Genomic DNA, 144,179 nt, shown 5'->3' with positions numbered 1-144,179 from the left:
TCGTGCAGGACTCAGGGTGAGCCACACTTCCGAGCAGAGTCTTCTCGCACAGATAGTCATAGGGGCCGGGAGTCTCCGAGGGCTCTTCTCCAGACTCGGTCTCTTCAGATGGCGGGTTCGATGGCTCTGGTTCCGGTTCGGGAGTGGCGGCCTCAGTAGTTGGCTGCTCTTCCGGAGCATCGGCACAGCCTCCATTCTTCTGCTTGACACACAGATGCAGCTTAGACGAGTAGGCGTATCCCTGCTTGCAAGACTCCTCCTTGCCCTTGTACTTGTAGCACGAGATGTACTTCGTGCAGGACTCAGGGTGAGCCACACTTCCGAGCAGAGTCTTCTCGCACAGATAGTCATAGGGGCCGGGAGTCTCCGAGGGCTCTTCTCCAGACTCGGTCTCTTCAGATGGCGGGTTCGATGGCTCAGGTTCCGGTTCGGGAGTGGCGGCCTCAGTAGTTGGCTGCTCTTCCGGAGCATCGGCACAGCCTCCATTCTTCTGCTTGACACACAGATGCAGCTTAGACGAGTAGGCGTATCCCTGCTTGCAAGACTCCTCCTTGCCCTTGTACTTGTAGCACGAGATGTACTTCGTGCAGGACTCGGGGTGAGCCACACTTCCGAGCAGAGTCTTCGCACAGAGATAGTCGTAGGGGCCGGGAGTCTCCGAGGGCTCTTCACCAGATTCGGTTACATCAGCTGGTGGGTTCGATGGTTCCGGTTCGGTAGTAGCGCCCTCATCAGAGTCTTCGTCAGAACCAGATTCTTCACCTTCTTCCGACTCATCGGAACCACTTGGTAGACTCTCAGTGGTTGACGGCTCATCAGGCTGAACCGTACACGTCTCCTTATTTCCAGGCACACAGCTGATAAAATCATCCACGAAAATGAATCCTTCTGCGCACAGTTCTATAGCTGCCTTTTCTTTAGAACAAACAAGGAATTTGTCACATGCATTAGGATGCACTCGTACACCGTACAACACCTTCTGGCAAAGATAGTCGTACTGCTCCGGGCTCTCTTCCGGCTCGGGCTCAGGCACTGGTTCGGGTTGTGGTTCCGGTTCGGGGTTTGCTTCAACAGCACAGGTAGCAGATCCAGTCGGCACACACTTGCCGCTTACCGTATCATACTCGGAGCTACTTTTGCATTCCTTGATCTCCAACGCACCTTTCCTGCACAGCAAATACTTTGCACAATCACCTGCAATGCCGTAGGTCGCTCCTTCCTCCAGCTTAGTGCAGCTTCCTGCTGACGATGGTTTTGCAGTTGCTGATCCAATGATGGCTAGCAAGGCCACACCTATTGCCACTGTTAGTCTCATCTTCGCTGTACGTATGTCTTGTACTGTGTCGTTCGTTTGCAAAGCCAAACGCTTTTATAGCAAGCCGCAACCCTGTATCCTTATCATGCGGTATATAGTTTATGAGTCCAGCCGACTTGCACAGGAACGGAACGGCTATGCAGCTGACCACGACCACGGTCAAACACGTTATCGTGCAGGCGGTCTTACGGTTGTCTTTTTTTCAGTCGCCACTAATGGGTGGGCCACATAAACATTTAGCGCTGTGCACGGTGGCGACATATCGCATGCGGTCATTTGATGTCTATTGCTGCTCGGATGATTCGAGCCCACGGGTCCATAAATGAAGACGGGTAGCAAAATGGTGGTCGTATGTGGGTTACGGCATACGTTGATCCGGGATATCGTAAATTGGTCCAATCGAGCCGTGTTGGAAAGTCATTTCAGGTAAGCACTTTCTTGCAGAGGAGTACAGTACGGCATGCGTTGAGTTGATTTAAGTAGCTGCACACGGGAAATTACACTTTCGTTCGAGTGTCCCAGTAGCTGGCTGGCGTAGATAAGCGTAGATTGAGGAAATGAGTGTTCAATATCGGTTGCGATTCCTAGAATGGCCATGGTGGTTGACAAACTGTTTTTCGCAGTTCGAACTTGAACATAACAATGAGTTGGCAGCCTATTCGATCAAGGTGGTAAGTTATGAATGAGGCTATCATGACTGCAAACCGTAAGTTTTATGATCGTTTATTAATAGACATTTTCTCCTGTTTATCTCCACCGTGATCGTATTCGGATGTCATTGATTGCGAATCGAATGATGTTCAAAAATAAATACTTGAGCAGGTTATGGAGGAGTGCGTTTATGGTTCGAACGGTGACTTTGCTCCTTGCATAAGGTACCTCAGGTGCTGATACGCATAGGATCTTTATCTCGCTGAATTTCAAATCATACTTGCCGAATGTATATCGGAAGCCATTTTCATTTAATCCCCGACCAGTGTGTCAGAATTTCAAAAATTGGTCAAAAAATTTGGCATTGATCTGTTTTTGAGTTTAGAGTTTTACAATGAATGTTGAATGAAATGAATGAAAAAGCTCAATAAATTGAAACTCTCTTATCTCTTAATTTTGGCAAAACTGTCTCCAACTGACAAAACTGGACTGACAACTGCTATAAAACAATTCTGCAGCTGAATTGCTCTAACAATTTTATTGCTGATCGATCGATAAAAGCGCTCAAGAGGTATGTTGTCTTTAAGAATCGCTTCAGTAAAACGTTCCCCATTCCAATTCCTTCGAACTGGGCCCGCTTCCATCTTCTCGGCCTATAATCACCCATAAAACTCTCGTTCCCCGTTTTATAGTTCAAACTAATTAGTTTCACCTGAGCCACCATCACGTGCCCTAGGTGCATGTGCCAAGTGCGCCTAATCCTTTGCCCGGGCACGAAACTTTGCAGACGTTTACCACCACCTTGGTGGTCCGTGGAGGACGACTAGGAGTCGTTTTGTGCAAACGTAAAAACCGAGGCTAATGCCAAAGAATGCCATCCGTACCGGCTTAAAAAAGTTTTTGCAAACCTAACCCGCTCGGTCCTTCGGAAGGCGACAACTGCATCGTGGAAAATAATGTGTACTTTAGTAATTAAAAGTTGTGTTACCGTGCTTGTGGTGGGTGAATCTGGTCGGGCTTGTGCAACCTGGTGGACCCAGCATGGGCCAGGGATTAGTTTTGCTTGGAACCATTTTACAACACTATCGTTAACCGATAACCGGGATGGACAGGTTTGTTTGTAATGGGGGCGTGACACAGGGCAGCTGCAGCAGCAACAGCAGCAGGAAGAAGTAAACTTTTGCAAGTTGAACTTCCGTAACGGAATCAAACACAGCACGCACGCAAAGTGTTCGGAAAGCATTGCCCCGCTGCCCAGTGGCCCGAAAACGCTCACGCTCCCACCCCCAAAACCGAATCATCTTTTATTTACGTAAATTTGCAAATGATCATAAATGAAAAATCCTCAACCCCCGGGGCAAGATAGGGCGCGAACGTGTGCGATTTTAATGGATCCGAATCGGAACCGGCGTACGCGCAAATGGCACCCTGTTGCATATTTTAAATCATTATTTTTATACGAAATTAATGTTTTAACTGGCCCCGGTTAGTAGGGAACACCGGTTGCTAGTGGTGCCTGGGCCCCTAGTGGAAAAGGCTCTTAAAATTCTGTTTACATTCACGCAAAACAGTTTTATTTGTTGCAGCACTTGGTCAGTGTGTGTGTGTGTGTGAGTGTAAGTGCGCGCGCGAGTGTCACTGAGAGGATTATAATTTTTAATTTGTTTCCCTCCAATGGTGGTTACCGTGACCGAGCGGTTGCACGCTGTGAAGTACGCGTGTGTGTGTGTGTGTGTGTGAGGTTTGGTGGGAAATTTATGTTGTTCAAAGGGTTTAATGTCGTGTGTTGAGTTTGAAGCGATGAGTACGTGTTTCATTATGCTTTCCCTCGGTTGCCGTTGCAAATCGAACAGTGGAAGGGTTGCCATAGGATCATATGTGTTGTTGAGGTGATCGAACATGAGAAGAGGATTCGGTTTGTGGTGAGTGAGATGGGTGCGGAATTGAATCGTTTCTAGTAATATATTGTTTTCCTTTTTCAATGCAAATAGCGGATTCATACAAAATCGTTTGGAATAGGCGATGAACAACTTAACCTGTTGTAGTTTAGGGTAGTTGAAGATCTAAAACTATGCCTTTTTGTTAATGTTTTGCAAAGGTCAGGTCCCTGATGGTTAGTTGACCCTTGGTATTGGCTACGGTATTATTGGAGCAAATTCTTCGTTAGACCTCTTAGGTTATGACTACCATTTCTGGCTTACTAGACTTATCGTGGGATAGACAGTCCTAATTATGGAGGAACAGCGCAGATGGGATTTGAGCCACGATCCTGACGTGTGAAGACATGAGGCGTGTAATGCACCGCTATCGCATCAACTACCAGGCCGATCCATCCCGATGTTCTCATCCCTATTTATTTCCTTTCTAGAAGTAATGATACAGGTGATTAGTTCCAGTTAAGACTCTTCTTATGTGCTCTTTTAATCGGCAACTTCGAGTGGTCTAAGCCTTCCTGTTTTGGTAGTACCTTAGAAGATTATACCCGTAGCTGATTTTTGATACCCGTTCCTGGCTTGCGAAGACCCGTGCAGCTATCGCCTCGGCCACCGAACTTTCGAGCCTTCTACCGCTATATCCTGTGTACAATAGAACCCTGAAGAACTAATATCATCAATTCGGTATGAAGAAAGTATGGTTAACAACACTTGCCTCCTAAGAGCCTTTAATAATTTCTAAAGGTTGAACTACACGTAACTGGACTAAATCTGTTATCCTAACTGATCAACATCCTCAGCTCAGCCTTCACTCGTATACTTCGCTTGTAAGTTTGATGTAAAGAAGTCTTCAGGGCCAAGAACACTATAACGTAACGATTCAAAAATCTATTGGCGTGGGGCTCCTTAACATGATTGGACGGTACGAATAGTTCGGCTGCATGTCTGAAACGGAAATCTCAGTGATCGGGAATCGGAATCGGCTACCTTTTGGAGATAGGGAAACAAGGAGAATTTATCGATCAAAGATTGTGCTTTAATGGCGCGACAGAACAGTTGTAAAAAAATCTGACCCTCAAGCTTCCATAATTTTTATTGAATTTGCATCCATTTGCGTTTGAATAAATGTTAGTAAAACTGTTCAGTGTCCAACAGTCAAGACCCAACAAAGACAAGAGAGTGATCTGTCATACGGGTTCCCATCTAGCTCTATTCATTTATCAAGCCTTATCAAATTCTGGTATCAATTCCAGCGCCTGTCTTCACACTACAGGACCGGGTTCAAACTCCATTTCGGTACGTACGAAAATCAAGTCACAGAAATACCAAAAATGACATTTCTTGCTCTCAGTTCTTAAAGAAAACTACAGTGCGACAGAATCCTGATATCCTTTTGAAGCTTATGCCGTTTTCAAAAAAAAAAAAAAAACCAAGTAAAGCTACAGAACGTCCAAATCCTTTGCTCAGTATTGGAGAACGTGCTCAACACTGATGCTGTACTGTTTTGGCCAAATCTAATTCAAATGATTTTATAATAGACAATACGGCATCGGACCGTCATATTCAATGAATAAATAAATAAAATAAAATAATGATTTTATAGTTGATTTTGTTCGACCGAAAAGTTGATAACATACTTGATACCAAAAGTAGCTACGTGCTAGAGCCAGTGGAATGAAGGCCTGCACACTTTTTATTTAAAATAAAACAGATACTAAGAGTTGGAGAGCACTGCACAAACTGTACAACAGATGCTTAATCTACAAAAAGTTGCCTGAAGTTATACTATCCGCATCACAATTTAGAATGTGAAACATGGTCTTTAGCGAGGAAAACCTTTTCTACTGCCAAGTTATACTTTAATAACAAAATAAATAAATTAAATGAAATTTAATGCTTGTAGCAAAGTGAGCTATTTATTAAGTTTATTTACATCAAAATAATTTTATTTATTTTTATTAAGCTTTCTATCAAATCAGCTAACATATTCGTTAATCCTAGTCTGTTGGACCATTCGTTTACTTTCAAACCTTTCCCACCCTGATGGTACTTCCTTCCTGCAAAACAATAAGCAATTGTTCGTTTCGTGCGAATAGATTGATGGCACTTGTTAAGTGTGAAGGTTTTGCACCGTACTCCGGTACAAAGCTACGGCAACAACCATCAGGCCAACAAGAAAAATCACTTTCCCTCCACGTACCACCGTACTCCAGTGTACCGGAGAACCCACAGTTACCGCCTTTCCCCCCGAAACGAAACGTTCGTATTTATTTCCGAGAGTCGATCGGGATGATGATGAGCCGCCAGGCTGCCTGTTTTCGGCTGTTGATTTTGGGTGAATTTTGGTGCAATTCTCGGGCACTCACGAATGCAGGAAGTGCTCCGATTGGGAAGACGGGAAGCTATACATTTTTTTCTCCCCTTTCTTTCGTGGAACGGGAACGAGCTTAACAGGATTGCTTCACTACACGCACTCGCGGTCGTTGATTGGTGCGTTTCCGGAGGGGGTTTTCTTTCCCGTTTTTCTCTCCGCAGAACTCAAACGCTGTGAGAAGGTGTCGATGTGGTATGGGTTCTAGGTTTTATTTTTGCGACCCCTTCAGGGCACTTCAGCCCGCTTGCGGTGATCGCTGCACAGTAACGAGCGACGGGAAATTGAAAAATCTAATAAAAGATTGATGAACACGGCTGTGCCTGAATTTATGCACCCTAGTGGGTTTTTTTTCCTCCGTGTTAGATTTCTTGTTCTCGAACTCGAATGCTTCATGTAAGAATACTGCTTTTCTTCTACTTTCTTTAAAACCCCCCCACAAATGCCGAACAATGGTTGAAGGAAATGAGGAAATCTTCTGGCCGCAAGCAACAAGGGGACGAGTTTTCCGTGCACCATTGAATGTTGGCACTTACAGATCAAAACCTTGAAGCAAACGGCTTGACTTGGCCACCAACATATCCCAGGAAAAGAAAAAATCTCCTGCAAGGCGTTCGTTCTCGATCCGCTTCGAAACGGATTATTGCGTGCGTGAGCCTCTCCCCCTAATACTCTTATGGGGCGAAATAACCAAAACTACATTGAAGAATGTTTCAATCCCGATCAATTGCCCGGCCATATCAACACGTTTAGCCATGCACCGTTTAGCCATCTGGGAATGGGCCCCCCCTTTAGTTTTGCTAAAAGCCCCCTAGCTAGATATCAATAAGCGCTTTAGGTCTTCCGGGTAGCATTCCTGAAGGTTATACATGGGCCACATATATGGGCCGAATATAAATTGCACTCAATTTCACTCAAACATGCACGCATTCCAGTTACGGCAAAAAAAAGCGCAAAACAAAACGTATTCACAATCGGCTACGTGATTGGAAATCTGATGACGAAGCTATTTGTGACTCAATAAACCGCCCGAATGTAGGCAATGCGTAGCATTGCCACAGCACTACTGTTTGGGAATAGTGGCCGGTTTTCGTGTTTCTTTGCATTGCTTTTCTTGCTCTCGCTTGCCCAAGATTGATGCGTTCCAGGGTGAGTGTATTCCTTCTTCGGGAGCTATGAATATTAGATGCAGTTTCACGGGAAGAGGTTGAGTAGTTGACGAATCGGTTCCGGAACACCGGATTGACACCGAACACCCATTCGGTGGTGGCTTGACGGGAAACGTTTCTATTACTCCTTCCCAAAACAACGGTTCGTTCTGACCGGCCATCCTTCAGGGTGCGGCATCGGATGAAAGTGAAATCATCATCAAATTTACAGCTGTTAGACACGAACCGTTTTTCTCGACCAGGATGGAAAAATTCGATTCCACTTTCGGGGTTCCACTTTGGCGAGGGTTTGTGACTTGACCGGTCGTTTCATCATCGGTCGCCCGCTTGATGGCCGGGTAAGGGTTTCCACCAGGTTGATAGTTGGTGTGCCGTTGCAGTGAGCGAGCGAATGAAATTTATCTTTCCCTTGTTGCTTGCTGGATCCGCTTTTCCTGGCGTGGCAGTCCTTCGCACGCTACGGAACCGGTGTCTCGCCGGGGCATGCAACTTGACATTATTAATGACTATTTCTAATGAATTTTATTTCCCCTTCATGTTCTGCTTTGCAAAAGCGCCTTAATGGAAGAACGGGTTATTTCAGGTTCCCCTTTTCCCATTCGTTTTCTCGCGTTTTCCTGTGTTTGACTTTGTGTTATGATACGCTACCGATGGCAGGACGGTTGCTGCTAGTTACTTAAAATCCTTAACTCGAGTTGGGTACGGAAATGACCTCCAGGATGGTTATTCTTATCTAGATGATTCAGGCACTTACTCCCCACCGTTACTTCGTTGCGAACCCGGCAGTCCCTGTCGGGACGCAATTCTCAGGTGACCAATCCCCCGTTTTGGGGCTGGTGCTGGTCACAGGAGGACAATTCCGAGTACTAATGAGTTTTGTGTTTGACTGAGCATTCGATTTCAGGCGCTAACCTTTGCATCCGGGGAAAGGTCGGTTGTTTTGTTTGAGTGTGTGTGTGTGTGTGTGTGTGTGTGTGTGTATGTGCAGCTCCTCATTTCACGTGTAACTAGTTTTGCTCATTACCCGAAATGAGTCCCACGTTTTTGGTCGGCACGTTCCGGTGCAAAATTGTGAAAAGTCATTCTCGTTTCATTAGGTACATAAACAAAAAGGATGGATGGCAACGCATTATTTGAAATTTTACCATTACCCAGTGGTGATTGGAAAAACCGAGGGAACCGAAATGATCTGTCAAACTGTGACGGTGTGGCTGTGTGTGTGTGTTTTGCCGTGAACTGCTACTAAGAAGGCCTTTTTAAACTGAATTCTGGTACAGATTAGGCACGTAATGTTTTCTCGAACGATCATTAGTCAAACGTTTGTTAGCGTTTCGTACCGCTAATGAAATGTGTTGCTGTTAGAGAGATTTGAGACACATTCAAGCATTCATTACTTAGTTTAGATAGTGCAATATTTGATTTTACTTTTTGTTTGCGTTTCTTTATTTATTTTATCAGTTTTTTGCTTTGGATGGGTGGCCTCGGTGTTAAATGTGACAGCAGCGCCGGTTTTCATAAGGCAGGACCGGGGTTCAAATCTCATCAGGGCCATTCCTCCTTAGTGAGGACTGACGGACAATAGCCACCGCACACAGTGACGGACAATAGAATAACTGTCTGTTAAATCCCAAAAAAATGTCGGATTGGGGAATTTTCGGTGAAACAGCGTTTTGGTGATGCTGAATATTTGCCGATCGGTTGCAGAACCCAGGAACAAGAGATTTTATTCCAAGTGTTGGACTAGCATTTAAAAACTTTTCAAGGAACCAAAAGCTTCGTACTTAACGAATGGCTCTTCGGCTTTCGTCCAGACCGATCAAGCTTTGGACCGTGCTTGAACACTGCCTTATTATTAAAAATCGTAAATTTAAGGTTGAGATCCCATTTCCAATAATTCAACCTAGTTTTTTTTTAAATTAAATTTTGTTTAAAATGTTAGAAAAACATTCCAATCGCTGGATCAAACGAAAAATCTTTTCTGAGCAACCGTTTGTCATTTTCATGAAAGAAATTTGCCAAAACCTATTATTCTTAAATAATAGGTAAACGATTCATTAAATTTAAAATTCGAACAAAAATATCAGCCCTTCTATTTTTCAATATTAACAGATTTCTTATTAAAAACGTTTGATATTTTTTGATCAGTCATTTCTTTGGCATAATTTAAGTTTATTTATTTTTCTTCAGTAAATCTTTGAGAAATCCCAAAATTGATGTAAATAGTCAAGATTTTGATAGATAGAAAACGTTTCTCTTGCCTTGCCACTCTATATAAAAGGTTAGTTTTAACGTACTCCCCCACAAGCGCAATCAAAAACACCGTCTTTTATTTTTCATACTTCAAAACCGTTTGCTGTTTTTCATTCTAATGCTGAACGTTATCTATCAGAAGCGTTAACGAACAAAATTTTTCATTAATAGATATTAATTTAACGACGGGCTGCTTTTACACTCCAAAAATGCAACATTATGCATAGGGTATAGAGTGAAGATGTGAAGGCTTTCATTTCTTCCGTAATGAGTCCAGAGTCCGGAGGCGAACGCAGATTCGATCGTTTTTCGTGCGCATTGTCTCCTTCCGTTCGCGTAACTGCGCCGGCAGCCTGAGTTATGATGCTCCATAAACACCTTAAATTGAACTGCATTAATGTAACGTCTCAATTTTCCATCCACCTTCCTATCCATCCATCCAACCCTCCCCCCATCACCATATGCAACGCTGCGTGACGCATACAAATTTCATAATTTTGCTAAACTGTATCGAACGAACGGTGGGTGCGTTACCAGACCTGCTGATGCTATTGCTGCTGCTGCTGTGGTGAAATATGTAACGGGAGAAGGGCAAGGCGTGCGAGAAATGTGGGAGTAATTTATCATTCTTTAGAAAACCCCACGGGAACTTGTCGGAATTTTGTACTGTCTCTCCAGTGCCACGTTGATGCACCCTGCACGGAGAGGGTTTTGGGTTGCACACCGGTGCAAGACCGATAAACCGAGCGCAAGACGATAGCGTAACCGGGCACCGGGAGTCTTTTGCGTGTACCAACCGATCCCGCTCTCCCAAGTAAGTGGTTTCTATCGATCGATTCGGGTGAATGTAAACTAACGCTCGAAACTACGCCGTAAGAGTATGTGTGGAAATAGTTTGCATCCAGCGAGCATATTGAAACAAGCGGCGATAGTAGTGGCAGCAGCAGCAGCAGCAGAAGTAGTGAGCAGTGCATACCATCGGTACCGCATAGCAAGTAGCATATTTCCCGAAAGAAAATAAAGCACAACGGGGCCAGTACAACCGGGACTGGGAAAGGCTTTACGTCGATAAATGTCGTTTTAACGATGCAAATGACGACGACGCTGGTGGCAGCAACCAACGCGAGGATAGCTGGTGGCTCATTTGCCCACTTAATCGTTCGATGTATTTTTAAATCAATCCATCAAACATGCAGTCGCCAGTCGGGTGTGGAGAGCTAATAAAAATCCGAACACAATCGCATTGTGTACCATTAGCTCGGTGTGCAGATTAGCTACGGTGCCGTGCGCCCGATGGGAGGTTTTCTATGTGCTGTTTTGCTTATTCGCCAGCGCTTTTTTCGCTCATGCTACCCGCCTTTCTTCAAGCACCATATTCATCATGCTTTATAGGTGGCTTTTAGTGCGCTGTAGTGTTGTTTGTTTGTTGCTACTTGCTCAGGGTCGTGAAGGAACTGATTTACAACTTAATTTTTTAATGGCACACTGCAGAAACGTTCCTTGGGGATGGATTTTCTTTTCTAATGTAGAAGGATAATTGTGAAGAAAAAGTATTGCAAGCTTTAAGAGAATGTTTTCCGTTCTGCAAATGGGTTTCAACTTAGTAAAGTACAATGCGCCTCCATGATGGGGTGCCAATAATATAACACCATATTGCATACCTGTTAGGCGCAAAGTTTAAAGGGAATGCAAAATTTAGGAAAATAAGCAGCAAAGGAAATCAATCTTGAAAGTTTGCTTTTGGTGATATTTTATGTTATAGTTTTGCTACGCACTGTCCATCTTCACTCAAGGATAAAAATAAAATCGTTTTCTTGCTTTAGAACCGACTCACGTTGTTCTCGGTGTCGTTACGAAGTGAGAAATGGTAATTAGTGAAAGTGATTAATGAAAAAAACACATGCACCTACATTATTCAAACGGTGCAACTTTGTTTGTTGCCGTTCTCGATTTTCTCTTTTTTTTGCGTACTTAGAAACTGCAGAAGGCCCAGTCTACTAATGCGGGGTTGCTGTTCAACTTTCGTTACCAACTGGTACCTGTACCTACCTGCACGGTTGCACGAAAACGAAAGGACTCCATGGAAAACACGACAAAGGGTACACACCGGTACACCGGCGTGTACGTGTTCCAGCGATCGGAGTTGGCCTGATTAGCGAAAGAATGTCGCGCCACATTTAATTGAAGCAGCACGGTGGGCGGGCACGCGTTTGAATCCGACGTGAAGTACGGTTCGTTTGAGCTGAGATACTCCGTGTGCTACTAATAACTGTGTGGTGCGTTTTTGGAATGTGTGTGCAAGTGAGTGTTTGTGTGAGGGAGATGAAGGCACTCCTTCCCCCCCCCCCTCCCTTTCGATCCGGGTTCGATGATGCGTGACTGCTTCGGAATGGGACTCCGGTAGCTGTGGAATGTGACGACATGTTGTTCGTTTTACGTTCCCAGCATTCCAGTAGCTGGCCCGACGCCGCGGTACGCCCGACCGGGAAAGACGTCCCAATAAACACCTTTAATTTACTGTTGACACCGGCATTACCGTTCCACATATCTCCACCCATTGCCGTGTGTGTGTAGCGAGCGTTTGATCGCGTTGTGTTTAACCTTAATTTACATTCCGCCATCGTTTTTTTCAAGGGAAATGTGCGGCGGCGGAAGCATACCTTCAAGGCGCGCCCTGAACGGTGGAGTTAAAATTACCCGCACATCGAACCGAACCGGCAGGAGCGCGACCGTACCAGCATGCGACTTTTCGAACCGTATCGGGCAGTAGGGTTCGTGAATTTTGAATCGTTTAATTAAAGTGGAAAAGTTTTATCATTAATATCAAATTTTTGTGCGTGCCGGCGTGTCTGACAATCGGCACCGAACGACGGGCACCGGTACGAAGCCTGGTTCCACTATTCCACGGTCGGCTTTTTCCACACTTGCAAGGTGGGTTTCGCGAACCGAAACCGGCAAGTGCTGAGAGTTTTGTACTGTCGATCGGATCTTGTCGGTGCCCTGATAAAATCCTGAGTCCTTTGGGAAGGGAAAGGGGGCGAAAGGGTGTTCGCGTGTACGTACGGTGGAAAATAATCGAAACGCATTTTTCGCCTTTATCTCAAGGAAAGCGAACGGGCCGGGCATTAAATGGATTGCAATTAAATTAATTCGTCCGTTGTTAATCATTGAAACGTGCTGGTGTTCTCATAAATGTATCAGCAAATTAAAACACCGGGCAATCGCAATCGATTCGGGCGATGGGCGAGCAAGAATACGCGATAAGGTAGAGCGGCAGAAGAGAAAAATGGAAAACTATTTTTTTGCTTTGTACTTATTGATTATTTTCAATGGTTTATATTGAACTCGCTCTTTCTTTCGTTTGAGGTAGTCCTTAAATAAATTTTCAAGGAATTTTGGTCTATTTTGCAGAAGACGATACTTCGGACTTATACAAAGTTTTTCCCCTCAAGGTCAGATATCAGTTTAGCGGCTGTTGATTAAGGCAGGACTTGGACTTGGACTTCTATTGAAGCACAATAATTAGTATATTTGAGATTACTTTTAATTCGTCATTGAACAGATTATGCTGACAAGAATCTATTGAAGAATCTTAGAATATATTAGCAACGCCTGTTTCTTAAATCACTAGTTCTTCTAAGATGAGAACTAGTTTGGTAGATAGAAATAGAGACCTCAGCTGCAATTTGTAGACTTTTTGCTGAAATTAGCAACACAGTAGAGAGCACTTTCATTATCCTTCTCAATAAATACCCGACTTTGGTATTAAAATTCTGACAAATGTTCTCTGATAGTCTCAGAACTCAGATGTTGATTGGCTCTTTTGCCTATCTCAAATACTAAAGGGATGTGTGCCTGTCTTAATTCGCTAGTGTGTAGCTTAACTCAGTTAATTGCATAATTATCCTGCAGATTGGAGCGGTCCGGCGGCCGAGGCGATAATGGTGACGGTTTTCACACGGCAGGACCGGGGTTCAAATCCCATCCAAATCGCTTCCCCGTACGTAAGGCTGACCACTATTTATTTATATTTATAGGATGACGGCTTGACGCCGTATTGTCAACACCGCATGTGTTGACTTTTACAAATTCACAAATTTTAACAAAAATTAACAAGGCATTTCCTCCCTGTTATTTGGCTTATCCCGGGCATGCTCGGTTGTGAGTGTGAGGTGGTTGCGGGGTGTGTTGTTGGTGTAGATGATAGGGATGTTCGTTATTCGGATCCGGTTCTATTGCTGTTTCTATGGCTGTGATGGCCGGATTTGGGGTTCAGGTGTCGGTGGATCGGAATTTGGACATCGTTCTTTCGTCCATCGCTTCTGGGCTGAAACAATAACCAAACAGTGAACTGGACACCACAAACATTTGCCTGCGAACAGTGTTCCTCAAGCACCCCAGTGCGCCCAATCAGTGATAGCCAAAGCTCGACCAGGCCAGCACCGAACTCAAAAGCTATCGGCGAGCTCTATCCCGTAACAGCAGGCTTTCTGCTAATCACGATACCGAACCCGCCGACCACCTCCGAACCCAACGCCAGCAAGTCCGAACCCCCTTCACCAAGGCTGGACTGGAATGCCTTTTTTTTATATATTTGGCTAAAGTCTGAATAGATGACCCAGCCCCCCCCCCCCCCCCCCCCCCCACTCACGGCACTCAATATTCAGACTTTGGCCGAAAATCATATGAAAGAATTAAAATTAATTAAACATATGGATGAAACGGAAGAGCAAAGTGACTTGGTAAACCCTGTAGTATGTTGCTGATACTTATTAGTAGGGGATAGTACTCAGTGATAACAGCCGAAAGAGAGAGACAACTTTAGATTGCTTTGGGCTATAAATGATACCTTCTTTCTGGATGATCTCCTGGTATCAAATCTGGGAGAGTAACCGGTTTTTGAGGACTTTTGCCTCCACGAAAAGGAATGATATGCGTGTCTCGTTCCTCCTTTTGCATCCTCTGCGCAGGCAAGCGATCTTTTGATGATCATATTAGTAGGAGATAGTGCACACTGATAACATGCGAGAGAGAGAGGCTGGCATAGGAAGTATTAGGCGATACACGCTATCTCCTTCCTGGATATGTCCTGGCATGAGAACTAGAAGAGCAACCGGTTTTTAGCGTCCTCGAAAAGGAATGATATACGTGTCTGTTTGCTCCTTTTTCGGCATTCCCATACACCCACGATCATTTGGATGTGTGTGATATTGCAGGGTTCACCTTGTCATCTTGCGATATAAACGGCATATATCGCTGGCTTTTTTTATTTATATTTCCATTTCGCTCTAGTATTTCCATTCCAATTGTCCTAAATACGAATATTTTTAGATTGCTTTCATATGTTTTCTGCCACAATTGTCAAACCGTACCCGAATAAAATGGGAATAAATCTAAGTTATGAAGTAACTGCTTTTATAAATCGGTTGGGTATTTTAAAATATTAATTGAAGTAAAACCATATTAAGAACACTTTTGTCATTTCTCCACCTCATTTTTTTAGCAATAGTAGCGAACTTTTGGGTTCTACGAGTGAAGAATGATAAAAAAAAACAGGCTAAAGTCTGTATAAATATCCTTATCTCCCCACCCCGCACTCATGGCATTCACTTTTCGCTACTGAGTGACCTTAAGTTTAGGGAAAAGTTAAAAAAAAGTGTTAAAAATTGGTTGTAATAATAATCTATAAAAATTATAAATAATAAATAAATAAGTAATTTTATTAAAAAGTCTGAAAAAGATACTTTTTTGCGTATCTCAGTTGCGAAAATGAGTGCCCGTGAGTGGGGTTGGGGCATCTATTCAAACTTTAGCCGATTTTAAAATATTTAGACATATGGATGGAAGGAAGAGCAAAGTGACTTGGTAAACCCTGTAGTATTGTCCTGATACTTATTAGTAGGAGATAGTACTCATTGATAACATGCGAGAGAGAGAGACAACTTTAGGAAGCATTGGGCGATAAATAGCACCTCCTTTCTGGATGATCTCCTGGTATCAAATCTCTTACAGCAACCGGTTTTGTGGAAGAATTTTTCTCCTACGAAAAGGAATGATATGCGTGTCTCGTTCCTGCTAATTCGGCCTACCCATGCGCCAGCGATCATTTGCATGTGTGCGATAGTAGTATGAAGCTCAATCTTATTAGTAGGAGATTAGAGGGCGTAGAGTGATCATGTGTAAGAGAGAGACAGCATCTGGAAGTACTAGGCGCTAAATGATACCTCCTCCGAGGATGATCTCTCGGTATCGAATCTGAGGAAACAGCTGGTTTTGTAGGAGATTTTGATCCGGTTCGGCATGGGGCGATTCTCGTATGTGGGTAGAGCGAATTTGGAATTAGACGATAGCTCCATCGAGCATGTTCTCCTGGTATCGAAACTGGCGGAAACCGATATTTTTGGTAGGATTTCGCCGCAATCGAAAAGGAATTTGGAACGAAACGGGAGATATGTTTCTGCTCTTCATGCCCGTTCGATCATGCTCCTGAGTGTGATCGCGACAGGAAAAGGATAGACCGCTTATCTCCTATCAGTGCGAAACAGGAACAGCTGCTAGGTGAAACAGCTGGTGATCAGGCGTTCCAGCGGGACCTCCTTGGTGGATGCTCTCCTGTTACTTCATTTTCGAAACCACATGCGAAACAAAACCGCTCCCCCGATGCGAGCAGAATCGACATTTCGAACCGCAAGAACGCGTCCATGCATTCCGACCAGCTGTTTCAGATCTTTCAACTAAGAACAACAAACCAAACTCGCACAGCTATTTGATTTCACTTTCGATATCTAAATTTATTTCACTTCATATTGCTTTATCCACGTTTGTTTTCTTATTTAACTTTACCGTTCGAGTGTTTCCGGTTTCCTTTCCGCGGTGGAGAGAAAACCCCCAGGTGATGTCTGGGGAGAGAGGCTACAGGCTGCGTACTGAGGAAAGTGTGTGTATGTTTGGAATACGCTTGGTTGGATCCGATTTCCAATTCCAACCCTTCGAAACACCTATTCGTCCTATTATGAGTTTCCGTTTTTACAATTTTCCTTCTTTTGAATTATGTTCCGGTATGTTCCTGCCATGGGGCGGTCCGGTGGCCGGGACGAGAACGGCGCCGGTCTTCACTCGGCAGGACCGGGGTTCAAATCCCATCTAGACCGCCTCCCCGTACGTAGGACTGACTACTATGCTACGGGTAAAATCAAGTCACAGAAAGCCAGAAATGGCAGGCCGAGGCACCTCTCGAGATTGTAGTGCCAAGGAAGAAGAAGATGCAGATCTAACCTTGGTTAAAAGTTGAGGTGTTACTAGAAATCCAAGGGGCGTTAGAGCCTGTAATCATCGGTTGGAGCTAACCTTAATTCTAAACCATCAGCAATTAACATTTATAAGGAGATTGATTTTCATTTTTGTATCTGTATGCTCTTTTTAAATCTTTTACTGAATAACTGCATCTTGTCCTTCATGCACGTTTCCTTAGCAGAAATTCTAAAGAAAATGTTCTTCTAACGCATAAACCTCTAAGAATTTGTTTTATGAAACAATGACTTTGTTCCTAAAAATCAGCACCAAAAACGCATTTAAACCCTGTTAGAATTTACAACCACTGCAATAAACACAATGAAAAAGTACAAACGCAAATCAGAATAGGGATTTGCAATCAACATTTTTGCATTATTCAGCATTAAAACTAAACGCTTTGAAGTATTGCCGTACGGACGATTGGGAATCAAACGATTTAACTTCAATTTCACCTCGGTATGAGTTGAATAAAAAGAAACGAAAAATAAGTCTTACCTCTGCAAAAAAATAAAACCATAATGTAAGGAACTTCTACTGAGTAAATTATCAACAATCGTTCCAGTAATGCATTCGGCTTCTCCGGCTATGGAGAAATCGATCTCACTCCCCGCTTTTCGCAATAAAGGTTCACAACAGAGGGAAACGAAACGCATCACAGCGGACGTGTCAGGCAAGATTTGATTCGGCGATTGAGCTGGCAGTTCTTTCATCTTGTTCCCCTCTTGTTCGACCACATGCCATTAATGCGCGTCTAATCCTCGGGCAGGGACCGGGACAGGAAACACATGCTCTAATGGTATTATTTGTGCAACCGGAAAATAAAAACGGGGAAGCCGAATACAACGCACACCCGGGTGTTTTGTGGTCACGGAGGTGTGAGTGTAATCCCAACCTCCATGTTTGTGGCTGGAGACACTTGGAATAATTTTATTACGCTTCGCCTTCAACCATCGGAACCGCCACAGATGGTTCCGAGTGGGAACGTGTAAAATTTTGATTCGATTTCGATTTCCACGTACAAGAAACGTCATTTTTCATCTCCAATCTCTATTGTGGAGATTCCCTGTTCTACCTTTAACGCTACTAATTACCCGGTGACCTACGATACGCCTCCATTTGCCTTTCCTTTTATTGCATTCCTGGGTTGGTTGGTGGTTTTTAATTTAGAAAATTGGCTTAGAAAATCGATCGAGCACTTTATTGCTCGGGTTTCAGCTGGGTTGATGGGACTGATGGTGGTGAATGATGGGAAGGGATGGTGTTCGTACAACAATAAACATAAGATTTTACGATGTCCCCGATGAGACGATCGCTCTAGCCCATTCATTAGAGTTTAGTGATTATTGTGCAGATTAGCTTTTCGGACTGTTTCATCGCGCGCTCGCTCGCTCCGAATCTATCCCTTTCGTGCACTAGAACTAGATGGGTAGCATTAAGGGTCACATTTCACAGCATAATATGTGATACATTAAAACTATAATACAACCACACGAATGGTGTGTTCTGTACAGGAGGTACAACAACAAAAAAACTGCCAAAGAGCAGTGATGAATGTAATTAAGCGATTAATTTCATCCCGCTATGAAAATTGCGCCTGGAGGTTATGCTTTAAAATTGCTATATTTGTGCCGCATTAGATGATTTATTCATAAAACCTCATTTGTTGGAGCGTCATCACAGCGACCCTAGCCGACAAATGTATCCAATGTTGAGAACGGAAATAGTAGCAAAAAACAAAGTGAGATACATCCCCATTGGTGGTCATTAAAATAATTTGATTGGTTGATTTCGTTCCAGTTCTCGGGTTTTTATTTCTGTTGCATACAATCTACTCTTCATCATGATGTGTTTTTTTTTTTGTTGGTTAATATTTCGTATTCATTGTGGCACACTCGGCCTTTATTCATTTATTTAAAGGGCAAAACCAGGGGGGCCAGGATTACCTCACCTCCGGTTTACAACGGGGTGCGGTACTAATTATTTGTTTTTGTTGGCAAGCGTATTGAGCGCATTTTAATTTATTGCACCATCTACAGCTCGCTCCGGATGTCCGGATGTCGTGTGGCCACCGTTTTGTTGGGACCAACCGTTCGGTTTACCGACTTGCCCACCGATCAGCTCGGGTGCCGCTTCCGAGCTTTGTGCTGAGGTTTTAGCGCCATCGCCATCCCTTGCTCGGGCCAATGGAGCGCATTGGAATTGGTAGCCTCGATTTGTAGTTAAATATTTCAATAACGGATTTGTGCTGACGATTTTAATGACATGCCGATCGGAAGTGTGTAGTTTACACGACGGGAGGAAAAAGAAAGGAAAAACAGCTCTAAGCTACCATTTTGTTTGGCAATATAACTGATTGTGGTGCTACTGCTGCGGTTCAACGCAATGTTTGATCAACAGTGGTGTGTGGGCAAATGTGCATTGAAAAACTGAGCAAAAAAAAAACACAAAACGCTACACCAACAATAGCTAATTTCATTTCACCAATAGATAGCAAAGAATCATGGAAATCACCCACATAATGTGCAATAAAAAACATATTAAAACACATTTGATTGATTTTTAATCACACACGCACACACAGACACATGGCAACTAATTTAATTGCATACCAGGTGGTGATCAGGTGGTTTTTCCGCATCGCACTACACTTCACTTCCGGTACACATTACAAGTCAACACGACTGTTACTGCACGAGAGAGAGAGAGAGAGAGAGAGAGAGAGAGAGAGAAAAAAACACACACACACAATGCGCTAAATGGCCACTAACGAAATGACCCACGGTGATGATAAAATTATGTTTATCTAATCAATTGAAAACGTTGCGCGCTGTGAGTGGGAGCTAATAGTGATAAAAATGTACTGCACTATCGTATGCAAATTTTATCATACACATGATTAATTAGCTATTATAATTACACTAACCGTGCGTGGTTAAGTAAGGTGCAAATGAGAAAAAAAAGAAAAGTTCTGGGGAAATGGTGGCGGGAAGATGGAGGGCATAGGAACAATGGCAATATGGGTGAAATTTAATTGTAATTTAATTTAAAACTTAGTAAATGTTTAGTTAAATTATTTGGTAAAGGTTTTTTTTAATATTTATTATTTGAAATCTCTATTTGCATCTAATTTTCTATTCTAGCCCAACTCATGGCCTGATTATGAAAGATATTTAAAAGGGATTTGATCAAGGGCCTGCGCCAGGGAGATGGGCTTGCCTGACTCCTTTTCCATCTGGCGTTAGAGAGAGCCATCCGCGACTCGGAGGTGGAAAATTTCGGAAACCATCTTCTATAAGTCAATCTAGATCCTGGCATACGCTGATGATATAGACATCATTTGTATGAGGCTCTCTTGTGTAGCAGAAGCTTATCAAAGGATCGAGCGAGCGGCACTAATCCTCGGGTTGTTCAGCAGACCAACCAACAATCGAGGATTGTTGCAGCAGATCAAGACCGCGAAGCGGTTGGAGCACGAGAAAAATAAGCAAGTAAGTAAGTAAGTAAGTTTATAAGGGATTCAAATCTTCGATCCTCAATCCAACTTGGGGTTTGATTACGAACAAACCCAGTCATTCTTAACCAATCTCTATCAAATCTCGATCAAACCCCAATCTAATTAGTATCGTATCCCAAACGATTCCTAATCGAATCCTACTAGATTCCTAATCGAATCGCAATCGAATCCGAATCGGATTCGAATCCTTATCAAATCCGTATCGGATTCAAATCCCTATCGAGTTACTTGGAATTCGAGTCCGTAATCTAGGATCTGATCCGAATCGAATCTTTCTGGGGATTAGATCTTCGATTCTTCCCATTGGGAACCCTCCCAACATTGGTTTGCATGATATTGTCCTACACGAATAATTTTTTTTAATGTTATCAGTTTTATTATTGTTATGGTTATTTTCAACATTTATTTATCAGCTTGTAGCTCAAAAAGTTACGTTTAATAACTAACATAAAGTAAATAAATAATCAACTTGAACGCACCACCAGCAAGCTTTTAAAAAACGTCAAAAGGTTAAGGCTCAACTAAGGATGTGTGATCGGTAGGCCTGTCTGTAGATCTGTGAATCTGAGGATTTAGAAAGTCAAAATGAAGAGGATACAGAGTTTATATTCGGAAACGGCGACACCTACATACTCAGCTAGAGATTATGACTGGAGAATAACCTAACATAACCACATTGGCGATGCTATTGGGAAGTATAATAAACTAATGCAAGCGCAACTTCAACTCGATGGTAGGTTGTGTTAAAAAAATGCCTATTTATGGAAGTACCAAGTAATTCCGGGACTGTCTCCTCTTTCAATGCATGACATTCGTGCACCTTGAACTGAGAGAGATCTCCACTTGATAGATTTACGTAGCAGTACATGATATCTTAGGTGGATAGTCAGCCTTGCGTATGCAGGAACGGTCCGTGTGAGATCGAATGTCAAAGGTTTCTATGAGAAAAACTGGTGAAATAAGCCTAAGATCTCCGGAACGCGCGCCTCAATCTTGTTACTTACATAGTAGTATCACATAGTTCAACAAGAGGGCAATATGTGGTATGAGTTGATGTACAGTTCGGTTATCTACAAAACCCTTGATCTTACCAATAAAGGAATAAAGTTGGATCACGTATTTTCTAAAACAATCCACACAAAAAGCCGTAACCAGAACAAAAAATCGGTTTGAAACCCCAGTTAAATGTGCATCAAATGCCAATTACCAAAACCAAACGCGATTGCGAGTGTTTCAAATACTATTTTATCGAGTAATTTCAACAGAAATCTAAATTGTCCCCCCACGAAATCACTGTACTCAATTGATTGATTAATGTGCTCCCAATGAAATAGAGATGCCATACGTATCATTATTATTAAGCTACATATCAATCAAAACCACATTGTTTTGTTTTCTATGCCTTTTTTCCTATTTCATCCTAAATCCCACAAAAGCGTGGGCTGTAATAATTATGATTTATTTCATACTGGCAGTAAAAATCCCTTCACGTGGTACGCACTCGCCGAGCGTAATGACCTACAGAAAGTATCTGTACCATTTTCCAGCAGCTTCAAACCACTGATGTCCCTTCATTTAGGTCAGTAATAAACCTGCCGAGCAATTGCTCGGCATGAAGATCGTTGTTCCTTGGCACACAGGCTCCAAACCTCGCCCAATCACTTCCATGATTGATTGATATCCTAACAACACACAATCACACTCGCACGCAAGCAGAGGCACCGTGCTGGTTGAGCATAACAATTCTGACAGCATCACAGCCGACTCACGCAACCAACCTCTGTCATTATGGGTGGAAGATTTTCTTTTTATTGACAGTAGAATGATTTCATTGCTGTGAAAGAAATTCCTCGGCATTCGGGATGATTTATCAATCGCACGTACTTCGGTAGCTTAGTGTGTCGTTTCCGGGAGGAACACACACACTCACACACACACACACACACACACACACACACACACACACACACACACACACACACACACACACACACACACAAACACACAGGAAGATGGTATGCAATTTTTAAAAACGACACCCATTACAAGAGGATAACTGGTGGGACCCATCTGCTGGCTGGTGGCTTTCCCGGCGATGGTTTTATTATTGGGCACTTTGTTTTTCCCGAGTTTTTTTGGTTCGGAACGTGCTGCACGGGGTATGCTGTTGCATGCCTGTTCGTTCAATAAAATGAATCATGACGACAGCAGTAAGCACGACCGTTGTTCCGTCAGCTGTAGCGCCTCCCGAAACGCCCATAAAACGATTAAGCACGACACGTGCCTCCAGTGAGTGGTGGAAGCGTGAGGACGCATATCAATCCACCGCACACACGCAACCGGCTGACAATGCTAACAAGGAGCGCCGTGCACGTGCACACGACCCCAGTACGCTTCCGGCGGTGGCAGCCGCCCGTGAACAAAAGTCAAAAATCGGCACCTTATGTCAGGATGACTTCGGGAATGGCGCGTCGCAGTAGTTCTTGCGGATGTCTTTTGTGCGACGGGATGGTGCGATGAAGTGCGATATTCAATTAGAAATTGAATGACTACAAGAAATTCACCCTACACACACAGTGAGCTACAGGAAGGAACCTGTCATGCTGGAAATGTCACGACCTTCCTATGCGGAGAACTACTCGTCGGGAGGAAGGAACTTGCTGGCTGCGAGTAGCAAAATTACCTTTTCGTGTGCACCAAATTGCACCAAATTAGGCACCAAAGTCAAAATAGAAAACTCAACATTTCAACCGGAAAGAATTTTCCAAACACCCCAATCGCGCAGGACACCGGTGTTGGCGTCACGTTGTAAGGAGCGCGCACACACGAAGGGTGCCCACATGTGGATGGATCGGTTTGCGTCCTTTAAATTGACCTTTTTCGTGTCGCGCACGGTTAAGGCACACATACGCAAACAAAGCCCACGTCGACTAAGCAATTTAGTGGTCGTCAGACGTCTAGACGTCCCGTTAGGGCTGCCAGGTATCATTAGGCCTGGTTGTACTGTCTAGCCCTGGCCAGGATTCCTCGCGTACGGGACTTTGTAGGCGAAGAGTTCCATTGTTACAGATTCGTTTGTGTGTGTGTGTGTGTGGTTCGATTTGAACGTGGTTCTATCAACCACACACATACATACACACGCGACAGTGCACGCGAGTGCATCCGGCCGAGCGTCGAGAAGAGCAAACGACTGCATCTCTTCTCCATCGACTGTAACGATGCGATCAATTAAATATATATATATACGACCGCCACCGATTCGAACCGATTCGGCAAGTTCAAGTCGTCCAGCCGGTCCATACGAAAACACGCAAGGTATGCACGCACTCGCAACCCATCGTCCTAGGGGGAAGGCAAACGGTCAAGGCACTGAATTAACTATTCTCTGATGAATTGCGTTTTTGGCTTCGATCCATCCGGCAATTCGGTGCCAGGAATCCACACACTCCGGGCAGGAACTTCTGGCCCTACTACAACTACTGCCGCTGCGTATCGTGACGAACTCATTTCGGGAAAACCCCCGGCCAGACCCCGGAAGGTGCATAATTTACGTTTCACGCTACCCAAACCAACACGCCAGCCGGGACGTGAGCGTGTGTGTTTGCATTCCCGGAGGGATTTTGTGGGTAGCCGTACCGTACGAGGTTGCCACTCGTACACCTCGTAGTGAAGATTAATTATCAGTTTGTGGCTCTGCGTTGAAGAGACCAGTGGGGGGACCTTGTGAGTGGTCCCGCGCATCAAACAACGGATTCTGATAAAGCCTCGGGCACTGTTACCTCTGTATAACCTCTGGTTACCGATGCGTTCGGGAGTTGATTCGATTCTCGCTGTACTTTCTGATGATGAAATATTTGCCACGCACCGGGTACGACGGCTTAATACTTTGCGCTGTTTTTGCACCAAGCCTCCCAGTCATCTCAGGGCCGTGTTGTGTTGTTTTTGGCGTGGTTGTGAGGATTGTGCTCACACCCGTTGTTCCTGGCCGGGCAAGATCGGGAATCCATTGCAATTATTCTCCGTTAGACGAATGGGAAGAAATCGACGATGGAACCACACCGGTGGTTGGCAACGATCGGGGATTAAAGCAGGTCTCGCAGTTCGAACGAACCCGATAGCCATTCACTAGCGTCGGATGGATCGGTGTACTGTGAACGTGAAGCGTACAGCTTATTGAAGAACGAAATTAATTTCATAACTCGATTGTGTTGCTTGCCGAAGCTGTTGGAGTTGTTAAATTAGACAAATAATGTGACGTTGTATGGTGGGTTGCATGATTTCGGGCGTTTCATTGGAATTTTTGGTTGATGAATAGATTCTCACTATTGCTATGTTTTGAGCAATAAAACCGGTATGACATTCAAATCAGAAGTGATACTATCGGATCACGTGGTATGAAACAGGGTTATAATCAACTGTGAGCCAATAAGAACGACCGACATTTTGGGGTAAATCATGCCTCAATTGTGAAATCTTAGTCGAAAGTTTGTACCTGCGATTAGTTATATTAAGACGTCTCGATTAACCAACTTAACTTCATTGATATTTTGTATCACGAAATTTGTGTAATGATGTCTCCTTTACTCGATTATTTAATTCAATGGAAACGGTATTGCTCAATTTATCAAAGAGCAAAATTTATTTTATTAATAATTAAAGTATGACGCTCGCTGAATAAATTGATGAGCATTTTTTCCTATCTAAAAAATTGATCCGGGGCGATCCGGTGGCAGGGACGACAGCGTCGCCGGTCTTCACACGGCAGGACCAGGGTTCAAATCCCATCCAAACCGCCTCCCCCGTACGTAAGGCTGACTGCTTTGCTATGGGTAAAAATCAAGTCACAGAAAGCCAGAAATGGCCGGCCGAACCCTTTCAAGATTGTGGCGCGAAGAAAGTAGTCGACATTGATAAGAATTACTTTTGAAGCAAATATTTAAAGATTTGATGATTGTATCCTATTAATGTGAACTTTGAATATATGTCAAGTTAATGCCCACCTTTGTTCTTCAGGAAGCCTTATGATCCAAATGGCCTTATCGTCCATGGGATCTTTCCCTTCTACGAGATTTCGTCATAATTAGCGTTTTTCCTTCCAGAGAACCATGTTTTTCTAACTCCGGTAAGATGCAAAATCTACCACGAGATCTCGTTACCAAAAACGGCTTCGAGGTTCCATCCCCAACTACCAAAGGAACTTCACCTAACCCGATTCAAATGGGGTCTATCTACCAAGTAAGCATGTTATAAAGGCTTACCTTCTAAGAGGTTCTTATCTAAGGATATCTAAGGACTTATCAACCAAGAGAAATCATCTCAATCAAAGAGTTCTTGTCCCCTAGAAAGTCTTATCTACCTACCAGGGCCTTATTGTCTAAGCAGTCATCATGTATCAATAAGTCTCGTCGTCTCTGTACTCTTATCCAACAAGAAACATTGCTGTCTCTCAGAAACACGTGCCTCGTCGTTCAAAGAGCCTACACGTGCATGAAGTCTTGTTGTGTATGAGGCTCAAACGATTCCAAGGGCCACTACTAAGAATTAATCTAAATAAACTTACCTATGACAACTTTTTCAATCATTCTTCAAAGCATTATTTTCTCATTCTCCATTCCAAACAAAACCAAACAAACACAGCATCTACCTGTTTGACATTTTTATTCCATAATCACTTTGGTTTGCTCACGCGCGTTCGTGTGTTTATCAGTTTTTTGGTGTGCTTTCATCGCTTGACTTACTTTTCCTGCCTTTTCTGTTTTTGGTTTGACATTATACAATTCTAGACTGCGCCCGCATTTACTCACTATGCACTGTTACAATTAGCTCTCGATTGCATTCCCCTTTGCCCCTTCGTTAAAAAGGAACTACAATTGTCGCTTTCAATGATGATGATGTTTAAGGTAATGATACGTCTTTGACACCCCTATCGGTTTGTTCGTTTTCTTTGCAATGGTTTTGGTTTGTTAGAAGTGTACAAAAGATGTGAAACAAGTTAAATAACGAAAGAAGAAGTGGAGCATTAAATAGAAACAAATCGATTCTAACACAATGACTAAACATTACTCAACGCTTATATTGCCACGGGGTTTGGTTTTTCTGCTTTGGAACCGTTCACTGTATCCTTCATCCCTTCGCGTTGTGCTATATTAGTAGGTTTTACACATTCAATGAGATTATATACATGCATCATGTGTGTTTGTGCCGTTTTAAATGTAGTTGTAGCTTCCCGTTCTTCATACCCCTATACAAATCATGCTCGACACGCCGTGCTCGCTTTCCTTCCCCGAGCTCGATGTGTGCCGGTGTGCCAATATCGTACCGTTTCATACATGACATATTTACAGATAAGCAAAATAGGGCCGAAAAAGGGAAAATACTCCATCCGCACTGTAGCCCCCGGTGCGCTCTAAAACGGGTGAGTACGATTCGGGGGGGTGTACATATTGTTTCCGTTTCGCGACCGGTTTAATGAGCTTCCGGGATGGGGGGGTTGGCAAGTGGCATGCGTGTGTCGTCGATAAGAGTGTAGTGTGTATTTATTGCTTTCCGTATGCTTGTTTTGTGCATGCTCCGCCGTACCTTTCCTCTATCTTTACTGTAAAGCGAACCCAAGAACGGCGGCCATCGTTAGGGCGAGGAACGATTCGAGCAGTGTTGAGCCGGAGCTACGGCCGACTTGCCGATGGTTGGTGGTCGCCGGTGTCTGCTGCCCGCTGCGGGACATTTTCGCCTTCAGATCGGCATCGATCATGTTGGTCGATTCGTGATCGTCCATCGCCGGCATATCGATCATGTTCGGTGCGCCCGTCTCGGTGACCAGGTTGGTGTGAATGTTTCGACACGAGTCCACCGGTTTCCAGTGGCGCGTTATGTTACTGCTGAACGATTCCGACTCGATGCCCTGTGGGGAGAGAAGTTTGAAGAAGAGAGAGAGAGAGAGAGAGAGAAAGAGAGAAAAAATAGAATGAAAAAGTTATTTACGAAGGAAAAGGGAAGGGAAAACTCCTTTAACAGAAAAAACAGGGAACACATTTTTATCGAATTGAAAATTTCATCACGTTTCTCACGTCGGTAAAACCCACTTTGCTGTTTAAATGTTTCGGTCGAGTTTCGTGTTTTCCAACCGGGACTGTATCTTCTCTCGAGTATCTATTTATTTTTTTCCACTGTGTGTGTGTGTGTGTGTGCGAGTAGGGAATCGTTCGTTCTTGTGGCGTGGTAAATGATACCACTCATATCTAGCCACAAAAATACAGCTCCCCAACCCCGGAATGTTTTCCGATCGGGAAAATCCACAACCGCAGGGCTGAGGAGACACGGGGAGAGGTGCTCATGATGAGGTACGGACAGGCGATGGGGGGTGAAATTGTACGAGATAAAACATAGAAACGTTCTGGTCATTTGTTCCAATTCGTTTCCTCGCAAGGAGTGAGCAAAGTTGCATCGTGCACTTTTCATTTGGGGCTCTGTGTGTGTGTGAGTGTGTGTTGTGGATGGTAGCCGTTTTCATGGCTTGCGGCCACATTCCGTTCCATGGTTCAGGATATATCCATCAAATAATGGACGATGGACGATGGCACATCAGCTCAGGGATCAGTGAGTGGGTATCGGTACGGTTGCTTGTAACCGCATACCAATTACTAGCGCCATTTGCACGACTGCACAAGGAAAGTAGTGCACAGGCCCGTGTGTGCAGCCCCGGCGGATGGATCAGCAGTAGCCTTAGAGCGAGCACTGAGTTAAAAAAAAAGACAAAAGTATTTCTTAACGAGAACGGACTCTCCACTCGGTGGTTGAAGTTGTGTTTTCTTGGGCTGAGTAACACAAGAAAGGAAAGAAAGTTTCATGTTTCTTTCATCTTGTTATGGTTTGTTTTCGTTTGGCCGGTTTTTTCCCCTTTTCGTATCGCTAGACTGGTAGTGCAATGGATAGTGAATTGATTAAATTCGGAAAAGAAGTAAAAATAGCACAAGAGTGCCTGAATGTAGGCTATTTGCGTCACATTAATACATTTTTCTCTACGGTACGTGTTTAGTCTTCTTGACTGAATCGAAGCATTTTATTATGTATCTTATTTTATTTCTCTAAATTTTGTACTTAGTAAATAATTGAAGATATGATGTACAAAAGGGAGAAAATAAAAAAAAAACTCCTAAAGGCAGGCAATCTGTGCTACAGCAAAAGGTTTTCAATTACACTTTTGAGTTATTTGAATCTTAATGTGCTCATAAGCAAGTTAATCGAGGTTTAGTTTCTTACGTTATCATAAGCAAGAGAATCGAGTTACAATTATGGACTGATCGTCAGGATTTTCTAATTTATGAATATTTCATGTTTTAATTATTTTATTTATTCAAAATAATGTCATAAATGTCATAATGTCATAAAAATGTAGTATCGAATGGAATTAAGAAAGTAGTTGTTCTACTAATATAATGATAAAATATATTCAAACAAAACTTGAATAAGTGCAATCCCGCTTACTTGTGCGAAGCAAGTTTGCGGGGGTAAACCTGGAAGTCAATCAATAGAAATGAAAATAAGTACAAAAAATCTCCTAAATGTAGGCAACCAGCAATACATTTTGTATTGAGCCCTCCTTATTGTTTGCCTTCAGAATTTTTAATAAATTCTTTTAAAAATTATTAAAGTATAATACTATAGTATAAAAACATTCAATTACCATAAAAATAAATGGTAATCCTTATGATCATTAAATTATAAGCCATAGTCCATCACTACATGAGACCTCGTCTCCATGTGTTGAATTCTCAAAAATGCGAAGGAACACATTTTATTGCAATCGTTCATTACGGTAGCAGATGTGCTGTCAAAGGTATGAACCTTTTAGACCACAATTTATTTAAAAATGTCTTCTTGACAAGGATACTTTTAGAAAAAATATTATTTGTGACAATTCATAATGCTTGACATTTAATCATACTTTTATTTAACCTTTTATACAATACCATTCTCGCCATACCATTCTCGCCATACCATTCTCGCCAGCAAGTCAATTAGTCAAGATTTGATGAACGCGCCTGAATGTAGGCAATCTGCATTGCATACATATTTTCTTAATTACAGCATTTTGAAGGAATAAATCTTTACCTACGGGAGTTGATTTAAATGTGGCTTGTTGTATGCGAAGAATAATTGGCATTTAAAATAAATTAACTCTAAAACGATGTTGACGATTTAAAATCACCCCGCTAAAACCTTCCCCATCATCGTCACCACCGGCAGCATTACCATCACCACCATCCATAAGAAACATCTTTCAACGCCCGGAAGGATGCACTTTCAACAACACACGGCACAGAGGGGCCGGCTCTGCACGCTTTGCCCGGGTAGAAGTTTTGCCTCTGCAAAACGGAATCATTACAATCCGTGCAGCACTTGAGTTCAGTTGTAGCGCAGAAACTTTCCTAACGAGCTCTCGGGGTATTTTCCTTGCTGCTTGCTTGCCAACCAACGTCTTTGCTGTGTGCTTTGCAAGGAAGTGGAAAGACGGCTAGAAAATATTGCAGTGCAACGTTGTAATTTTGCTTACAAGAAGATACTGCTGACCAAACCCCAAACTGGCCGATGGGCTAAATTACACGAGCGAGCGAGAGAACAAGTTGAATCGAGCTTCGCTTAAGAAGTATGGAAATGGAGCCTTCCAACCAAAAAAAGAAAACCCCTCCTACTGGTCGATGGTTGGTAAGAAAATGAGCGAAAAAAAGGGACGAGAACCGGGAGGTGCAGTAAACAAACTTTTGTGCCTCAATTATTCCGTTTGATGGTTGAGCATCGGTACATGCGAAAATGTCCCTCCATCTGCAGATGCAGTGGTGAATGGCAGTTTGAGGCTGCAAACCGTGGTGTTTTTTTTTTCGGGGTCGACGCTAGAGTGCTTGTTTGAAGATAGGCAAATGAGGTAGAAAGGAAAACAACCCCCGATGAGGCGAAAAAAAAATATTAAAAATGTAATATTTATAAACGGGACGCCGGTGTGGGGCAGGATTATTTAAAGGAATTGCGTTTTTCATGCTTAACTGGAAGCGTGAAGGCATACTTTGCTCGATTCGTTGTCGGTTGGAAACTATAAACACAAGTGCCTGTCGCTTTCGGCTGGACGAGTATGATGAAGGACCTAGATCGGGATCTAATGTTCTATTACTCACGTACATAAACACACACACAAACGCACGCTCACATTCGAGAGAGGGAGCGGGAGTCTCTATGCTTCTTCATAAAGCAATCACGCACAGTTTCTTCTAATCATTACCATCAATGGTTTTATTATGACGTTCCATCCCGTAGGCTTCTGCATTTCCCTGGGCAGGCCATTGCACCGTACCGGACGGGGATGTTGCGGACAAACCTTCAAGTACCTGGTGTTCTACTTCTTGTACTCATAGCTCCCCTCCCGACCTCACCTTTTCCCTGCGAGTGGTCGGGAGTTTATGATATAGTAGTTCCTTTTTACAAGTGTTTTTCCTACGTGCCGCCTTTCCCCATTCCATCCACCGACCCAAAAACCATTGATCCATTCATACCGAGAGCACCGAGTGAGGCCTCTGATGTCTGGACATGGAGGTGGCGACGAAGAAGAAAAAAAAACAGAATCTTCACACACACAGCCACACCGCTCAATCCACCGAGTGGAAACGGCTGGAGGTTGGGTACTTAAAAAATGTCTCGACCAACATCATCATCATCATCATCCGTCCAATCCATCCCCGTTCCCACAAAGGGGGTTTGAGTTTGAAAAGAAAACCCCCGGCGCACACACACACACACTTCTTTCCTGAAGGGCAAATAACAAAAGGAGTAGAGTAGCAGCGTGTGTGTGTGTGTCCGTGCGCGAGTGCTTTTGAAACAAACATCAAAGGGATGCCGACATTACAACATATCGAGAATAATAGCGCCGGCACAGTATGGTTTGGAGTGGCGAGTGGCGTTTTTTTCTTCTTCTCTGCTGTGCTTTGCAGCGTGGTGTGGTGCCGTGACCAGGAGTCGGAACTGATGAAGCGATGACTGTGGATGGGGTGAGAACTGGTGGGTGTGTGGTGTGTATTTCTTTTGAGCGGAATGACAAAGACTCGAGATCTTGTACTCGTTCGGGATGACAGGGAATGGTAGACATTTACATTTGCGCTTTGGTGGTGGATGCTGGATTTTGAACTACTTTTGGATGGCGAGCAAGTGAGAAATGGAGAGAGAAAGAGAAAGAGAGAAAGAGTGAAAAACGTCTTCATTTGCACTAGCCATTGCAATGGATTAGTGCTTCTTGCTATTGATGCTAGATGACGCTACTGTTGCGAAGGAGAAAAGACTCTGTAAAAGCACTAATTAGGGCTACTACGATGCTAGATGACTTTCTTTCTTGTTTCTGCATAACTATTGCAAGAGTTTCGCTTGAAGGCGAGAATTTAAAAGTCCAATAAATTCGAATGACTTAATCCTTAGCTATCATAATTGATTTTTGTTGTTAAATGGACTTATATTATAAGATTTGCTAATAAGATTTGGAACTACTAAGCTGAACGATGTTTTACGGTAGAATTCTCTCGACTAGGTGTACCATTAATTTATGCATCCTCATATTGCTCTTCTGCCTTGAAACAAAGCATCTAGGACGTGTTAAAGTACTCCCGAAGCGAGCATAATAATCCAAAAAAAACCTCACCTATTACTTCACCCCTTCTTGCTGATGTAATAACTACGATGCTAAAGAAATGCTCCAGACCGTACTTGGATCGTGTAAAAGGCAATTTTTCAATTCACTCGCTCTGCACCAAAACCGGCTGCAAATAAACCCTTTGATGTTTGAGCCGCCATGCTTGACATTGGTGAAGGATAACCCGAAAAAACAAAAAAAAAAAAACATCATATTTGTACCCGTGTTTTTTTGTTTTGTTTTTTTGGACAACACACAAGGGTAACATAATATCACCCCCCGGAGAACAATGCAAAACTCTTTGGAAAAAAGGGAAGAGTGCACGGGCTTAAGTACAAGATATTAACACACACCCATACATCCATGCATAAAGGTGCATGTTCGTTCAGGAATGTTGCATTCCTGGTGCAACCAAACTGTCTGCCACGTGGGAAGCAAAATGGTGGAGAAGAAAGGGCAGCGGCAACAGAAAAGCAAAAACAGATACACGAACCTAACCCATACCGAAGTACTGTCCTTTGATGTCACTGTGTGTGCATAAGAAGCCGTCGTTGTCGTTTGCTTGGTTTTGCTTACAACAAGCATCCCCTCAACCATGTGTGGAGGGCCTTAGTGGATGGGACAATGCGTGGCACCGAGCACGGTTTGCCTCTCATTAGCGCTTAACGCTCGGTACATCATGCTACATGCATCCAGTGGAAAGTGGTGGTGATGCACGTTCGTATGTGTTTCACATGCTGGTAAAATGTGTTTTATTGAAAGCTGCAGCTATCACCGGAGTCCTTGTAAGAGAGAGGCAGTTTGGTTTATCTTTATCTAGATCCCTTTTTCTTGCGAACCAAACTCTTTAGCGTAAAATTGCGTGTTCCCGAAGGAGGTGTATGCAAGTGTGTGTTTCGCTTTGATGTTAGTCTGAAGAATGTTTGTCTAGTGTCTAGTGTGACTTTCTTTTCGCATTCCTTTGTTGTGTGTATGTGTGTGTGTCTGCACACTAAAAAAATAATGTATGTAACAAAAAAGCCAGGGTAGTGTATACTTTTAACAAGAGTATATTGTTTCCCTGCTGCTCAACACTCATGTGAGCGTTTCAATTGCCACTAGAAAGTAGCCATGTTTTTGGAAGTTAGCACTCTCGAAAAGGGGTAGAAGAGTAGTCACCAACATCTGCTTAATTATCTCTAAAAGCATTTTATTTTTTAATCAGAGTTCTATCATACTAGGATCTCATGTTCGGTTTTATAATAGAATTTTTCATCTACTTCACCTAGCTACCAGCCTAGTCATCAGCTACCTATAATACCTATGACGCCTGCAAGAATACAATTCGACACACATCATATGAACTTTGGCGGTGATAGCTAACGTCATAAAACCCCTCTTGAATGAATTAGTTATTTCTGAAAACACATTGCATACTGTCAGGCGTTTGTGCCATTACTTGACACACCTTCAAGATATTTATAGTAAAACATCGATTTATAATTATCTTGGTTTTCATGCACACCCTCTTTTCTCTTCTTTTTTCTACTTATGGGTTTGGTTTGAAGTTTCTCAAAAATCTTAGAATTTTTTAAAAATTGATAGAAATAACAACTGTTTCGAGGAAATGTATAGCGTACCAGCTTTAAAATAGGCGCTTCGTTAACCAAATTGAGAAGCTTGCTATTTTTAACTTAAATGTTCAAATATGGCAATAAAAGGAAAGAGTTTAACCCGAAAAGTGACGAAAATAGCATCGATTTTGACATAAAACAAACCATACGGTTAATGTTTTGCTGGTAACGAAAAGAAACTAAATTCTGAAAAAACCCTCCTAATGATCATTAAATGTCTTATTTTCCTTCATTGGTACCAAAAAAAACGACTATTTGTTTTACTCGAATTCTGTCACCGTGCAGAGAAAAAGAGAGAAAAAGAAAAATTCCCCTTTGCTTCACTAAGCCTCCCTAAGTTCAGGGTTCAGCCCCCCGAGACTCGTAAGGATTTTGCTTCATTTGTAAAACGAAACTACTAATACACGTTCGTTCGTTCCAGTTTTTTTTTCGTTCTCTCCTCGTGACTTTTCCCGAGGGTTGTAAAAGGGGATTAAAGTGCAGGAAAAAAGGAACACGCACACATCTCGTGCGTGTGGGCAATGTACGCGGCTAAAGGGCAGATAAGCCGAGACATGCGAGAAATCCATCGAAATCTTCCTCCGCACACGTGTTGCTAGTTAAGCTTAAGGGGTAGCATTAAAGTATAGTGGTGTGCAGGGGGAAATTCCTCCATAGTTTTCCATCCCTCTATGAAGTTGGCACGTACTGCTTCAATACACACACACACAGACATACATACGTAGGAAAAAATAATAAAACCTAAGCAGCAGCCAAAAGCCAACTGAACTGTAAAGGACCAAACTCGACCTCCAGTAAACTGCTCCGGTGGGGAATTATATGTTATCATTACCATTTTCGGAAGGCTTATTTAAAAGTTTTATTTCATCCATTCTACGATCCCACCCATCGAGTCGCAGACAGAACGTGGGACGCCTGGGGACGCGGTGAGCTCGGAAGGAACTGTCGTAGAAAATCCCACACGTGCTTCATCGGTTACCGAGCGAACCCTGTCATAAACTGTCATGTGCAGCGATGGCAGAAAGGATTAAAGCGACAGGTATTGGAAACTCGCTTTCCCCTGCCTGCCTAGGCGTGTGTCGTAATGTGGTAGTCAATTGAAAACAGCTCACAAACAACCCGTGTCTTCCCGTATTAGACATCTCCAGCAGGACTTTAGGAGAATTCGGTTTTGTTTTTTGTTGTTGGTTGAGCCGCATCGAATGTGCCTGGTTGAAAATGTTGGTGACTTACCGGTAGCATCGTGTTGGTGGGCGTCCAGCAGAGCGGTTTGAAGGAACCTTGCCTGGTCGCGTCCTGGAAGCTCTCGAACTGATTCTCCCAGTCGTAGGATGTGAGCCGTCTCTCGAGCGTCATACCGGCCAGCTCGGCCGGGGAAGCTATCACGACCGGGTTGGTACCGCTGGGGAAGAAAACGAGGATACATGTACTCACAGCACAGCACTTTACGGTGTGGTTTTGTGTTTGGGTCGGTTTTAAAGTTAAACTCACAGTGGCAGGCCAACGCCAAATATGGTGTAACGTGCGTTAATCGATTCGTGGATCGAAGTATAGCAAAAAAAAAAACCCTAACCTATCGGTTGCTAAATTGTGCCCGAAAATTCTTCCCAAAAGTCAGGTAGAGAGAGAGGGGGGGAGAGAGAGAGGGAGAGTGGGGAAAAAATAAGTGACAGGAAACCCAAACCAACCCATTACCGGTCGACATGGGCCCGGAATATTAGTGAACCGGACAGTTTGCGGTTGGCGATGGGTTTTCCGGGGGGCCTAACACCCGTTCTGCTACTCGCACGAAAAACGGGTGGTCCCAAAAATTTCCCCTTCCAAAAACGTCCCAAAACATCCCATCGGTTTTTTCCTTTGGTACGGGATGGTAAAAGGTGTGCTAATGGATCTGCTGCACTCCCGTCGAGCGTGGTTTGAAGATAACGCTTTGCGTGAGGTGTGTATGCCATGTCGTTTTGGTCGTTTTTTGTGCTGCTAATCGGAAGGACAACTTTCGGTTTGGATGGTGGATTTTGTAACAAATTGTTGCATAGTACAACGGTTAGTTTACAGCGGTTACGGTGGCCGGTTGAATTTGGAAATGGGTTTCCACTCGACCAGCGTACGAACCCTACCAGGGTTGTGGTTTTCCGGAAATCAACTGTCCATAGATGACGTCACAATTGGATTTCAGCCAGCGGGGAGCGTAACGGTTTGGTTACCATAAAGAATCAATTGACTGTGAAGTGCTTCGTTTTCATTCTAATGGGATATTATTCGAAGCTGATGGTCGTTGGTTTAAAATGAAGGTCATGGTTTTAGAGTAAACTCCATTTATTGTTTGGGGATTATGTAAGTGTTGGATAATGCAATACAAATGTTGAAAATAAAAAAAAATAAACTGCGTAATTACGCTACTTGATGCCACTTAGAAAGCTTCAATAAAGTGTCAAAAATTGCCGGAATGAATGAGGAGATATTTTGAACTCTTTTTATAATTGATGCTTTAATATTTGCTCTAGGTTTTGAAAGTAGAATAAAATTGCGAGCTGGTAGTCTCCCTAATAGGTTAAGGTTAAAGTTGAACAATATGAAATAAATTTGATGTGATTTTTTATTTCGCTTACAGAACAACAACAACGATTAGTTGTCGAGTTCTTCTTCGTCTTCCTTGGCACTACAATCTCGAGACGTCTGGCTTTCCGTGACTAAATTTTACCCGTAGTAAAGTAGTCAGCCCTACGTACGGGGAGGCGGGTCTGCAAGAGATTTGAACCCCGGCCCTGCCGTGTGAAGGCCGGCGCAGCTGTTCCCTCGGCCAACGGACCGCCCTTGTCGGGTTGTCGGGTTGCAACGTATGAATTGCTGGCTTTAACCTGATATCGTGTTTTGTGAATAAACCACGCCTAATGTTAGGCAATCCGCCATGCAAGAATTTTAGGATAATCAGGGTTTAATCTTTCTTCAAATTGTCAAGGCAAACTAAATTAAAATTTTATAAAAATATCGAGGTCTATCATAAAGCAAAAGAAATAAAAAAGGCTGTAAATGTCGTTTTGGGTAAGACGAAACTAATCATTCATTTAAACAGACAGCTCATCCTTAAAGCACTACCAGAATTACAATAAAATCAAATTATTGGTAAATGTCAGTTGTATTCGTAAGCTTCATTAAATAACAAAATTATTGCACGGAATATTGAAAAAGACTCTTTTCAAACTTTATACAGTAGAACGTACATTGTATGCTATGTTTAAAGGATCAATGCAAAATTGCGCCTTAAAGTATGCAATTTGTTGTTCAAAGCGTTATGCTTCGTGCGATAAACACAACGCAGGTGGCTTCCAATGCATTCTAGACATTAATTTTACCCATTCCCAGCATTTGAACTAACTCCCTGTCTACCGTAAAATGTAAAGCAAAACTTTACTTTATTGCTACTATTTACCGAAGCAGTTCTAGCAGAACACACGCTCAATTAGATTCGTCAATTTTTCAAAACCCATATCAACCTCTTTCCCCACCAAATCACCAAGATTGATCGCTCTAAGCACACACATGGAACGGTTTGTGTGTGTGTGGTTTTCTTCCAGGGCTTTCCAGTTCACCTTTTGCACAACAACAACAGTGCCCTCAATTAACAGAACCGTAACTGGCTGGCTGGCTGGCTGGCTGGCTGAGTTTCCTAGAGGCTGCTGTAGAAAATCCATTTTTCTATCCACCCGAGATTAATAGCCGAGCCGTCAGTGGAACTCTCTCCCTCGTATGGAAAGGTTTTTGCGGGGGCTTGGTAAAACTCGTTCTAAACAACGTTTCAAGTCAAAGAACCACACAAGACAGCCCCAGAAACAACAATATACCCACAATTTACTTTTTCCCAAATCGGTGTTAATTTCGTTTCGGCGCATTTTTGGCAAACGGTTTTGGTGGATAAAGTGATGCTGAGTTTTTCGGAGGAATGAGAAGAGAAATTATTTTACGAATGGGTTTTTTTTTGGTGCGATTCTCTTCTTCCTCTGCTCAACGATGAAGACTGGAAGTCGTCCTAGATCGTTGATGATGGCAACGATGGCGTACCGGCGACGCGTCTGGGCATCGTTACTTAATTTATTTCCCAACCGTAATCGTTCCGAAGAATTATGTTTTTCAGCAATAAATTTAAGTGGTTAATGGTTTTGAACCGCTTTTCGTTACGGACTTTTGGGGGTTGGCGTCGAATTTTTGGTCAAATGATGGAGCCATCCAAAGTTTTCCACCGATGCAACAACGGTCCTGTGGAGAGCGAAGCGAAACTCGTTGGCATAAGAAGTGAAGCAACTGCTGCCCCGTACAAAAAGGCTTTAGAGTTTAGAGCGTGAATCTCACAGTTGGCGTTGGTGACTCCCGGTGGTTTCTCACTGCCAGCGCACGCTGCGTGCCATATTGCAATCGGAGGGCCTGTTTTTGTTAGTCAGTAGCGACTTCCGCGGCTACTAAATGCTCGCACCTTCGCTCGCACCCTCATGCTGATGGCAGAATGTATTTATATATATTATTTCGAAAGTAATTTATTACATTCGTTGTGCAAGATCAAACATATAGCACGGTGGCAAAACAACATCCACACAAAACGGAGGGGCCAAACCCGGGGGATGGACCGTTGGTGAAGGCAGGGCGTGAACAAGGAATGGCGTTTTTTCCTGCCTGTCTGCCCCGGAAAGAATGGAGGGAAAACCCATTTCTTCCAGCCTGTCCGCGACAGGCTTTGAAAGCAGTCGGCACTGTGTTTGTGTGTGCGTTTTCCTATTTGGACTGCCAAATTCCTCCATGTTGTTCCATCCATCCCTTTGCTGTGGATTAGCGTTTCTAGTGGTGGCGTGGTGATGGAGTGGGTGAGGGAAATGGAGAGATGCGCGGTAGTGAAAGTAATTCATTACCCACTTTCGCGCACTTTTCGAAATGAGATTTACGCTTAGCGCGCGGTAAATGTTTTCACCAATTCCTGTTGCCTGGGATGGGGTGGGTTATCGTTCGATACAGTCTGTTACGGCAGCGCGCGGATAAGTAATACAGAGTTTTACATTACTTTTGTTTTCCCTTTTTGAATGTTAAGGTAATCAAATAAGTTAATAAAAAGTTTTTTGTAAAAGCAGACCAATCACGGTAAGTTTGCTTTATACGCTGCGCTTTAAATTTAAACAACGACGCCTGAAAGTATGCAATAATGTGTAATAACGAGTCGTCAGTAATAATTATCACTTTGAAAGTACATTTTATACTAGTTTAGGAGTAAACGAATGAATTCTCGACATTTTTGATGCTTAGTTTATCTTGCTGAAGATGAATTTTAATTTATCGAACGTCGTCATCAAATCCAGCAATTATTACTTCGCATGCTGATGTATTATTTTTCAATCTGTTTCGCGACGTTTTGCTAAGTGCATAAGTTATTTAATAGTTTTGAATACTGACTATTTGCAACCGAAATTGAAAAAAAAAATTATCTGTTACAATTTAAAAGTCCCCACTTTTTGACTTGGGTGTTTTAGAGTCCATTGTTGACTTCGAAGGTAAATCTACACAAACATTAGGCCTATTAGAATTAGATTTTTTTTTTCTAATGGCAATATGCCGTTGAAAAATTGTTAAAATGTAAAGTACTTCGACTTTCAAGAAATCATATCTTGCTAGAAAATTAAAAAACCCTCAAAATGTTCATCACGACTTAAGAAATTAAAAATTAAAACAGATTGCATATCTTCAAGCGTATAGATCTGGTTGAGCTCTTCAAGCTTATAGAGTTGGTCAATGTGTTGTATTTTGTCTTGATCAATAGCAGGTAATAAATAAATTTGTGTGTGTTTATGTGCATTGTTTCTTCTACGCCGCACTGTGTCCCGTCACATTCCACCATCAAAAAGGAAACGTTCCGTAATGCTCTCATCAGCGCTTTGTTAGAAACGGCTTTAAAAGTTAGTTGCTGTCTGCTTGCATTTCAATCACCCTCACTTCGCTGCGATCGTAAGCTCTGTCGAACCACGGGACCTTCCCGAAACTCATCTAACGTATCCAGGTGAATCTAACGCTCATTATCGTTTATATGCGAAAGCTTTCCGCACAAACTTTTGCCCCGATGTGAATGGATCGGTGGCACAACTCGAGTCAATCCTCTTAATGCAAAAGCACCTCTGCACAAAACGGGATTAAACTTTTCAACCCTCCTTCCCCCCTGAGCAACCTTGGTAGGGTAGATGATCAAACTCTCATCGTTGCTCACCGGTACGCTAACCTTTGAGATTTCGATGTTTTAATTAAAATCACTCTACTGGGAGAGTTGGCACGTTTTGCTTTGTTAGGGCACTGCTTCTGTCACCCGCCGCCATTCGGAATGCCATTAACGCGCATCGGGGACACATTAACGAAACGGGAGCAAAAGTTAAAGCCCTTCTCGCTGTCAGCTGGTGGTTAGTCTTGTCTTATTCAATTTCGCCTACAAGAAGTAGTCGCATCTCCTTACACGAAAGATGCATTAGAAGGTAAGGCTTTCCCTAAGAAAAAGGGAACAGGATGGCTACGGATACTGATGATTATTGCCCCTTTGCAAACCAAATCCTGGTGTGGGTGACGAAACAATAAGGGGGAACATTGTCGTTATTGATGGTGAGACAAAACCAGTGCTAATCTCAAGTCGAGTAAAGGGACAAGGATACACACACACACAGAAACCCTCAACGAATCCCATCAGGAAGACGTATGTCGTCCCACTGGGGATTTCCGTAGGATTTCAAGTTGCAAATCCTTTATGTTTCCCTTTTTTTTTCTTCCGAAGCATTTTCCCGGTCTTTTGCCTGAACGGAGCATCAGGTGCAGTAGTAGGAATGATTTTCCCTGTGAAGGAAAATTGTACGATCCTTTTTGTCCCCTCGCTCTTTTTCGCATCTCGCTGTTCCCTTGTAAACGATATTGCAACACGTCCATTGCGGAAAGGGGGGGTTCTTTGCTAAGCAAAATGGTGCGAAATGATAAATAATGTGAAAACATGCAGGCGAAAGTTCTCAGGTGCAAATTATTTTGCTCCTTCCCACGCTGTACCCCAGGTCGGAGCGGCTCAGTGTTTTTCGATAGTTTTTCCTAACGAGGGTTTTTTTTGTTGTTCCCGCTTAATAACACACGCACATAAAAACCCACTGTTCTTGTGCAGATGGAGGATATGTTTAATGTTTTTATTAGTGTTGCATTGTTTGCTCAGCAAACTACAGAGGGGATGAGAGGCAAACAAAGTGTGGGAACACTGTTTGGCGCTGGTAAAAGACAAGGAAAAATGTCATTATTCAGCCAAGGGTTTGTGTGAGAATTCCTACGGTACGGATATAGCTAAAAAGTGGTTTTTGGATGAGACAAAAGATAAATGTTTTGCCTTGTATTTTGTGAGTAAAAAATAGGGAACCTGAGGGCAGCGAAACTATTTGCCATGAATTTTCTTAGAATAGTTTCTTGAACATGTTTATTGTTTTTGTTATTTTCGGAAGACTCAAGCAAGGTGGCTTTTTACCAAGCATGGAAGTTCAGGGCATATTGAATTAGATTAGATTAGATGTTTCATTGTGAATTAAAAATTGCATACATTCAGGCGTGATAAGAATCGAATTTAATACGTAAATTACAAATTTGGTTTTATTTTTAAGTGTTTGTTCTATACACGTTGGTAACACATAAGGTGCTCTTTAGTTTTTTTTTAAGAAAAGTAAAATTTTCCAATGGACAACTGCGTTATCATTATAGACATTTATAATAATCTGAAGCAGCCAAGATTTTATCGATCAGACCAACAAAAAGGCCTTCAATATCTCAGTCTATGATTAGCTGTTAAAGCTCTCCTCTGATGCGTCTTCTGCATACGGTTTTTCAACATGGTGGGATTTTCGGTTCAGTTATGCCGGTTTTTCAGTTTCATTGACATATAAATACTTAAAATTATTTATGATGGATTTTTGAGGTGTATTTTATAGGATTTTGAAGGAAATATCTTTAAACCTTAGTTAATTGTACCTTATTTTGAGATTTAGTTTTAAGTAGTATGGCCAGGCCTGTACATTATAATAAAAAAAATTAAAAAAACAGAAGTAATGCATGAATTAATGCATGAATAACATCAGAATATATTTACTCACTCAAGAGTATAGTAACACAGTACAGTAACACTCAAGAGCCCTAACCCAAAAATCGAAACCCAAAATAAATGAAATACAATATTCTTTGAAGTCGTAGGTCGAGACAATAGTGAAACCTATCTTTCGAAATGGTAAAAGCAGATATCGAATCCAACCCGGATAGTTGTGAGAACTGACTTATCTAGCTCCGGATAAACTAAGTCAAGGATATCTGTAAAGGTAGTTTGCCACCTCTTAAAGTGATAGAACTAAGTAAGGACAGAAAGAACCAGACCTCTTCGAAGTTTCTATCAAAAGATAGTTCTCTCTCGGTGGTGTGACTTAATAGCAATGAATTGTTTTAAGAGCTTTAGATCCAGCTTTGCTTAACATTTGATGTTAATTAAGATCCTCAAATACGACAAGAATCCTTGAAGCAAGTTACAAATAATGTAATTTTCGTAATATTTGAAAGTTGACTTAGCTGGAATTTGGTTATTGTGTGTATGATGTTTGCTTCTAATATAATTTTGCACAATTTTTAATTGAATTCCCGTGATTCGTGCGAATGCTCATCGTCATTTCATTTTCCATTGTGGAGCTCGTTTACCATCATAATGAAACGATGACCCGCGCATCACCCAACGCACCACCGGAGCGTGATAAAGATAACAACGAAAAATGTCCATGCCCTAGGAAAAAAAGGACAAATAAAGCTACAACATCAAGCTGATGTGATGTATCTGCCGTATTGTGGCTGTATTTTTGCATCGAAAAATTTAATGACGTCCATGGTTCATTTCGTGCACCAAAAGGAGAAAAACTCGTCCTTCATTGCATTAGCGCCCGTGTGCTTCATCACCACCAGCCAAACCCCAAGGGAGACGCCAGCGCATGGGGTTGACAGTGGCCACAAAACTATAAACAAGATAAGTTTCCTCGTCGCGTTTGTTGTTTTTCTGTTTGTTTGTGATGATCCCATGTCAATACGTCTCTGGCCACAGAAACAGCCTCCCACAATGGGCACACTGGTGTTCTTTTTCATCTGTTTTTTTTTTGTGTTGGACCCAGACCAGCCTTTGTTCCTTTTGCGGGCAGCCCAGCAATAAAAGACACAAAAAAGAGTGAGAGAGGGGGAGCACCAAACACGTTTAAATGTTTTATTTTCTCCTTCTAGGGCGTCTGGGTCCGGGCGACTCGGTTCAGTTGGCATTGGTGCGACCGTGAGCGGTCAGATGGAAAAGGTTTTCATTTGCTGCCGATCGTCGTCGGTGCGTTGCGGTGCCATTTTATCATCTGCATCACCTGCAGTTCGACGAAAAACGGCGGCCTTCGTGGCGGAGAAAAATACATCACACCAAGGATGAAAGGAAAACCAAAGTGATGTCCCACGGTGGCCACGATGTAAAATATAATATCTCATCAAGCATCTGCCGGCTGGCGGTTGCATCCGCACAAAACCTGCCACGAACGGCTGCAATGGAAGAAATCATTTTGAATATTGTGATTTTTTTGTGTTGGTTTTGGGTGCGCGCTGCTGTTTTGGTTTTGGTATTTTGTTATTGTGGAAAGACGGACGGACCGGAGAAAAATCGTCACCTTTTGGGAAGGATGCAGCAGTACGAGCATACAGAAAAAAGGGGAGCTATCATTAAAATTTAATGAGATTTTTCCATTTCCCGTTAGTTGTTTTTTTTGCTGGTGGTGTAGTGGTAGCCATTTTTTCCTGCTTCACATTCAATGAACAATCCATCACCTCTTTCGATGGTTTCCGTTCGCGCAAACAACGAAAACGGGATGTAATAAGAACCGACAGACAAAATAAGGACTGAGACAAACCGTTGGTGGTTGGACGCTTTTTTCTGGGTTTGAGTTTTTTGCCCCACCAGTCTTTTTTTCCTTAATTTTGAAAGAAATTTATATCGTTTTACGTTCATTAAGTAGGAAAAAAAAATGCGCCACCAGCCCAAGAAGCGTTGATTAACGATAACGGTGAAGGTTTTAAGAGAACATGAGGAAAAACAGTTAGAATTTTAATTCCTAAAATTAAAATTGTAATTGCACCTTTCTTAACATTGCCAAAATATCCTTACTATTTTAAATATTTTGAACAATTTTAATCCACAACGTTTAACATCAAGGCATCGAGGCATCGATATGCAATACGTGCCGGACGATTCTAATGAATAAAAGCAAATAAAGGCGGTCATGTTTTCTTTATCCGGTAAAAGACTCGAGAAGGCCCCCCCCTGACAAAATTTGTTAGGCGCTGTAGGATTTACGCCTAAAGGTATGCAATCCGCAGTACACTTTGCGAGAGCTTCACAGTGAGCTTTCAGTGTGCTTTCAGTGTGGTCAAAATTGGTTGAAGAAAGCCAAATAAAATATTGCTATTATTTGATTAAAATCCCCTCTCCGCTAACCCTACCATTCATTTTGGGTTACAGGGGCTTCGTACTAGTTTTCAGTCGCACTAGGCGTGAACAATCGGGCCTAAAACATGCACGGCGTTCTCGAACGGTAACGGAACAGTAATTCGATGAATACTTGTTACCTTGCATTGATATTCAGCAAAGGAGGAAACATAAGAATATCATAATCTCAAACCACTTGTTACAATGTATTTTATCAAGTTCTACGCGCTGTCTATTAACAGTATTAAGGAACAATGCACAATGTTTACATCAAATGGGTTTTGACCATACGGAAATCCCTTTGTACAACAAAAATGACAGGCCACAGTGCTGCACACAAAAGATTCTAGGGGGGGCCTTCTCGAGTCTTTTACCCTTTATCCTTTTGTTTTCTTTTTTCTCTATGCATATATCATTTTTTTTATTAAAAATAGGTTAAAGAAATTATTATTTGATATTTAATCTTTAACTTGTGATGGAGGCGCCTAGTACTTGAGCACGTCGGTCAAAAATGCTTAATGGAGACGCCTAGTACCTGTCGCTTACAACACAGCCATGTGCTTGAGACACCACGCGTCTCCATGGCCTTTTAACTAGTGTGCACATTATTTCATGCAATCTTTAATGAATGATCAATAGTCATAAATTAGCCTAATTTTTCACCATGAATCTTTTTTTGTATAAAAACCATAACTTGAATGGAATAGTTGTTTGAAACTGCCCACTGTACATAGAGCTATTCTGTTTGCTTCCATTTGACCAGTCTGAATGAACTTTCAAGCTGTCTCAGGTGGACCGGAAAGCTTTCCGAGAAATTGAAAGCAAGAAAACGAACGTCTAAACCCCAGGAGAAAAAACGACTTTTGCCAAGCCCGAGGGAGTAAGTAAATAAGGAAACTGCTTCAAACGGGTCTACTGTATGTACACTCAGTGTAAATGCACAATAGCCAACGCAATTCATTTATACCGCAACACCACAAATGATCCCCCCCCACCCCCCCCCTCCCACCGTTCGGTCCATTTTTACCCCGAGGAATTTTAAAAAGCGATAGAAAAGTTTTGAGCCTCGCAAAGAAACGAAGAAACGAAAAATTACTTCAAAAATTCCAACCTCCACAACAATACACGCATTCTTGGCACTTGGGATAGCTCAGACACCGGGAGGAAAAAAAAACCGGCCATCGGGTGCGATAAAGGCATTCCTTCCCTTATCGTCACACAATTTTCCTGCCTTTTCCAACACTCAACTTCCCCGGACGGTGACATAGGGACAGTTTGGGGTTTTTTTTTTTTTGCTTTCGTTTATAGCTTCAATGTGGTTGCGGTCGATTGTTTTGTGGTGTCGGAAATGTGAACCAAGAAAAAAACCAAAATTGCAGACCGGTTGGTGTCCTTTTTGTCTTTTTGTTTTGTTTCGGGTGTGCTTACTAGCAGCTGCTTTTTGACCACACCCCAGCCTGATAATACTCATTAAGCTACTTCGTTACACAGTTGAGCGGGAAACGGATTCGATAATCGATACAACGGTGTTTTCCTTTTTTTTTCCTTGTCGATCGATCGAGTTTGGGATATCTTTTCTGGGACGAATTTCTGTGAGTTCATTCTACTCACGTAACAGGAATAGGAGCCGTGCCGGAAAGAAGAATTCTTTTCACAGTTCCTAGAATTGGTTCTTCTGCAGAAAAGAAAAGGGAAGAAATTATCATTCAAAATACTTTCCCCTTCTTCAAGAAGGCTTTTGGCCCTGTAAAGAAACCTTTAAACTGGGAGCGTCTTTTGTAATTTTTCGCGCGGGACAACCACGCGCATAGAACAAAAGACAGAAAGAAGGCTTTCTTTCTTATTCATTAAAATGGGGCTGTAAGAGGTACAAATTAAACGTCACATTTTGCAACAGCACGCTCCCTTCAGTAAACCCGGTGGACAGAAAGGGTTTATTATTATTCGGAGTGCGTTTTGGTTTTGGTAGCAAAAAAAAAAGGGTAAAAGGAAGTTTTATCGAACAGGAAGTATGCCAGTGCCGGTCCCGGTTCAGAAATAAAAAGGGAAGTGATCTTCAAAATTGGATGAGTGATGGTTGATTCCTGGAAGGAATTAAACTAGATGGTAACTTCATTAAAAGGGCAATGGCAAGAAGAAAGGGTTTATTAAAGTGTTGGAGTAGATGGATCGATTGATTCGTTAGAGGTTCAGCTTTAGTCGATAGATATGTCACAAAACGATGTATCTTATTCCTCTCATTAATGTTTGTAAGTTGGAGTATGGGCGGTTTGGTGGTAAAAGCGACAACGGTGTCGGTTTTCATACGGCAGAACTGGGGTTCACATCCCAACCGGACCGTTCCTCTTTGGTTAGGTATGACTGTCCAACTACGTGGTATTTTTAAGTCTCGTAAGCCTGAAATGGTAGGCATGACTTTTGCGGTCGTTCGACCAAGAGTAGAGAGTGAGAAAGAAAAATAAAGAGATTCACAGGTAAAAGAAGAAAAACATTCAAATAAGTTAGACTTTGATGTACACTATGTGGCTAATGATTTATAAACTTCTGTGCTTAAGCCTTCGAGAAAGAACAAGATAGAGTAGATTGATGTCCCGTGAAAGTCCAACTCTAATCTCTCACACTGTTTGATTATAAAGCTTCACAGCCACCTACCAAATGTGAATTTGGGTTTGCAGGATTGTTTCTGAGTACAGCAAGGCTGTTGTAGGAGTTATTAATGTCTTACACTTGCTCGTATCAGCTAGCAGAAGCCTCACAGGAACACTAAAAGCAGGCGTTTTACTGATTGAAGGCAAAAAACTTGACACACTAAAATAAAAAAAATCTGTGTCTTGGAAGAAAGGGTCTCTGAAGGTGAAGAGACTTTCTAAGAGTTACTTTGCATCAGGCGCTTAAGAAAACTTTGCGATGATAATGTGCGGAATTTGAGCGCTGTCGGAAGCAGAATATTGGTATTGGTGTGAAATGACTGTTGGATAGATAGCTAGAATCCTCCTAATTTGATTGCTTTGACACGTCATGATAATGTAGGCAGTCGTCAGAAGGGAATAATTAAATATTGGAACGCTGTTAAAAACCTTGAGCAAACTTAGATGACTATATGCTGTGATAGTGGAGGATTTTCGATGTAGAACATTCTCTAGAAACTAGTTGTTCAAACATAGTTTCTAAGTCCAACAAATCCAATAAATCAAAAAGGCTGATATTTCTATTGACTTAAGTGAACTCATCAGAACGATAGCTAAAATTGACAATCAAGTTAATTTTAAGCTCACGATTTTTTTATATAAATTATAAGAATAAATAAATAAAGATCTTCGATGAAGCAATAGCATCACGGTAAAGTACAGTTTCTTTATTAGAAATGCAGTCTACCAGCTACATTGATCGTCAAAGTCTAGTAGAAAGAGAACAATTCAACCAAAAATCCCAGGAATTCTATCATGAACCATCACTCGCATAAACAACCTAACTTGCTCTTCATACAGTCGCAAAGAAATGAACCCAAGGATGCTTCCATGAAAATGAAAGTCCTTTCATCCGGCCCTAAAGCTCGACAACCCACACACTATCAGCTTCTCCCGGAGCTTTTGTGTCCCACACAGTAACCATGCCTTTACACAACATTGGACAATACTTACGAGGCGAGCTCCTCGATGCCGAGCGAATGTAGCACGGTCGGCAGACTTGGCAGCGAATGGCACGATGTCAGCTCACGCTGACGAGGGTAGTACAGCGTCAGGATGATACAGATTTCCTCTCGGGTCGTCATGCCACCTGTGAAATCCGAAGCAAAAGAACGCAACCGAAAAACACGTTAACTTTAAACCCCAAGACAATGTCCCCGAGACAACAGGAAAGCCTGTTGTGTCGCCAAAATGGCCGAGCCACTTTAATCGTTAGCGGTGAAGTGTGACAAACCGGTTCACTTACCGAGAGTGATGGATTTGCGGGACGAGCTGTCATAGATACATTCCGCCACGAGACTATCGCCCGGCAGTACCTTGGTCGGTACGGTCAGCCGCCGGTAGTCCTGATAGCTTGGATCGATGTTTGTGTCACGCATTATTGGCTGTAGCTCCGTGTTGCCTCGAATCTGGAATGGTTTGTCGCGCGTGGTTGGTGGATTTGGTGGACGAAAAGTAAAACGGAAGCATTTATCTTCGGCCGGTACCTACCTGTCGGAGTTTCACCTGCCGTCCGATCAGATGCGTTCGGCTCATGACGGCAAAGATGTTGATGCCGTCGCGCGGGAATGCTCGCTGCGTGCAGGCTCCAATGCAGTGGCCCTGCGAGATAACATTCTCCTGTCGGGGCGGTATAATGTGACGCCAGTTGGGGTCGAGCCCGACGGACAGCACGCCGGCATCGTGCTGCCGCAGCTTGCGCGTGTAGTACAGCTTCAGGCCCGAATTGTCCACCATCTGTTGCTCCATCGCGATACTGTCGTCTCCATCGTCGGCAAGGTCTTCATCACCGTTGGACCGGGGATCGCTGTCTTCTGGCTGTGGTTCGGCCGCTTCGTCGCGCGATTTAATGTTCATGTTGCGCTGCTGCTTGCTCAGATTCTTCCGATAGAATGGCGAGAAATCGTACGTGTAGTCGGGATAGTTGTAGTGCGTCTCGAGCATGTAGTACGTGGCTTGGTGCGATTCTAGCGGGTAGCCCGCCTCGGGTGGGAAGGTGAAGCCCTGGTTAAAAGAGGAAAGGAGGACGATAGATTAAAGTGGCGTGCAGGAGACGAGCGTAGCTACTCAAGATGGAGACCGAGCGGTACGAATTTAAAATGTCCACGTCTGTTGAATAAGGCCCGTAATGACAGTGGGATCTGCCCTTTTACAAGGAGACATAGAGCAGCAGCAGAGCCGTAAATCTTCCCATTAAGGTTGTTTGCAGCAAGACGACTTAGACACGACTTTATGGCAGAACTTTTGGAACGGGCAGCGTTTTACGATGGTGGGAATTCCGTTCCCGAAAAAGCACCCACCTCGCACTATTCCAAGTGCCAATTCCAGACTCATAAACTCGGCACGGAACAATGGTTCGGTAATAACGCTGCCGCTGTTGCAAGCCGGGTTGAGAAGCGCATGGCGTCATGGCATCGTAAAAGTCACGCCCCTTATACCCATTTGCTACTGTTTTTGTCGATATCAAACGAGGCGCACACACACACACACACACACACACGCTAGCCACCTCTTCCAGTGCGCCGAGTAGTGTACTACACATCATAAACGGACGCGACCCAAGTAACACTATTCGCTGTAGTGTGTGCACGCGAATAATGCGATAAATTACACCTCTTTTCAAATCCGTTCGCGTTCGGTGCGAGACGTGACGCAAACGATTCCTCACCTGGCGTCACCTGGCGCCAAGCGCTCCAGGTCCTTACACCAGCGTCGTAAAGGAAAATCAGTTCCCCGACCGACCGATCGACCGGCGGATGATGATGACACAGCGACCCTCACACACAGACCGTGTGCGACGCGAACGCGAAATTCATTACATTCCATCGCATTCAAATTGAATTGGCAATTGGCAAATTTATTCTATCGTGTAATTTAATTTATTCGTCTTGTTCGAACCCCACTCACTCACTACTGCCAAGCCAACGAAAAACGGTGGACGCTTTTTTTCCCCCCAATCGACGCCTTTCGGTTCGACACTGTGTTCGCTCGGGGGAAACTAGACGATTGTACCGAACGAAGAAGAAAGCGAACAAGACAAAAAAAAACACCGGAGCTGCAAAGAAAAGCTGAACCCGAAGAAAAGCTTTTCCCTCCAACACTGTTGTGCAGCGTAACCGCGCTGAAGCGACTGGGATTTTGTTCCGTTCATTCTTCTTTTGCCTGTGTTGCGGTCCTTCCCATTTTGCGTTTTCTTGTTGGCAATAAGCGGCACAAATTCAATCAGCCATTTGTCGATTTGTTTTCTCATCTTTTGTTCCTCAACGGCTTGCACGGCTGTTTGTGCCACGAACTGGGTAAGGCCACGGTTGCTGTGGCCTTCTTTTCGTGGCGCGGAGCAGTTATACTCATTTTGATTTGTTCACTCGGCGTACTGTTTGCTTACAATCAGTTTTACAGGGCGTAAGGTGGTGTTTATTAAAGCTTTTCGAGGTAGGAAAGCTGCTTGCTTTTAGGAGTCTGCAATTAATGCTTTAACGAAGGTGAGAAGGGTAATTTTATCGTTTGTTTAGGAATTATTCTATTGTCATACTGTTTCTAGACAAAGACATGGGTAAGTAAGCAAACAAAAAGTCATTCAATTGTATGATAAAAATGGTTTTATGTGACCAAGATAACATTATTTACGTAGGTATTACCATGTTCTTATAACTAAAAAAAAAAAATCAACCTTCGTCGAAGAGCTATAAAATCCAAAACTTTTAAATATAAGTGATAAGTGTAAGGTAGGAGTGGGAATGTAGGAATGCAAGACAAAAACTTTAGGATGAGGTTGATAAGAGAAGTGAACCGAAACAATTAACAGAAACATCGTGATCAAACAGATCACCTAGCGAGATTAACGCCAATAACACGTGCGTCCTTAGATCGCTCTGGGAAAACCGCGTTCGACGCATAAGGGTATGCAAAGTTGAGAAGGGACATATAAAGGAATAGCTGCACAGAACGGCAAGGGAGTCAATATGGGAAAGAAGGATGTTGGCAATAAATAACTTGCGGGCATAACGATTATCAAGTCTTATCAAATCCAGCAGCTAACACCACATAGAATAAGAAAACAAGGAAGCGCTGGAGTCGTACAATAAACGCGTGAACTTCCTCTGCAGCAGTACAGCGCTCTAAGACACGACGGGTCCCGAATCTCAGTAGCCATATGTGTGATGAGCCCCAACAGCTTACACCATTTTCCTACATCATTATATTTCAAACTTGTAGCAATACGGCCAGGCCGTTATTTATGAATAAAAAAAAAATATTGCAAACTTGTATTTTGAAATTTGATAGCTCTTGCGTTTGTCAAAGCTGTTTAAGCCATTATTATTTTCTCCCTGCATTTTCAATATTCAAATATATTCAAATCCCCTGCTTATTCAAATATAAAACATTTAAAATCCCACACATACAGGCAAATATAGTTACATAAAATATCCATCGCTTGGCATACGTATAAGGGATTGAAAGAAACATTAAGAAGTAAAAGAGCCCTGCACACAACTATATAAACATCATGTTTTTTAGAATAAAATAAACCAAAAAGCAAGCTAAAATTGATGTTGTAGCACGTAGAAGAAAATAAAAATAAAAAACACATTTCAATCAAAAAGTTAAAAAATTATAGCTTTCCAAACACCGACAGAAATTAATTTTCAGTCGGTAAAAAATTAATCAAAAGAACAACTAGCTTTAAACAGACCTTTTTGAATGTAAATTGATTTTCAGTATTATTGTAGCAGCATAAATTCATTCCAATTTTTTTCTGAATTTAGGCATTTTTGATAACCTTTCATATGAGGCACCAGTATTGAACAGGCATTGCCTCTAAAAATAATCGATGAAAAAAAAATAATTCAAAATGTATTTACATGAATAAAAATAGTTTGAAGCTTCTTGTACACTTGAAAAATCTATAACAATAGCATAGAAACATATTTTCCGTTGGTGTTTCAATAGTTATGTTACTTGTGTAAAATTATTTTTAAATTAAATTTTTTTATAAGCCAGTTTTTCGAATATAAGAATATTCTGGCATAATCAAAGCATGAGGTAATGAGGCGATAACGGCGCTGGTTTTTAACACGGCAGGACCGGGGCTCAAATCTCATTCAGACTGCTTCCTCGTACGTTGGAATGACTACTTTACTACGGGTAAATTTAGGTCAAAGAAGGCCAGCTATGGCTGGCCGATACCTTTGGAGGTTTAAGTGCAAAGGAACAATCAAAGCATGACAAACAAAAAAGCAATAAAATAGGAAAACCATTACGATATTCACGGGTTTGCCAATCATGGATATATAAGACTCTAAATATTATAAAAGCTGTACTCATGGGAGTATTTACTCTATCACCAAGAGGAAAATTCAAAAAACTAAAAGGAAAAATTTGTAGCCTACATTTGCAAGAGTAACATCCCAGAACAAGAGTCCCAAACGAGAAGCAAACTAATTTCTTACGAAAAAAAAACACAACAAAATATTCCTTTGTTACGCCTGACAGTATGCAAAGTACAGCACACCACGCTTGTACCCGACTAATTTCCCCGAAACCGGTAGCCAACAATTTTCACCAACACCAATTACAGGTGAATGAGCCTGCATGTTATGCAGGAGCACATTGTTCACGTTCAAAAACGCGCCATTCTAGGACACAAATGAATGTTGTACATAAAAGTAAATAAAAAAAACACACAACAAAATAAATAAACAAATGAAGGCGAAAATTTGTCGACACACTCCCGAAATGTAATATGTTTTCGTCGAATGGGGGACCAACGGTTTGTTTGCCTTTTTTGTTGTTGTTACTTTCGCCTAACATAAACATTCTGCAACCGATGCAGCGTGGACGAATTCTGTAAAGTTAGGTGCGTGGGTAGTTCAGTGGGAGTGAAGAAAAGGAAAGGGCGAGGAATGGAAACTATTTGTGCCTCCCACAGTGTGGTGTGGTGGGATGAATGTATTTTTGCCCTTGTTAAACCATTTTAGGGAAGTTTTTTTTTTACTGGTCCGCTTTTTGCTCAATTTTTGCACAGCAAAACTAGAACATTGCAGCATAAAGCAGCTTTTTGCGTCTAGTTTTTTTTTCTATTTGCTATTACAACAGAAGGATGGGTGATTTTTGTTGGCAGTTTCATTAACCGTCCTTGTTACTGGGTTCCATTGTTCCCGGCCATACCACATCTGTAGACATTTGTTTATTTTCTATTTTCCCTGTTTTGCTTTACAACGTACGCAAAAAACAACGCTCCCGCTCGATGTACTACGCAGCGGCGCTACACAAAAGCGCACTAGCTAGCTGCCGTCATAGTCCTGTGCTTTGGTGACCTAATTTCCATCGGGAACTCCAGAAAGAAAGCGAAAAAAACCGACGGAAAACGCAATATTAGCACCGACGGCACGTTTCAGCGTTCTAAACAGCCGTGAAAGAACGCACCCTTAACGGTTGCTCTTTAACGCACGGAATCACCTGCACGCACACACAAACACATAGAGCTTCAAAGTGAAAATCTTCGAAGCTTCGGTGCGGAACGGAAGCGAAAAATCAGTGATCCAGCAGTGCGTAAATGTTCTTTCATGTTTTGCTGCATCGGTTGGTTGTGCTGGCTTTTATTTTTGGTGTTGCTGTTGTGTCGCGTCTGTTTTACCTTTTTCTGTATAGAAAAAAAAAACGTCGATCTCCGAAACCGAGTCGCGCAAGGTGGGTCTTTGTATGTTTCATTTCCCTACCGGAAAGGTGAAAGAATATTTCTTGGCACACCATCCTTCCCCGAGCGTCTTTTTCCTTGCCAACTGTCGAACAGCTACAGCACTACACAGCACTGAACGGTGCACGTGAGGCTGTAAAGCGCGTGGAGGATGAATGAACAAAATAGCTTCGAAACCGAACTAGGTACAAATGGAAAACCCCGGGTGTGTGCGAGCTCGTACAGAAAGGTAGCCCGGTGTCGACGGAAGCAAGCCGTAACCGTTAGTTAATTAGCGGGCGGAAAATGAGAGTGACTTTTGTCACCTACATAAAACCAGTCCCCCGGCCCATCGTTGGGCGCCTCCCATTCCGGTTTCCGTTTGAACGTGGAAATCTGGTACACAGGCTTCCGTTCTGGCGCGAGCAAAAGGCAAACCAAACAAAAAACGTTGATTTTAAATGAAACTTCAGAGCAGAAGGCTACAAGAATTTTGTTGGTAAAAAAGACGAAATAACACCGAAGCCCGTTCTGTTTGTGTGCCGTTTTCTTGCAAGCCAATCTCGCACCCTGTAAGACACTGCGAACCCGGCCAAGTCCCACCTACCCCCGGCACACTACTTACGTCAGATCCGCGGGCCCAATTAGCTACGACGGTGTTGCAGTGCATCGGTTGCAGCCGGAAGCAGGGCGAACCACGCTCGCGGGACAGTTGCTCCAGCTCCTGCGACAATCCTTGACACTCGTACAGGATCAGATGGTTAAGGTAGAGGACGCTCGTGCTCGAATCGAACACTGGTTCGTACTGTAAGAGAGAGAGAGAGAGAGAGAGAGAGAGGAAGAACAGTATAAGAACGTTGATTGAGCATAAAAAACAAAGCAATAAAGCAGCGTGTTAATTGGCTTATGTAAGGTTGGTTTGATTGCGATCGGGCCGTTGCCTGATGGAAAGGGGGCCTCACTAGGGCAGAAGTAATTTTATTGCAGAACTAGAAAATTAATTGACTTTAGTCGGTGGTAGGCTATAGACGATTTGTAAAGGAATCTGGAAGTTGTAATTAGAATCAGTTGTGTTATTTACTCAATTCCACACACGTGGCTTTTATCAATTAAGTATTACAATTTGAGGAGTAATGAAATGGCAGTTTGGATAAAAATTGAAGACTTTGCAAGGCTTTTATTGATTCTCTTTTTGAACCGATGCTTGAAATCATCCCTTTTTGTCTTCACGATCCATCCGAAGACTTTATCAACTTGTACAGTATTTTTATGTCCATACAACAAGTGCCTCCATGAGTAAAACAATAGTCCCTTATTAACACAAAATTTGAGCAACTCCAGGCTTCTTGCTTTTGCACCTTAAATAGTACAATGCTTTTAACGTGGAGGAACTTATTCTATGAACTGAAAACATATAACTGATGCATAGAGAAAACATAAGAGCATTATCAGATTTGATGTACTCCAGATTTTTTCTTTACGAAACGGATCAAAATAGTGAGTCACTTCCTGATAATCGATTACAATTGCTTCAGATTTTAAAACACAACTTACTATATCGTAGAAGAAATGAAAAGTAGACGTCTTATGATGGACTGATTCCAGCCTCCCTACAATGATTAATATTTACTCTTCAGTCGATGGACAAGTAAACCCTCTAGAAACCGTACTACAAATACAAATTCGTACGTTGTACAAAACCTTTCCGTTACAGATATATTTACATTTTATTAACCTTACACAGCCTCTAGATCGAAAACTTCTTCATCTGATATCTTGGCTTAACGACATCTTAGGTCATGCCTGCAATGTCATTTCTGGCTTACTAGATTTATTGATACCGCATCGAAAACATTGCTGACGAAATTGCAGAAACATGGTCGGTACACGTGAAGAAATGTTTCAGAGGAGTCGAATGTTATACGACACTTGGTATGTTGAAATACCCTTCGAAAATAATAGAAATTCAAAAGTCATCCAAAAGTCTCATGATTTCAATGTAGTGAAATTTGGGTACAGGTGTCTGAAAATCAGTCTAAAGCGTGAAATATCTTGAAGATTATTGGACTATCGGTTGAAGACTACAAAAAATCTAGCGTCAACCAAACTTCGTCAATCTAAAGGATTTTTAAACTGACCTCGGCAGTGTCCAGCATTGTTTTTGCCAAACTTCTGTCAGAGGACCTCGCCCAATCATTTTGTAGCCAAGTAGGAGTGCAATTATTATGCTTCATTCCTAATTTACTATCATACTAGTATAATAAGAATAACCAGTCCTGCGTGCGGGATATGGTATACAGTCCTGCCGTATGCAAGATCAGCACGTCTACCTCTGTACCACAAGACTGCTCCAAGAACTAACTATTATACTACGGGTAAAAAAGAAGCAAGCTATTCAGAAATGGCTGTAGCAACCAGCGTCAAAATGTTAGTATTTTTTATGTTATAATAGATATGTTTGCATATTGGAACAGGTATTTACGGATTTTATTTACACAATTTTATCATAACAACTGTAAGCGAAAACAACCTTGAACGTTCAAAAATAAGACAAGTCCAAAAGACAAGCTAAAGTAATTCATTTACTGTATTTGAGCAAAACCCTCCTGTAACAGACTACGATAATCCTCTCGCCAAGCTCAATTGAATCCACCATGTGTGAGAAATGGAAGTAAATTTGATTAAAAGCATATCTTTGCCATCATGCCATGCCATAATATCATTTCCATTACCCCATTTCCCTCCCCCGCCCAGTTTGATCTACTCCCGAGGCCAGCTTTCCAATCCAATAGGCTACACTTTCAATCGTCGTCAACTATCATTCGAGTACGTCAATCGACGGCACCGGCAGTGATCAACTCCTGCACGGCACTTGATAAATGGAGATAAGCTGCCTGCCGCATGTACGGTGCTAGATTACGCCATCCGCCGCGTCCGACAACCACCGAGAATGAAGTTATTCGTGCGCATCCTACCACCGCACGCTAGCGAATACGAATAATGGTGTCACCTCATTTGCATAAAGTAGAGAAAGACGTTCATGCGTGTTCATCCTTGCTTTGTTGGGTGGGTAGTTGGCGGCTCAACTGACGGCAAATGGCTTAACAGATCATTCGGAAGCGAACTCGGGGAAGAGAACACAGCCCAACTTCCTCAAAAGCGAAGGAACCACCAGCCGTAACCACTGTCGAAGAAAATCTCGAACAAGCGCGATTCTCCGAGTGAATGATCTGTGAATACGACCGAAATGTGAGACATCGAACCTTGCTGCTCCAACCTGTGCCTTTTTCTCCCCCCGGGGGGGCGAAGGAATTGAGATTGATGAGTATTCCGGCCGCATATCACACACAGACACACAGAGGAGAAAACGCTCGTCAAAAGGCACACAAATGTGCCAGACGGGTTGACATTTTTGCGTAAAAGTGTGCTCCACCAGCCACCGGGTGCGCTGGCTCACTCGGGGGTTGTTGAAGAGTGATTTGATCGATCTACTATCGATTCTTTCGAGTCGTTTAGTAGGGCCAACTGAGCTGTACGTGCTGATGAGGTGGATGTTTTAAAAGAAAAGGAAGGATATAAACTCGTTTACTCTTTGAATGTGCGCTCGTTAGAATATTTGCCGTTTTCTAAAGGCGCTGCAGAGGGATGGTTGGATGGCTTGTTGGTATTCTTGCAGGATTAAGGCCCAATTTTTTTTAAATCTGTAATTTAAGTGGGACTGTTTAGCAATACGGCCAGGCCGTTCTTTATGAATAAAAAAAAAAAAAAAAAAAAAAGTGGGACTGTTTCAGTCCAAAGACGGACGAATTGAACAAAAGTGATTATTTATGAAAAGGTTACTTTAAAATCAAGCGAAATATTGAAAATAACTTTTAAAACTTGGTGAAGAATACAAATCTCAAGGAAGGACAAGTTTAGAGTTGTAGACATCTAAGCTCAATAACATTGCCGAGAATCTGGGACAGGTCTTTTCTTCAGTGTGAATTTTAGATAGTTTACACAATCTTAACTTCCTTCCAATATTTACGTTTTTTTTACAAATTGTTTTAAAAGATGCTTATAGCTATCAGCTATCAGCTATCAATGCACTACAATATGTGTCGGGAGGGACAGAGCTCCGAGATGGGACTCTGATATCATCGAGATGGTATAAAACTGATCTAACCCTCTTATCCATGCCGTAGAGGATGATGCTCAGAAGGATTTTTGGCATTGCACATAAAGAAGTATAATAAAGGACCTGCTAAATTGACGAGTTCTCTGAGACTGTTGGGTAAACCAGTGAATTAAACTCGCCAGGCTACGATCAACTGGCCATGTCATGAGAATGGCACCGAATTACGCAATTTGTAAAGTCTTTGTAGACCATTGTCATGGACTGAATAGGCTTTCTAGGCCCAAATTAAGTGATGAAGTTTTGGCGTTAGAGAGTGTGCCAACGTTTTAAAAATTTTCATGATTGATTAGAACAACCCTGGACGTTGACTTTGAGGACGATTCCGGACTGTATTGCTTGATCGTTGCATCGAAGTACTGAATTGAATCCTTTTATTAACAAAAAATGTGTGATTGGTAATGAAAATAGTCGTTTTAAGGAGACTTTTAAAATCGTCGACCCGTTCACCAAAGATGGGTTCATATGGCCGACTACGATTCCGGATGGTTCTGACGGTGCTGAGCAATTCCGATGGCTTCGATAGAGCCGATGGTTCGGATGATCCTGGACGATTCCGGACGTTTTCATACGGCTTCGGGTGGAACCGACGATTCCGTTTTCTTGGAATCGGAACCTGAGTCAAATCGACCGAATCAGGAGTGGAAACCAGGGAGTAATCGAGAGAGCCTATAGAGGATTGGGTGTCAAAAGTGCTGAAAACAGCATACACGTTTTATACACTTTTACTTATGTGTTAAAGCATTCCGCATATTCTTCATGAGTATAGTTCTGTACTCGATGAAACTCCTAATCCTACATCGTGTTCTACTGGTTGCCTAACGTTAGGCGCAAACACAATGTAATGAGATGACAAAAAAACGAGTTTACGAAGAGGAGTAAGAAAAATTACACAAGTATAAATATAATGAAGACAATACGGTGCCTTCCGTCATAATTAAAATAAAAATAAATAGAAAGATTTATACTCCAAGCATTTTCTCATCAGGAAGAAAAGGATAAGTTAAAAAAATAATCAGAAAGGATACCTGAACCACCCTATCTGCATGCTTACTTTCTCCTTACCCGGTAAGTCAACCGGCCTGCGTTGGTGTAAGGCGAATCTTTTCCAAACCGAAATTCTATTACCAGGATTAAGCAAACTTCAAGATTTTTTAATGTCCGCACGTTTTGCGCTTAATTTCTAATTAACGTGGCGTCAGTTGTGTTGTGTTGCCTCCGAATCCACAGATCAAATTACAAAACTCAACCCCTCCGCGACCGTTTGAGCATTGAGCACTTGGACCTGTCCTTATTATGTTCGGTTCCTGCTTTCTACACGAATTTCGGGACATTTGCAGCACGCGGTGTTTGAAGCCGGTCTCTCAACCCCTATTCTGTTTTTCCCCGTTTTGGAGTGGCGGTTTCAAATAATTCATTTATTCACCGCGTCTTCGTGGCATTAATTTCTCCCCTTTCTTGATGCAAAAAACCCGCGGGATGAATCGCTTCCTGCTGCGCTATCTAAGTCTACGGGAGCAAACGTTTTCGATAGGAATTCTAGGATCGTTTTTCAACGTGCGTCCTGGAACATCCCCTAAAATTTAACAATCATCAACCACTTTCCTTAGAATGGGATCTCTCGCGCTCTCTTTTAACCAACTAAGCCATCCTCGAAGACGTCATTTCTCTATCCACTATTCAGCTCTTAATTCAACGTAGATTTTTGGGAAGATTATTACAACGAAGTGTGTACGCGGGACAATCAAATATTTGCCCCGAGAAACAATAATGCCTACGTTTGTGTTCGAGCAGTTTTCTTTCGGTTTGTTTGAACTCCGATTCTACTGTGGCGGATCCCGAGGGAACGATTCCTTTCCAATAGGGTGACCTTCTTTTTTATGCAACGAATATACGCCTAACATACCCGTTCATCCCGGAACGGGATGTCCCCCCTTAGGGTGGGTTGTAAAATAATATTTACTTTCACCATGTCTTTTGTGAAGTGATTTTAGGAAATTTTTAACCCCCGCTCACGGTGTATGTAGAATTGCGTCTTGCGGTGATGCGATTAAAAATTGCTTTCTGATAAAAAAAAAAACTGTTCGTAAAGAGGTAGCAATACACAGAAGACCCATTAGGTGTGGAATGGTACCGATTGGTTATGCGCAAAACAGGATTCGCTATGCCTTCGCCTAGATCAAATAGGAGCTAGACACATTTGTTCCGGTTGGGATTTAATGAAAGTTTGCACTTTGACGCTGTATAAACAGTGTGCCAGTGGGGAAGTTTTCACATGCACACACAACAGAGCCTTTGTTGGGCGCTGTTGTAACACGTTGCACTATGGGATTGACATGATAAACCGGCGACTAAAAATATTTTGCTTCAGTTTGTTCGTTCTCAAACATTAATGGATATTGTTCCTCAGTGATAGTTTCAGGATTCTGGAAAAAAAATATTATTTTGATTATACCTCAAATAATTCGTTTTTCGAAACCTATGGTCAGTACGAATATGCTGAACAGCAATAACATGAAACTTGGGACGTTGCTACCTTAAAAATATTCAGTACAATGGTTTTCAGCCGTTTTTTCATTCATGTGGGGCTGTCTGTCTGGTTACAAAATGCATTGAAGTCATATTATTGTGCTACTTGAAAAGTTTTTTAACTCCTAGCACATTTTCTACCAGAATGTTTAAATAAGGTCATCACTTAGAGGTTTAAAAAAAATCAGTTGGAAACGGCTTGGTTTTTGTTTCGTACCTTCCTCTTTGGCCTAACGACCGGCTTGTTCATGCCTGCCATTTCTGGTTGAATAGACTTATGAATCGGTTGTTGAATAATCAATTCCACTACGGAGAAACTTGAAATGGATGGAATTCTAATCCCGGTCCTGTTGTGTGCCGCTGAACCACCACAAAAATGGCCAGCAAACACTGTTGAAAAATACTGTCTGAACGCCATCACTGTCTAAAAGGGACTTGGATCCAACCATCTTGAAATAGAAATTAAAAAAGGTCTACAATATATATTTTTTCTTGTAAATATCAGCTGCGCAAGAAGATTCTTCGATAAGATTCTAAAACTCAATCCCATGTCTGAAAACTGTCCTTTTCAGATTTTGTTTCAAAACTGTTATAATTAATAATCGAAAATTCTCTCAATTTTTCACCTGTTACCTCCTGTTTCAGAATCGATTTATGAACTATATTGAAAAACCGAAAATAATGCAAAATATATATTTAAATATCTTTGACACTCCTTGTCCCATAGTGGCGCAGTAGACAATGGACGGAATAAAGGAACAGGATATTAACAACAGCCTCGAGACAGATGCACCAGAACCATCTCCATTTTGACGATTTCCTAGTAGAAATGATTCGCTGTAAAGGCAGTTGCTCCGCAATGCTCCATCGCTAGAGTTGGTTTTTCTGCTTTTGGACCAGTAATCGATGGGCAGAAAAGCGAAGTACTCAAAATATGAAAAGACAAAATCACGACGTCACAAACGGTAACATGGACATGTGTGTCCGGGGCGAGTAAAACCCGTCCACAGTCTATCACATCGAAATCATGTTTTCTTCTCTCTCTCGTTTTTGTTAAGGGGGAAATATTTTCCAATCAATTTCCCACCGTTGTTCCAAACCGGTTTTTTTTCTTTTGTCGAATCGTCACATCCCCGTTCGTTGCTACCAACAAACCCGGATGCATATGTTCTTTGCACCTCATCACCACCTCCTTCATGTTGGGCAAAAGGAAGGATTTGTAAACGAAAACTGGGCGTACATGTCACACTTTTCTCTTTCTTTCTCTCTGGCATAACGCTTCACTCCACAAAACGGTACGTCTGGAAATGGTGTTTTTTCCCCCGCTTTTACAACTTTCTTATCGCTCAAACGCTCATTTCAACTTCAAGCCATTTTCTGCTGACGAAACCATTTTTCTTGAATCCGAAGGACCCAACAAAAAACAACGGGAATTCTGCACCAAACAAAGATACAACGGACGGATGACAAGGTTGAAGGAGACACGAAAGACTCGGAAAACATGTCCAACACTTTCGATCGTTCGGAAAAGCACCTCAACAGCCCATCCGTACCGGCTGTCTGGCTCTCCATATATCACCATAATGATAACGGAAATTGGAAGTGTACACAAGATCCATTTGCCGTATCCGCTCACACATTTCCAATTTATACACATTAGAAATAAATTTTCCATTCCCCCATTCGGAAAATGGGCCACAGAATTTTTTCGCTTCTTTCGATTCCGTTCCAGCATTCTATCGTACCGGAGAAGCAAAAGAAAAATCATGGTAAAATCGCGTGTGCTTCATGTACACGTAGAATTCAGGTGGTTGGTTTTTTTTCGGTGAAGGTACCAGGTTGAAGATAAAAAATATTACTCCACATGAAATCACTTTATAGCAGTAATCATCGTGGCTGAATTTCCACCCCCGAGGCAGAAACTGCTGCGGAAACGCTTCAAGGGCGGGGTGAAAAAGAATGCGAGCAATTCCAACCGGATATAAAGTACCTCCGGGAAGTGTACCGGCGTGCATCAACCAGGAAAATGGTGAACGTGTTATATTTATCACGCGGGCACGAGCACGTGAACGGGTGAAGAATTTCTTCCCACCAAAGAATTCCCTCTTTTATCGGTGGCTTGCGAGATCGATGAAGATGTATTAGCATCCATTCCGGCGGTGGTAAACCACGATGATCTGAAGATTACTACCAAAGGTTTAAGGTAGCTTAGCGCTCCAATGCTCCAAAATAAAAGCGAAACGAAAATCGGGAACCATTCCAAATGTGTCGATCGAACACACCAAATCATTCCTGTCCCATTGCTCGGTCAAATGGTGGTTTTCGGGGTTTAAAAATCTTCCGACATTAATATTATTTCGTACCATTTACTGCCACCCGTAACCTTCGAAAACCAAGCACCGCATTTCGTGGGGGGAGTTTTAAGCAAGAGCAGCTTATTGATGCTTCATGCCTAACCGTTGTCGGTTTGCCAAATCGGTAGTCGAAGGCAAAAAGGAAGCGAAAAACTCCCGTCAAATAAAACGTAACACTTTCCGATTTTGTTGCATTTTGTACCACCCGCAAACACCCGAATAACCTCCCGAAAGAGAGGGGTGGAAAACCTCGGTGGAAAACCCTCCGCACGCGGTTGACCGATGCGCTAAATTGAATGAAATTCGGTCCGGAAATTGAATGCCCGCTCGGTTCGCCCCGTAAAAGCGTCGCCCCCGGGAGTACGTGGCCGGAAATAGTTGACCATTTTTTGCTCCAGTTGACAAAGCGGGTTTTGTTTTGGGTGCTTTTTTTTTAGCTGCTTAACTTTGTGGGATAGTGTGTTAATGCATTTGGTGTTGTTGGTGGCAAACGTTATTGCTTTGGGGCTTTCATGCTACAGCTTTACCATTATCGCACATCGCCCAGAACGTCACTTACCCGCACGAGATGATGCTTTTGGGCGAAGTCGTCCAGCTTGAAGATTTTGCACCAGTACAAGCTTTCGTCACTGTCCGGCAGCTCGACATCTTCGTTGCGCAGCTCCAGTATGCTAACGCTCGGTGCATTCAACAGCTCGTCCTGGCTGGACCGTTGCGTTAGGAAGATCGAACGTGAACCCTTGAAGGCGACGAGCGGTTGGGGTAGGGTGGCGTTCGAACCTTTCTGTGGTTTTTCCTTCGAGTACAGGAAAAGAACACGCATGGTGTCGTTCTGGAAGAGTGGGGGGAGAAAGAAATAAGTAGAGAAAAGTTCGTTTAGTAACAGTTGAAGAAGACAACAGAATGAAAATAGAATGTATGCAATCCGCAATACACATGGGCTCGGTGTCAGTGAAACAAGAATGTATGCAATCCACAATACACGTGGGCTCGATATCGTATGTTTAGCGTTTTAACTTAGTTTCAATTTAGGTTTTCAAACTTCAAAAAGCACAATTTTATGCAAAAACTGGCTTCACTTTAAATTTAAAGATTTAAAAAAGAGGAAGAATTACACATAGTTTATCAAAATTAATAAATTTTAATTAACAATTATTTTGCCACTTTGTATTATAATTAGATCCTTGTTACTACAATCTCGAAATACTCGGCCTGCCATTTTTGACTTCTTTTAACTAAGAGGTCTGGATGGGATTTGAACCCCAGTCCTGCCTTGTAAACTGCTCTCGCCCCTATCAATAGGTCTAGTAAGCCAGAAATGGCAGACATAACCTAAAAAGGTTCGTTAGGCCAAGAAAGCAGAAGCAGATAAAATATGATAGGCAACATCCCTATTGCATAAAAAGATGACATACGTAAATATTTTCGATATTTGTAATCTTGTTATTGAAAGTAGCAGAAGGATTGGAAAAAAGAAGGATGCACCTTCCTTGTGACCAGTCAGCGAAGGAAGTGTTAATGATCAGTCGCGAGTCACAGAATAACCAATGTAAGCGTGAAACTCTTTCATGTTTACTAGATTGGATAGTAAGTTAAAATATTGCAATGAATACCGTCCGCTTATTTTTTAACACTTATTTAAAAAAAAACGCTATATTATGTAAAATATAACAAAACAAACTCCATTTAAAATCACTTTAATTTATAACCATTTAAAACAATTTCATCTCATCTTTTTACGAAAACAACTTTTCCACTCAATATACTGCAGGTTGTTCACCATAGCCTAAAAGCACTAAATCCTATCGATTGCGTTATCAATCGGCCTCATTGTTGGAAATACATTTCCCACTCAGCACCTACTGACCCCCCCTCTACCTTGTTCCCCAACCCAATCACGACCACCATTTAATTGCCATTTAACCGTGTTAGCTGAACAGCATCGGATAATCGATTTAAATTGCTCATCCTGTTCCACCCGGCAAACAGAGTGACGGAGTGGTTAACAAAACTGTCCAGAAAAATGCCCTTACCTACACACACACACACTCACGCAAACGAAAAACGCATCCAAAAATATTGGGCAAACAATTTCGGTGCAATTGAGCTAGTAATGCTGATCCTCGCACACCCGCGCTCCGTTCGCATTCCACCCCACCGCAAGCTGGATTGGCATTTTCTGGGGTGGAAAATTCATCGGAAATCGCCAAAAACCCAATTTCGTAGCGAAAATGAAACATTTTCATGTCGGTCATCATGAGCTCCGATCGGCAAAGCCCAAAAAGCGGGAAGGAAAGAAGAGCTCATCGGACGGGAATGCTCGAAACAATCCGAACAACCCGTGGTACACCAAAGCAGGACAAAGAATGAAGTGCAATATTTTCCACTCCACACGGCCACTTTCCCATCTCCACTCCTCTCGTTCCTCTCGTGGTGAGCTAGAAGGCGTTTGCGTTTGAAGGGTTGTTTTTTTGCTCACCTCACCCGCATGGCCACCGCAGACGGTTGTACACTTTCGTGCAGCTCAATGGTAGAATGTTGGTAGCATTGATTTGAAATTGGTAAGCATTCAGGCGTAATAATACTCACCCCGACCCACACACTCACACATTCTAGAGCCCCCGGTTTTACCACCGCTCCACCGTACCGAAATGGATTTGTATTGCCCTCGTACATGTGCGTTGCGCAATAATGGAATTACGAAGCATGAAATTTTATCTGTTCCATGGTTCCACGCTTTATCAATTGGCGGCCCTCGCGCTGGTGGACTCTTCCTGGTTTTCAGTGGTGTGGATTGCTATACAAGTTATACTTTTACGTGTTGAAGTGTGTGAGTTTTTTTTATCGGTTTCTCTAGTATACAAGAGAGAGTTGTTACGAATGTGGTAGACTTGTGATGTGGAAGCACTTTAAATACAAAAGCCTTTACCGTATCGTGAACCAAACGGGTACAATGTGAGAAGTTTGCAAATGAAAGAAGTCGTGCTTATCTCTGCAGCCTCATAGAGCCAGATGTGCAGTCGTGTCTAAGTAACCAATACTTGAGCTTATTAAAAGTCTTGTATCTTAAAAATTCTTATTAAAGTAATAAATGAATGAATGTGAACATTGCTAATTTTCCTGCTTCTTTGGCACTGCGACCTAGAAAAGTCTCTCTGCCTGTAAATTTTCTGGTGTTGGTGATTTATTCTATGATAGCCTCGTATAGTTCGCAGCTAAGTAAAGGAGGACGAGCGGATCATACTCGGTAAAAAGGTACGTGGCTTTTCCTAATAACCCACAGTTAATTACTTGGCTCTACAATAGAACCGTCAGTTTACAGCCTATAGTAATGATCTATGACCCGTTGCTGGAGAGTCAATCTTGCGTACGGGGAGACAGTGTGGATGGGATTTGTGCCCCAGACATTGGACTGACCCACTCAAGCGCACAATTACTAACTGAAGCTTTCTTATTTATCATCTATGAGAAGGAAAAGCCATGAAAGTTATGCAATACGCACCATTTTTGCCCACGGCGAGCCTGATTTTTAAAGGACCTCATCTCTATAAAATAAAATTTTATTTCTAGAAGTTGCGTAAGGTCTTCTCTTAAAATATTTTCATAATCGTTATAATTAAGTACAATTAATTCACGATTATTGAGCTTTGCAACTATTTTCTTGGTTGGAGGCATAATCATAATAATTAAAAAAATCATAAAAGGCTCGACATTACAATCAGACGACAGTCTCCTATACTCAAACGAATCATTTATGGATTCTACTCAAGATGAAGTAGGCAAATCACTGGTGGCATTGGACCGTTTTCTTCCTATTTCATACTTTTTAAGATGAAGTGCATAATTAATGGCTATAAATTGTTGAAACTTTAAACAATGGTGTATCATGAAAGACATCACGAAAATAAATCGGTCCAGTTCATTCTTGGAATTGTTGAACTTGAAGCCATGAAGCACCCAGAAATTGGTCAAAAATTGAATAATCAGTAACACAAGAACCGACTAAGCCCTACAAATTGGTATTACTCAATAAAGGCATAAATAAATGTTCTGATTTAGAGTATTTGATTTGGTCAAAATTGTTGTAAGAATGTACTTGGCTTGCCTTTGCTGGTTCTCCTTGACTTGGTTTTACTCGTAACTCGATAGTCAGCTCTGCATACGAGGAGCCGATCTGTATTGGATTTGAACCTCGGCCACCTGCCGTGTGAAGACCGTCGCTCGGTCACTAGCTTAACCTTGTTGCAGCAATACAAACAATTGAGTGCCTAAATGTAGGCTATAACGAGTTCCTCTCCACTCAATCTCGGTTATTCGCCATTACAAAATTCAGATCCAGACAGATACAACTAATTCAAAACAATTATAAAATATCCTCTCTCAATCATAACATTTCAAAACACACTTAAAGCTGGGGTTCGAAAACAAAACTCAATCCCTCACAAAAGCACCACTCTCCGAAAGAAAGTTTGCATTACAATTTGAATAAATTAATGTTGTGAAAAATGTAATTAAATTTCAATTTCACATGTAAATCCAGCAACTGCACGTTTTCCTCGTTCGGAGGAACGCATTTTCTAACCCTCACGCAACCTCCCCTACCCTAAAACCGGTCTCATCGAGCAGCTAAACTTCAACAAGTAGCTACCACCGCTGACGGTAAGGTGAAAGCTTTTTGGTGCCTTTTTTTCCCCAATGGCGGGTAAACTCCAAAATAGCAGTGTTTTCTATTGCGTGTGTTTCGGTGTGTTTGTGTGTGTCAGCACAGGGGTACGATTTCTCAGCAAATGAATCCTCACAAAAACGCACCCCACCGGAATGGGTGCTGAGGGCGTGAGCAAACGGGGAAGTGCATTCGGTGTTCGTGAGCCAGGAATTTATTATCATACCCGTCATCCAAAATTCCATCTCTTTTCTTGGCGAGATGGAAGTGTGGAAAGGTACGGAACGCGAGCAAGGTGGGAAGTTTAGTGGGATAGGAAATATTTTAAGTGAAGCGAGCTTTTTCTTGGATTTCAGTCAACTCTCATCCCACTGAAAACACGATGAGGCCGGCGCGAACACTGCGGGAATGCCGATGGCGATGAAGCACAATTTATGCAATAAATGCAAACATATTTGATTAAAATAAAATGCGTGCGCGTGGGAAGGGTAAGATTGGGAGTTGGTGGTGGTGGTGGGGGACGGTAGGGAGGTTGTATTCTTCTATGAATGAATTCCACCGTACAGGAGTGGAATGTCGCACTGTAGCACCTTTCTCCCTACTCATTTCGGTTGGTTGCCTATCAAGATTCTGGTTTGTTTTTTCGATCAGTTAGCTCCCGGGAAGGATTTCCTGTATTTTTGCATGTCCTCTTAAGCGCTCTAATAGACGAGGTACCGCGTACCGATTCGCCTCTCATTTATTGTTATTTTCAACCCTCGGTGCGCTTGGTGCGGTATCAGTGCACATGTTAATTTCAATTTATATTCAAATATTATTTCTTCAGCTAGGATCTCCTATTTCTAGGGGAATGAGTCCTGGTCGCGTCATCCGCTTTTCCCCGACCCTCCTGATAAGGGACTCCTGGTCCAACTCGACACAACCCAAGCAAGACAAAGCAAACACTTCCAACAGGCACAGGCATCGTATTGTGTCTCTCTGTGTGTGTGTGTGTGTTTGTGTGTATGTGGGTGTGCTTCCTTATTTTCATAATTCAATTTCCAATTAGAAAACAGGATTTTGACTATTCCGACACCTTAATCTACCCGGGTCCGGAGGCGGGCGGTTTTTATCTCAATTAAATTCGGAGAGCGAAGAAATGGTCGCCGCCGATCAGTTGGCCGAACACCCCGGTCAGGACCCCTGGTGGACTGATACCACCGCCGCAAACTTTCCACCGGAGTGTGCGAAGGACTGCAAGTTAATGGAATTTGCCACTCGAGAAAAGCGGTGCAGCTTTTTCCGAACCCGAAATTGAAACCCCAGAAAAAGCCCCGCGCCGTCCTTCACACGGTGGGTGTGAGAGTTGGAGAAATTATTGAGGTGCGTTGAGGTGGTGGGTTATTCGTGGGCTTAAGGATATACCCGACGAGGATGGGGCCGCTTCCACGGTATCGGTTCGGTCCGGCACATAATTCCAACATCCTACAGCCCTTCGTACCCGGGATTATGATTGAGTTTGGGCCGTAATTGAGTTTGAGGTTTGAGTTGGCTCTAATGGTCGATCCTAGTTGGATTGCTGTGGCAAGCGGTTCTTGCCACAAGAAGCCCCCATCCTGTTTTTTTCCGAGAGGGCTGAAGTTCCATTTTAACAAGATTTAGATTTTCGGCCAAGTATTGAGAGGTACCCTCCGGATCGGATTTCTTCATTAAAGGCTAATAGGTACAAGATGTCTTGATAGATTATCTCTTATCCGATTCCGCTGCAGGTCTTGTAATCGGTAATGACGTTTGTGTCTTTAAAGTTTGCAGAAAAAGAGATACGCAATCCCCAAAGTTCGCCAGGTTAACGAGAGACAAAAAGTATACGATGCTCAATAAAACACACCAGCTCTCCCATCTAGACACTTCACATCTGATTTATGATTCACGCTTCACGGCTGCCAAATGTCGACCGGCTTAAGCAAACCAATGCAAGCTGTCAGCAAGCTGTTCCTTCCGGCAGGATGCGGGAACGTCTCGAGTACCAAACACCGAAAAGTGGTACAAATTAATTACACAATAAATAAAGCATCATCTGAGTTTAATGCCGACATTGCATTGGTTGCCCCTTGCCCTGTTCGGCGACATTTTCGAAGACGCGTTTCGCCTGTCACCCTCTTTGCTCACCCTCATGGACTTTTCAACTGTCATCGTAATTCCAAACTAATTGGAAAAGTTCCGTTGTAATTCGCCCGGCCCCGGTGTTTATTAACGTTTTGCCGCGTATTCCTAGCGAAGAACAAATTCTTCAACCCATCTCGCTGATTGGATAATCGAAACTCTCAGACCAACACACAGACACACAAAATGGGAAGCTGAGGTTTGTTGGGTTTGGTGTGCGATTCGATAGTTGAAACTGCAAAGAAAATTGGATTCATCGCTCACTTCACCTGGGTGTGCCGGGGGTGGGCGGCATAACAATGAGCAAATACCAACTACGAGGTTTACCGGGGTTCCTTCACCAGGAACAAGGGCTAAGCGTAAACCCGTACTGATTGGAGCATGAAACAACTTCTCCCCCCCCCCCCCCCCTGGTCTTTCGAATGCAATTCTTCCAACCCAAAAAGGAAGATTACACGAGGTTGAAGCGACAGAAGGAGCAGAACCATGGTGTGGGAAAAACTTTTCTCACCCATCTGCCGGGGAATGTCCTAGGGTTTTCCGATTTTCCGAAGTTCCAAAACACCTTCGAACGTCTCGCCGCTCGTTGGCGCTTATAAATCGCTTCCGGGAAGCGTTTGTCCACCCGGCCGTGCTGGTGTGGGTTTGGTACGTCGGTTATCCACGCTTTCCTATCACATTTCCGGATTTGCCTTTTGCTAGCAAAAGTCAGTCCTGGGCTACTGCACTGTCGATGCACAGCCGCCCGGACGGTGTGAATCTATCGACCCTTCGAGGTTGCCCTGGACGATGGCAAGCGCAAGGTGATACACACCGACGATATGCAAATCGATTCGCCACCGGGAAAGGATGAGTCCCACAGGAATGGACCAGACACAATCAGCCCGGTTACGTCGGGACGATTCGCAAGCAAAGATGGCAATCGCTACGAACGAAACCTGATCGGTGAAATCGATGGCGTTCGGTGCTGGTCGATGGTCTCTGATGGAATGGCAAACCCAGCCCTGTTCTCCACCGGACATTGAGTAGCTCCAGTTGGCTCCGACACCACGAGTCTTGGGGCAGATGATGGTTGGTTGGTGAACTTCAACGGGGTTTTTATTGTTTGATCGTTATCTCGGGTTTGACTCTTTCCCTCTCCCTCCCTCTATTTTCCCTTCTCCGATCTGCAATCTGACACACAATCGCACCCAACCCAACCAACCAACCACAACCACCCAAAGGCCTGGTTGACTTTGACGGGGGAAGAAATGTGGTACCATTTGCGGGGTCGTTGTCTTAGCGCGACGGTGGGAAAACCGGGACAATCCGGGAGATCACCCCACCGGCCCCATCGGGTCCCTGATTTATGGCAACAGTTTGTAAACGATTAAATTTGAATTTCGCAATGGTTCTCGGTCGGTCAGGTTTTCGGTCGGTTGTCAGTGGTCAGAGGAGCTTGGAATCAACCGAACCGAACCACGAAGGTTTTCCCTCGCTAACCCGACACGGGGGCCAGCGGGGGTTAGGTGAAACAATCGAGTTTCGAGTATTGCGCCCGCGCTCTTGAAAGATGTCAAAGTCAAACTGTTCACCCAAATTGGCTACTTGTAACTTTGTGTCACACAGGCGCGGTACAGCCGTATTGGCGCTAAAGTGGATGTATGCTATGGTGGAGTACGTACTCGAGAGCGGGCAACTTTGCCTGTACGTGACTGGATTGCGTTTGTGACACACACAGCACACTGCACACTTACCGTTATCGGGAAGTCATCCTTCATATCACAGGTATCCAGATTGCGCTTAAATCTAATTACGGTGTGGGTTGTGTTCTCGTAGCCGAGCAGAAGCGTGTAGTCTTGCGAGGAGTCGACAATTGGTTCACCATCGCTGTCCGGTCGGATGTGTCGATCCTGGGAAAGTAGACGAAAGGGGAAAAGAAGTACATCAGTGAAAGTTGCGCGGAGGTCCAATGCAAGTATGTTGCCTTTTCTGGTAAATATGTTTCAATGAACTGTATGTAAGGTTTTTCATAGGAACGGAAATACTGGAACTAATATCTTAATATTCTTGATACAGTGCTTTCGGAGTAAATTTTCAGTTGACTTAATATTGCTTATGAAAGAAAAACACTTAAGAAATATTTTAAAAATAAATAAAGTTGTCTTCGGAATATTTTCCGATAAGATATTTTACCTTGTCAGTTTCAAGATGATAAGCAGAAAAGTATCTGCAGGATTTGTGCAAAGTCTTAAAATTATTACAAAATTATCTCAAGCAATTTCGTATAGCAGACAAGAAAAAGCTTTAACGGAATTGAATGCTGTGAATAAATCACAATCAATAATACAAGGGAAAATAAACATTGTTGCAAGTCTGAAGGACATAATCCAGCTTAATGCGCCTGCAGATATGCAACACACTCAACACATAGAAGAAATTGGGCATTAACTTTGACGTCAGATTTTATTATTGGAAGAAAATATTCCGAAGACAACTTTATTTATTTATTTATATAAATGTAGGTAAGCGTGTCACTTTAAATCTACATAAATGCTCTTAAACATATTGCTGAAAAGTGAATGTCCATTTATGAAGACCGTTTAAATAAATTAGGATTTTAGGGCATTGTTAAGAGTTAATTGCAAAAATTATATAAATTATAAAATTAACAAAAAAAACAATCAAAATGATTTCAGTTCAAACAAAATCTACTTGGTTATACAGCGAGTTGGTCATATGTGTATTTGGATCGTAATTGCAGAAGGCTGTAGATCGTAAATATGCCGTGAAAAGGTTTCGTTCTCGAGGAGTGAAATTTATCTTTGATAGAAGAGTTGGCTAATAATTTTATGAAAAATTTGAGCATTGAGCCTTCTTTTTCTTGAAAAATTATTTGAAAATTGCTCTTGAAATGAACCGCGACCGGGGTGGAGATATAGAAGAACGATCTGAAAGAAGACTGATCTTCGAAACACAGCCATGTGATGTTCAACACTGCAAAACTTGCCCAACTGAACATTTAATTAATTTTAGATAATATGCCTGAAATGTTTTTTTGGTAAAATATACTCCTTTCAAAATGCCTAAATGTAGGCAATATTCATACGAACGATTCAACATATTTTGAAATCTTTTTTTCGTCGATAGCCTCATGCAACTATTTCTTACTTTCTTATCTTGCCTCTCCTCGCTTGCAATTGAATAATTATGTCAAATCGTTAGAATCCACTCGATTGAAATAACTAACCTCCTAGCTACAAGAAAACAAACGCCAGTGCATCAATAATGATCTCAAACCCCTAAACATTCGCATCAACTCGCATGTCAAATAAACAGCAAACTCTGTGACAACATTATTGCATCAGATAACCATCACCCCATCGGTTCGGACGAAATCGTACCGATCTGACCACAAACTAAGCAATGCCTCGTCAGTCAATTATTTGGTAATTCATTTCCAACGTCCAATACAAAAACGTCCTAGTTCGCCACTCTCACCGACTTGGCCGGCGTCCAACGTTATGCCCAACAATGAGTGGAAGATGGGATCCGCAACTCATCAGCAGCACCCAAGCCTAACCCCTTGCATCATTCATTCGATAATCCGTCACATGCCGGAAATGGACGGTCCTCTGTGTTTCCACGCACGGCCATGGTCACCCACTCTCTAGCTCGCTCCTGATTATCCTTGTGTCGCGAGTATTTTCATTACGCCCCGCTTTGCGGAATCCATCACCCTACGAACCATCGGTCGCACGACAATTAGCGCAAACCTCACGGAACAATAATTTCCGTTACAGAAAGGCAGCTACGAGGAATCCGGGCCCGATTTCCTAATTACGGTGGCGCGCAGTAGGGTCGCGCAACAGCCGGTCAGCGTGCGGGCCAGGTAAGAGTGGCGCCTAAATTTCGGCCACCCGCATTTTGCTACTTGCAATTTTTGACGCTTTGTTTTGCGGATTGGGTCACCGCCGGAAATTGCTCGTCATAAACATCATGCTTCCGCTGACAGCTGACACAGTGGACGATGGGTGAGTGTGGCTGCGTGAGTTTGTACGTGTGTATGTATGTGGCCGGGCATCGGGGGTAAAGGACAGCTAGCCATCCTCATTACCCAGTGCCCGGTGGTGGGTAATTGTTCACACAAATTGTCGAAAATGCCTCGTTGACGCATGTCCGTACAAATATTGCACGGAACCACGCAGCTTTCTTTAGCGCTGCCGGTGAAGGCATTCGATTGGCAACTAATTTTCCGGCCCGCTCGACCATTGTAACATTAGTGGAAAACCCACTTCCGTTGTGCTCGATTGGCACGAAAGACCCTTTGTAAGTTTCCGGCCACAAGTAGTGTGGCCGCCTCGGTAAAACCCGTCACCATCCAAACGCTGTAAGGCACGGTGGTCTCATAAGTGCAGAATTTCCCGCAACCCCACACATACTGACAAGCGACAAGGAAAAACTGACCGTTCCATTCGCGCGTAGTTTATTCACGCATGATTTATGGTGGAAATAATTGCTACAATTTGTCATCGCCATTTTATTTTATGGGATGGCACACACACACACCATTCAGCAGCGTGGAAAACCAAATCCTACCCTTCAGGACACCAATCATCTCCGGGACCACCAGAAATGACCGAAAGCGTCGTCCACTTCTTCGCCGCTACCGGTCATTATTGGGTCGAGGTTGGTGTGGCACAACACTGCGATGGCTTCGAGGCATTGGCGAGCAGCGAAAATGATGGACAGTAATTTATGTGCAGGTCGTGTGGATGAGATTTACGGGAACATCGAAACGGTGAAGGTGCAGCCTGGTCGCTACGGAAGTCTTCTTCTCCCCGTGGGCGATTAGATGTGATGGGTGTGATAGCGTTTAAGATCCATTCGGGTTCGGATATCGTTCCTTAATCGACTGGCTTCAGTGTGCGTTTATGCGTTCCTGAGATGAGTGGTTTGGTAAAATGGAGTAGCAGGCGTGCGAGAAGGAATAGTAGAGGGGCTTGATAGGAGCCAATCTTTGGAACTGATTGGTGAGAAGAATTTCAGGATAATGCCTTCAATCAAGCTAATAAGTTTTCGTTCACTGGTACTGAACATACCTAGTTCTTTACTGCACTATACTGGTACTGTCAATATTGGAAGAGTAATAAAAATAATAGTATTTCAAGTATCAATACAAAATCAAATTCTATCTTAGTATCTGGTAAAAACTTGTCTAGCCTGAAGGTATTTGTTTCCTATATCAAATACAGTATTTTCAGGAGAATGTGGAGAAAAAGATTCTAATCAAAGGAGCTTTTTGGCTAACATTTGCATGCAAAATTTCTTGTCTATATTTTTTGTCAAAATACATTGAATACCTTTTGTTAGGAAGTTAAAAAAATCATAAACAAGTACACTGAAAATCCTATATACTTTCTGCAAATAAACGCCCTAAGGTATGCAATATTATGTTTTAATATTTCTTTCTAAGTATTTTATTTCATGTTATAAAAAATTCACCTCACCAAGTCAAATAAATCAATGATTTATGTTTTTATATTCATCAGTGACTGACCGGTCTTAATGCTACCAATTTAAAAAAATTTCTTCAGCTTTTTGGGCATTCAAATCTCGACAGGTCTCGTCCTGCCGTTTATGGTTTCCTTGATATGATTTAACCCGTAGCGGGATAGTCAAGCGCAGATCAAGTTCAAGATTCACAATTAAAAAAAACTGTTGTCAAAATTGTGTAAAAAATCTTAGTGCAAGTAGAGGTTATCAAACATATTTACTTAATTTGATTTTGAATATTTTGAATGTAAAATAAGTCATATATGTTAGACATATTGCATACTTTCAGGCTGAATTTTAAGGTATAAATTAAGGAATTTATGGAATAATTCAGTAAAATAAGTATGAAAATTTTCAGAAGAAATCTTTCTAAAGGGAATTATTTTCGAAGAATTTTATTCTGTCATATTATATAGGATCTCAAATCAGTTTCAAATCCTTACACCCATGACACGCCTAATGGACAAATCGTTTGAACACATTGTTCATCAGCTTCACGTGTGTTCGTGTGATAACACTTTCTGATATCTTTTCTCATTCTCAAGTAAATAAAGTAAACAATTCTTAATGCAATGATCCATACAGCAGCTGCAACTGATTCTCAAAATCAAACCAGTTACGGAAATCATCTTCCATCGACACTCATCTATCTCACTACAAACATCTGTACCACGATCCTTGCTTTGAAGTGATCGCACGCTACACGTTCATTGTAAACTTATTATAAGCACTTAATCGTTCTCGAGCGTGCACACACTCAAACCGGGTTTCACCAGTTTCACCACTCCAACCGTGGTTTGCACATCACAAACTTCAATTAGTAATGCAAATACAGGCAATAATTTCTCGCATTTCCCGTAGTCAACTGCAAACAATTAGCTATAATCTGCCTCAAAGACACCAGCGTACGCCTGGCAGGTTCGCGCCACATTACTCATTACGTTCCTGCTTTCCCGTAGCTTTTATGTTTGATCTGCTCCAGTTCCGCAAAGCCAGAGGCACTAAAGTAACGCTGTCGCTTGCTGTCTGGGGTTTGCGCGCGAGTTGTCGTTTACATAAATCATGACATTTATTTTCACATCAATTTGGCCGAGATCGGGTAACTTCCGTTGTCGGTAGCGGTTGGCGGAGATGTCGCACCGGGGTTTTGGATTCGGTTTGATTACACCTCTCCATCGCCCACCTTGCACGAGATCATGTCTCTTAATGGACTCACACATCCTTCTGGTGGCGTAGCAGTCGGTTGCATGTTTCTGGTCTGATAACTCAATAAAACACGCTGCCAACGCTGAACGCAAACGGTTTAGAAGAAGTTAAAATTTCATATCAAACAACATGTTTGCATTAATTTAACTTTCCATCATGGCGGGCAACAAAAATCATCATCAGTGTAAGTCAGCCAGCGTCAAAGCTCGGCTTGCGCGACACGTATGAGTGTGGAGCATTGCTGACTTTACTCGGGACCCGGGGATCAGGAAGTGCCGTCGACGTGGGCGAGAACGGTGACAAGAATGGAGTGTAGTGAGTATGTAGTAAAACTTGTTTTCGGCGAGCTTGCAGCCCCGAGTACTTGGGTTGTCTTTCTAAAGAGGATCTCGACTTTCCGACATAAAAGCTATTACGAGTGTACTTAGCAACTATATTACAACAACATCATGATTCGACCCAGTAGTGGCAGTAGGGTACGAGCAGCCCGAGAACTCTTAGCGTCGAAAAGCTTGTCTGCTTCTGGTAAATACATTTACTTAAACACACATACAGCTGCAGAAGCTCGTCCCTGCTTACTCCCCAGCGGAGAACACGAATTTGCACACAATCCGCACCGAACCGGAACGATTCGGTGATAGCCATCGCACATCCTTGCCACAGACACTTGCACACACGGTGAATGCGGATGTCCATGTTTTCCTGCAGGTTAAAAACTCCAACCACCAGTGATTGTTCATCGGGCGCTGTGTACTTCCTGGAGTTCTCGCCGCCCTGTGAGGACCGACACCGTAAACATGTGTCGTAAAATCCTTCCAATAGCTCTATTTTCTATTAAACGGTAAGCGTTTCGCGTGCTCCGTAGACTTCGTCCAGCTCGAAAAAGATGCTTCTGACGGTTGAAAATTAGCAAAGGGACTACGGATGGGTGGCCAGATTTTAGAGCGTTGGGACTTTAAGTTAAAAGCATGCGCATCGTCAACTGGAAACCGAAATGTTGTAAATACCCACCATTCTGAAGGATTCGTGAGCTTTTTCTCTCCTTCCAACAAACAAGGGAAAGCCCCATCAAACTTGCAACTCCACGCTTCGTCCGAAAAGGGAAAGTTAAGCTCTCACTGCAACTTTGTTTCCGCTTGTGCGAGCGTCCATTCCCTGCTTGAGGATTTATTCCAGTGCACCGGGGGGGGGGGGGGGGGGGACAAACAGGCCAGCGAAACATTTATCGTGCACTCACCTCGCTGTTCGCTTTTAATATTCGAACGGTGTAACAGCACCCAGCAGCGAAGCAGGAAGCACCAGTGACACATACAACATTACAGTTGCACCTCCGCCCAATATGCCATGTAGTGGCGATAATGCGATTTGGCACAACATCGTGGCGAAAATGCGCAAAAACCCGAACCCCCATGCAACCCAGAGAATGCTCAAGGTTCGCCGAGGTCTCCAACGGTAAGTTTCCCATGCAGCAGGCCTACCTTGCGGTGTGCATGTTGTTGTCTGCGGCAGGTGCGCATTCTGACACCTACCAGGAATGTTCGCAACCGAGACGTGTTGAGTTCGTGGAGCGGCAAAACAAAAACAAAAAACACGCCAGGAACCTCCAGACATCGGGCTGGGCTGGCTCAAGGCCCGTATCACTTGAATACGGTTACGGCACAAATAGCTGTTTAGTTTCATTAGGCTTCTGTTTCCTGTTCACAACTTCATTCGCTTCGTACACGAACATCGGGTTCCGGGCAGGGCTGTGGGGTGTGTTTTTCTTCAGTAGCACGAAAGCCTTATGACCTCCCGCTTCTTCCTTGGAAGAAGTACACTTGTACAAGTACGCACGCAAACCTCCCATTCGACCGACGGCGGTGGACCTCACGGTATATGTTTTACATTTTAATGCACCAGCACCACTTCTTCGCGTCCTGAAGCGGGGAAAGCGTTCTGCCGGTAGTTTTCCTCTCTAATGCTAATGCAACTTAACCCCTTTGGGTTTGGGTATGGACGTGTGCACTCTCGGGTAGGAAACCGGGTGGAGAAGCGGTGACGGGTAATTAAAGGCTTCGGAGTTTACAGTTTGCTCAGTGCGATTGGCGACGTCTTGTTGGCGTTTTAACGTCAGACTTTAATTGATATTTGCGTTTTCGCTGATGTGACAGGTACGTCAGCAGAAAAGCTTCTCCTCCAACATATCCGTATCCGGTTTTCTAGGGAACGACAGTCCGAATTGCGCTGAAATCATGTATACAATTCATTAGATGCCCATAAATGAATGAAAATTCTCCTCACCAAAAAAAAAAAAAGCAACACAACCTCACGCAATAGAAATGATGAAGTGCCCATTCATTCATCCTTATCAGGGCGTACGTTATACGGGGGAGTATTCCACCGGAGAAGGAATCTATGTCAGCAAAACCCATACCGAACGCGGTATCGGTTGGATCCATCCATACGTGGATGTGGTGGTCCTCCCATGCTCGCGTAATCGGTTTGCAGAGGGGGAAGGTTTTATAACCGGAAAGATAGACCCTCCTCAAGCAGGCAAAAAAAGGCGTCGGTTCCGGTGTGCTGCGTTTAAAATATGCCCGCAATAAAACTCGACGGGAACGGGACGTTCCCATAAACGTAATCACACGCGCACGCAAACACAGTAATACGGTAACAATTTTTCATTTATTCCAATAGATTGTTATTGCTTTCTTCGCCCTGCTCGGTGTGTGCCACAATGTGTGCGAGATTTTTGTTTTCAGGTTGGGGCCAACAAAACGAGCTCCATAACGAGATATTTTGGAGTCTGGGAAGATTCAGGCCATAAGCGATGGGAATGGCTCGCAGGGGTGATTTGATCGATGGATCGATCAATGCGGTCCCGGTATCTAGAAGATATGGAAATTGTGAGAAAATCCTCTTAGACCCGGAAGTGTACACCTTAGGACCTGAGGACCAAGGGAAGGGATCATTCCCGTTTTTGTGCGGGACACAATCTGCTTCACCGTAAAAGGATGAATTATGGATCAAGGCTTTTATTGGACGTGGATTTGATGCAATTTGGATCACCTTTCCGGTACTTGAATGTTCTCCGGCCCATTCCTGTAGGAGTTGGACGGCCAAACACAGGAAAATTATGTTTGTACAGCACTAATTGTAGCGTTCACCCTTAACTGTGTGAACGGGGAGCCCGGCTAATTAAAACCAACGACGACTGTGTAATTCAATTGTGCTTCACAATTAAAAGCTCATCTATTCTGCTAGATTAAACACGATTCCTTGTGCTACCCTCCTACCCCAAAAAAAAGCAGACGTTTTTTGCTTAAGTTGGAGGACTCTTTGCATTCAAAGATCTCCAAAAACCCTTCTGAAAAGGAGAAAGTACTACTGACGGGGGACTGAGACTTCCCGGGAGCCTTCCATTTCACCTGCAAAAGGGTGAACCTACCACGGAAAGGGGTTAAAAATTAACTAATTATCATGTTTAAAGTTATTCGCGCGAAACAACAGCACACTCACCACACACACAACCACACACACACACATACATTCAGCCCCTCAATCTGCTTTCTGTCAACACACCGGTCTGTGTTACGACGGCCTTTGCCTCCCAGAATATCTGCGGGCCCAAAATTCACTTAACGTGCCCTGCTTTTTGTGTAATAATCGTCCACCAAGGTTCGCGCCACATTGCTTCGCGGATTCGTGCAAAGGTTAGCGAATTTTTCGCGCTGATTACTACGGTAAAGAGTTTGTTTTTTGCACTCTTTTTTCTACCGTAAGAGTAAGAGCGCTCGTGTTGGTAGGGAGACCTTTTTTCCCCATAATCGGTCAGGTGAGCGGTCGTTGCTTTCGGGTTATTTTCGTTCCATCCTTGTTTCTAGTTTGCCTGGTTTATTTCTTTTTTGCCGTGCCTTTGCACCACTGACTGACGCTAGCATTTTTAATAATGTAAATTTTAAAAAGCGTCAGCTAAATTCGCCGCATTTCTGGTTCTGGGTCGCTCTTAGCCGGTTTTTTTTTTGCGTTTGTTGCCTCACGAAGAGTGCTTTTTCTGTGTGGTTGGTCTACATTCAGGGGATTTTGAGCTATCTCTGCAAACGTTGTGACCTGTTTTTCCTCAATCGTTTATACGTGTTAACAGCACATAGTATCGAAAATTGAAGATGGTTAATATGACAATTAATAATAAAGTTAAGAGTTTTAATAACTGAAGAATTTAAAGAAAGAGTATATAAAGAAATAAATAAAATGCTTTAAGTTTTTATAATAAAGTTATAAATTTTATGTTATCCTAGCTGACAAATGCATATTTTGAACAATAAAAATTGATATTAAATTGATATAAAAATTGATCGGAGCATTATCTTTTAGGAACGGAAGCTATCTCCCTTTGATAAACTAATACCTCGCTTTCTCTCTCTCTCTTTCTTTCTCTTTCTCACTCTCTTTTTTTCTTTCCTATTTCTATTTCTTCTCTCTCTGAGGTACAAGCACCAGAGAAATTAACTATCTTTTTCTTCTTTGGCCTAACGACCTCTTAAGGTCATGATGCATGCCATTTCTGGCTTACAAGACTTCATGATACCTCGTAGTTGGGAAGTCAGCCCTCACTACGGGCGAACGGTCCAGATGGGATTTGAACCTCGGTCCTGCCGTATGAAGACCAGTGCCGTTGGCGCCCCCACTACCCGGCCGCCTAACTAACTATCTGTCGTCTAACCAAGTCTAACTATCTGACGTACAAAAATTGATTTAAGAAGTAGTCTTGGCATACCTCAATTTTTTTAATAGAGGAGACTCTTTATCTGTTGATTTCTGATAGACTTAGGCGGCAGGGCGGCCTGGTGGTAGATGTGACGGCGGCAAAACCCATCTGGGACTTTCCCCCATAGTGGGGACTGCCTCTCCAACTATGCGGTATCAATAAGTCTAGTAAGCCAGAAACTCAAAAGTAGTAGATGTTGGACATTTCACAGCTTGAGAGTTTTAAGTAAGGTTCAGATTCAACTTCATAAGATATCTTTATAACTAAGCCCAAGTCTTATATGTCTCTTTTCCGGGATGTTGACATCACAATCTGAAGAGGGTCCTTTTATTAAATAAGGCCTTCAATATGACTATTTAAAAATCGCGAATCTCAGATAAAGTTCCATGGTGTTTTTCTAGAGTTTCGTTCCTCTTCCATAATTTAATGAGAAAACTCTTTGAATGAAACTAGGTAAAGTGCACTCGTCATGGTCACTCCTCAACCTTGACCAATAATGTTTTCCAAGGTTAAACATGACGCTTGCATGTTGCTAGAATGATTGATTGACTTTCTGTAAATTGATCTCTTTTCCCGTGAAATACCAAAAAGTCAGAAGTTAGCTTGCTGCTATCATTATCCGATTCTCTACCAAACTGCCTCATAATAGGCACGATATCAGGACCATCAGGACAAACTACCCGAAGCAAAGCGCCTGCAGTAAAAATCGAGAGAGAACAGCCAACAAAAAAAACACAGTCCAAAAGCCAGCGATTTTCATTTCACCCGAACTCGAAAGCTTCATTTGTGCGACCGGCTTTGCACGGCACGAAACCGTCTGTGCATGGAAAACGCGGAAAAAGGGCAAGCTTCCGTTTTCCGCAAACGTTTCAACTTTTTAATTGCGCTTCGAATAAGGCTGCGTGAGTCCTGGTAGCAGTCTTTATTTCCTCTTCTCTTCTTAGTCCTCCTCTCTAAGCGCAGCCAACCACTAGTCTCTGGGGACTTTTGAAGGGGTAAGTAAACTCCGACCCGGAAGCTCCACTTTAACTACCTTAGCATGAAAAGTGATGAAACCACAAGCAAAAAACGGGCTGCCATATTTGGAATTTCTGTTCTACTTTTTTTCCCTTTCGTTGCGACGATGAGAACGGAATCAGATTTTCTTTTTCTTCTTTCGTGAGGAAATACTCTGAAATTTCCGTGTGACGTTTAGCGCACCTTCACCAACTGACCTTCAGGCAGCGTCGGAATTGGTTCTTAAAGGCGAAACGAAATGTCATCATGGTTGTGGTGAAAAAAAAACGGATTTTCCCATCATGGATACGAAAAATGACCATGACTTCAGGTTTTACGGAAGCAAAAGGCGAGCGAAACCAGCTCATAACCTTACTAACCACAGGGATTAGCATGCCCCCCGTTTGAAGCATATTTTTATCAGCCATTTGTTTAGTGGCAAAACAAAAGCGAATTTCGAAGTCGAAAACAAAACGCAAACTTTGGCCCCATAAAGCTGAAACTCCGCCACTCCGGGAGGGTCCTTCGGCAACTTCTTCCGATTTTTACCACTCACCGAAGGCAATGAGTTTTGGAGGGGTTTTGCCACCCCGGTAAGAGCAAGTCCTCGAACGAGTCGCTACCGCCCAGCTCCCTGTTGCGTTTTCAAGTGCGAGCTTTTGCGAGGGAAAGTTTTGCCTTTTAAATGATAAGAAACTTTGTTTCTTTTCTGCTCCTATGCATCACGCAAAACCTGGAGTGCGTGCGGGGTGCGCCTGAAGGTGCCGATCGTGCTTGGTGGTGTTTTGAGGCCTGCGATAACAAATTTCACGCAATTCCACACCAAGACGGTGGGGCGGTTTTTTGTTTCCCTCCACCCAGTTGCGGTGAGATAAGTGTTGCAGAGTGAGATGCCGGCCGCGGGCGGACTTAAACCGTTTCGCCAACTCACTCACGTATCTATCGGAATGGGATAGAGGACGAAAGGGTGGGTGGAAATGGAAATGGCTATTACTTTTTCGACAAACTTTTTCCACGAATTTATCTTATCGATGCGTGAAGAATCTGCTCGCGAAACACGCACATGCCAAACCACTGTCCGGACGGTAATTGTTGCTTTTCTCCGTTTTGCCTCAGGCATTGATGGGGACTTTTTTCGGGGGTTGTAGTAATGATGGTGGTGGTGTGGGAGGGGGTGGTTGTACTCTTTACTTTTTTCCACACCTGCAGGGGTGTACTTGATGGCGTTATTTTAACTTTGCCATCGATATGGCGATAGTACTCTGTACTTTATTTACGCTTCACCAGCCATTGGTGTTAGGAATGATGATACGGCTGGAAGAAAGCTCACAAAGTCTATGAAGCTGTTAAAGATCACGTACATCTATCGATAAATGTCCTTTATTTTTTCAACTAATTCCAATGGGTTGTTAAAGGGAATGTTTGAGGCTGGTATTAGCGCCCTTGAATGATTTTGGTATTTATTTTTCATCATAGGATTGCTAAAAGCTGCTGATACTAACTGAAAAAAATAATTTTCTATGGCGATATTGCAGTTTACAGCAAGATTTATAACTAGAGTAACCGGATTAAGGAGTGTCTCGGTGGTAAATGCGACAGCGACGCCGGTCTTTACTTGGTTGGACCGGGGTTCAAGTCTCATCTGGGCCGTTCCCTTAAGCCATAAATGGCAAGCATATAGCCTTAGAGGTCTTATTAAACTGATATATATTTCTTGAAAGGCTAATGAAAAATAGTAATGCCAGATTCCCAGACATGATTCAAAATTTTCAAATGATTACTAGTGTTTCTAATCAGGACGGGTCTAGGCAGAACTGACCATCCAGTAATGGGTAAAATCAATTCACAGACAGTCAAAAAAACAGTCGGAGGATGTGGTTCCAAGGAAGATTAAGAAGATATGTTAACCTGCCCTCAGTTCTATCACTGATTTGATTATCTGTTGTTCCAGAAATTATTATGATTTACTTTCTTTGCTATAGATTTTAGGGTTCAACCAGATGTTTTTAAGAAAAAAAAAATATGAAAGGTATTTTTTACTAAGTCAAAAGTTTAAAACAGTTTTATTTAAAAACTCGAGCTTATTCAATCCCATCATTTAAACGTTAGACAAATTATTTTTTCAACAGTTGAAGATTACTTTTCATATAACAGCTCTTTTTGGACACTGTTCTAGATGCAATGAACAATAAACCAACAGAATTATATTCTCCCTAGTACCCTCGAAATTTGTTCAAGATGAAGTGAACCATTCACAGTTAGAACTGGATATGGGGCAGTCCGGTGGCGATCAAATCCCATCCGGACTGTTTTCCCGTACAAATGACTCACTATCTCACAAGCAAAGGGTAAAATCATGTAACAGGTTTAGGTGTTAGAGGCGCATCAGACATGAAAAAATGGATAAAAGGCTCTGGGTAACATCAAAGCTGAAATAAATGTTATTAACATGTTCAGTTTTTCTTAAATACAGTCAAGAAAATTATACAGAGCGCGATGGAGATCCAGATAAATCATGTCCCCTTATTGCTTCATTTATGTGGAAAACAGTATAAAATGGCTCAACCGTTACCAGTACTTCTAAAAAAATCCTTTAATGTAAATGGTACAGCAATTTAAATTTAAGACCAAGTAATACGGCCAGACCGTTTTAATCGAAAAATAGTTTGATAACACTTAAAGAGTTGTTCAAAATATAAAATAATATCTTAAGTAGCTAACGAATGATCAACTTTAAGAAGCAAGCCTGAACAAAACAAATTTTCATTAGTCGTTACCTTTCAAAAAAAGGGAATATTTATAACTAATTTTACATTTTGTTTTTCAATTATTTCTTTGCTATGTTAAATAGTCAAACATAATTAGAGTAATATTTTTATTATTGTGAAAAGTCAATTTACAGTAAGTAACGGTCCAATTTGTTTTATCTCTTCCAAATTTCCACTTATTATTTGTATGAAAACACATACTAAACTATGTTCCGTGCGCACAGCACTGTATGCCCTAAAAAAATCACGCACCCACTGCAGGAGGCTACGGAGTCTTAACATTATTAATGACCTGCCCGTTCGCTGACGTTCGCGTTCGCGTAATGGCAAACTATCGCAAAGCCTCCACCGATCGTTTATTCGACGCTTTTTCGAGCGAAAATACCTTCCTTCGCGATACCGCCCCCTACTGACCACGGTATCCGCCCGAAATAAATAAAAATACAACCAGGTGAAATCGGTGGTCATTTGTTTCTAACCTCACCCAACCCAACCGACAGCACGCGTGTGTGAGTGTGCGAATCCGATGAAGCGTTTTGTTTATTCCAACCGAAATACCATACCGCATGACGCACCCTTACATTTACGATCTTCCTTGGGGAGGTGCTTTTTCCTACCATTTTTCCCTGGCTGCAAAACTGCAGTAAACAGTTGCTGGGCTAGCTGGGTCGGTAGGAAGAAAAAGTAAACTTACCCCCCTCCCCGACAAAGTGATTTATGACCACCATCACCACCTCCAACGCTACCACAGCGCTACCCGGTTTCATTGATATGGGAAAATTTTCGTGAGCGAGCCGTAAAGAAAAATAAACCTACGGTCTTTAACGATACCGATGATCGAACGCAGCCGATGGGGCGAGTTTTCCTCCGCCCGGTGATAATGTTGTTTTGATACGCACAGCGCTTGACAAATCGCGTCAAAGCAAAATCGCACGAACTCGACTGTTCCGGACGCAGGAAATGGAAATTCGAGTGGTTGCAATTAATTCAACCCCTCCGTTTTTTTGTTGTTGTTAGGTGAGTATTTTCCTCTACCAGAAGGGAAAACTAATTAATACACTGCGATCAGGTGACTAATCCCTAACGAAGGGTGCGCGTGTGTGTGTGAGACAGACTTTGTTTACCTATTTACCACCGTTCGGAGCGCCGGTGAGTTGACCATTTGGAATTTGCTAGCAAAACTCGTTCGATAAACATTGCAAACCTTCCCCCCCATAACAGGGGATGATATAATACGCGGAATAGGAAATGATGCAAACTGGTTCGCACTAAATGGTTAAATTGTTTCACATCCTGGTTCCTAGCACCAAATCCTGGCCCCACGGTGGGAGATATCCAATTCGGGGAAATCAAAAATTCATTCATCATCCACGCCACCCGGCTGGATAGCTTGGGCAGAAAACGCTGGAAACTTTTGCCAGAAAACTTCACCCTTCAAGCACCGCTCGAACAGCTTAGGCATGCTGCACATCATCCAGCACATACCGGCTTCCGTCTGACAGTTTTCGGATCTCCAGTTTTCGGGGGGGAAAAAGTCAGTGTCAAACTTTTCACTCACTACGCAAACCCTCACCAACTCACTGCGAAGCAATGACGTTTACCTCCGGGGCAAGCTCGGTCTCGCTCGGCTGTGGCTACAGTTTGATGTAGGGGAAGAATTAATTTGTTTATTTGTGTAATATTTATGATACAATCATAACAACAATCATTTGCACGTATGTGCATACCGCTTAGCGTGTATTCCTTGGAATTTGCCAAACTACACGAACGTACGGTCCTGTGTTTTGTGTGCCGGCCCGTACCTCGCTCTAGCGAAAACTTCTCCATCCGCCTAAAAAGGGGTTTTTCGCTGGCCGGCTGACTGTCGGTGAACGGTGGTGCCAGCGATGATGAAGATACCCAGACGCTGGATTACCCAGCCAAGCGCACACGGGTTCCTCATCCCAATACCGGTCGGAGTCGGAGCCGGGGTTGGGAATTTACGGGAAGACCTCATCCACCTCCCGAACGCTCCGGAACACCGGAACTGCAGAAGAAAGGATGTACCTCAACCGATTCTGACAGAGGTTTTCTAATGGCGTGGCCGGGCACATCGTTCCCCGAAACTTTCCATGTAAGAGAGCTGGTGGCGGTAGCTCAAATCATAATCAGATTACGCGCAATACATATGCGTGTGTGTGTGCTGTGAACCGGACGGCTGCACCGTGCCAACCCTTAAATGATCCGATCAACGGATTACTCCCCCGGGTTCCGGTCTGGGCGGGCAAGTTTTCTTCCGAAAAGGGAAAAACTCCCGCTGGCCGGAAAATTTCACTTGCCAGCTCCAGAGCACCCGAAAGCGGGCCAGACAAGCCCGTTTGCCAAAAGGTTGAAATTAGGGCCCGGGGTTTTTGTTTTACCAAACTGGTATGGGAATGTGTGTGATTCCTCAACCTCTTCCGATTTTCCGCAACTGGCCGTGTGTGTGAGATGGCGGTGATTGGTAAAATATTTTGGCAGACAGGGCCAGATTGTACAGCATACGCAACAGGATGTTTTGGGTGGGGAGGCTGCCAAAATTTGAGCGCCCAGTTTCTTTAAGCATTAAGACTTGGCAAGAGATGCTGGCGTGTTGTGGGTGTGGAGGGATTTTAAATAAATATGTTGCAGTTAGCTGTTTTCATTCAAAATAATGGTGGAAAGAGATGAAACACTGACGTAAGCATGAAGATATGTGAATCGGAAAAGTTTGATAAGTAATTCAGGATGGGTTTATAGATTCCCCTTTATTTATTTATTTTTGCTTCTTTATTTATCCTCGAGTATGACGATCTTAAACCGTATTTTAAAACCCTTTTGTTCGAATTTTAACTTCCCCGAAATCAAATATCCTCCAAAACATTATCAACCGTGATAAATGCACGAACAATGGTTTTGTATTGTATTAATTTTAAATATTTTTTTAACAAGGAATAATATGTGGTAGCAATAAATATTAAACACTCACTCTCTTTCCTCTTCTTCTTTGGCCTAACGATCTCTTGCTTAGGTCATACTTGCCATTCCTGGCTTACAAGACTTTATGATCGTCAACTACGTGATATAGTCAGGCCTTGCTAAGCGGCAACAATCCTGATGGAATTTGAATCCCGGTCGGTTGTTTCCTCTACCACCAGGCCACAATACTCATTATTACTCATTAGTCGACAGAAATACAATTTAGCTCTTTAGAAACAAATTTCCTGCTTACAGTATTTTTTCACAATTTATAAGGTTCTTATTTAGTAACAGTTACTCAAACAAAAAAAGCTCCATGTGTATAATGAATTAAAACCAACGATAGGGTTCATTTTTTGTAAGACAAAACTATACTCATACTCTACCGTAGACTAGTGTTGCTTCGAGCTCACCAACACTAGCCAAACCCCCGTCATAAAGACTCAAAAACCCATCGTAACAATTGAACGAATGACGGTCGGCATTACCGAACCCCTGGTGGTGTTAAATCTGCTCTACGGTTTGCTTGTTAAACCTATCAATGAAATACTGCCTTCCACATCCAATTCATCGATTGACCGCAATGACAGGGTACGGCGATCAATTACATGGTATGCAGCCATCAAAATGTTAGGCCTCACATTCGATATCTTATCGGAGCAAGATCAAAGATGCTAGCACTTGGGACTCGATTCTGATGCAAGTGATTTTTTACCAAACAGGTTTATGTAAATCATGAAATATGAAGACTAGAAATTTTTCACCAGCAAATTAGACATGATAAGCTTACGGCGCTATGATAGCACGGTGAGATGATTCTCATTGAAGCATCAACAATACGGTAAAATACAATCAAAAAGATCATAAAACGGTTCAGGGCTGTCTATGATTGGAGTATAAACTCACTTCTCTCGATAGCAAAGATAAACGATTGTCAATGAAAGATAAGGCGTCTTATCACCAACCGAACATTGTATATTTTACGCGATGTTTACATCAGTAATCTCTCTTGTACCAGTATTGCAGATATTGAGACTCTTGCATGACTTTCACTTTTAATCTTCTAAAAGGCATTTTTAAAGCTTTCAAAAATTAAAAAAAAAATTGAACTACAATTTTTCTTTAAAAAAACAATCATTCCAGTAAATGTCTAACGAATCTCTTCCACAACAAGTTAAACCAAATAAATGTAAAAAATCATACCCATTTCATGGACAAAGCTGAACAAATGCCACATAGCTCGAATATCATCGACCTTCCCATATCATATTTATGTCCACTGACATCTCTTAAAGCGCGCTTAAACGTTCACAAAACGAAAAACAAAACAAAAAATGCTCCGGGAAATAGAAACAACAAACGTACGATGGCCAACAGCCAGCAAGGGAAAAAACTGCGCGCGTGTGTGTGTGTGCAGTAAACGAATGGAAAAATCAATCTCACTTTACTTCAGCCCAAACAAACAAGCCAAGCTGAGGAACGGTGCCTACCCGCCCGAGGCATCAGCACGCATTTATTATTCGCGTTCCCTTCCAGGGTCTTTTTTCCGGCTGTCGTTTTTTTTGGACGTCCTTGTGTCCTTCACCACTGTTCCGCTGTGCAGGCTATTGAGGCAAGCATTAATTGGAGGTCATGGTAGAAGAGGCCGGATTTGGATCCGTTCCCATTTCTAAACGGTTTCGCATCGCATTGTGCACTGCAGGAAGTCAACCAGCGCGCGAGACCGTCTGGTACTGGTGCGAGTTTGCTTTAACAGCACTGACGTAATCTTCCTACCACCGGGGGGAAGCTCTGTAATGGAGTACTCGGGGCGTTGGGCTGGGACAGGCCGGTTCGTTGTTTTTTTTTTTTTCGCCGGTTTGTTTGTTACGCTCACCACACACAGCTCATGCTCAATTTCAATTGTAAATGCAAAACTTTTCCGCTCGAGGTTATGATGTGTAAAATCTACCTTTCCGAGTGTGCGAGCGTGTTGGATGAAGTTTTGCCATCACACCCGACGGTGGTGACGATGGTGTTAGAGTGCCAGATTTGCCAGTCGACTTGAAGTTGAAGTGTGTACGGTTTATTGGTGTAGGATTTTTTTCTCTCTCGCTTTGATTTTTTTTTCAATAGGAATGGAGATCTGATTTTTTGTGTTGGGAACTCTGAGTCAAGATGTTCAAGATTTCCGGATCTCTTAATGTATCACTCACCTGTAGATAGACGTGTCCTTGATCGATCCATCCAACAGCAATATCCGCACCGACCAACGTGCCATCGCGCGAAAACCCAACCCCAACGTAGCCGAGGGTGCGGGCCTGTATCTCGAACGTCACCTCCTGACCTCCGACACTCCACAGCAGCCGATAGTTGGGATCAAAGTCCACCAGATGGTCCCACTGGGGCGCAGGCCCACCGGAACTCGCACCAAAACCGCACACTGTCACCAGCAGCAACCCTACACTGGTCGCCCACATCCTGAGGCAACTGTTTACCTTCACACGCATACTGGACACTGGTCGAAATTCCCAAATGTGGGACTTTGCACCTGGTTCACTACACACACTTCAGCACACACCTCGGGGCCACTATCACTTTCCAGCAAACTGTCACCAGCAAGTTGCACAAATTTCCTAGCTCCAGGTTGAGTTTTTGCGTACTGTCCGCGCACTGCCACGACTACCTGAAGTCAACCGCAAGACATCACCATCTGAAACGGAATGCAAGAAGAGTGATCAGTTTTTATACACAGCAAACAGAGCCGCGCGGTCGCTGCAGCTCCAGCGACACCAGGATGCTCCATGGCGACATACTGCAGTGCATCGCTCGCGGCTAGTTCCATTTTATCTACATCATTAATTATGATACAGAGTGGTTCGGGCCGGGCTGGTTCCTTCGTCTATTCGCTACTATGTTTTAGGGGGGGTTCGTTAGAAAGAGAGCGAGTGTGAGAGAGCGCCAGAGAGGGAAGTGAAACCAATGTGGAGCATCGTTGGAAAGTGTCACTTGTTATAAATTAGTCTTAATTTAATGTGGCTACATAGACAATCGCGGGCGCGTGCACACTCACAGCAAGACACAGACACAGACGATCGCCGAGTCAGTGTGCGTATGTCTGCAACTGCTGATGATGGTACGATAGTTACGGGCGCGAGTTACAACCCTCCCCGGGTAACCAGCAACGGGCCAGCAACACTTGCAATTGCACATACCACGCCGGAAAAGAAGGAAGGAATGTGAGGAATTCCAATGCACGGGAAGCTGCTTCGCGGACAAGACATCTCGGGGCGGACCGATAAGACGGACACGCTGACACATAAAATTAACTGTCGCTCCGTGATAAGAGCAGCAGCGGCAGCAATAGTGTAAAGTACCGTATCACTGCTCTTGTTCTGCACTGCGCGGTGATGAACTCGCGGGTGGTTCGGGTGGTGGTGAGAAATTAAGAAATTAATTTATTTTCCAACAATAAAACGCTACGCGTACGGTTGCCGCCTGACGAAGAACTGTGCCACGCGAAGCGATACCGCCTGCTGACAAATGAGGAATAGGTCAAGACGTTTTTCTTCGGAGGTTAAGGAACGGGTTTTTTTTTGCCATGTTTCTATCTGTGGTGTAAGTGCGAAAAGTGCTTGGTACTTCCTTTAAGAATGAGTTTTAGAAAAAAAAATCATGTAACAAATATAAAGTGTAACAAGCAGCAGAAATGGATGTCAAACATCATATGGTTTTTAAGGTGTTAAGATTGTAAGCCATAGTCATGTCTGCATTCTACAATTAACGATCATTACACTTTTAAAAATAAAAATATAAGGAACTAATGATTTATGAGAACACTCTTATGTATTTCATCTTTCTTTTTGAGCATCCTTCATGGGGAAATTACCGGCTCAAAAGCCTCGTCACTACTCCCAACATCTTATTTTGCTTAGAGCAGCGTGGCCGAAAACATTCACAAGAGTGTTCTTCTTCTGAGTGAAAGTTCTGCTGAGCCCATGGATCTTAAAACTGCTATTATTTTCTTGCAGACCCAACGTTTGTCCACTTAGGAAGCACAAACTTCTTTCAGCTGCCCTCAATTAATGTCTACGTGTCTTCTGAATGAATGTTTTTGAATGTGCAGGATTAAATATTTGAAGTGATACTAACTGTGCGATGCAGATGGAAAAAAAGAGTTGTGAAGTACATCCAGCAGAACCTTAAAGAATTCTTGAAATCTTACCCATTTGACAGAGAAAATTATATAGCGGAACCCTACTCACTCAGCTCAGTCCAATATATAACTCTGAAGACTTTAAACAGTCCTAATATTAATCCTGTTTCATTCATGAGGATGACAACAAGAAATAGGCGGTAGCCCCGTACTTGTTACAGGAGACTGAAGACTCTAGGAGCCTTCCTAACGTATTATACGGGAGAATAGTTTCAAAACTAGGCGCCGGTCTTCATACGCCAGGACCGGGGTTCAATTCCCATCCTGACCGCCTCTTCGAACGCAGGACAGACTGCCCTTCTACGGGTAAACTCAAGTCACAGAAAGCCGGAAATGGCGGGTCGAAACTTTTCGAGGTTGTTGCAAAGTTATACAGAAGGTATGACTCATCTCGATCAAAATAAAACAATTAAAACATAATATGTTTGAACTGAGATGTAATTTTAAACATTGTTTAATCAGGATTTGGGCAGCATTAAATATCCTTTACTAGAAAAATCTAGTTACAAGAGAACCTTCCGATATCTTTACAGCCCAGCATTTCACAAAACCGATATTCATTTAAAGGCTAAAGGAATGCTTTGGAAGATGATGGTTCCAAGGCATGGAGTTTTTAAACCATTACTAAGTTGCTGCTCGTCTTTTCAGAGATTCTCAGAAATTTAGGAATAGATTGAACAAAACGCAGATATCGTGAAACACTTGTAGACACAAGTTTCGTTCCTTTCGGAAAGCTTTCTCAAACTATTATGATGAATCTCTTACATAGTAAGATATCTCAATAAACAGCATAGACTTTTAACTCATCGTATGCTAATTATTGTGCTTCATTTACTCTTTCATAAACATCAGCATCGATTTCCTCTTATGTGTTGAAATGTTTTACTTCATTTTATCTCGTTTCAACATCTCTTGTGTTTTCCTCGACTGATTTTTTTTAAATACCCTGACAATAGAAACTAACCGCTATTAAGCTAAATTTGTGTTGTACCGCACAGAAGATTATTTGCATTGTTTGACTGCTTTTTAGAAAATCAGCATCGTACAAAGAAAATTTACATCCCATTCAAAGGAAAACCTCACCGCTTTTTTTCCTAACCTACACACATACATTCACATCGACCACGCTGCTTTGCAGCTTCAAATCGGTGCTGTAACAGCACAGCAGCAAAACAAAAAGCGAAAAGCGAAAAGCTTTTCTGTGAGAACAAAGCAGAAATGGTTTGTTCCCCATTTTCTAAGAAACCTTTTCATCAGTTCCGCGTCAAAAGGCCACATCCCACACACACACACACACATCTGAAGTGTGTGGATAGGTTGTGGTGTACAATTTTTCGACAATTACGAGTCAAAAAGTGTTTCCGTTTTCTTCCTTTCTCTACCTTTTTCCCTCCCGATCCGAAACTTCCCTCAGCTTTTTTTTCGCTTTCCTGATTTTTCTTCTCCTCACGCACACGAAAACAATGTCGGCTTTCAACTTCACCTCGCACGAACACAGTGCTCACTCTGGTGATAAAGAAAATCTTGCCCACATCGCGCTGCTTTACAAATTCAAATAATGTCCGCACGAGTGGTCCAAGGTTTGGGAAAACTTCCTTCCTGCACGGGGATTGTCTCGAACCGGACAGAAAAAGGTGGAACGAAGGAAAGCTGAACGCAACTTGTCAGCACACAAGTGAGTGGTGCTTGGAAGCTGTGCTACGGAATGCGGCACAGCAGCCGGTACCAATGCGGCACACTCTTCATTGAGAGTCGATGAGATGGATAACCGACCGCAAGAAGCCATCTCCCGGTACAAAAAAAAATAGGAAAGCTTCACAATCTGCATGAAAGCTGACAAAACCGTCCGTGAAGTACACAGGCTGTATGGGGCTCGGTGAAGAGTCATTCTGAAGAGGTTACCTGCTTACGCTTTTCGTCTCGTTTTGTGCCCTGGGAGAAACACTTGACGGTAGGAAAAAGCAACTTGATGTTCAACAAAAACACAAAACGAACCATTGGACTTTACCTTTCGTGTGACTTGTTAGGAAATTGTGGGAAAATGTTTGCGACGGAAGAAAAACCTTTCATTGTAACCACACAATAAAATGATAACATCCCACTCGGAAAACGAAAGAGAGAGCGCCAGTGGTTGTGGTCTCTGAATGTGATTGAGTCCTTCAGTTAGGGCACGTATCACAATGCGGCCAAAGCAAACCCATGTGTTTTCCACCATCCCCACCAAGAGTGTCAATTCTAGTCATGCGTAAACATGTGTCATCTTTTTGCCCCGAACACACCGCCCAAAAAAAAAACGAAGGGAAGGAAAACCGCCTCCGGGAAAATCGAAAGTGTGTTACTTACGGATTCAATGAGCAAACACAGGCAGCATCGCCGCGTCGTTCGCTCAAGTCCTTCCGAAAAGCAATGTCGGCAAAAGAATTGTCCTACGTCCATTGTTATTCATAATGTCGTTTGATGAAAATCGTCTGCAAAACGCATTATTTCCAAAGCGCAGCCAGCTATCGGCTGCCATCTGTCGTACGCATGAAGTCCTGCCATTAGGTATGGCCACGTTTGCAGGGGTTTGCAGTTACAAAATGAATAAGTGGCATGCATCAAGATTACATCGCAATTAAAATAACTTACTACATAAGTTTTGAGTCAAGCTTCGATAAGCATCATCTTAAAAATGTATCACTTATGTTCTTTGATAAAAATTGTCAATAAAGCCTTACGATCAGATTTGATTTGATTTGATTTGATTTGAATTGATTGATTATTTATTGCTTTGGATCATGATGTTGAGTTTTTTTTTATTTTACGGAAAATAAGATTTTTCTTTCATGACTCAAATGGTTGTAAAAGTTTTTTTTTCTATAAGAGATGCTGGAGAGAAATTCTAGCTAGAGAACACAAGATTACATACTTGTTTGTGCTGATCTCGTATGTAATCTGCTTTACATGAAGGCCTTGGTTGGAAGCATTAATAACGACAATAAGCTTTAAGTATCAATTTTTGGAATAAAGATTACCACGTTGAGAACCATCTAACGAGCAAGGAAGACCGTAAGGCGCGCGAGTAAGAGCTATCCGAACGATTAAATTTTTGAATGTTTTTTGTTTGAGCATGTTTTCTCCGAAACTTAAAGAAGAAATGCCCAATAAGAAATTAAATTAAATTATAAAGCGTTTTTGTATTTGCTGAACTTGTTGCTGTAATTGCTCGAACCAGTAAAAATCGTTTGCAAAAGAATTATGTTATAAACGTAAATGATTCTCCAATCGTATGTATGGTGACAAACCCTGCCTTCACCTCATCGAAATTGCTGACACTTGTAGACGGTACGGGACGTCCTCACTCCCGGTACTCACTCCCGGAGGGCATCTTTATAGCGACACAACGAGCACCATCATCATCATCATCATCATCATAATGCGAACCGCCACCCGTATGGGAGGCAGAAGAATCTTCATCGTCCTTGAACCACAAAGCTCCCCGAACAGCAGCAGCAGCAGCAGCCCGATTTTAACTTCAGCTGGACCAAAGCTGGTGCCCATTTATCAAACAACACAAAACACTAGCTGGTGCTTCACCATTTTGTCCGTGCGTATCGTGTCCTTTAACTCCCGCTCCTTATCGGTCAGCCTGAGCTCACACCACACTCATCAAAGGAAAATGAAAAAAAGAAGCTTCACTCGCTTTACAATGAAAAATATCCAAAATCTTGTGCCTGTCTGTATCGGTTTTGTTTGCATATTTTAAGGGATCTTCTGCCACCCGGCAATCTCATCGCGACCTTTGCTTTTTTGCGCGTGAGAGAAGTTTTTGCCCACGGATGAAGCCTCCAAAGTACACTTGATCCGTGCGAGGCAACAACCGTCCTCCCGGCAGCTCATTGTAAATCAATTTCACTCACTTTTAGACATATTTTTAGCAGCTCGTTCAAAATTCCTTCCTCAAGTTTCTTCTCCGACACCGAAGTGAAAAGATGTGCTTCTGTTGGTGTTGTGTGAGTGTGCGTCTAGTCTGTTGATTGCGTGTGCCGAGAAGATGGCGCGAGCGAAGCTTTCCTTTTCCCCAATTTAAGATTTTGCCTCTTGAAAAGATACTTAGAAACAGCTAATATGCCAACAACAAATGCTCGCAAACAGGCTTTTTGCTCGACACTGTTGCTCGTTTTCGAGAAGCAAACTCGAGTGCGTAAAGTTTATTTACACATGAGGCACATTGAGTTGAAGATTTTTTGGGGAAGGAAATGGCGCTTACCGATGGCTTTAGCTGTTGGTGGCACCATCAACATCGCACAGAGTTGCGTGGAGTGAAACCTACATCCCTACATAGTAACCGATAGAACACGACAAAGGCGGGATTATGACTTTTGGCGAATATGTTAATTAAATTGAAACATGATTGCTTACAGATTCTTTCTGCACAGGAAAACTGATTGCTTGAATGGGTTAAGGCTCGATTTGGATGTTTGACACAAGAAGGGGTGGCGGGGGGGGGGTGGGGGCAAAAGTTTGGTCGCTCGAAACCTTAAAGCTAGTCTGACGACACCAACGCTTTAAATTAGCTTCACAGTACGCAGCAAAACACGCCAACGCCCGATCGATTCCATTTGCCTGGTCGTCGTGCCTGGTGTCGAGATGGTGTCGGGAATTTTCCAACTCGATGTGAAAGTTTGGCGCGCGCGATGAAAGCTCCCTCACGAGGGGGGTTTTTGTCGTCATAGGAGTTGAGAGTTTTTAATTAAATCAACGAGAGGTTCACTTGTCCCCCGGCACGGAACTGGTTGAATGTGCATTAGAATAATTGAGACACTTTTCGGTTGGTTGGAAGGTCTGTGTGTGTGTGCGTGTTATGAAATTGATTGTGTTGACATCCCAGTGTGGATGGGAGTTAAAATTTATATTTTAAAATGTTAAAATTCTCTCGATGATGCCTTATATAGGTTAAAAAATTGACGAGTAACCTAGTTTTCGTCTTGATTATTGATAGCGTTTCGATCCTTACATGGGAGAAATATTGGTCAATTTATCCTTGAACTATTGCTTGTTTAATCAACAATTTCTAGAATGAAATGGCAAGTCAAGACTTTCGGAAGTGGTATTATTTTTATAGGAAAAAGAATTATTTTTCTGAAGAAATTAAAATAACATTCCTGTTAGTTGTACAATCAAAAACAACGTAGAAACTGATGATAAGGAAAAAAAATACGAACAAATTCAGATCCGATCACTTCTTATTTCAAGACAAAAAGGTTTCTTGAAGTCAGCAAATAGCTAGAACAATCTTTTTGTATCAATAATTTTCAATTAAAATAAATTTAAAATTGTTAAAATAAAGCGTATTGTTTGAAAAATTTCCCTTAGTCGCGGTGTCAAAAATTTCAGTCGGCTATTCTCAAATAAAACATAAAGTTTTTTTTTTCTCTAAAGATCTTTCTTTCGTCATCCCACATTCAGGAAACAAGAAAAGAAAGTTTCGTTTGTTTAATTTTACTATAAAGATGGAAATAAAGTAACAAAACAGTAGAAACTTGAACCTAATGCTGCTTATCCAAGCAAATAATAAGATTGCGTTTGGGTAAATGGGGAACGATCTTCTTTTTTGGTCTAACGACCAAACGTCTGACGTCTTTTTTGGTCATGACTGCTATTTCTGACTTACTAGATTTAATGATACCACGTAGTTGGATAGTCAGTCCTCACTACTGAGGAACGATCTGGATGGGATTTGAACTCCTGCCGTATGAAGATCGGTGCCGTTACCGCCTCACCACCGGAGGGTAAGTTGTTGTTAAGGGAGGAAGAGGGATTCTAGAGTCGGTAAGAGCTCCTCAAATATAATGTGAGTTAAATGCTGCTATACGATAGATATAACTGGTAGCAGAAGGGGACGTTTGGTAGGGTTTTTAATAACTTTCGTTGATTTCTTATTACTTTCGTTATGAGTGTTTCATTACAAGAGTGCCTAACAGAACATTCGTAAGGTATGACAGGCCTAGTTAAGGCATTGCACTTGAGAATCTTATTTGTTAGGCTTAATTTTGAACTTTTATTTAAAAACTATTGAAGCTTCCGTATTCATTCTCACATTAGAATAGGTGGTTTGATGGTCATAGATTTATGTAAAATCCAACCCAAGTATTTTACTTTGGAACATCATGGTCCGTTAACCCCATTCAATTATAGATTCTTTTGGATAAACGAGTAAAAAATATGTCTTTAGACTTATTCGAGGTGAACACCAATTCCCATTTGTTGCAGTATTTTAAATTTTTTGTTACCACACTTATAAAGTTTCACGGTTCGGAGTAGAATATGTCACCCACATAAAGTACAAATTCAAGTATTTGTTAATGAGTTAACAGCAAAACAGCCAGGCAGTTCTATAAGAACAATATTTCCTGGTCTTTGACGCCAATTGCTTTTCAAACAGTCTGCTTCAATTCCTATTGTGTTAATTATGATTTTTCCATATTTGCTTTAAAAATTACTGGGGAAATACTATAAATAAAATGCAAAAAATTGGTCTAAAAGCCACCATTTGCCTCACAGTGCCATTACTCGGCAATTTTATTTATTAGGTCGAACAAAAAATCACTCAAAATAGGCAAAATAAAATACACTCCAGCCTTCGAGAACTCCCCCAAAAACCCCTTTTTATTCGTCGCGTGGGACACCCAAATGCTGTTGGAAATAAATTTCAAGCCTGCAAACCCGCATTCCACCTTTACTTCCTTCCAGCTAGCCCGGTCAAGTGTCGAGGCGAGCCGTGCTTCTCAGGTGCATCATTAAAATGTTTAGCCGGGTCTTTTTTTTGCGTTCCTTCTCGGTGAAAAATTTCTATTCACCAGTAGTGTACCTCACTCAACCGTATCATACCATACACACATCAGCAGGAGTACAATTTATTGATCTAAATGTGGAAATATATTGGAACCTAAACGTGTACCACACTCACAGACAAATACTCAAAAAAAAAACGGAAAAAAGTAAACGCGCGCGCGGTTCTCAAATGTGTTCACCTAGAAATAGCAACGAAAAATTACGGTCTCAAAGCAGCAGCAGCAGCGGATGGAAAACCCGAAGAGTAAAACCAACCATCAGCAAATAAGAAACGTGCTGTTGGAGGATTGGAGCTCACCTCCAGCGAGATAGAGTATGTGCTGAGCAAGCGAAAAAATTCATACACCGTACCGTACTCACATCACCTTTCACTCCCACCACAGCCCGGGTTTTCCGATCCAGACCATGTGCAGCGTTCTGTTCGCAGTCCATTTCGTTTGCCTGCTGTGGGTCAGAATGTGTTTTTTGAACCTCTTATTCCGGGGGGAACATTTGGAAGAGTTTAGAGTAAATACTTTACGCAGGTATGCCACTGAGCACGTGTGTGTGTGTGTGTGTGTGAGTTTCATCCCCTCAACACCCCTCAAACACCCGTCTGTCATGCGTTCGGACGAGAAAAAAAACGGAGGTTTACGTTTCAAAATCAGTCGGAACTACAAACGAACTTGAGCACTACACCCCGACACACACACATACACTCACACAGTGCGATTGAAAATTTGCTCCAAAAGTTACCCTTTTACGGTTCATCGTACCGTAAATTGCACCTACACACAGACATGAAACAGCCCGCCCGGCGATGGAGGCCAAAGACAACCTCGATGGAGGCGCCCAGTACTCGGTACGCTTAGGGGTTGTTTTCCGATTATATGTGTGCGCTTGCCGTAGGAAGAAATCTGCAATTGCAATGGGCAAATGGGACTTACAGGAAGAAGAACCAACAAAAAAAACAAAGTAGAAAACCCCCGAATCTCCGATAAAAACACAGACCTCAATGTTGTTCTGCGCTGCTGTAAAAAGGTGATTGGGAATCACACGAAAGGCAACGCAAGCTTTTGCGCCAAAAATTTATCGTATCGGAATTTAAATGAGTTTCCAACTGCTTTTCCTGCACGAATTTGAATAGCAGGTTGAGTGGCCCCCTTTGGCCGTGTGGAGGAGGATTTCCGGGGGGGAGCGAACCCCGGTTTGGGTGAGCGTGCACAGAGAAACAGAGGAAGCAGAAAGCCCATAAAACTAGCCCTTGGTGAGGTGCCCTTTTTGCCTGAGCCAAAACCCACACTGGAACAGGGACAAAAAGGGGAAAATGGGGAGTGGGAACCCAAAATTATACCCCTTTTTGTACGCCAACGCCAATGATGTCGATCGCATTCGTTTGGGGGGAAACTGCGCCGTCCCACTGAGTCTTCGTTTTTCCACCCAGAACGGAAACCTCTCAACGATGGTGGAGGGAAGGAAGAAGCAGAAAGAAAATCCTGAAGTGGCACACAAACATCGTATCGACAATAAATCGATTTATAAAATATTACTAAACTTGAAAGCGGTTGGGTGCACGGTATCGCAACACAGGAAGCTAGTTAAGTTTATGGCTAGCTGGAAATCAATAGCCCGAATCCGGACTCTTCTCGTTCTGTGTGTTTTTGTGTGGGTTTTTGTGTTGAAGAAACGCCCTGGCGGTGAAAAGTAATCGGAATTTTTCGATATCGGAAAATGCTCATTTTGCATGCAAAACCAAGGACACTAGCCCTAAAACACGCGGGGTAGCAAATGGTAAGGATGGTGCCTATTTTATCGATAAATTGACTCACAAGATACTCAGTGCTAGCGTAAGCGTACCCAGGTAGAGGGCTTCCTTACTGCCCACATTGACCGACAGTTTTCCACTGCGACAAAGCAGCATACATCTGGAAACTCGCAATACTTGACCTAGTGTGCCGGGGTGCCGTGCCGATACCGGACTTTCTGGTGCAAGCAAACATCGCCAGCAAAATGTCCGCAATGTCTGCAGTTGAATTAAATGTCTCCTGCCCATGCTTATCTGCACATGAAACGAAACTCCTCTAATCTGCTCTTTCTCTTCATCTCTCTCGCGCTCTTTCTTTCGCACTGTGTTCTATTGTGAAAGAGCAGGAAGAGCTTTTTCCCGGTCGCGGTCAGCAGAGCTCTTCAACGCCGGCAAAGAACACAAGATGCACCAAGAAACGGCGACGCCACCAGAAAGCTAACAGTCAGATACTGGCCTGCCCCAGCGAAGACTTCAAGGTACAGGGCGCAGTCTAGCAAAGTGAGAAAAATAGCTTTTAATTAATTTCTATTTGTTCAAATGAGTTTATCCTCTCGGCTCGGCTTGGCGATTTCTTTCCTTTTCTTTCCTTTCGGGCGCACTATTTCGCCAACACGAACAACTTGGACCAGCGAAAGGTTCAAGGCCTCCTTTCTGCAATTCTACTATCCAGAAGGCCTCCGGAATGCTTTTTGGTGCTCTTAATTTCGCACTAAAGCGGATAAATGAGACCATTTCCCAGCCGAGACGGCGTTGAAGAGAGCACCGGACAGGTACCGGACTGCTTCACACTGCCTGCAGAGCAAAACTTTGGAATGTTATGGTTTCGAAGCACACAGCCACACATACACACACACACACACACACACACACACACACACCTCAGACGCCCAAGAGATCCACGACACCGAAATTAGGTCGATTTTAGTTGCTTTCCGGAATGTCTTGCAAGCTCTCGGGCTGTCTGTCATGGGGGGATGTGCGGGAAGGTGAGTCTTTGTGTTGGAACAGCTTCATTCGGTCGGAGGCATTGTTTATGGTGAGATTTGATAATCAGTCTGGATTATCATGGATTGTACGGGTGTGTGTGTGTATTTGTGGATTTGGTAGTTGGCGTATTTTTTGGGCCAGGCCGTTCAGAATTTCTGAGAAGGCCGCTAGAAATCAAAACTCATGATGTAGATGATCTGGGTTTAAGTTGGTATGTTTGGGGGAGATGGTTGATGGAGGATATTATCAGTAGTCTTAAGGGATTAAAGTGTTATCCTCGTTGTACTTAAAGGTTTTACTTCACCTTTCATCTGCTTTGAGGAATCCGCTGAGCTGACTTTCTTTAAAATTTAGATTCTGTGGTAGGATATCCTCAATGTAGATTTTAATATGACCTAAGATATTTGTATTTATTTTCATTTTAAAGTTATCGATTAAGTTTATTATCAAACTATAGTTCAAATTGAATCCTGAAACGTTGAAGAATTTCTTATGCGGACTATACCTCAGGGTTGCTAACTAAAGGTATCAGTAGACCTCAATATTTAAATATTCACCAAGACGACACTCAAACATTGAAGAATTTCTCAAAAACATCTTCTTCAACTTTTCAATGCCATCCTCCATTTCGTCGAATATGAAAATGGAATGGATTCCCCCCGCATCGACAGCTCCTTTAAAGACGCTTCCAATTCCATCAGTTCACATTCAACATTCCGGCGAAGTTGTTCCTTCAAACGCACCCGCAGGCACATCACCTCGTTTCGGAATTGATTTTTCCGCCCGGTCGACAAAATATTTCCTCCCTCCGGTCGGCAACACTCGACGGCGAGAAACCCATCGTACATTCTGGTCATTCCGGAGCCGCTTTATTAGATTGAGAGCCATTTGTCTCGTGTTCGTGTATCCGTCCTCACCAACACCCCTTTCCGTGTATCGGTGTATTGGTTTGTGTCCCAGCAGCAGCAGCAGCACAGTAGCAAGCTTCGAATGTCCCGAAGGCATCGGTATCGGTTTTCCGAGTATGCCCTTTTTTATCGATTCGACCACATCTCCTTCGCTCACACACACTCATCCAAGACGCAACCGGTCAGAGCATGCGAAAACCCCCCCGCCCCAAAAGCCGTTTAGGTCCAACAATAATCCTAACAGCAATAATCGTTCGAATTATTGCTCTTCAAAATTACCCTCAGGTTAGTGATAAAATCAAATGTTATCCACTCGCTTACTCACCTCTCGGCTCGATGTGTTCGGCAAGTTTGAGGCGCTTCACTACAAGCAAGCTTCTATGGCAAGTGGGTGGTTGTATTTTTTTTTTTTGCTGTCTTCCACCGACCAAACCTTAACGGCTAAACCTTAAAGGTCCGGCTGGGCACCGGAAAACCGGAGGAAGTCGAAAAAAATCAATTGTGTGAACCAAGTTCGTAAAAACGGAGCGCACACGTCATTACCGGTGATGAGTTCCATTCTTTGATTAATTTTCCAACGATTTTCCAACCGGATGTGGACCGAGGCGAACAAATACCCACAAACACAAACACCCAGCACGCACGAAGCAGGGTACATTTTCCAGTTGAAGGTACGGGAAGGAGCAAAAAAAAATGGGTCAACGAACCTGTACGACTTATCGAAGTAAATCGATGAACATTTTTACCAACCCACAGCAACACCGGAACCGGCATGATTGACTGCGGATATTCCGGTTCGGCTTGATCCATCCAATCACTGCTGAACTGTCTCTCTCTCTCTCACTCTCCCCTTCTTCCTGTACTACAAAAAAATGGAAGGACACATAACCTCCATTAAAAAAAATTCCCAGTCACCAATACTTTATATAAATATATTTTTCCCTCTGTCATTCCATTCTTCCTGGGCCTATCATTTGTTAGCCCTACGAGGAGGTTTTCCGGTTCGGAAATGGAGATTGGGGAGCAACGTATTCCCGTATGTGTGCCGACTCGAGGGCATTACTTCAAATCGAGGCATCCAGTCCAGCATACTCTTCACTGACCCGGAAACGGACAGACCATTGGTCTGCCACGCCGAATGTCAACAGAAATAAAATGTAATCCCAGGTGATTAACCTTTTTAAGGGCGAGACGCCGGACCACCCCTGGCCAGAATCCATTTCACTTTAAATGGTTCAATTTCTGTATGTTAACTTTTACGACGTCCCGAGTCTGGTGGGATTTGCGTGCTTTTGTTTGTTTTTATTTTTTAAATACGAATTCGAGATAAAGTTTTGACAGGTGTCTCTACTATAGAGGTAGAACCTCTTCAAACTCTAACTTCTAACTAGACACAAACAGGAAGTAATTTGAAAACTTTTCCGACCACTTAAAAGGAAGTCTTGTTCTCTGTTTTCTAAGGTACTTCTCAAGGGATCTTCATTAGCCGCCTTTCGGATGCCTGCGTCTGTATTGAAATCAAACCCCGCTGTTCAATACATGTAATCGAACCGGTGTGTTAGGGACAAATCTAGCATCAATTCCGATTGCCTTTCCGACCACGTAAACCATACACCTTTAAGGAATGTTTAATCATTTCCTTATATGTAGAAGCGAGCAGCAGCGTCATGTTTGCCAAACGCTCAAGACGTCTAATTAGACGTCTGTCCAGTGCACGGCATGTATGGACCGGGTTCGTCTAACCGCCACGAGACGTGCACTGCGTAACAAATATTCAATGGGGAGGAGTGAGAGTTTCCGTTCACTCGGTACTCGATGAGACAGCAGCAATAACCCTCCGTACGCCAAAGAGCGACTACCACACTGGGTAATTCTACACCCTTGCATTGATCCGCTGATTCTGGTGGCCACGTGGCGAGGCTTGTAATTAAATAAAATTCCTTAATACCCCGTACTAAGCCGGTAAAATTATGGATTGCTGCTACCAGTTTCGATCAGGCGAACCGAGCGAACCAATCAGTTTGATAAGGGACTTTGTTTGTCGAGACAAGCTGCACGTGGTGCGCCCAATAAAAGGAAAGCAGTATCGATCGTCTGTTTATAAGAAGCGGTGATGAGACTATAACACACACACACACACGTAATACGGCATCATTCATCTTGAGTGTAGTTGCTATTTCTTCGTCTGCTGTTGCTCCCGCTGGCAGGGAAGATGGTAGAATATTCAAGCGCAGATTTAGCATAAATTATCAAACGAAAACACATTCTGCGCCCTCACACACACACACATACACACATCCCCGGCACCCCCTGCACAACACCACCCGAATACGCCGACCAAACGGTTCATGATGACGTGCTGATGGTGCAAAGTTGCGAATAGACACAACGCAGGCAGCCAGCCAGACAAGCACACGGCCACGAGCGCGTGCACGGGCGATAATATTCTAATTTAAATCGCTTGCCCCTATCTCTCTCACTCTCTCTATCCCAAAAACATAAATTAAAACAACTCAAAGTGCGCTTCTTGGAGCGGAATTTGCACTAGAACTCGGGGGCGATGCAATGGCTCGAAGCGGTCTTCTGTTGCTAGGTGTTTTTGAACTTGCATTCAGATGCTACAGAGAGAATGGGAATAAATTATGCATCGAGTTTTGTACCGATTTGGATTAGCTTGCAGGGTGGAAGAAATGGTTTCAGTGCATTAGTGCATAAGCATCTTACTGCAGCGCTTTAAGTCATCGCACTGCAATTGAGAATGTGAATAGACTGCCATTGGGCTTTAGTTACTGTTGGAGGAACTATTTAAGATCTGATAGAATTAGCGCTTGGATGATGGTTGTAAGTAAAGGGCTGACAATGTGCCCTTTTTCAGAAAACAAGGTTATTGAAGGATAGTAGCTCAGGAGAGTAAGAGCCAGGAACGGAGCACTGTCTTGATACGGTAGGACCGGATTCAAACCTCATCCGGACCGTTTCCTCGTGGTGGAGGCTGACTATCCAACTACGTGGTATCGTTAAGTCTAGCAAGCCAGAAATGGCAGGCTTTTCCTAAGAGATGTCGTTAGGCCAAGAAGAGGGAGAGAGAGATCTTCAAAACGATCTATGAAGAACTGTTATTTAGATCACATACTGGATGATGTGGAAATCATTGTTCAGTCGTATTGGACTAGCCGTACACACTTTGCATGGGATTTTACGCAAAGTGATTTGAGAGGAGGTGTCGTAAAAAGCCTGTTTTGACACATGGAAAGAAGTAGAACACCAGCACCAGGTTGACGTTTACTTGACGGCATCGAATCAGCTGGTTATATGTGTTGTTTACTATTCTCGATGCAATAACATTATTTTATGATTTGTTTTCTTCCATTCTGCTGTTCAATATCGTTCGGAAAGCTTAGATCAAGTGAAGAAATCAGGATATTGTAGTGTGTCAGTGCTATCTGAGGTGATTCTGTATTATATTTATTACTGTTTGAGGTGGTTACGATTCAGTGCCTATACGGACACGGCAGCTTTGACTGTGTCGGCGTCACAGGCGGAGCCGGTTTGCATCCCCGAACTATTGGTTGATCCGAGATATAGGATGGTTCCACTTTTTTGCCGATCTGCAAGCAAAAATTCATCAAGAGCACAGCAGATCGAGCTTCATCAATGTATGCTAGAGATCGCTTGCTTGACCAACAAAGAATGCTTGACCGCAGCTTGTTTACATTTCAGTCAAGTAAACGTCAATTTTTTTTCAAGATGTTCGACCGAGAAATCGCTATTCCGACACCTCCTCTCAACTCACTTTGGATTTTACGGATGAGATCGTGCAATCCAACTTTCAAATCTCGGACAAAGTGTCCAACCCCTGATACGATCGAGCAATGATACCAGCCTGACTCCATGGAAACTCCTGATGTCAAGTCTAAAAACAGGTTCTAAAGCAGAGTTCTATTAGTCCAAAGAAAAACATTTTATATCTCATCATATCGCTCAGATCTTTTACTGAACACGGTTTCAGTACCAGGATCCAATAGTGCCACTGAGTGCAATTTGAAAGCTAAAGAGAAGGACATTAGTTTTTATTTCCAAAGCAATAAAGAATATTTATATTTCACTAGTCTCAGCTCACCTCCCACTGCAACGCTCTTCAAACAGGAAGTGATTTAGTAGTCTCTCAGTAACTATCACATTACACATTTCCTCCTACCATCTCAAAACCCAACCAACTGCATGGCACTGCACGGTACCACTTAACATCCCTGTTTCTAGCTAAGAGCAAAAAAAAGCAAAACCGGAAACATCAAAATTTAAATAAACTCTCAACATGTTACAGATTACTTTCGCTCGATAAGAAGGCCAAACCTCAAGCCGCAGTCGGCAGTCCCTTAAAATGTGCACAACATTTACATCAACACGCTCGGAAGCGTTCTGCGCCGTCGGATCGGGCCCGGCGACCGAGCGCTCTGAATAGTTGCCCTGAGTGGTCGCTCATTTCCATGCAATTTCCACAGCAAAAAGCTACCGAGCTCGTACCGCATCTTATCTCCGATCCGGAGCTTGAGCGTGCCTGGGCACTCGTACTCGTTTATATATATAGACGGTACCATCAAAGTAAAGTGCTTGACGACATCACAGGAGAATCAGTGCATGCATCATCCTCATCGTCAGCTGCCGCCGCAGCACATTGGTGCCGGCATGTTGTCAGGTAAACATTGCTTTAATGTTCTTATTTTCAATTTGCAAGCCAACCCGACCAGTGTGTTGCCAACCGCCGCACCGTGCACTCATCCCAAGCTTTGGGTCGTTAACATACGCCCGGTTCCGAGCTGGATATAGGTCATCGATGTTGCACGTGAACCTACCGCACGGTTCGCTTCCCCGTTGTTTTTCGGGGTTTCATCCCAAACGACACGACACGACCACTTGTCCTCCGGATTTAACAACATGCAGCGGATAGTCCGGGACGGCTCGGATGTGTATGATGCCTCGCTTGGTACGCTACCGGGGTGACATACATATTATCGGAAAAATAAAACACAAAAAAGAAGCAGAATCACAATAAACGACAATCTGACGCGTGTTCTGTCAAAATAATTAATTTAAAATTCACTCCAGGAGCACAGCGGCGACTGAGCTCGAACGGAGCCGGAAACGTTACTCTGGCACCGGGCGCCTCGCCGTCCATCGACAACACAATCCGCTTCCGATCCGATACTGTCATGTACGTGTGTTCTTCCGTGTGCTCCCGTGTGCTGGCCAAAATCATTATTCGCAGCTGACGGATATTATGTGAGGTTACTCGCGGCCAGTCACGGTCGACAGCAACTGGACAGCAGCGGCGGGTGAACGTGGGCACGAGACGATTTAATTAATTTATTTATGATAATACGATGACTTGTTGTACCCGTGAATCCTGGCCAATCCTGGACACTGTCCGATTCCTTCCCGTTTTTGGATGGCGATGAAAAGGATTCGAAACTGTCAGGTCTTCGGGCGGACCTAATTATGTTGCTTCACGCACAGTCCTGTGTGTGCGTGGCCAGTTCAGACTGTGCTGACAGACGAGTGCTGGAGACGGGAAGTATTCAATTCTCGCAACCTCATAATCACTCCATAATGATGTGAGTGTTGATTGATTTGCTAATGTTTCGATCGCTGTTCAGACCTGGACAACAGTTCCAGGAAATGGGAAGTTGGGAAGGACATGCTCCCACTCTTGAACCATCTACACGCCATCCACTCCCGCATTGTGCGTTAACGATTAACATCAATTAAAGGATTTCTGTCGACGAGGACCCCTTTGTCCCGGGAACCGTCACGTCAAGATGGCCTCAAGTCAACAGTCACCGGGAGCCGCTCGCCTGGGTGTACATTATTGATCGGTCGTACAAGATTGGACACACTTCAGCCCGCAACCTCCACTCCGTTCCTGCCGATCCAATCACTCAATAAATCGCATGACCTGAATTGCAGATGAAGTCACGTAATGGATTGAACTTTTCGCAGGACACGGTTGCAACGGGACCGGTTTCGGGACGTTGCCGGGGTTTCTCACCCAACCAGCAACCACGGTGTCACCGGGTCACCCGGTACGGATTCATCCGGCAGGCGAATGTTTTGCTTATACAGTGTGTGATTATCATTTTAATGCGCATTATGGTGCTGCCTCACATGGAAATGAAAATCAAACATTTCCCGGACATTTCCCGCGCTACCGGCAGCGATTGGGATCGTTACAGAAATTGTGCAATAATTTGCACCCCCGGTACACACTGCAGGTATCGATTGCGCATTGGTGCGCTTTAATGGGGTTTTGCAGAGATGCGTATGATTTAGTGTTATGCCGGTGAGGCTATCGGCATGCGGCGAGCTGAGGAAAACGTATCATCCAATGATTCCTGATCAAAAACAGATCGTACTTGAGCTATCTGTTAAAATATATGTTTTTCTCTCCAAAAGTCTTTTAATTTTTGTAATATTTATCACATGCTTTCGCTTGGTATCGTCATGGTTGGTAAAGAATGGTTCCAATATGTATCCAGCTAAGCAAGGTATTATTGGTTCCAGGAATCGCGTTGGAATAGATTTTCAAGAGCTATTTCTGTCCAGCTGAAGTGTGAGTGGCGTTTACTGAGACTGGGTAAGGAAGGGTGTGCTGAGCAATGATGGAGTGGAATTCGAAGGTCAACAGCCAGGTGTGTACAGCTCAGCTAAATATAGTGAATGAAACTATTCTGCCTGAAAGAATCTGTATCCAGTAGGAGGATCCAAGCACTCTCCAACTGGGATCCTATATCGATTGACTGAGAGATTCCTCTGGAGTTATTTTCCTGGATCTCCCAATAAAGAATAATCTTGTTTGTGTCTTATTAAACTTACTAGTATACATCAATAGGGTCTTGATTAGAAATCATCTGTGAGTATTGTTGTTAATTCAATAAAATATCCAACAGTGAGGTTTTAAATAACCTGAATATAAGCTCCATAACTACTTCTTTTTCGGCCTAACGGCCTCTTAATGTTATGGCAGCTATCTCAGGCTTACTGGACTTAGTTGGGGCGGTCTGGTGGCCGAGGCGACTGCAGCGTTGGCAGAATCGGGGTTCACACGGCAGAATCGGGGTTCAAATCCCTATCAGACCGCGTAAAATCACTGGATAAAATCAACTCACAGAGAGCCAGAGATGGCAGGCCGAAACCCTTCAAGGTTGTAGTGCCAAGGAAGGAAGAAGTCTTATTGACAACGCATAGTTAGATAGTCAGTTCTCACTAAGGGGGAACGGCTCAAATGGGATTTGAACATCGGACCTTAACTCTAAAACAATTTATTTATTTTGCTAATTGATCCTGAGTCTTCTGGAACTTATATGAGATCCAGAAAAAGGCACTTTTCTGATAAAAAAAATTTTGCTGCTGCTATAGCATTAAACTACAATTCATCCTCAGCAATGTGTGGCTTTTCTTTTACAAAGCATGTTTTGAGTTTGACAAGCTTTAATATGTGTTGATTTTTTTGAAGTGAGCAAACATATACTTGGTGCTTGTTATTCAGCTTCCAACAATGTCTTGCTCACATAAGAGCTGTAATATTTTTGAAGATCACTTCTGATCCACCTCAGCTGTTCGTCAGACGATAAATAACTAAAAAAGTCGAATGAGACATCAAATGACATCTCTCTGATCAAACTGACGCCCATTGTGCTCTTCATTGAGGAATGTGTTGAAAACGAAACACCGTCAACCATTTCTAGATAACCTGTAAAAAGTTATTTCTTAGTATGAAACGCAAAGAAGTCCTCTTCCTTGATCCTTGATCTCATAAGCTATTTCTGCAAAGCTATAAATACCGAGTGTCCCTTATAGCTTCAAGTTCACCATAAAAAATGTAAAATACACTGTAATCACTTTATTAAAGTGAGCTTTAAGCCTCTTGCGACGAAACGAACCGATCACATGGCTGTAAAAAACACACACAAAAACACACATACAAATACACCAAAACGGAAAAAAGGCCCCAAAATCAACCTTCCTCTTAGCCGTGCCTTCACCGGAATATGTTTGCCATCAAAATTCAATTCGATTGATCGCTTACAAGACGCACCGCTTGTAAATCGTTCGCAAACACAGATGACGGCCAAAGTTGTTCCTTTTCTTTTTTGGTTGATTCTTCACGCGTTTTGCTCGCCTTTTTATTGCCTTCCCTCACGACAACCGCTTCGCAAAGCAGGAAAAGCATCGTTTCGGCTACTGATGTTACATCGATTTGCCATCCACGAAATGGTGCGCCCGGCCCTGCTCTTTTTGTTTTGGCCGGGCACCCGTATATTGGTATTGGCAGTGAAACATAAGCAAAAATAAAGCAAACAAATGCGCCGGGCTCGAACGGAACGGCCAGCCGTCCGGAAGGATCCGAAAGACAAACAATGACAAACCGTTCGAACGTTTACCCAGGCAACGCGTACGACGGATCCTTTTTGGAATTGGAGGAGCTTCGGGATCCGTGGAGCTTCGTAGAGGTCATCGTTGTTTTGGCGAAGTTCACCGTAATGGATCACCAAGAGTTCTAAATGGGTTCAGTTTTTCCTGCTGGAGGAAAATGTCAAGCAGCGGACACACGCGGCAACACAATTCATTAGCGTTCGCCACCAGGATGACGCAATCAGCAACTCGCAGAACCTCCAAGACCGAGGGGCAAATATTCAAAGGTTCCGAAAATTATTACCCCATGACAGTAGCGGAACCTCCCGATTCGTGTTTTTCGTGCCGGATTGAATCCGGGCCCTTTGCGTTACATCCCACAAGTTGACCTTTTCTTCCACCCCTTTCACGTCCTCCACCCGGGAAAAATCAATTTCACTCTCGCCACTGTCTCCTTCCCGGTGTCGGCGGACACTCTTTCGGTGGTAATAAAACGTCCGGATGGGGATCGCTGACTGTGATCGTGGGAAACCACACGGGACAGGGAATGGAGAATCCTTGTGCGAGTAGGCCAGCCCCGAAATGAATAGTTCATTGTTTTCATGAATTTTAAATCGACGGAAATTTAGATCACCGCAACATACAGGACCACAAGCACTCGTCTAAGCCATTTGCGGGCGGGACACCGCGCTGGACATGCCAGACCGGACTACATTCCGACCGAGGACAGCCGAGCTCCACACATTGTGAAGTTTGCCGGGGTGAAAAATAAAACGCGAAAAACAAAATCCCGAACGCCACAGCAACAATGCACCCCGTTTTTAATGCTTTTCTTCGAGGGTCATGAAAGTTGCTGGCACCGAAAAGCGTTTGGCAGCAGCGCAAAGTTTAATCAAGGTTTTTGATGGACTGTTAAATAATTGAAACCAATAGCGCGGACCACCGTAACCGCTTCGACCTGACGAATCGACGAACCCCCAATCGGGAACGGGTTGAAGTTGCCAGTGCTGTGCGCGATATAAAAAAAAGCTCCCCACAGACACAAGACTTTTGCCGGCAGAACTGGTACTGACCTCAATAATGATTCCCTCGTTACGTGGCGTCCTCTCCAGAGTGGGAGGGGGGGGAGGTAGGGACATAGAGAGAGAGAGAGAATCCAAGAACCAAGTCAAACACAGGACCAAGTTTTGTCGGCCGGAAAATTTCACTTCCATCGACACACTCCGATACACGGTTGGCGCTGATGACATCGATCAGAACAAGCCTCTCGGGTCTCGGGTTGTAAAAGGTGACTGCCACCACCGCTCATCGATTATCGATTTTCCAGGCCTCGGCCAACTTCAGGGGCAGGGGTTCGGGTGAGGTAGGCAGGTCCTGATTGTGTGTGGCAGCTCGGGGTTTTTGGTTCGGAGTTACATAACGAACCGTAAAACCGGAGCGGCCTTTACAGCTTCTCGGCTGCGGTGGGTGGAAGGGTTCTAGCCTTTTTCTTATTTTTTTTTCGGTTCGTGATTGTTGTTACAGATCGACACACACACACGCACGCACTAGCACAAAACACCCGGGTGCAAAGATAACGAAGATAACGAGGATCCAATCCGAGGAAGTTGGTGTAGGCACACCGAATCGCACCGGCTAAGAATACCTGCCAGGTATTTTACCATTTTCCGGTAGACGTCATCAGGCTGTCGACGTGTATTTTGCTCGCAGTTGGAAGGCGCAAGACGTGGGGAAAGCGGAACAGCAGGCAGGCTTCATGATGACAATATTGTACCCAGGCAGAAAGGTCACACCTTGGTTCCGGGGTCGGGTGAACCACTACACCCAGTGTACCCAGTGTTTAATGATGTCTGAATATTTTACGCTAAAATGATCCCAGCCGTTACCGTTGTCATGGTGCTGGCGGAATTCTTATTTTGGGCCCTGAACTTTTTGTTTTTCTTGCGTAAGTATGCAGTTTAATTACACATCTTTTTGTGTGTGTGTGCGAGAATCGCTCTTGTCCAATCAGTGCACGAGGAGCTGATTCGAGAAAGGGAAATACTTCCAATGAATGGAAACTCGTTTTGTAGAATAATTTTAATTAATTTTCAACATAAACGAACCCGGTGTCACATTCTCTTTAATGATCTGACCAATACCTGGAAGAGTGGACTACTGAGTTACTGAGAAGCTGCAGGGTATGTTCAACTGTTTTGTTTTTGCAAACATTGTGCTGCGTGGTGTATGTGCCCTATTTATATATTTAAGTCCAATTTTACAGAACACGTACGCCTATCTATTCATAGTTGAAGGCTGGACCTACATCAATTCTGGAGACCTCAGTTAATTCCGGAGAAAACTAACAGTCAAGCGGAAAAAAACTTTGAAGTTCAGCAATTCTTAACCACATGGAACAGAGTAAGATCTCACTTCAGCTAATCTAACAGATAGTCGTTTTTATAGAAACTTAAAATACCAAGAATTCAATCAGACAGTATGTTGGGTACTTCACATCACAATACCCCACAATTCCTTACTTACTTATTTCAAGAGTTGCGTCAGTACATCCCCAATCCCCAATCAAACTAGATTTAAATCCCGAATCGCCATACACCCCCCCGGTAACAGTAAGAAGATGCAACTGCAGAGCAAGTAACATATGTGTTTTCGGCTATGGACTGAAAAATTTAGCAGATGGTCAGATGTTTTGATGCTGTCATTCTGCCAGCAAGCCGACGTTAGCAGCATTATTTTTGTAGCGATGGAGTAACAACAGACGTATTATGACGTACATTTTTGAAATTTCTATTTCTGAGCCGGGTTAATGTTTACAGAAAACGAATTTCCCAAATAACAGGTGGTACTAGCTGCCTAACATCTCAATTTGCGTCCATGTGGTGGGTTGAGCTTCATGACATGTGGTAGCAGGAAGGTTGCTATTTTTCCTGACTGCATTACTCGGTCTATGTTTCTCTACTGCACTGTATGACACATCAACGAAATAGAAATGGAATGATTCAGGAAAACTGAACTGAAAGCTAGTTGATCTATTCCTGGTTGAAGATTTTGTTTCATGGTTTTATCATCGGCTTATCAGTCTTGCCTATAACCAACCCAAGAATTTCCCAATATTTCTGGGAGACCCACGTTATCAACTTGTGGATTCCTCCAGCTCTGTTTGTTGTCTCCAGAAGGCAAGAAACTACATTTAATGCTCATCAATGCTCAAAATTTTTCAACTGTTCCAGTGTTTTGCACAATCAATCTCAGCTTGTGCATGAGCTCAAACATTCTACAGACGGTTTCCGAAAATAGGGCTAAAACCATACCTCATTTGCGGTACAACTCACGTACCCCGACATTCTGGCCCATTTAAAGTGACAGTGACTCCCGCACTAATAACTCCCGCTTTACCCGCTGAAGCAAATGGATGTCTGGAGCATGGGCTGAAAATTTAAAATGTTACCTCTTACCTCCCCGAACAAACCGTCCCAGTAACAGTGTCTGTCCATTGGCTGGAAATGTTTTCCCTCTCCCTCGCTTTCCGCTAGGAAAAAAAGGAATCAAAACTGACAGTTCTTGCCGTCAACGCCGGGATTGTCTTTTTTCCATCACATTGCAAAAAAAAAAAACAACAACAAATCAACACTCGCGTCTCGTTGGGAAAGTCGTTGGGAAAGTGTCGGTTGGGAATGGAAAATTGGGCCAAAAACTTACTTGCACCATCGGTGGCAACCATTGCCGAACAAATGAGCCGCGCCGGTTCATGGTCCACTTTCTTCGCTATTTTTCACACACACACACACACATCAACACACTCACAAACAGGACACAGACAATTGTGTTTCGAAATATTCGGTTGCTGCTATGTCACACGCTAGTCGGCGAAACCGGAAAGCGGTCCGTTTTCATGGATGGTTCGGAATGAAATTTACATTTTTCATGACTTGGTTTTGTCTCGGGCCTGTTCGTTCGCCGTGAAAGCCAAGGCCATGCCGTTGGGTTTGACCGTTTGTCTCGTTAGGTGGCTGCAAATCTTCTGGTTCTGCGGTTCCCTCCGGATGTCACGATTTTCTGGGAGCTGGCTAGGATTTTTTGTTTTGTTGCTGCCGCAGGACGACAACGTTTCTATTAGCTTTTCGTCCTTAAGACTTTTTTCGGTGTTTTTTTTTGTTTACTTTATAAATCCCGCATTTCGAGGCAGACACACACACATACACAGTTGCACAATTGCACACACTTTTCTACCAGCACTTTCCTTTCGGGAGGACAATCCAAAAGCGAGCAACGCTCAATTTATTCCGGCTTGTCCGCTTTCTGCTGCTCAGCCAGCCAGCCAGCCAGTCAGCTTGCCTCGGGAACTGTTCCTTTTGTTGGAGAAGGCCTCGGGTAGGAGCTCCCGAGGAGCGTGTGTTGTTGTCTCCGGCTGGTATTACTGCCGTCGAGTCACCCAACCCAACCAAAAAGCCCAGTGTGAATAACCTTGAGTGAAATTTATTGATTTTCTTCCCGCGCACAGTTCCTGCTGCGATTCCGATTTTCCTGGTTTTTTTGTGCTATGTTGCCTATTCCTCTCACGTGCTCGGTGTTCGCTCTCTATCGCACCCTCTCGTTCACTCGCACGTGCACCTAGTTCGCTCACACTACACCGTGCTAACAACTGATCCTGCCCTGCTCTCGGGAAACGGGTCCTCCGGCTGGCTGGAGGATGTCTGACTTTTCCGTAAATGAAAATTCGCACACCGAAACCGTTCTTTAGCTGTGCGTCATCTATTATTCCGGGTGAAGTAACCGTGTCAAATGCTCGGCAAAACTTCCTGAAGACGTAGGTTATCCTTAGAAACACAACAAACCTATCACCTATTCATTACAATTCGCTATTCCTGTTCCACACACCATCTCCCCCTTCAGAACTATTTCCTTCCACCCAGCCACACATACACACACACACACGCGCGCGTTACCTTTGCCCACCCAGAGCACTCACACACTCACACACACGGCAACCCTACCCTACCGTAGCAGCGATCACGCGCGGATTTTCCTCGCTTTTTCACGCACTCACTGCCGTGGCACACACAGCGAAACGTCACGAGCGAACGTCACGACCGTACTAAATGCTCTCTCCGGCAGCGGTGCGAGTGCGGATGCGATATGCTTTTTTTCCTTTCCAACCAAACGAAACGAAACGGTACGCGTTACGAATTCCCGGTCGGAGCTCTCTGCGAACCGACATTTTCGGCAACGCTTTCGGCTTTCGGCGACGCGTTGCGTTGGTTTCGGATGGTTTCGGGTACTGTGCTGTTGTAATATGCACAGCCGTGGGACAGAGCTCACAGATTGGATTCTCTCCGAGAGGCAGATGCAGCGAATCACCAGCGTGAGTGGCCACCCCACAAGTTCATCCGGGAAAATCGAGCGGCGGCGAATGAACGGCGTGTGCTATAAAATGGATCCTAGGACAATGTGAATAGCGGGTGTCCTGTTGAGAATGCCTGAGCTTTATGGCAAAGGTATTATCCCCTCCAGCTGGTGGATGGTCGTGATACAGTGCAATACGTTGTTGCGTTGTTACACTGCAATCGGGTGGCAATGTTGCATACTCGAGTTTTGAAATCTGAAACGAAAAATATGGGACACAGTTGCGTTCCTCTTTTCCCAACACTTCTGAACCAATGATTTACTTTAGCATTCTTTTTCCCCCTTTCTATTGACTTTCTTCTGGCACATTGAACAGCTTATAAGTTCCTGTAGCGTTTTGAACTACATCTAGTCATCATATAACTAATTTTTTTTAAATATAAAGCATTTATAAGATAGGATCGCTAACAGCCTTGGTTGAAGTGGTATTAGCGTATGAAATCGTATAGAGTTCGAGTTTTGTCTTGCTGTCCGACTCCTTTATAAGCTCCTTTGGAGTTTCTCAAGGAAGTGTCCTTAGCGCTTTTTTATTTGTGTTATTTGTCAATGACTGTACTTCCATCATTTCTGCGGAAGATTTTCAGATTTATGAATTAAAGATTTACCTTTCAGTGGCTTCTTTTACTAACTGTTGTACCCTTAAGATTAGTCCTTAGTTGACTTCTCCGTCTGGTGTTGTAAAAATAGCCTATTCCTTGCTCTTTGTACGAGTTGTGTGATTTCGTGTACCCGTTTTCTCGTGGTTCCATTTAACTACTACATTTAACCCTGTAATATAGTTATGCGTCGTGTATCTTCTATAAAGGATCTAGGAGTGTGGCTTGATAAGACACTGTCCTTTAACTGGAACGTTGGTTGCGTTATCAACAAAGCTATCTAATCGCTGAATTGAATGGTTAGGCAATCGTCCGAAACCCGCTATCATCTGTACCTAAAGTCCTTATATTCGGGAATGCACGGCTGAAGTTTGGTTCCCCCCGGACATTTTCTTGTTGCAGGTCTCCTATTAAATGAACTTGATGTCCGTTCTCTCCTGTCTTCCACCCTGGGGTCTTTTATGTTCCTTTCCATCGCTTCTACGATAGACTTCTACTATATATCCCATCTAGCCTTACTCGTTACAGTTCGAACCACCCTTTCCTACGAGCTCTATTGACCTTCAACAACTACAACTACTGGCCTTATGTTCGACTACAAGATCCCTGGTCTCGCTTTTGTTTTTGCCTTCACCATTTCTCTTTCCTTGTCATATGATTCTGATATTATTATTCCAATCCAATATATGAATAAAGTAAATATTAATAATAAGCATCCTACATTTGCCTGCCATATTATGATTTCTTTTACAGGAGAAATTTGCTTTCAAGTTGCTGCAGTGCAGGAAACTCCTTCTTTTTTTCGAATATATGATGTGTAGGTATGTGGTCATGACTCTTATCCTCGAAGCTATTCCAGTTCTTTGTTGCTATTGCTAGTTCATTTACACTTTTGATAGTTCATTTGATATCATCTACAAAATGTCATGTGAACTCTCCTGACTCCTCTGATTCGCAATTAGCAATTTTGATATTTTTCTCCTTAACAGAAGCTTTCAGAAGTAAATCTATGCATGCGTTTTACGTTTCATGGATGTAAGCTGTTTCAACGGCTTCAATAGCAATTGGTAGGAAGGATATCGGGTATTGTCTCTCTTTTCTTGGTCTAACGACTTCTTACTTTTAGGTCATATCTGTCATTTCCTGCTTACTTCATACGAAGACGTAGATGGATAGTCAGTCCTCACTACGGGGAACAGTCCAAGTGCAATATGAACCCCGGACCATCCGATTTCACCACCGTATCCTCCGCTTTAACATCCAAAATTATTGGTAGTAAAAATAGTAATTCTACCACTATTGATTTATCTACTGTTCTACAGATGTCACGCAGAAATGGCTTAACTTGTGGTTTAAATACATCTGCTACAATGTTGAACTAACTGTTCTTGAACGGTTCTCGAACTCATTTTCAGAACTCGTTCAGGATGTAGTTGGACCTCAGTGGCATAGAAACTCTATTTTCCCAGAATGATCAGGATATATCCTACGCTTAAGCATTTAAATACATTTATTCCTATTGAATTAGAACACTGTCACTTTCTAAGGAAAATGCATAGCCTAACTCTGGAATGAACGCAAGCTTCAGTTCCTTGAAAAACGTTACCGACCTAGATAGTGACAGATACAAGAATAAATGTAGCGGAAAATGGTACCCTTTATCAGAATATTTCACTGGAATTTTATATTTTATAGACCCTTGAATAAAATAAGAAACGCGTTATGCAAACAAAAGACATATTATCGAGAAATATCCAGGAAGGTTGTCTGTTGAGGAATTTTGATGGTTTTGTACAAGTGAATTTCAAAAATATCCGTAATTCTCTGCTCACGGTTTCTTTCTAAGCGAAGACACTCCGTTAGACCCCATGCTCCCCTATCGTATCTCTACCAGTTCGATTGTTTTTCACACAGTATGTCCACTGTGCTCCCTATCTCTGTTCCGGTGTCCGTAATTGATAAACTCGTAAAACACCATTATCACAACACATTAAAGTGGAACCGAATTATTACCAAAACGGCGGCAGATAATCGACGGCGGCCGACTTCCCTCCCCGGGCATGAGACGATTCCGAAATAAATGATCACATCTCAACCGACCAACGCTTCAGTATCGAAAGCGCGATGAAGCAATCATTACCATTCCTGGGAGACCTTGGCGTCTTCTGTTTGCTGTTGTTCGGGGCAGTTTTCCCTGGTGAAAGCGTCGGAGAACTTATAAAGTTTCCGACCGACGTGAGTGACCACGCGGTCGAGTCGGTCTGTATAGGTGTGAACGCCGGGATCTTCCCGCATCCGGATTCGGCCCTCTGCCACCTGTACATCTCGTGCACGTTTGAGCAACCGATCGTGTACCAGTGTGCTGCAGGATTCGTCTTTGATCCTAGCTCCCTTCGTTGCGTTCCAGGCGATCGGAATGAGTGCGCAGAACGGAACGAACCGGATTGGGACGAAGTTTGCCGTGCCGTTTCCTATGCGTTCTACGCCAACCCGAACGTGTGCTGGGACTTTGTATTCTGCGTGTTCGGTTTGGTGAACCGATTCTCGTGTCCGGTGGGTGAGATATGGTCCCAGAAGGATGGTTCGTGTCTGCCCGGAAACCGAGACACCTGTGAGGTGTTGGACATTGGGAACGTGTGCCAGGATCGACCCGATGGTGTACTGCCGCATCCGATCGATTGTACGAGATACTTGCAGTGTACGAACGGCGTAACGACGGTGCTTGAGTGTCTGCGGGGCGAAGTGTTCGATCAGGGCCTGGGCAGATGTATGGTGGGCAATACGGACACTTGCCAGTCGGCTGGAGAGCTGTGTCGTGGAGTGGCGAACGACCTACGCCCACATCCAAACGAGTGTCATCTGTTCGTGTTCTGTTCGCTGGGTGAAGCGTCAGTGCTGGTGTGCCCACCGAACGAGATCTTCCGTCCCGATATCAGGTTCTGCGTTCCGGGCGATCGTGATACGTGCGAGTTCAGCAGTGTGGAAACGGCGTGTATCGGTCGACCACCGGGCGTGGTACCCCATCCAACTGCATGCGAACTTTACCTATCGTGTAATAATGGTGTGTCCACGGTTATGAGCTGCCCTGCTGGAAGCATCTTCAATCCACAAACTGGCTCTTGTGCCTTTGGTGATCGTGACACCTGTGTCGTTACTGAGGGGCTCTGTACATTGCAACCCGAGGGAACTGTGCTGGAGCATCCGACCCGTTGCGGCATGTACATCATCTGCCGTGGAGGCAATGCCGACGTGCTTCCGTGTCCACCGGGCGAGATTCTGCGAGTGGATGCTCAGTTCTGCGTCCCGGGAAATCCCGACACCTGCGAACGGTTCCCGATCGAGACCATGTGCGATGGCAGGGACGGCGGACTGTTTTTGCCGCATCCAACAGACTGTTCGAGATTCGTCTGGTGTCAGCAGGGCACGGCTAGGGATCTAGGATGCGACCCGGGCAATATTTTCAGTGCCCCGGCTCAATCGTGTATACCGGGCAATGCCAACACATGCACACCGCTTACAGGTGTGTGTGCCAATCAACCCGATGGCACTGTGTTGCCCCATCCGGAACGCTGCGACTTCTTCATCTGGTGCACCGAGGGACGGCCAACGGTCAATCCGTGTCCTGTTGGAGAAATCCTACGCCCAGACGCTCAGTTCTGCGTTCCTGGCAATGCAGACACTTGCCAGTTTACGCCGATCGACCTGATGTGCGTAGGACAGGCGGATAGCATACGTTTCCCGCATCCAACTGACTGTGTACTGTTCTTGGAGTGTCGGGGCCAGAACGCGGTCCTGCTTACCTGTCCGGCAGGTAGTATTTTCAACGCCCCAACTCGTAACTGTATTCCCGGCAATCAGGGTACCTGCGAGCGGTTTGATAACATCTGTATCGGACGTCCGGATGGAACCATTCCCCATCCAACCATTTGTACGGCTTACATCTACTGCTCGGCAGGTTTGGCTACGTTCGAACAGTGTTCTGCCGGAACCATATTCGATGAAGCGATTGGAGAGTGCGTTGTTGGCAACACGAGAACATGCGAACGAGCGGATGGTATTTGTGTCGGACAACCGGATGGAGCGATACTTGCTCATCCAAGCGAATGCGATCTTTACATTTTATGTGTGGCTCAACAAGCAGCTTCGCTACGATGTCCTGCCGGTGAGATCCTCAACGTGGAAGCGCAGTTCTGCGCACCAGGCAGTAGCCTTACCTGTCAGTTTCATCCAGTTGAAACCATGTGCCAAGGAATGACAGATGGTAACATATATCCCAACCCGAACGACTGTTCTCAGTATGTCGTGTGTAATAGCGGGCAATCCGTGGTATTGGACTGCCCTGTAGGCCAAATTCTGCATGCTCCGTCCCGTACATGCCGTCCCGGCAACACCAACACCTGTACGTTCCTTGACCACGTTTGCCAAGGCTTGCCGGATGGCTGGGTGATCGAGCATCCAAGCCTCTGTGGACATTTCATCTGGTGTCAGGGAGGAAGTGTGCAGGTTCATGCCTGTCCACCAGGAGAAATTCTTCGCCCCGACGCTCAGTTCTGTGTGCCTGGCAATCCGTCTACGTGTGCCTTTGAACCCGTTGAGCGGATGTGTATCGGCATGCAGAATGGAATTGTTTATCCACATCCAACCGACTGCCGACTGTTTGTACGGTGTGAAAATGCACAAGCAATGGTAGAAACCTGCCGCGCAGGTACTATCTTCCGTGCAACGAGTCAAAGCTGTGTCGCTGGCAATGGAAACACCTGCTCGTTCCTGGACGGCACCTGTGCCGGACGACCGGACGGAGTTCTTCCTCATCCGCAAGGGTGTGATCTGTTCCTGTTGTGCACCTCGGGAACTACATCGGCGCTGCGCTGCCCGGAAGGGGAGATCTTGCATCCGGAGTTCCTGGTTTGTGCAACTGGTAACGCAGATGATTGTACCCTGGCACCAGTCACCACTGAGCCACCCATTATCTCGGTGTGTGAAGGACGCCCCGATGGAAATTACACCCATCCGCTGCTGTGCTATCTCTTCATACGATGCACCAACGGTGACACGGAGATTCTGTCCTGCCCGCCGAACCAAATCTTTGTGGGCGCTATTCGGGACTGTGCGCCAGGTAATCAGGAGACGTGTATACCGATGTGAAAGATTGGGGACTGACGCTTTGGTCCCCGCGCACATATATAAATCAATAAACGCTTCCTTATCTTAGTCTTGCGTCTACTGACTGCTTATCATTACTGCGACATTCGGCTGGATTGATTTTGAGCGGACACTTCGTGTTTACTGTCTGATGTTTTGGTATATAAAATTTAAGTTGAGAAAGATAAAGAGACACCATCATTAAACCAAAAGCTTTCACCTTCTGTAGCTGTATCTGTTCGAAATATCGTTTCTCGATCAACCTAGGACATGGTCTTTATTTTTCCTTTACATATTGTCCTGGTAGAGGTCCATCTAGCAAGAGAAAAAACATCCCTCACAGAGTGCGTTACCTCAAGAAGTTCAAAGCCTCAAGTCCGGTCGCTGTCAGACATGTTGCCTTGACCAACTGCTCTTTAAATTAGCGGAACGGCCTCATCGAAAGTGAAGGTGCATGTTACTTTCATAATTTTAATTTGCACTACCCATCACATCTACACTAATTTAGATTGTTTTCTAGGTCCCCTGCTGTTTGAAAGTGACCGCACCGTACTGATCACTGATGCATGTACCGATACGCTGCACTCAATTCCAGCAGCACACCAATAGATAACGCACCGTCCGACTCGATCTATTTTAAATATCGACAACTCACTTAACTGACACATCAGTAACGAGTTGGCAACTCTCCGGTGCAATGGAGAGAAAGCTAACATTCCAAGCAGAAGCTCTGCTGCTCCTAGTGCTTGCAGTAGCTCCAGCAAGTTCGGAAGAAAATTTAACGTATACCGTTCGCGCAAACGATCACTCACTGGATTCGGTTTGTGTTGGTGTAACTGCCGGTATTTTCCCGCACCCAGATCCATCGCTTTGTGACGTGTTTGTTTCGTGCACCTTCGAGCAACCGGCTGCAAACCAATGTGCAGATGGGTTTATCTTTGATCCAATCGTGCATCGCTGTGTACAGGGTGATCGAGAGCAGTGTCCGGATCGTACTCCCGAACCCGACTGGAGCGAGTTTTGTGGGGATGTGTCGTACGCGTTTTACGCACATCCTAGTATGTGCTGGGAGTTTGTGTTCTGTTCACTCGGTACGGCAAACCGATACTCGTGCCCGTTGGGAGAGATCTGGTCGCAGCGAGATGGTGCGTGTCTGCCCGGGAGTTGGGATACTTGTGAGTTGGTGATCGTTGAAGCTTCCTGTGCAGGTCAACCGGATGGTGTACTGCCATATCCACCTGACTGTTCCCGATATATGAGATGTGAAAATGGTCACACAACCATCTTCGACTGTCCAAGGGGCGAAGTGTTCGAAGTGAGGGAAGGAAAGTGTGTTGTTGGAAACACGGAGACGTGCCTGCGTATTGATAACATTTGCCAGGGAGAACTCGACGGAACTGTGCTGATGCATCCGAATGAGTGTGATTTGTTCGTTTTATGTCAAGGAGGATCTGCCACCGCTCAGCAATGTCCAACAGGCGAGATACTGAACGTACGGGCTCAGTTTTGTGCACCAGGAAATGCAGACACCTGTCAGTTCTATCCACAGGAAACGATGTGCCAAAATGTGACGAAGGGAGCGATCTATCCACTTCCAGCAGACTGCACGCAGTTTGTCATTTGTACCGCCGGTGAATCTATTACGATGAGCTGTCCTGCGGGACAGATTCTATACGCACCGGGTGGATCCTGCCGACCGGGCAATACCAACACGTGTCAGCTCCTTGGAAGCGTGTGTCAAGATCAACCAGATGGATCGATAATCGCGCATCCGAGTCTTTGCGAGATCTACATCAGGTGTCAAGGTGGTGCAGTGATGCTACGATCGTGTCCAAACCAAGAAATCCTTCGTCCAGATGCTCAGTTCTGTGTTCCGGGAAATCCACGTACCTGTGAGTTTGAGCCACTCGATCGGATGTGCATAGGACAGATGGATTCCGTAAGTTTTCCCCACCCAACCGAGTGTGCCATGTTTGTGGTGTGTCATGCCCAGAGAGCCCAAGTGCAAACCTGTATGGCTGGTAGCATTTACAACGCCCAAACACTCGCCTGCGTTCCAGGAAATGAAGCTACTTGTGAGGAGTTTGATAGTGTATGTTCCGGACGCCCTGATGGAATCGTTCCACATCCAACGAAATGTACCGCTTACATCTACTGCTCTTCGGGCCGGCCGGTGTTCGAACAATGCTCTCCGGGAACAATCTTCAAGCAAGGGGTGAGTGGTTGTGTGGTGGGCGATACGGAATCTTGCACACACGCCACCAATATCTGCACCGATCGTGCCGACGGAACACTGCTTGAGCACCCGAATGAGTGCAATCTTATCGTTATGTGTATGGTGCAACAACCGGGCGTGATGTTCTGTCCTGCTGGGGAAATATTCAACTTGAAGGTTCAGTTTTGTACACCGGGTGATTCCAAAACCTGTCATATGCATCCAGTAGAAACGATGTGTGCCAACAGGCCACACGGATCTGTGTATCCTCATCCGAGCGATTGTACACAGTATGTACGTTGCAATAGTGGGCAACCGATCGTAACTTCATGTCCTGTTGGGCACGTTCTGCATGCGGGCAGTGGTTCCTGCCGACCTGGCAATACGAATACCTGTGAGTTTATCGAAAATGTGTGCCAAAACCAATCTGATGGGCTTGTACTGAAGCATCCAAGTCATTGCGGGCACTTTGTTCGGTGTCAAGGTGGAACGGTGTCGATTCAACCTTGTCCCGTTGGAGAGATTCTACGTCCAGACGCGCAGTTCTGTGTGCCCGGAGATGTTCAAACTTGCGAGTTTGATCCCATCGATCGTATGTGCATACGGAAGGCAGATTACTCACGCTTCCCTCATCCATCTGATTGTTCCCAGTTCGTCGCGTGCCAGGGCCAGTCTGCTCTGGTACAGAGCTGCCCCAGTGGAAGTGTTTACCATGCTACAACGCAATCCTGTGTTCCTGGAAACGAGGCAACTTGTGAACGGTTTGATAACATCTGCACGGGAAATGGTGATAAAATTATTCCCCATCCAATGGTTTGTACGGCTTACATCCATTGCTTCTCAAGCGTGGCTGTGTTCGAACAGTGTGCTCTAGGAACTGTTTTCGACCTGGAACAAGGAGGATGCGTCGTTGGAAACACAAAAACCTGCATTGCTGCTGCTGGCTTATGTGAAGGACAACCGGATGGAAGAATTCTACCACATCCAAACGAGTGTGATCTGTATCTTATGTGTGTGGCACAACAACCAGCTCCGCTACGATGTCCAGCGGGAGAGATCCTGAACAAAGAGGCGCAGTTCTGTGCACCTGGTAGTAAGGACACCTGTCTATTCCACCCAGTCGAATCAATGTGTCAGAATATAGTAAACAACGCCACCTATCCTTATCCGGACGATTGCACCCGGTTCGTAGAGTGCAATAGAGGAAACGCCATTGTAAAGGATTGCCCTGTCGGAGAGATTCTTCACGGTTCATCGCAATCTTGCCGGCCTGGTAATACGAAAACATGTGAATTTCTAGACACAGTTTGCCAAGGACATCCAGACGGTCTGGTGATGGAGCATCCAAGCCTTTGTGGACAGTACATGAAGTGTCAACAAGGTAGAGTAACAGTTCATTCTTGTTCTGCGGGAGAGATTCTGCGTCCGAAAGCTCAGTTCTGTGTGCCTGGCGATCCTTCTTCCTGTGAGTTTGAGCCTATTGAACGGATGTGCGCTGGACGTCCAGATGGTCGAGTCTACCCACATCCAACCGATTGCCGTTCATTTATTCGCTGCCAAAGTTCACAACCAGTAGTGGAAAGTTGTCGTCCAGGAACCGTTTTCCGTGCAACGAGTCAAAGCTGTGTAGCTGGCAATGGAAATACCTGTTCGTTCCTGGACGGCACCTGTACCGGACGTCCGGACGGAGTTCTTCCTCATCCGCAAGGGTGTGATCTGTTCCTGTTGTGCACCTCGAGAACTACATCGGCGCTGCGCTGCCCGGAAGGGGAGATCTTGCATCCGGAGTTCCTGGTTTGTGCAAATGGTAACGCTGATGATTGTACCCTGGCACCAGTCACCACGGAACCACCCATTATCTCGGTGTGTGAAGGACGTCCCGATGGAAATTACACCCATCCGCTGCTGTGCTATCTGTACATAAGATGTACCAGTGGAGCTACAGATATCCTGTCCTGTCCACCGAACCAGATCTTTGTGGGCGCTATTCGGGACTGTGCTCCGGGCAATCAGGGTACGTGTATACCGATGTAAACAAACATAATGCATGTATTTTAAACGAACAAAAATAAATTTAGAACTGCAAGCTTACCCATATTGTCCGTTTATTAAATTGTTTTGGGGTACGAAGAGTGACTATAATTTGCTTAAAGCTTCATGCGGGCTGTTTAATTGATTTCTACTGATTTCATCAAGGACTAGATGATTGTTTCGTGGTTTTGAAAAGAGGTAAGTTTGCTTAGTCGTTTTAAATCACTTCAAATGATGTTACGGTAAATCTTACGGAACCGCTTTAAATACTAACATACCTTTAAACAGATTTATCATAGTTGTGCTGCTCCAATGTCTTATTTTAAAGAGCTCGATTTGAAACGTTTTCTTCAAATTTTGCATTGCTTTGATTTGAAGACTATTTTTGAGGATAATTACTCATGCTCAAATGGTTTAGCCTAAGCCTATGTGACACGGCTACTTTTGTTAAGGTTCGCAGATAAAGCAAATCGTTGCCTTCAAATAAATAATAAATAGTCTGATGATGACGGACTGTTCCTTTAAGCCCGTCATTGGAATGATAAATGTCATCTGTAGTGTTTGGTATATGTTTTGATAAAGAGTTTGATATTTGCTATATATTATTATTGGTAGTTGCATATTCGCTAGACGGTTCCTTGCAGTCACAAAATCTCCTATAACGTTCGAATCAGTGGATCGATTTGATTGTTAATAACGCCTTCAATATAAAATCATGAGTATAACACCTCGCCGTGAACTTATTTCAGTTACGCTAAAAAAGGGCCAATTGTGTTTCCTACAGATATTAAAAATAGCATATCGAACTTATACATCACCTGACATTTCCCCTTTTTAAGGACAGTTCCTGTAACAAGATCATTGTGAAGCGATAATGCACCCGAAACGTTATCGGTTTCAATCGCCTATACCTTTTTTATCTTCGCTAGATAAATAAAAGAAAGTCCCCCGGTTTTTTTTGTCGGGGATGCACCTTACGGGACCATATCGTCCAATAAAAGTCCAATTTAAACCCGTCCATGCCCATCAGTATCGCTACGTGCTATTGCAATGAGGAGCGAAATATTTATCGCCTCTTCAGATCAATGCAGCTCGCTCAGATGGATTCGTAACGTACAAAGTGTCTGAATATCAAGTTGGTTTGGATGACATTTGTGCCGGCATACAGATTGTGATCCTTCCCCATCCGGATGCGACTCTGTGCCATATGTTTGTGGTGTGCATGTTTACCGAGCCCATTGTCTACGAGTGTGTGGAAGGATATGTCTACGAACCGGATTTACTTTCCTGCATACCGGGGAACCGTGAACGGTGTTTAAGTTCAGCTGGACCAAACTGGAAGCAAATTTGTGCGAACGTATCGTACGCTGTCTTCCCCGATCCGGACGTGTGCTGGGAGTTTGTGTTCTGTTCGCACGGAATGGTGAACCGTTTCACGTGTCCGATTGGTGAGATATGGTCACAGCGCGATGGTGCCTGTCTACCGGGGAGTTGGGACACTTGTGAGCTGCTGGAAATTATGCGTACATGCCAACATCTTCCCGACGGTGTCCTGCCTCATCCGAACGAATGTTCACGCTATCTGGAGTGTTCGCAGGGATCAACCACGATCGTCCATTGCCTACAAGGAGAAGTTTTTAATAGTGAGCTCGCAAAATGCGTCATTGGTAATACGGAAACATGCACTCCACTAGAGAACGTTTGCAGCACTAGACTCGATGGCGAGAGAGTCCAACATCCGAACGAATGCGACTTGTTCATAAACTGCATGAAAGGAGTACCGGTATTGACCGAGTGTCCCGAGAATGAGATCTTCAACACTTATGTAAAGTCCTGTGCACCTGGAGATGCCTCTACCTGTCAGCACTACCCAATGGAGACAGTTTGCCAAGGAAAGCCGAATGGGACGATAATTCCCTTTCCAGACCGCTGCGATCAGTACGCTGGGTGTCATAAAGGAGAACCGATTACGTGGAACTGTGCCGAGGGTAAGATACTGCACGGTCCTAGTGGTGCCTGTCGACCAGGAAACCGTGAAACCTGCGAGTTCCTCGTTGATGATTGTATCAACAAACCGGATGGCACGGTGCTCGAACATCCCAACTTCTGCCAGGTGTACATCCGCTGTCAACATCAGGTCGTGTCCATTGTAGCGTGTCCTGTTGGTGAGATCCTGCGTCCAGATGTGCAAGTCTGTGTGCCTGGTACGCCGTTCGCCTGTACGTTCGATCCTGTTGAACGGATATGCGCTGGACGTCCAGATGGTCGCGTCTACCCACATCCAACCGATTGCCGTTCGTTTATTCGATGTCAGACCTCCAAACCTATAGTGGAAGCCTGTCCTCCAGGAACCGTCTACCATGCGGCAGGTAAAGTCTGTATACCAGCTAACGGAAACACCTGCTCTTTTCTCAACGATACATGCGTTGGACGTCCTGATGGTGCTCATCCCCATCCAGACGGTTGTGATCATTTCGTCAGATGCATCTCAGGCACCGCAATCGCTTTTCACTGTCCAGCAGGACAAATCTTTCATCCAGAGCTCCTCCAGTGCTTTACGGGTGACTCAAACACATGTACACTGTCTCCAGTACCTACTCAGTCTCCGAACGAAGTTAGCTGCAAGGATCGTCCAAATGGGTACTACCGTCATCCGGAAAAATGTTCTTACCTGCTTGAGTGCTACGAAGGTGAACCACGGTCGACCATTGAATGCCCTGGGAATCAGATTTTTAATGAAGATATTCAACGGTGCGTTTTCGGCAACCCGGAGACTTGCATGGATGGTTAAGAGAAAATACATACATCAATAAACGCATACGTATTGTAATCTTGTGTCTACTCACTTCTTATCATTACTGCGACAAACTGATAACACACAGCACATCGTCGTTCGTCGGGGCTCACATTTTCAAGGCGGGTGATTGCAACGGCGAATAAATAGCTCAGTAGCCCGTACGCGATGAAGCTGTCACGGTGGGGGCCGCTCACGGTGATCGTTCTCTGTCTAAGTATCATACACATAAGTGGAGAAAGTTACATTAAACGATTAAGCTTAAAAGAAGGACGACGTGGGCCTCTCTTCTTAAGCTCCCGAAGAACTAGCAACTTCGAGCCAGTACACTGTGATAGGTTCGTTGACTTTGAGGTTGATTTTTTTTTTTACCGCTGTTAACAATTTGATTCAATGCTTGATTGCAGCTGTGAAACAAGCACCAAAAGCACAAGTAAACGTGACACAAGTACAGCAGAACGCGCGTCATTCGTAGACACGATGGCTAGGACGCCCTACATGACACTGGCATTGAAAGTACTGCTGATGGTCATACTCTGCTACACGCTGTGATAAGAGCCTCTGTCTGTATTGGTGACATATCGAAGCAATCCAAACGATACCCGAGATTAGATTGCTGCAGTTCCGAAACTGATATGATATCTACCGTCGTATCAAAACACGTGCGGAACATCCAGATAGGTTTAGTTAAATAAACGAATTTCTGTTACGGTACACGTGTGTATGTGTTTATTATTTCCTCCAAACTAAGAGTTAATTGTGTGCAAAAGTGCATGTCTGGAAGTCACCCTCAATGCACTCCTCCTGCGCCGCACTGTAAATCGTTCCCAACGGGCACGACTGTAGGCCCGATATCCAGAAGAAACACTTGAAGAACTTCTCGCACAGATAAGGATGGGGGCTCTTGCCGAAGGCGCCACAATTAGCGTCGGCCGTCTTCAGTTCGTTCGTCGACACCGCACCCGGTAGGCAGCGTTGATAGTTCCAGCGAAAGATCGAACCTTCGTCACAGCTCCGGACTTCCAACGCTTGACAATCGATGTACATGCCAACTTCATAAGGATGTTCCGCTCGATGCAAAGACTGTCTGGAGCATGCAACCGCTTCCAAGGAGCTGGTGGCGTGATTGTAATAGTCTTCACAAGAATAGCTAGCTCCACACGCTAGCTTTCTCCAGGAAAACTGTTCCCCCTGTGGGCAGGTGTGCGTCTTCGCGATGCCTTCCTCACACACCACGTACTTGTCGCAATCGGATGGGTGAGCCACTACTCCATTTCGGTTCAGTTGACACTGTTGCGAAGCAGCTACTGTCGTTGTCTCGGGTTGTTGCTCGTTACACGAGTAAGTGTCGGATGTAACACACCTTTTAGTGATCGGATTGAACACTTTTCCCGCAGTACAGCTGAACAGTATCCGTTCACGGCTTAGACACCGATAGTATTGATTGCAATTAGAAGGATTTGCTGTAAGTTCGTTCTCTTCCACACAGGCCACTGTCTGGCTGTTGATCGTGGTGACACAAAATGTCACAAACAGCACGACACTGCACACAATCTTCATTTTGGAAGCAAAACAGTCAACTGATCAGCACCATGTAACTGTTGCTTCTATTTAAACTTGAACCTCACATTTCGCTACCTGAACCCATTTGCGTGAAGTGGCTTCACCAATACCCGATAAAACAAGTGAGATGCAGGCGCATGCGTTTTGGCTCGTGCAATTTTATTTAAAGTACCCCTCGGACACGCTCCTTATCGCTGTTTCAACAGACTCGAGCAGGTAAGAACGCTCCCCTTCACGCAATGTACTTTCGCTGCATCGAACACGAAAAATGGTGGACACGATTCCAGCCGCATCTGTTGCCGCACGCAGGACACGAATCGATTACACTGGTAGGGATGTGCGTAGCTGCCATCCGTTCGATTAGCACAAAAGTCCTGACCGACGCTCTTCAACGCGCAAGAGTTGGAGTCTCCAGGTAGACAGTCCTGGTACAGATCGTTGAAAACAGTTCCTTCCGGGCAGCGACGATTGCTCGGTGGTTGCGATTGGCAGTGGATGTATTGCGTACAGTTCATGGGGTTCGTCACCAGCATTCTCCGCACATCGTCACAGAAGAAAGACTCCCACGTTGGACGTCGTTCACAGTCCGGTTCCGTTGTGGTGCTGGTTGGTTCGGGTGTGGTAGTTGCAGTTGGTGCGTCCGTATCACACCGATACTGTGACTCCTGCACACAAAATTGCACCTCCGGGTGGAAAACGTATCCTCCAGGGCAGGCCAACACAACGGGCGTAGAAAGGACGCACATCACGTACTGTCGGCAATCGGTTGGATGTGGGAAGGTACCGAACGGAACGTTTGCACACAAAGCGTTTAGGTCGGCCCCGTACACTCCCGGTGTATGGTACAGGGCAGCAACTGCGAGCGCTATGTACAAGGCGTGCCGTGCCATTCCGAATGCGATTCTGTTTGCGGGCACGATCGTACGAATCTCAACGTAAACTACTGCGATAAGTGGATAGTGACGCTTCTTTTAAAGTGCAACGGGCTAGATAACGGACTGGATACAGAATGCCAGAGTGCAGTTTTCCGGGAACAGACTTTACCGCTCGTTCGCCGGAAGCCTTGTTGTAATGGGGGTAAAGCTTTGCAAGGGGCTTTTTGAGTTGTAAATGTGGATAGGAACGAGCTGTTGTAAGTTGTCGTCGAGGAAATGGCTATTGGAGTTCATTGGGAAGGAACTGATTACAAAATATGGTTTGTTTGCCCTTATTTGGCATTGCTTGCGATCACTAAAATATTGGTTTAATTTGTTTCTCTTTTATAATTTTTTTATTTTTTTAAGAAAATAAATTAACAATAAGAAATTAACCAACAATACCAACATTTGCTTCTGTCCGCATCTGAAACGAAATTGCCTCACAGTGCTTTACGTGGTGTGTAATGCGATTGCATACTGTTGGGCGCCAAACCGTTCAGTGAAATATTTCAATCGCCGGCGCAGTTGACTTAAGCTCGTAGCCACGGTTTAAAACCATGGGAAAGTCCATCAACAATCATGGTGCATGGTCCGAATCTATCGGATGACTACTTACTTTGATTGTTCCCCATTACTTGACACATTTAACTAGCATTCAGCCCTCATTCAGCGCTTACCTCACCACTAAAAATATTTTCTCCCGCACATCTACCTTTGTACCCCTACCTGACTCTGCAAGCAATCGCTGCGATAATCACACCTGGTAGAAAACTGTCTGTCATCGATAAGACAATTAACGAAACGAAACTTTTGTTTCACTTCATTTCACCCGGGGTGATACAAGTGATTAAGAAGTGCGATATTTTTAACCTTCGATCGCGATACAATCGGAAAGCCACAGGAAGGAACAGATTTCAGACTGGGTCATATAAATCCCAAAGTCCATCAATCCGGATATGATAGAGCATGGCCGATGTGTGATACTGGAGTCTCGACCAAAATCTTATCAGCCGCCTTACCGGGGAGCTATCACATAATCTGGTGTAGCTTATTGTTTTTTCGTGGGAATGAGTTACGGCCAATCGCAAAGGCTTGGGACAGTTCGTATATAAACAGTATGGATCTGTAACGGTGGATCATACACAAATCTTAAACATCTGAAGCAGGTTGGAGTTTTGGGGAGTGTTAAGTCATGAAGGCATTTTTGGTATTTGTCACCGTTGGAGTGCTGGTGGGAGCTGTCCTTGCCGTTAGTGAGCATGTGAACATTGAGGAGCCACTCAGTCGTCCAGGTGGTGGTGGTGGTGGAGGAGGAGGTGGTGGAAGCAGTGGAGGAGGTGGTAGTGGTGGTGGCAGCAGCGGCGGTGGAGGTAGCACCAGACCTCCGCCAACACCACCAACCCCAGACAACAGCGATAGCGACGAATCGAAGGAAGTTGCATACGAGAATCCCTGCAAAGGCTTGCTGATCGGCATCCTGGAGCACCCGAGCAGTTGCTTCAAGTACATCAGCTGCTACAAGGAAGTGGCCACCGAGGAAACGTGCGCACCGGACACAATCTTCGATTTGGACGAAATTACTTGCGTGCCTGGCAATCAGCGTACCTGCCGTAGGGAGGGCGATGAGTATCCGCTGCCAGGAGATATGTGCCGCGGCATCGTGCTTGGAACGATGGTCCATCCGGAGGACTGTAACAAGTACGTCAGCTGCCTGTTGGGAAGGGCCCGTGAGCGTTCCTGCCGACCTGGGTTCGTATTCTCCGATCGGCTGTTTATCTGTCTCCCGGGAGATCTGAACTCTTGCACCGTGACGCTGCTCCCGACGACCACCACCATTGCGCCGGAAAATATTCTCCCACTGCCCAGTGACATCTGCCGCCGGAACAGTGTCGCGTTCGGTGTGCTGCCCCATCCGCAGTTCTGCACGCGGTACGTTGCCTGCACGCTGTGGATCCCGGTCGAGCGTGAGTGTGACCGGTTCAAGGTGTTCAGTGAGCGGTTTTCCATGTGCGTGCTCGGCGATGTGAACCGCTGCCGACCGATTCTCGGACGTGAAGCTGAGCTGGAGGCGGTCTAGATGGGGAGGAGGAGTTAAGCTGAAGCTGAAGCCAAGCTTAAGTTGTATTTAAATAAATAAAAGCCCCCTTTTTCTAACCATTAATCGATCGTTGCTGAGTTCGAAGTATACACCATTCTCTTGAGATTCTGAATTTCCGCGAGGATTTCTGCTTCTCACTAAAGTCATTACCCGACGATTAATCTTCCGACAGTGGGAGAACCCGTCACTGCACGCAGATATTGGACGAGGATTAATCCTTATCGAAGCGAGTACGCTAACAGCCGACAGTGAATGCATGAGAAGACGAAATAACAAGATCTTAACCTTTCGAACCTTGGAGCAGGTTTCAAGAAGTTTCTTTTCTGATGCCAAAAGGTCCTAGCTAAGTGAGCCACACAGAAACACACTCGTGCGCATGGGAAAAAGAAAGGCAAAAACATTAGTTCCATGTCATGTCAGCAGTCGTCGTCGTCGTCTCGTCGTTACGCATAATTAATTGTGGGCGTTGAAATAATAACATCCTAAATGTCATGCTGTTACCCCCTCGACCATATCCTTTCCTGGGCGTTCCATTCCTCTTGGTTCATGATCCCGTTTTCGGTTGTTTATGGCCCATGTCGCAGCAACTGTTGTTGTTGTCGCGTTGTGGTATGCAGTTCGTTCCGTCCTTTTTTTCTTCTACTTTCACTTCCACTGTCAAAAACCCGAAAATTTGAAGAGAGAAAATGAGGATTGAAAAACCACTTTTGCGTTTTTTTTCCTCCGGGACACCATTTTGTCAACTCTTTCTGAGAGATACACACACCGTGCAGCGGGAGGAAAGGTTCATAATTTACACAACTCCACCCGCTTCAACGCTGGTATGCGACACGAGAATGCTTAGAGGCTGAGAGAGAGAGAGAGAGAAAGAGAGAGAGAGAGAGAGAGAGAGAGAGCGATAACCCTTGGAAAATCCCTCGCAACGAATGGACATAGCGTAGGGCGAGATAATTAATTGCTCTTTAGCGGCAGCACTCGTTCAAAACCACCGTTCACAGCACTGTTGCAGCTCGCGTTACTCGCATGTACACCGTTTTTCGGCAGGATGTCTACGATGAGCCTCCGTGAAAATGGCAACTGCAACCGGCTAGAGACAGATGTTACACGTGCGAGAGTAGCTGGCTTACCGAAGGTCAGAACTTCGGTTCGACAAACAGTGCCTCTGGTGATGGGTTGCGGTGTCCTTTTTCCGGGACTGTGTCACATGTATCCTTGAAGACCTTAATGGTGCACTGCTCAATGAATTGGAATAATTTGATTATTTCATTACAAATCAGTATACAAGCGGAGAAGAATTGCGGTTTGTTAGCAAATGACATTAGACCAGCAAGTTGGAAGGAATAAATAGAAAACAACAGCTGGAATTCATCTCCAAGGAATTGCTAACATGATGATTTTCATCATTGATGCACGTGTCTATCTCGCACGTGTAAATTTAACTTTTATTTCAAATGTTGAACTCACGTTGACTCATGTCAACGGATATAGTTACCTCCATTTTGTATATTTCCTTTATGTTAGTATATCTTTTAAAATAAAAAAAGATTTATAAAGTTTGTTTGATAGATCAGAATGCCACAAAGCTCTGAAGAAGCTTATTAGCTTTCTTCTACTTCTTCCTCTTTGGCCTGGCCTACCATTTTTGGCTTACTAGACTTATTGTTTCCTCATAGTTGGATAGATGTAGCATCAGCCCAGTTTTTTATATAGCTCAATTTTTACTGAAAAGTGCTCAATAGTGACTCCTCTAATAAAGATAATGAGGCCTTGGTAAGTTCATCCTTCTTAAGTTTCAAACCTTGATCCTAGTAATGTACCGATATCAAATAAAATAAAAATCTGCCTGACAGCGATATTCAAAACGAATCCAAAAGTGTAATGCACGTTCCAGACATGAGGACACTTGCTTTATGATATGAGAAACAATGTATACCTAGGAGTCCTGAAGTTGAAACTGGTGGCCTTACCGCTGATGGAGCACTAGCGTTTGATACTACCATAGCTTCCAAAAGTTATTGAGGCTTTCAGATAGGGTCGCCAGTGACAACATGAGATTTGACGGGTTATTTCAAATGATCGAAAGGACCAAGACCTATTTTAGGGAACCTGCATCAAACTCTCGCCATACTCCAAACGGTGCCAAACCCCGACAAAAAGCGGAGGATCACACAAAATAGACTCCGTGCTCAACCGGCAACCACTTCTTCCCAGCCCACCAGGGATAACGTGCTCTTCAGCAGTGGAACAAGAAAATGTCTTTCACGAAAAAAGTGTATAAGTTGAATGGAATGTATATATTAGATATAATAATAGTCTTTAATAAATACAGCTTTAGCGCGTCCCGGTGGTAGAGGCGACAACGGAGCCGGTATTCACATGGCAGGATCGGGGCTCAAAGCCCATCCGGACCGTTCCCCCGTACTAAGGACTGTGACTATTCAACTACGTGGTTGAAGTTTTTTAAGCCAGAAGTGGCAGACTTGACCAAAGAGGTCGTTAGGCTAAGAAGAGAGTGAGAGAGTGATATACGGCACTGCCCGTATTACGAAATAAAAAAAAAACAAACAAATACAGGTCAATCAGTGATAAAAAGCCAACACTAGAAAAATAATGGATAATGGAAGAACTTTCGAGTTCCGAAAATAGCTTCAAAGATATTTGTAGTGACTGTGATAAAGTTATCAGCTAATGCTTACCTTACACACTCAAGGATAGTCACTAAATTCATATCAAACTGTTAACTGCTTTCTACAAGATAGTGAGAAGCTTAAGGTGGGGAGTGACTTAGACATCAGTTGCCTTCAGTCTTCCGACCATCAGTCTGGAAGTTTTTGTTTTTCTCCCATAACATAAACCATTTTTATCAACATTCACTGATAAAGCGATGACAAATTCATTGATCCTCTGCTGTCGCAGGCAGAGCCTATCGCTCCAGCACGATATTTTTTCGATAACGTTTTAATCTCATCAAAGCGCAAACAATAGCCATGTCCAGTTTTGCTCCATTTCGTCTAATGAGCCCGATTGCATCACGGTGCCCTTAGCTTAACCGTTCATTCATCCTAGCAACCGTCAGCTGACTAAAGCGTTAAACCGTCGTCCGAACGCCTCCCCAACAATAAGTAAACCCAACAGTAAGTAAAACTGACTTCTTGGGATGGGATGTTGTGTGGAGTGAAAAATCTTTTTTCCTACTTTTTTTAGAGTGACCTCCCGTGAGTGAGTCACTGAGTCTGGTGAGTATTATCTTGTCAAATTGATTGTATCCTTCGGGCGGAATAGAAGGATCCGGCCAGGTTTCCACATCAAATCCCGCCACCTATGGGTACGTTCGTTCCCGCGTATGGGTAAAGTTGTATTGACATGTTGGATTACAACGTACAAAAATGAGGGGATTATTTTTAAGGCTTTCCGCATTTCTTTTCGCCGCGTCTCGCTGTGCTAGCGCGCATCAAAGTGGTTTCTTTCGGCTGGCATCGAAAATTCTGCCAAATTGGATTAAAACGTCTTCACATCGTCACTGAAACCTGGCAAGATGGAAAAGTTAACCGTAAAGGTAGGATGCTTACAAAGACGTTGGAAAAAATGGTACAGAAGAATGGAAAAATGGAAAACTTGGAGTTATAATCAGACAAAAATATAAAACAGTCTAAAAGGATGCAAAATTGGACAATTGTGAAGAAGATTTAACTTCATTCAAGGATACGTATAGAAAAGGGTAAATTAGATTTGTTTTTTTTTCTATTGCTCCACCATCTCTTCAGTGTTATCATCAGCAACCAAATCTATTGCTAGTGTGGAAAATTTATGGGATTAATTGGAATGAAGATGGTTTGGCTCTCAAGTTGCCAATTTCCCTTTAGCAACAATGGGACGCTCAGTTTCCTTCACTCTCCGCCGCGCCACAATCATCCCGAATGACGAATGACGAACGTTTGAACTTATGAGCACCAGTGAAATGGAATTTGGTGTTGCCCACGTCTCCCTCCCCCCCCCCCCCCCCCCCCCCAAAACCCCAAACAAAGCGAAACAATGCTGCCCGGGCCGCAAAAAACCCCGGAAATGATGTTCACAAAAACCATGCAAGCGCATGCAAAGCGGCAGCAGCTCCCGCTTATCTGGACGCTTCTGCTTGGTTGAGAAAATTTGTTTTCCGGTCATTGTTTGGTAGCTTTTGAATAGCACCGGCACGGGTTCCGCAAATGGGAAAATGGGATTTTCTAAGCGCGCAGAAAAACCTGAAGACAAGTACAATAGCACCCTAAAAATGAAGGCAGGAAAAAGAAAGCAAAAAGAAAAAGGTATCGAAAACTATGATGGAAAACGCATACGGACACTAGTTTCCAATTCGAAATATGACAAGCTTTTTGTTGAACTCCTTTCAATCGAAAGGAAATTTATCTAAAAACCTGTATCCCCACTCACACCCCCCCCCCCCTCCAAGCCATAACCCCATTGGATCAGCTCCTAGTAACGAGGGATATGCCTTAAACTACTTGTTCTCTCGCTACGACAAGCTGGGGAATAGTTGTTGGGAGTAGTGGCAAGACAAGGCCAGTCCCTTCTCTGGGTATGCATTTTACGATGCTTTGCTTTGTTTGTTTGCTTGCCCGTCTGCTTGCCTAACCCAAACAAGAAGCTCATTGCTTTACATGAAGCGAGTCCACTTCGTTTCAAACGGGACTAGTGACATGAGTGACTTTCAATGTTATCATAAGCCATATCGCCACTCTTCGCATCAGCAATGCGAGTAACGTAAGTAATAATAATCGAAGCTTTTTACACCGAGCCGAGATCACTTCATAAAAGCGAGGGAATTTGTCCAGCATCTCTTGCATCTTGGCACCGGGTCGGATGAAGTAATCAACTATTGATTTTTGGTAAACTTCAGCCTTTGGGAGAGTTTGGAATTTCTGGAACGATGTTCAAACACCTCTCCCTTTGTGTGTGTGCTGTTGTAATATGTTTTCTATTTTTAGATTCAAATCAATGTTACGGAGTGACTGTTTGTAAGGGACGAGGTGAGAAGTCTTTACCACAGCAAAAAAAAAACCTGTCTCATTTTCGATTGTGATTTGGGTGAAGAGAAACAAAAGAACCCTCTTATCAGAAGCACTGGTAGAGTTGAGCACTGTGGGAATGGTGCGGTCAAAATTATGAGGAAAATATATTGCGTTGCATTTTTGCATGTAACGAACAAACTAACAAAAACTCAAACATAATAAACTTGAGACACGATACCAATAATTTCAACAAATCATAATCTAAAAAGTGCTTATAACCGTCAAAATGTATGTCAAAAAACACTTTTTCATTGCTTTCTTTTTATATTATAAGAAGTGTGAGTTGATGTTTGTGGGAATAATTTTTATTAATAGTCTTAAATTCCGTGGGATTGAAGTACAATATCAGAGCAAGATGTGTTGAAAATACAGCACTGAGCCACGAAAGAATTTTTGCTGTTGAATACATGAAAAATATCTTGGCCGTATTGCGGTCATAGAATTTTAAATAAACTAAAAACATAGTCATTTAATAATTAAAAATTTAACAATAAACCACTTCGTTTTATTATTTAAGGAAGGTCCAAGACAGGTGAGACTGAAAATTTATCACCCTTTTATAGAAATTTAAAAATTAAAATTTTGATAAAATATTAAGGTCATTTTATTTCACTGAGGGTTGATTTGTATGTAAAACTGAATCTATAACAAAGTTTGTAAAATTTAAAATATTTTAAAATAATTTGAATATATTATTTATTATTAAGACCTTCATTCAGTGTTATGACCTGTACCTACTTATCAGGCCTATCTTGTGTTTAAATCACTCAAACACTTATCCATAATTTCTACATTCTTTAGCCTTATGTCAAGCAAACTCAGTAAAACAAACTGTTTATTGGTGAAGGCTTGCGTATGTAATGATGCCTGTAGGAGATTTGCATTGAAATGTGTGTGTTTAGGAAGTTATGCTAGGTTTGTGTAGATAGCAATACATATTTTTGTAATGGTGAAACATTTTACGATAACCTTTGCTCAAGATATAAATTCGTTACGAAATTTTCAAATAAACTAACAGCCAGAGCTGCGTAATGTCCTTGCTCAATCCACGGTACCAAACATCAAACAATGTGTAAAAGATATTTATCAACCTGAAAATGTCACTCGAACTGTAGGCGAAAAACCAGGTACGAAACAAATGGGAAAGTAATTTTTCATCCCAACAAAACACACACACTTCAGAATCGAAGACCACCGGATTTTCCTTAGAATCGGGCAAACCTAGATGTGTAAGAGAAAACTTCACACACAAGGTTTCTTCCCTTTTTTTAAATATTTTTTGCCTATTATTTTGTAAAGCTTACACGCTGCAAAACATGTGGGATGTTTGTGTTGTAAGCAGCAAAAGGGTGGCTTTAGTTTGATTTCCATTCCCAATTCCACCAGAGTATCGATAGAAATACACAAATCAGTTGGAAGGAAAATCGAGGAAAAAAAGCGCCTTCCGAAAGGATAAAATCATCATCATGTTGGAAGGAATTTTCCGTTTGCTCCTTCAAAACCACCCCCTCCCACCCCACGGGGGGATGTTGGATTGAGATTTGTTTATTTTCCAACCAATAGGGTGGTACGGTGGACGGATTCCGGTTCCCATTCTTCCATTTCCTATTTGGTTATTATCCAAAGCAAACACAAACCTTACCGGTCTCAATCGAGCGTCCCGCTTTTCGAGGAAAAAGTTCAATCACTTTCAAACTGTCAGCATTTCAAAGTTTCGTGACAGCGTGCTTTGCTTCCGTTTTGCCTACAACGGTTCTTGATTGAGTTTTTTGTTTTCACGATAGAACATTCGAACACCGGAGGGGAGTTTTCCGTCCGAACTTCTGTCCGCTTTTTTGTGATATCTGTTCCCCAGGACCTGTTCAACTATTATGCTGCGAAAGGTAGAAGTTTTTGGAAGTTATTTTCACCAGGAGCAAATCACATACTTGCATCCTTGAAAGCAACAAGAAAGTGACCTATTTTCACCTTCGGTTCGGAATTCTGAGCAAATGATGAAGAAAAACCTCAATGAGATGCTTCCCATCAGCCTACATCCAAGGCTCCCATCCACTAGCGGTCGCTTCAGGAGAGTTCAGATCAGATCAGTTTCTGGATGATTAACTCTGCACTCGGGCAGGCTCCTTGGTGTCTTGCAACACAAAGTGACATTTGACGGACATCCAGCCGTTCCGAGACCGACAAACTAACCATCCTTTGCAGCGGGGCTAAGCTAACTTTTTGACGTTGAGTTTAATTAAAAGTGCCGCTCATTTACAGTTCATTTACCTCTAGCCGTACGTACCTGGTGGGAGATGGTGAAAATCTTCTCAAGTCTTCCACGCAAGTAAAAAAAAAAAGAATCCGATCCTTTATTGGCAGGTGCATGATGGTGATGATGCTGATGAACTGAGCTTCCTGTGGCGAGTGGTTTCGTGAAATAGTCAAATTCTTGGCCACCAAAACTTTTCCTGCCACAAACTGTTTTTGCTGCCCCTGTCAATTACGTATCGGCGGGATTTTGGAGAAGAATTTTCCAATTAGCTTGTTTGAAGTTGGTAAGAATTTCTTGGTGGATGAGGATGTCCAAAAATTGAAGAAGTAAACTCCAAAACATTCTAAACCTTGAAGAGAGTGTCATGTGCTGAAGATGTTTTGCTGGAAGGAAGCAAATTACATACTCCTCCACCAAATCCGATGCTAAATCGCTCAATAAATTCTTCGAGCCATGCTGCATGCTTCCAAATGTTGGAGTTGCCTGCAGGCAAGATACGGGGAGGATCGCCAGATCTTGCGAAGCGGTTCTTCTTTTCTGCCCCGGTAAAACAAGTGAGTGGTGCTTCTCGAATGCGTGCTCGGAGGTCCACATCCCCACAGCTTAATCGCGGTCCATCTTATCAGTAAAACTTACCTCGTTACACCCGAACCAACTTCAAGTTGAAGTCTCGGCGATGAGGCGTGTACTTTCACGGGGTCGGAAACGGTGAGCTGAATTTATTTCCTCGTGACTCGTCCGGTACGCTGGTTGGTCCAAGCTACCAGTTGCTTGGAGCTTCTCGACATTTACCACGTACTCCTACTTCATCGCTCAAGTTTATCTCTCGAAGGTTTGTTCGTCCTGCGGTGGAAAAGGGGAAATAAAAAATCGTAGCATCTCGCACTGATCTTGTTGGAAGCGATAGCGATCGTATCGAAAAGCTTTGGGGCACTTTTTGCTGTTATGATTCCACCGCCAACTACGACGCCTTAACTCCCGCCCGGCGTACGGGAAGCCAAGGCAAAGCGCGTTACGTGCGTCCTGGTTGCACGTGGTCCCAAACAATGTGGATCGGCTCCATATCTTCCCTCGCCCTGTCCCACTGCCAGCCCTGCCAGTGCATTTCTTTTTTATTGTAAGTCCACGCGGAAAGACGAGTACACGAAGCAGTAGCGTTTTGTTCGCATTTCATTCTTCTGCTTCAGAAAGCGAAACAGCATTCAGTCGCTGGGGATTGAATGGAGAAGATGCCTTCCCTCGGTTCGGCGCATTTGTTGTATTTATTCTTCGGCGAAAGGATGTCGGAATGCCGTCCACCGCTGTCGAGATGGGAAAAATCGGATAAAAATGGCAACTCAGTCATTTTTCTTATCCTTCCACCCAATGTTACACAAACATCGGAGCCGCCTACCACCCTCTCGCCAACCGCCTCTATTTATACTGTAACGAGACGAGACGTCTTGATAGACGTCTTTTGCTTGTCGACGTGTTCTACCGAATGCGAATGAGAAAATTAATAACCAACTCGCCCTCGCGTTTTTCTCACCCCACGCTGCGCGCTCCTCTTTCAACATTCTAATTCTGGGGGAGGGAGAAAAAAAGATCTTTGAGGGACACAAAAAAAAACGTACACAAGAGGTTCTTTGTGGAAAATGGGGGGAAATTCCTATTCAGTCCATTATTCTTGTCATAAGGGGCGTGTGGGTGCAGGTGGTGAAGGAATTGCATGAGCGTGGCAGGGTACTGGAGGTTACGAAGGAGGTGGTTCAGTGTAGCAGCATCTGTTGCAGAACTTCTTTATTTCATGGTTGAAATTTTTCTTTAAATTGTTTTCCGATCAAGCAGAAATTAAATCTATCTGTGCGTGAGCGAGGAATGTAGAACATGTCTGATATGAGTTCTCTGGTTTTTTTTTGTTGTTTTTTTTTTGGAACACATTTAGACTGAGCAGAATATTAAGTTCTAGACAGTTGTTTGAAAGAATTGAGTAGTGTGCTCCGGTGGTATGATTCCTAAGACTATAGTGCTGACTAGATCGCTACAAAAGGCAAACTCTGAAACTTGGCTCTACGATGGCTTCGAGTTAGAGAAGTCAAACTTTCTTCAAATTGCGACATTTTTAGCTCTCTAAGTGATGACTTCATTTAACTCATGGTAATTCATTTCATCAGAACTACAAACAGTTTTAAGAATGTGCATCTTCCAAAATCACTAAACATTTTAACCTCGATCGGATACGTCCAGCTGAAACAGCTTATTCATCTTCCTGCTTATTCCATCCAACCCATGGTTGATAGAATGTCGAGCCAAAGGTGTATTACAGCCCCATGCACAATAAATCTGCTAACCTTGGCGTTCTGTAAATTACTGAATAGAGAAAGATACCTTTTCGAGCAAAAAGATTTATTTGCAGGGTCCTGGTATTTGACGTCAAATGTTTGGTAACGAATGAAAAACAAAAACTATGAATCTAACAGCAAATATTTGGTTGGTTTCTTTCATGACTGAGATTGTCAAATTTACTCATCGAAATTTGTTATGGTGTCTAAATATCTGATTTATTTAATGGCACTTCTGGTACTTAGCCTCGGGCTGGAGATTAAAGAGGCGCAGTTTAGTGAGCACACTGTTGAAGTCTTCCGAAACTTTACTCATCTGAGGTCACTCCGGTCATACTACAGCCTGAGGAAATTTCTCCTCTCCAGATACCTGTCGCGACAGACGAAGCTGCGATTGTATAGAACATCTATAGTCCCAGTAGTCACATACGCCTCTGTCCAAATCTGACGAACCCCTCTTAGCCACGTTTGAGGGTGATCGGTGATCTCACCTTCGTACAGCGGATTAGACGTGCCAGGCTCTAGTGGGCTGGTCATGTCATGAGAATGCCACCGGACGACCCAGCTCGTCCTTCTAGGCCCTCCACACGGTCCAAGGAGGCGTGATAGGCCCAAACTGAGATGTAGTGATGGCGTGAGCGGTATCGAGGCTTGTTGCACCAGGCCAAGAAGTAAGTAGCTAAGTATAGTAAGTGTAATCCTCAGCAGCCTGCCAGTAACAAGGCTATTAAAAACGGTTCGGTAAAATATTTAAGAACCAATGAGTTCTTTCAAAGGAGTCGACTACAAAACGAAGCAATTTTGAAGTAACTGATCGAACACCGACTTCAATCGACGGAATCTACAAGTAATGTTTGCAAAAATCATCTTTAAACTCAGCCGGCAGCTCACCAAACACAGAGGCTCA

General features: G+C 43.5%; 8 protein-coding genes across 12 annotated transcripts in view; 4 read left to right on the top strand and 4 right to left on the bottom strand.

The window, feature by feature from the left end:
* The window catches only part of LOC118508568, a 2,560-nt gene extending 1,214 nt beyond the window's left edge, over window positions 1-1,346 (bottom strand). The window contains exon 1 of the mRNA XM_036048467.1: window positions 1-1,346. This exon is cut by the window's left edge and continues 1,214 nt beyond it. Coding sequence (XP_035904360.1) covers window positions 1-1,315 — 1,315 coding nt within the window. The 5' untranslated portion in view covers window positions 1,316-1,346.
* Window positions 1,347-26,138: 24,792 nt separating this feature from the next.
* LOC118506271 (MOXD1 homolog 2-like) lies at window positions 26,139-116,024 on the bottom strand. Of its 5 annotated transcripts, none has more exons than XM_036043181.1 (11): window positions 115,822-116,022; window positions 114,575-114,734; window positions 89,952-90,448; window positions 71,265-71,420; window positions 63,283-63,555; window positions 54,292-54,471; window positions 48,482-48,994; window positions 48,237-48,399; window positions 47,945-48,080; window positions 35,012-35,180; window positions 26,139-27,398 (listed from the first exon to the last, which is right to left on the bottom strand). In XM_036043181.1, exons 3-11 carry the CDS (start codon window positions 90,243-90,245, stop codon window positions 27,090-27,092), a joined length of 2,193 nt encoding a protein of 730 aa, XP_035899074.1. In that variant the 5' UTR covers window positions 90,246-90,448; window positions 114,575-114,734; window positions 115,822-116,022; the 3' UTR covers window positions 26,139-27,089. The 5 variants fall into 5 exon arrangements, with proteins under 5 accessions (XP_035899074.1, XP_035899075.1, XP_035899076.1 ...); XM_036043182.1 differs by having other exon boundaries at window positions 115,875-116,020; XM_036043183.1 differs by having other exon boundaries at window positions 114,575-116,023.
* A 2,391-nt stretch (window positions 116,025-118,415) lies between these two features.
* Window positions 118,416-122,091, top strand: LOC118508409 (multiple epidermal growth factor-like domains protein 11). The gene has a single exon (XM_036048172.1). The coding sequence runs from the start codon at window positions 118,999-119,001 to the stop codon at window positions 122,017-122,019; it is 3,021 nt and encodes a 1,006-aa protein (XP_035904065.1). The 5' UTR covers window positions 118,416-118,998; the 3' UTR covers window positions 122,020-122,091.
* Window positions 122,092-122,701: 610 nt separating this feature from the next.
* Window positions 122,702-129,053, top strand: LOC118507085. The gene is made up of 3 exons (XM_036045072.1): window positions 122,702-126,262; window positions 127,344-128,631; window positions 128,854-129,053. The coding sequence occupies exons 1-3, from the start codon at window positions 122,714-122,716 to the stop codon at window positions 129,051-129,053; spliced, it is 5,037 nt and encodes a 1,678-aa protein (XP_035900965.1). The 5' UTR covers window positions 122,702-122,713.
* Window positions 129,054-129,209: 156 nt separating this feature from the next.
* LOC118507091 lies at window positions 129,210-129,772 on the top strand. Its single transcript, XM_036045080.1, has 2 exons — window positions 129,210-129,394; window positions 129,464-129,772. The coding sequence occupies exons 1-2, from the start codon at window positions 129,225-129,227 to the stop codon at window positions 129,606-129,608; spliced, it is 315 nt and encodes a 104-aa protein (XP_035900973.1). The 5' UTR covers window positions 129,210-129,224; the 3' UTR covers window positions 129,609-129,772.
* On the bottom strand, window positions 129,760-131,627 carry LOC118507090 (peritrophin-44-like). The gene has a single exon (XM_036045079.1). It carries the CDS (start codon window positions 131,507-131,509, stop codon window positions 130,808-130,810), a length of 702 nt encoding a protein of 233 aa, XP_035900972.1. The 5' UTR covers window positions 131,510-131,627; the 3' UTR covers window positions 129,760-130,807.
* Window positions 129,810-130,616, bottom strand: LOC118506871. The gene has a single exon (XM_036044608.1). It carries the CDS (start codon window positions 130,614-130,616, stop codon window positions 129,810-129,812), a length of 807 nt encoding a protein of 268 aa, XP_035900501.1.
* A 1,035-nt stretch (window positions 131,628-132,662) lies between the features above and the next one.
* Window positions 132,663-133,697, top strand: LOC118503573. Its single transcript, XM_036037007.1, has one exon. The coding sequence runs from the start codon at window positions 132,729-132,731 to the stop codon at window positions 133,611-133,613; it is 885 nt and encodes a 294-aa protein (XP_035892900.1). The 5' UTR covers window positions 132,663-132,728; the 3' UTR covers window positions 133,614-133,697.
* The last annotated feature ends 10,482 nt before the right edge of the window (window positions 133,698-144,179 follow it).

This window comes from Anopheles stephensi, chromosome 2 (genome assembly GCF_013141755.1).
Source record: "Anopheles stephensi strain Indian chromosome 2, UCI_ANSTEP_V1.0, whole genome shotgun sequence".
Lineage (NCBI taxonomy): Eukaryota > Metazoa > Arthropoda > Insecta > Diptera > Culicidae > Anopheles > Anopheles stephensi.
This window is presented reverse-complemented; position numbering and strand designations above follow the sequence as displayed.

Bases quoted from the DNA above. Each gene is read 5' to 3' on its own strand.
- LOC118506871 (XM_036044608.1), bottom strand. From the start codon at position 130,616: ATGAAGATTGTGTGCAGTGTCGTGCTGTTTGTGACATTTTGTGTCACC.
- LOC118507090 (XM_036045079.1), bottom strand. From the start codon at position 131,509: ATGGCACGGCACGCCTTGTACATAGCGCTCGCAGTTGCTGCCCTGTAC.
- LOC118506271 (XM_036043183.1), bottom strand. From the start codon at position 90,245: ATGCGTGTGAAGGTAAACAGTTGCCTCAGGATGTGGGCGACCAGTGTA. The intron at 54,472-63,282 runs GTAAGTGACGTT...TCTCTCTTACAG, and splicing joins AAAAGCATCATCTCGTGCGG to TACGAACCAGTGTTCGATTC. The intron at 48,400-48,481 runs GTAGGTACCGGC...AAACCATTCCAG, and splicing joins GGCAGGTGAAACTCCGACAG to ATTCGAGGCAACACGGAGCT.
- LOC118503573 (XM_036037007.1), top strand. From the start codon at position 132,729: ATGAAGGCATTTTTGGTATTTGTCACCGTTGGAGTGCTGGTGGGAGCT.
- LOC118507085 (XM_036045072.1), top strand. From the start codon at position 122,714: ATGGAGAGAAAGCTAACATTCCAAGCAGAAGCTCTGCTGCTCCTAGTG. The intron at 126,263-127,343 runs TAAACAAACATA...TCGCCTCTTCAG, and splicing joins AGGGTACGTGTATACCGATG to ATCAATGCAGCTCGCTCAGA. The intron at 128,632-128,853 runs GTAAAGTCTGTA...CACTGTCTCCAG, and splicing joins AACCGTCTACCATGCGGCAG to TACCTACTCAGTCTCCGAAC.
- LOC118508409 (XM_036048172.1), top strand. From the start codon at position 118,999: ATGAAGCAATCATTACCATTCCTGGGAGACCTTGGCGTCTTCTGTTTG.
- LOC118507091 (XM_036045080.1), top strand. From the start codon at position 129,225: ATGAAGCTGTCACGGTGGGGGCCGCTCACGGTGATCGTTCTCTGTCTA. The intron at 129,395-129,463 runs GTTCGTTGACTT...GCTTGATTGCAG, and splicing joins GAGCCAGTACACTGTGATAG to CTGTGAAACAAGCACCAAAA.